The sequence below is a fragment of the Triturus cristatus genome, chromosome 3_2 (assembly GCF_964204655.1).
Source record: "Triturus cristatus chromosome 3_2, aTriCri1.1, whole genome shotgun sequence".
Taxonomy (NCBI): Eukaryota; Metazoa; Chordata; class Amphibia; order Caudata; family Salamandridae; genus Triturus; species Triturus cristatus.
Genome location: NC_140584.1, coordinates 320,231,450 through 320,375,628, shown reverse-complemented (window position 1 = coordinate 320,375,628; position 144,179 = coordinate 320,231,450). Strand labels below are relative to the sequence as shown.

General features: G+C 44.6%; 1 protein-coding gene and 1 long non-coding RNA gene across 3 annotated transcripts; both read right to left on the bottom strand.

Annotated features, from left to right (window-relative positions):
• Nucleotides 1-24,995: 24,995 nt before the first annotated feature.
• Nucleotides 24,996-106,440, bottom strand: LOC146857275 (uncharacterized). Of its 2 annotated transcripts, XR_014979561.1 has the most exons (4): nt 106,307-106,440; nt 29,772-29,882; nt 28,676-28,767; nt 24,996-27,478 (listed from the first exon to the last, which is right to left on the bottom strand). It is a non-coding gene; the product is annotated as an uncharacterized LOC146857275 (long non-coding RNA). The 2 variants fall into 2 exon arrangements; XR_014979560.1 differs by lacking the exon at nt 106,307-106,440 and having other exon boundaries at nt 29,772-30,164.
• Nucleotides 62,463-106,113, bottom strand: LOC146857276 (uncharacterized). Its single transcript, XM_085646743.1, has 3 exons — nt 106,045-106,113; nt 88,372-89,070; nt 62,463-62,669 (listed from the first exon to the last, which is right to left on the bottom strand). Exons 1-3 carry the CDS (start codon nt 106,054-106,056, stop codon nt 62,463-62,465), a joined length of 918 nt encoding a protein of 305 aa, XP_085502869.1. The 5' UTR covers nt 106,057-106,113.
• Nucleotides 106,441-144,179: the final 37,739 nt, after the last annotated feature.

Here is a 144,179-nt window from a genome sequence, read left to right as displayed (position 1 = left end):
TGCCTACTTTGGGCTTGAGTTTTTTGACCCGGGTGCGGTGAGTCTCTCAATCGCGGCAGGAGCGGCGGGACATTTTCCCGTGGGCGGCGGGAGCCGCGAGAACCTCCCGTGGGCGGCGGGAGCTGCACGAACCTCCCGTGGGTGACAGGACCCTTCCCTACCGCGGCGGGAGTCGCAAGAACCTCCCGTGGGCGGCAGGAGCCGCAAAAGCATTTTCCTGGTGCGGCGGAGGCCGCGAGTTGTTTCCTACCACGGCAGAGGCCGCGAGTGCGATTCTCAATGCGGCAGGAGCCGCAAAGCATTTCCCTTGTGTGGCGGAGGTGTTTCCTGGGGCGGCAGAGGCCGCAAGACGTTTCCTGGGGCGGCAGGAGCCACAGGACACTTCCCAACGCGGCTGGAGCTGTGAGTACTCTCCCTGACGCTGATCGTGACCTCTCCCCTCCAGGATCCAGTTCTGGCTTTCCGCTCTGCCGGCGGTAGCGTTTCTCGGCAGTGTGAATAGACTGCGAGGCAAGGAGACTAGCCTCTCTCAGCCCGTTGCAGACCCCCCTCCATTTTCATAGCGGGGGGAGCGAAGGCAGCAAGCACCGGGGGACGCTGAGTACATTTTGCCACAACGCCCGCATTGGTTACAGCTGCCGCTGGGGGGGCCGTGGGGGGCGTGGTGACCGCGCCATATAGTGCTGTTTCAACCCCCGCGGCGCCGGGCCTCCTCTCTGTCTTGCGGGACTGGAGCTCTTAAATACCTGATGACCTACACGGAAGGATTGTGTGTGGTTTTTTTTGTGCGGCTTTCAAAGCAGCAAGCTGGCCACCTTTAGCGAATTAGTTGTTTGTTAGGAACTGGAGTTACAGCACTGGTCAGTAGCTCGGGTGCCGCTCGGAGGCTGAACTTGGTGGCAAAATTGTGTCCAGTACCTTGAACTCATCGGAGAACTTCGCTGTGGGGAAACAGAGGCAGAGTGGTGTTCCGAATCTCTTTTAATTAATTCCCGGGACTGCGAGGACCAGCGGGCCTTGTGCCGGCTTCAACATCTACCGCAGCTGGTGCCTCTTCCCGGCCCCTCCCTCCCACGCTATTTTAATTGCTCCCCCACTCACGCGTAAGCGGGACGCGTGCGGGGCGAAGCCCGGGCAAAGGGCAGGCCCGTTTGAGCCCGTGCGAGACTGGCGGAGGCCGGGCCGGGCCCCCCCCTTATGTTCGACGTCCAACCGGCTAAACGAGGAAGCTGCATCTGCTATCTGGTAAAAGTTTCAACCCCTTTGCAACATCACCAAACTTCAACTTGGGACTGAGTGGTCCGATCCATTTGTTAGCCATCCACTTTCACTGGGAGATGAGTAAAGGCGGCAGCATGGCCGAGACCTTAGGGAACTTCATTACCCGAGCCAGTAACATTCTGGCATATGAAATAGCTGCCACTGAACGCCGGCTATCATCAGAGCCACTAACAGGAAAACGTTCCTCCTTAGGAGGCATTATGTCAGCTTGCTCTCCCAATAAAGGTCCAAACGTTCTTTATGAGGCTAATCACACCGAGGCACCCCCCGATGTAACAGCAACACAACGGGTGTTAGTGGTATCAAGGCCAATCGAGCCAGGGCTAAATGAGTCATCAGCCCAAAGGAGAGAGCCATTACCACCCGCCCCCATCTTTATAAATACTGTTACAACAAGGTCAAAGACGGAGCAGTCCGTGAGGAGTAAAGGCCCAAGGACAAATCCATCAAAGGGGAAGAAGCGCGAGGGAGGACCGATGAGCCATAACAACAATAAAAAATCTAAAAACACTCTCAATTCCAATAATGGACATAGTGATCCACCTGAGCAGGAAGGTTTATCTATAACTTCAGGATTGGAGATCATACCGCCTATGTCACCTGAACTTATTTTGAATGAGCCCCCTAAATGCTCTAAATGTTCAATTGATGATGCTTTTTGGGTAAAGATGGAGTCATTGATTTCAGGGAGCTTATCTCCACTATTCAAGCGATTAGTCATTGTAGAAGAAAAAATAAGGCTGATTCTCAGTGCCGCCGACCCAAATTGCAGCGAGTTGGCTCACCAAACTAAGAAGGGTCCTTGTCTATTAACACCCCTACAACAAGCTCCCTTGCCGGTTGCAAGAGAGAATGAGATAGATCAATCTAGTAATTCAATGGTACCCGGTAGGGACCAACTGCTAAGTAGTGAGAGAACTGTTGCCCCCACCCATCCTCTCCAAATCGCCCAGGCCTCTACTGATGCTAGGGTGGATAGGAATTTTCCCCAATTGCACAAAATAGTGCCTCCCACTGATTGTAGTAACACTCATCATCCTGGTCTTAAAATAAAATTACCAAGACCAGATCTTCCCCCAGCGTGTAGCCCCCATGTAGTGGTTCTAACTGGTGTCCCTGAACTACCTGCTGATAAAATTGAACCATACATGGCCCTGAAGAATAAGGTCATGTATTGGCTCCGTGTAAATAGACCCCTGCCACCTTATCTTGACGGGGAAATTATGATGGTGCGTAGAGTGGAATGGGTGGGCAGGAGTGTGAAAAATCTAAGGGGTGAATGTATCCTCGTAACCTTCAGGGATAAAGGGGTGACTAAGTTTCTGGTGGATGGAGGATGGGCTAACCCCTCGGACGGAATCCAATCTCTACCCCTTTCTTTTTTTTACCCAATCAAAGTACCCAACCTTGTATTAGGTTCTGTGGACCAAAATGGGGTCATGAGGGAAAGGGGTAGGGGCCCCTTTGGGACTAGAGTGGCCCCTTATCATGATGCATGCCCCCCTACCCATTGTCACAATAGGTTCAGTACCCTCAAACTTGTTGATTGACTGCATCCGGTAGGTGAGGCCACAAAAAACATTGGTCCTCAGGGGGTGGGACACACTCAGGTAGGAAGACAGGAAACTCTTTCTGGACAGAGAAAGGCACATGATAAACAAGTATGCTTAAGGGTAGCACCCACTGCTTCACAGGGGTACTTCAGCAATTTGATTTGGCTATGGAATGTGCTCAAGATCCTAATAGAACTGAGACTAGTATCGCTTCCACTCAATTAATGACTGTTAGTCTCCCCCTATCTGCAGAGTTAACAGAGAATGGGGGGGACACACCTGGTCAATCCCCACAGCCCCACATGGGCCCACAAATAAGAGTTAACAATACCCAAAAACCAGAGCATGGAGCGGGCCTAAAAATCCTATCCTGGAACTTGGCAGGTATCGGCCCATTGCTGTACTCCCCGGACTGGGGAGAGTTCATAGATGGTCACAACATATGCCTTTTTCAAGAAACCTGGGCAACGAAAGCATGTCATTGCCTTGGGTTTGTTACGTACTGGGTTTCGGCAGTAAGGGCCCTAAGGGGGAGACCATCAGGTGGATTGTGCATTTGGGTAAAAACACATTTGGGGTGCGCAATTAGAGTAATTGATACTGGCTCATTGGATATTATGTGCATAGCCTTAACATTTGGGGACCACCCCGAGCTGAATCTAATTAATATTTACTCTCGCCCGGTGAAGTATGGTCAAAAATCTAGTACCTTGTCAAAACTAGAAGATTTCCTGTGTATATTGCCCACGCAGGAACATTTGCTTATAGGCGGTGACTTCAACTGCCATTTCGAACCATTAAATGGTGTGTCCAGTTCAGTTACTCAAGAAGAGGATCAAGTATGGGTAATTCCCCCTTGTAATTCATATGTAGGCTTTCCTGTTTTCAGTTTCTATTTTTGGTAAATTCTGGTGGGGTTTTTTCCAGTGTTTTCAAGTGATTTCAATACCTCAAAAAAACAGTGGTTATCAGTTGTTTCACATCGTCGCGCCATTAAAAACTACAGAAACAGTGTTTTTCCGGTGTTTATTGAATGTTTTGCTTTTATTATTGCTTGCTTTCTGCACTGATAGAGCTTGGTATATAGACAGTGTAAGTATTGTGTATATGCGGTCCAAATAGATTTTTGAAAATTAAACTTATTGTAGTACACCATACAATACTTCTTCAGTGAGTCTTTGGTCATGTATGCTCGATCTTTCCTTCTCATGTAAACTTCTGTGAAAAGGCCCTCTCAACATTGCCACTTGAGATGGGCAACACCAAAACAGCCAGTACACAATGTGTTAACTCTGGCCACTGACATAGCTTTCCATGCCAATACTGGTTCACATGAAGATTGCGATTCTCAGGGAAGGTTCTGAAACATTTGCGCTGATCTGGGCACTTATGTCATCAGAGTTATTGAAGCGGTACCACAGTGAGGTTTCATTGACTTCCAATGCCATTGGTGGTGAAGGGACATTTCTATGCATCATTGAAAGTAATTTCTCATACATTGTAAAATAAAAGTTCCTGAATTGCTCTTCACTATTGCTTTGCTTACCAAGCGGCAAGCACTCTAACATGGAACATGTTGCAGTGCAAAGTCACTAAAGGTGTCGCCCAGCCTACTCTCAAAGAGATGTTTCACATCTACACCAATTATGCTGAACACTTGGCAGACAAGGGTGTTTTCCGACTTTAGTTTTTTTTATTATGTACACTACAGCAGTTATGTTTTCCTGTAAAAATTAAGAATGCAGTCTAGTGTACTTTTTCACATCACTATCAATATGTGACCAAAGATCCTCACATTTCTTGCCTTTAGCATCCTCACTCAGCAAACATTCTGTGAACAGTTTCCACATGGATAATATAGCATTCATAGCCCCTTGGACTGAGAACTATCAACTAAGGGACACAGTTGGAATGACTCTTTCTTTGATGCCACACAAAGCTCAAAATGATAAATATTTACGTTTTAGTTCTTGTGCATAAGAAAACAGTGCATCAGAATTGACTAAAAAGTCAATAGCATTGCTCATTAACTCTGAAGATTGTAAGGATGCTTTCAGCATACCATCTAACAAGGGGCAAGGATCTCTTACAGGGAAGCACATCAGCTCAGGTATCAATTTTGACAGGTCATCACAAAACATTTTCATATACGTAGCTGAATCACTGCAAAAACAAACAATATCACTCCAATCTTTGTTGAACTTGGAAAGAACCTTTTTTGCAGAGCATTCCAAGTGACACAGTGGCCATGTTTTCTAAAAGTCTTGTGTCATGTTTTAAACACTTTCCCAGATGCTTGGTGATAGCACTCTTTTAACATATACTTATCACTATACCTTGCATTGAATGTTTAAAGACTGAGGTGTTGACAATTCGCCTACTATCAATACTGACTCACTAGAAAGTGGGAGCTGATGTATTAAGGGTTTTTACCCATTCTCTTTGGGTAAATGTGATGACACATATTAGGAGAGATTCTTGTGAAACTAGCTATTTCACCTATCAGTGAAAGAGCCAAACGCAGCCAAAATATAAAATATGATTTAGATATTTCCTGATTCGCTACAGTTTATACAATAATTAAACAAGCCCTAAAACATGCTTCTAAAACCTGCATCTTTAGACCAAAGACCACAAAACAATATTTTAATTGGCATCCCTAAACAATAAAACTCAAACAGAATAATGCTAGCCCAGACTTTCTTACTGCTAGCTTGTATAACAAAGTTACATTGTATTGGCCCCTTCAGGAAGAAAGAAAATGACTCTTTCACTCTCTTTTTCCTTTCTTTGAATTGCATTTAGTTTCTGGTTGTGCAGGTGTTTTTTCAGTGTTTATATGTTTTCACTGGTGAGGGCTATTTCTCTTTCAGTGGGGTTTTATCAGTTATTATAGGTTTAAACCTAAAACCGGACAGCCTATTCATATCCAACGAAGGGATGGACACCCCTGGTTCTTCAACTCACTACACTAATCCTTACCCATTCCCTGAGGGCATGTAATGGAAGGCACCCAGCAGACAACCCTGGCAAATTCACATTCCAACGGAATAGTTATGCCTCCATCATAGATTATATAATGATTAAATTGGATATGTGGTCTAGGGTTTTGGATTTTCAGGTAGTAAATCGCAGTGAAAGCGATCATAATCCCCTTGTATCTACTCTGAAAGGCTATGATAATTCCCTATATCAACCTAGGGATACTAATCATTTACTCCCCTTGGTTACATCATGTGGAGGTCGGAGAGTTAGATGGGAAAAGATTGCCCAGTCCCAAACTGAGCTTGGAGATATGTACAGGGAGATTTATCCGCTTTTAAAGCGTGCTCTGGATCCTGCTGCAGTGGGACATACCCCTTTTCATCAGGGTAATATAGGCTCTACTCATATAGAGCTATGCGCAACCTTAGAGGGGTACTTTTATCGGGGAATAAGGAGGAACTCTCAAAATTTGAGAGAGAGATCTTTATGGTTTACCAAAACCTGTAGAGAGGCTAAGTCATCACTCCTAGTAAAACTAAAAGGGGGGAATACGGTATTGATTAAGGAGGCGAGGGGTCACTACAAGAAAGTGATTATAGACGCAAAAAAAGAATGGGAGTATAATAGATGGGAGGAAATCTCTATCACATTAAGGAAAAAGGATTCCAGGGCTTTTTGGAATTTGGTTAAAACTGGGTCCTCTGTCCCCCAAGTAGCAGTCCAACCTAATTTGGGGGAGGACGTTTGGCGCCGGCATTATCAAGCCCTTTATGCCAGTAATCCAATAGCCCCAGAACCCCATGAATCACTATCCAGGCAAGACCCTTTGTTGACTATGTCTGACGACGATCTATGCTCACTGGAAGAGGTTAAATTGGCCCTGACAAAAGTCCTCCCTAATAAAGCACCCGGACTAGACAGGATACCGGGTGACCTCTATAAGGGCGAACAGGTTGTATGGGCTCCCTATCTGCAAAATCTTTTTAATGCAATCTTTTTAGGAATGCCAATGCCTCATACATGGGCCGGTGCTGAGATTATCCCGATACATAAAAAGGGTTCGCCCCTGGACCCGGCAAACTACAGGCCGATTAGCCTAATAGACCTGGCACAGAAGATCTTTGCACGCGTTCTATTGGGGAGGCTCCAAGCATGGATGGATGAGTTTAACATCCTGACCCCCTTACAGGTGGGTGTTAGATAAAAAATGTCAACAATAGATCAACTGTTTAGATTGCAGATGATCTATTGGAAAGCTATCAAATTGGAAGGAGGTAGTCTTTACCTTTCCTTTGTTGATCTAAAGTCTGCCTTTGATATGGTAGACCGACGACAGTTGTGGGACCTTTTGAAGGGAATGGGTGTCCCCCCATACCTGTGTTATCTCTTGGAAACTTTACATAAAGACACCTTTGCCAGGGTAAGGTATGGGCAAAATGGCGAATTAACATCCCCCTTCCCCGTTGAAAGAGGTGTGAGGCAGGGTTGTGTGCTCGCACCGACCCTCTTCTCTCTTTTCTTAAACGGTCTTGTGGAAGAATTGTTAGCTCTAACAGACATTGATGCACCCAGGCTAGCTGGAAGGAAAATACCTGCACTAATGTTCGCAGACGATACTCTGCTCCTGTCCAAGACCGCCATGGGGATGGAAAGAGTCCTGGAGGGCTTCGCTACATTCTGCAGAAATAGGAACCTGGTTATTAATGTTAACAAGACCAAATATATGGTTCTGCATGCGGACACAACAAATTGTCCCATTCCAAAACTGGACAATCTGCCGCTGGAGCGAGTAACTGTCTTTGATTATTTGGGGTTAACACTAAGCAATAAAATGGATTGGGGAGCCCAGATATCGAAGGCCAATTTGAAACTGGTCCAAGTTTCTGGGGGCATCCTGAAGATGTATAGGGACAGCCCGTTAAAGTTAATCAGCCCGCTTGTAGAGGTTTATAAGGTCCAGGCAAGAGGTGTGGCGACCTATGGCGCTGAACTTTGCGGCCATAGTGCAGTTCAGTTTCTAGCAAAGTCAGAAAACCATTTTATGAGGCAACTTTTAGCATTACCTAAGAGTACTCCTCTTCAGCCTCTTAGGATGGATTTTGGCATCCAGCCAATTGTAGATCTGGTTGCCTCACGCCCGGTTATGTACTGGCGCCGACTGTGGTGCACACCAGAACTTAACAATTTCAGGGAGGAATTAAAATCAATTATGACACTCCCAAGGGCTGGTACCATCCCGTGGCTTGCATATATTAAAAAGTTCCTAGGCGATATTGGAAGGGAAGACCTTTGGCTTAATCCAGAGGAGACATGCGCTGCCCTACCAAAAAAATCGCTGGCTAAAGCGATAGAGGATTATAAATTGACCCAAATACTACGTTCAGAGTCCAGTACTAATTTGACCTCTGTATTTCTTGAAATGAAAATAAGTTACAGCTTTGAGCCAGCGCTGGACTTGATCCAATCATCGCTTGCCAAGAAACTTTATATACAGTTTAGGCATGGATCTCTTCCCCTATTCTGCAGGACGAACAAATGGGAAGGTTCTATAGTTCGATCCTGTCCAGGGTGTAGCTTGTATGAAGAATCTGAGGTCCATGTATTATTTTTTTGTAAGGCTTATACAAACCCACGCAAGAAATGGATCATCCAATTAGCTAAAAACCTTGGTGTAAGTAACTATAGAGACCTATACAGGGTAATGAAATATGATACTTCTCCCCTGTTTGTCACAGTTACTGCTAAATACTTATTCTCAATGTGGGTCAAAAGAAAACACCTAATACTGTAATGTTTTTCTCTTTCTTTTTGCAAGCCAAGTTTCTTTTTATTCTATCTTTGTCTCAAACATTATTTAATTTTTATGAATATAAATTGTACCAAATTACTCATATATGAGAGGTTTTAAGATTATTGCTTATAAATGTATATCGTTTTTAAAGTTGATGTTTGTACTTTTATGGCATTTTCGCCGAAATAAAGTTTTCTGACTGACTGACTGAAATGTAACTCATCATAAACTGTGGGAAATTGGAAAATGACCACCCTACGATTATCTGGCCTTATGAACTGGATCATTTCCAATAACATGCAAGGAACCTGGAAGTTTTCATAGGCACCTGTATGTCACTAGTGTCACAAATGAAGAAAGTTACAGAAAGTGCCTTTACCATCAACCCAGCCCTCTGCCATAATTTATTTCTCCTACATTTCCCTCAGAAAGTCTGTGCCACCATCATCTTGATACTGTTCCACCTGGGCTAAGCAAACTCACTGTCCGTTCCATCCTTCAAGAACATGCACATTGGTGGCACATAACAGTCTCTTCAGAAAGACAATCTCCTGAATTTATTGCTAGCAAAGTTAACAAATATACACCATCACCTGGCATTCAAAGAGAAAGCTTTACAAAATGATGTCCCCCGTATTATAAACATCATCAACCAGTTCCAGACCTTTACAGCCAAAGGAAGAAAAGGTAGAATCAGCTATGCATATACAACCGTTTCTAAGCCCACCCTTCACTTAATTCGATGATAAAGCGTTGCAACAAAGTCACTATGCAGTGAAAAGCGCACCTCTCTAGTTCTCATGTGTAATACAAAAACTCTTCCCACATAGGCAAAACCATAAAACCAAACTCTACGAACTTAGCACAACAAATAGAGTAGTAGTAAAAAGCTGAAATCCAAGGAAGGCGGGCTCAGTCTTTCATCATTCTGAGGTCAGTAAGCTGAGTAATTGAAACACCTTCTATTTACATTTAATATTTCTAGAAACAGTGCTATATGGTAACACGTTTTGTAATATTTATAATTAAGCGAAAATGTATGTCTAACAAAGGATTAAAAACAATGTTACCATCACTTACCCTTTCCCGTGGGTTAAAATATTTCCCCTCTTTGAAATGGCCCTATGGATCCCCCAACCATTCTAATGATCTGGCACCTGATTTATTTGATTCTCAAAAAGGGGAGGAACAGGGGCTGTTTATGACAGGTCCAGCATACATAGCCCAGATACAAATGAATAGATATGAAAGTATGCTGTTCCTAGAGAGAGCTATTGGTGAGTAAAGAGATGTATGTGTCCCCGAGGTCAGGAGGAGAGTCCTCCTTTAGGAAAAAGACCCTCACACACCCGGCAGACTAGCTGTCATATGTCGTCAGCATGTGGCCCAGATGTTAAGTGTCATCATCGGGTCTGCTCCGAATCGGGGCGGCGCTGCAATCCCCGATCGGCGACCCCAGTGGCGCCTTTTTGTGGAGATCTTTATTCCATAGTTGCCGGTGGGTGAATGCAGGTGAGGGCCTTCAAGTGAGGAAGTGTGTGGTGGAAGGAGTGTATTAAAAATAAGTAGTGGGGAACCTAAATAGTGTTTATTAAATGACGGGGGTCCCACTCTTATTCTAAAAACAATAGAGTGCGTAATATTACAGTTAAAATGACTGTTTTACGCTGTGGTCATAAATGGTCAACATGTTTCTTGCTTAAGTAAAGTAACCGCAATTCTTCAGGACCAGGTGATTCACACACTTATTGGTAGTGGTAGTGGCTACTGTGGCACTTACCACACATACAGCACCCTAATAAGTGGTGACTAGTGGAGGTGAGGTACAATGCCTGAAAGAGAAAAGTACAGGGACACAAACATACATGTAAATAACAATCGCAATGTGACAAATATTGTAGATCTTATATTTAAAAACTACGATCATCAGTTGTCATGCAATTTCAATATTGCCAGGTGTTCAGCTATAAGGTGGTACTAGGTGTGAACACCCTTAAGAAGTGGACTAAAACAAGAGTATTATTAAAAAATGACCAATTCCCACTGTGAATAGTGCTATGGCAGAAATTTCAGAGTGCCCGATGCGAGGGGTACACAGTGGCATCAGGGCAGAAATATCAGTTAATTGGGTTAAACCACTCACCCTTAACTGCAGGGCTACGAGATCCAACGAGCTGGCGCTGGAGGCAGACACCGGATAGTACAGTGTCCTAATGGTACACATTGCGATTGTTATTTACATGTATGTATGTAACTGTAATATTACGCACTCTATTGTTTTTAGAATAAGAGTGGGACCCCCGTCATTTAATAAACACTATTTAGGTTCCCCACTACTTATTTTTAATACACTCCTTCCACCACACACTTCCTCACTTGAAGGCCCTCACCTGCATTCACCCACCGGCAACTATGGAATAAAGATCTCCACAAAAAGGCGCCACTGGGGTCGCCGATCGGGGATTGCAGCGCCGCCCCGATTCGGAGCAGACCCGATGATGACACTTAACATCTGGGCCACATGCTGACGACATATGACAGCTAGTCTGCCGGGTGTGTGAGGGTCTTTTTCCTAAAGGAGGACTCTCCTCCTGACCTCGGGGACACATACATCTCTTTACTCACCAATAGCTCTCTCTAGGAACAGCATACTTTCATATCTATTCACCTGATTTATTTGCACACGCATTGGGTTAGTCTGCAGCTGATGCCAAGGAGATAGGCTTCATTTGTCTTCTTGAGGAGTGGTTCTCAGAACCACTCAGCATACTAATCTCATAAAAAAGGCTTTTAAAGTGCAAACCAAATAACTCTGGATGTGTCTGTTAAGAAGGCAGCAACCTAATGCAGACTTCACTGTAGTCACCTATAAAATGACTATCCATTTAAAGGCCTGTAAGTTACATCAGGGCACTATGTTATACTCAAAAAACTTTCTTATTTTGGGAAAGTTCTAAAGTCTAACAACATAGGGCTGTCACCTCCTCTATCTCTGTTTGATACTAATAGTTTATTTAACAGAGACAGTTCACATAACTCAAGGTGTTCCATGAACAATGAAAAATGTTCAGGCCTGTGCTAATGAGCATTATCTCCTCCCAGGAACCCAAGGATCAACTGGGGTGGTGACCTTTCAGGTTTGCGATTGGGGCACCCATGCTTGAACACTGGTCCACCAACATAACTATAAGAATTTGGGTTACTGTTTGAAAGGAGTGAAACCCTACTCAAGCAGCAACCAAAATCCTAATCAGGGTGGAGTCATAAGCAAACCCCAAATTAACCTGTGCTCAACCCTCTGCTATCTTAGCAAAGAGCAGGCAGGCTTAACTTAAAGGCAATGTGAAAAAGTATTTATGCAGGACTTCAAACAGTAATAAAGTGAAAACATAACACAAGTAAAATCCCATGCCAATGTAGAAAAATATAAGAGAAAATTTCAATAAATACCTCAAGACCAAAACAACAAAAATCCAATCAGTGGAATTGGAGCTATGGAAGTTTAAAGAATTTAGTGAAAATAGCACCACAAAGCACAAGGAGCCAACTGTGGGTATCTGGACACCCTGGATTGGGAATAAGTCACAAGTTCAGGCCAACTGTGTTGCAGCGCGTGCCGGCTAAAGGGACCCAATTAGGCCAGCTGAACAAAATTACCTTAAATCCTGGTCGCAAAGAGATGCGGAGACCTGTGTTGAGGATGCACCACGCAGCAGAGGCAATGTGAGGCACAGCAGTGGTTCTGAGGAGCTGTGAAGTGCGATGTGATGTCCGTGCATAGAAATGAGTCACACAGCGATGGTTCCGATGGGCTGCATATCCTTGCATGAAGTTACATCACGCCGCGGCAGTTCGAATGGGCTGCATTGGATCAGGTGATGTCCTTGCTTGGAAGTCCACACAGCAAAGGGGATGTGTCGGCTCCGAGGGCGATGCATTGAGCAGCAGAGCCGAAGCGCCGGTTCTGCAGGAGATGTGCCTTGGAAGGTATGTGTCGGTTCTGCTGAAACCATAAATGGGCTGACAGTGCACCTTCAGGCCTACTTCTGAGGGTCCAGGACTGGGATGGCACCACTTGTGAGGGAAGATTCTCAGATGGCTGAGTCAAGGTGCTGAGTTCAAGGTTGTTAGAAGCTCATTCTGTACCTGAGGCTTCTGATCAGGAGGCCAGTCAACTAGCCCCTGGAGTCAATCTGGGGTCCTGGGTTTAGATATGCGGGTCCACTCTTTCTCACCCAGGCAAGAGAGCAGCAGGTCAGCACAGTGGGGCAGCAGTCCTTCTGGGCAGCAGTCCAGCAGAGTGGCAGTCCTTTCAGCAGCACAGCAGTCCTTCTTCTTGGCAGAGTCCTCCGATCTAGAAGTGCACCGAGGAGCTGGGTCTAAGGCAGAGGCATAGCTAGAGCTTGTGGCGCCCGGGGCTATCCCTCAGATTGCCGTCCCTTGGGGGAGGGAGTGGCTGAGAAAAAGGATGGCGAGCACTTGAAAGAGGTCCGAGAGATATATAGTATCGCCGCTAATAGTTACCTCGATCATGCAAGTTACATGCACATACATGACACGGTCCAAGGCTACACAGTTGAATACACCGGTGACTGGCAGTGACTGGCAGTACAAAAGAGAACACACAGACTGCATGATCTATCTGGGGACTCAGAAAAACCGCATGTGACATCCATCAGAGAGCTGCGTGAACGAATACCTGGTAATCCCCTCAGCACAATGCAAACATGCACATACATGACACTCTTCGGGGATCCATCATCTACAGCTGACATTAAATGATCAAATATCATGGTCCCCCCAATTAACGGGCTTCATTTTTGGATGTTCAAACCTTGCCTCATGCTCAACCCCACCAAGACTGAATTCCTTTTATTTGCCAAGAACAGCAAGAAACAAGCAGCGAAAATCTTGCTCAGTGATATGAACCTTGATGGCTTCAAATCCCAAATTCTACCCATCTCCAAGCCACTTGGATTCAACCTGGAACTGCTGTTCGAGCTCTCACATTCTTGCACCAGGATGGTACCTATGCCCTGCCCCATGGCCTCCCAGACTGCACCCCTTTAAGGGCATCCTACATGCAGCATAATGCCTCATCCAGGGCCTGAAGAATTCTGTTCACATCACTCCCTCATCCTGATGGAACTCCATTGTCAGCCTGCACCATCTTCAAAACCAGCTGCATCATTTACGAAGCTGTGGTAGCCAGCACCCTTGCATAGTTTGCCATCTCTGCTGGCTCTATGCACATAGTCAGACACTATCAAAATTGATGCAAAGGAGTATGAAAAACAAGAAAACAAGGCAACAAGCCTTCATCTATGTATCCAGGATTTTGAACAAAATCGCCATTTCCATCAGGAATGACCCACTCATGCTCTAGTTTAGGAAATCGTCTAACACACTCCTCTTTAAAGAACATTACATCACAATAGAGTAACAGTGCACTTCTGTTCCCAGAACCCCGCTACCTCTCTAATCACTTGCTGATTGTATTTTTATTTTTAGCCTTCATAGTTCTCCACTGCCTTTTGGTTAGATTTGCACTATACAGTTACCAACTACATTTGCACATACATACCTCTCAGGGCCAGAAGGTAATTTTATTCTAAATACTCCCAAATTCCGGCTGGCCTTTCCACAGAGACAGCTAGCAGCCACTTGAGGTGACAAATTAAGGGGGTGCCAAGTTCAATGAAAAATTCTAATTGAAACAAACATAAAGATAAATCTTTTGAGGTCACTGATTGCCAGGTTTACCTACTGTGACAATTGCTTCCAGATTGCCTGGGCCTATCATAAGCAAAGGGAACATTTGACAGAAAGTTACACTTGGATAATGACAGAACCTAAAACATTTTTCATTAGCAGCCTACAAGCTCAATTCACAAAGTTAATTTCAAATAGGGATGGGTGGAATTGGCACAATTTGATTCTGCAGAATTCTGCGGGATTACATAAAAATTCGGTGACATTCCACGAAATTCCACGACGGGGCAGAGTGGACATTTGGTGCTATTTTTTAGTGCAAAATGCACCCTTGCATCCAAAAATGGATGCATTATGCGATGACAAAATAGCGCGGCCAAACACCACTCGTCGCCCATACTGCAGAGTATGTAACTGCATACTAAACTTTAGAAACCACTGCATATCACTTTTCAGTGCATACCCCTTGCTGCCCTTACATAATCTACAGTAATTACTGCAGAGTATGTAAGGGCGCTGTGGGGTATGCTCTGCAGTCCCTCTAAATATTTTTTTTTTTTAAAACACTGCAGATTAAACTTTCATCTCTAGTGATTTTTAAACTTAGATGGACAGCTCCCTCTTTAGAATTTACTGCAGATTAATTCTGCTGGTGGAGCGATGCAATTTATAAGTAATTCCACGTTACAAGACTAACTCGAAATTACCAAATTCCTCCAATTCCGCTCGCGGAATTAATAATTCTGCCCAGGCCTAATTTCAACATGCTGGCTGCATTTCCACAGTGCGTAATTGTACATGGTGTAGAATTATGATTTGGGAAATGGGAGCCCCGCAAACATGTAACATGATGTTCACCGTAGGATACCTAGAAACGTTCGCAGGGCACAACTTTCAAGTCATAACACTGAGAATGTTTCTGAATTTCCAAAAGTGGTAAATCTGCCCTTGTTTGTGGTACTACTGCAAGTGAAGATCTAACTTTTTTTGCTGTGATTTGGGACACATTTTTGGCCTTGTGTGCGGCTTGCAATGTAGGGAAGTGCAACTGGGATCCGAAAACCATGATTTCCTTGATTTCCATGAACCTGTTTCCTTCTCCTAGCACATATTATGAGCCTGGTTGATTTCTAAATCCATTTAGCAAATTGAATTGCCACCAGGTGTGTTAGCTATGCATTATGCGATAATAGTTAGGTGTGAGTGATGCAGCCACAGAGGCCTTTATTTTCACAATTAACACCATAGACTTAGAATATTTTCACAATCCCCAAGAGGCATGCCTTTGATTAAAAGCTCATTCCGGAGATTGAGCTTTTGTCAAAATGTAATTGCAGAAAACAGGGCCCAATTCTGATTGTCATGTAAATCCTGATTCGAGCTTAAATGGACGTTTCCACCTAAATTGAGAACCCAAGCTTTGCAGTAGTTACCACATAATCAATTGTGCTTTTTGCAACAAGAAATCCCACAAAATAAAGGAAAATAGGAAAAAAAGAAAAATATTCAGTAAATATGTGTACTAACATCAATGCTATATGTTGTAACTCACTCTGACTGTCAAACCTCAAGATAGGTAGGTAAAACCGCACCTGGTAAATATTGCACACTGTGGTAGTAAAATGTACCACATTTGGTATTACCACCAAAAGTACAGGCACAATAAATCGAGGACCTATACTTTCTTCTGTTGTTTAATGACGCCGTGCATAGTAAATGTACTCAAAAAGTACCCTTGGAGGGAGAATTTAGTTGCACGTTTCTAACAATGTACAAAAAAAAATTTGAGGTGAAAAAATCAGAAACAATACTTTGCTCACCCCCAGTATGTGCGTCCCAAAACCTACGAACAACCAATTGACTTGAAATGACATAAGGACTGACTGAGTTTTTCCACAGCCTTGCAGCCGTGAGTGAAAGATCTGGACGAGGGAAACTGGGGGGAGGGGTGGGGGGCAAAAGAGGAAGAGATAGGATGAGTAAGCCTTATTGGTCCAGTAATGCAAACAACATTTATAACCTCTGTGCACCCCCCTTACGGCTATGTAACCTAGAACAAAATAATTGCTCCCCGTGCCACTTCTAGGAATAATGCATACCTCCACTTTCCTGGTGATTGAGAAGGCTTTTCTCCGACTCCTTTCTCAGAAAGCATGAAAAGATGGCGTGAGCCCTATTTGTAACCCCCCCACGAAGCGAGGTGAGCATGCGAGCTAATGCGGTGGAAAGTTTGATGGTGTAACTACAGTGTGCTCCCCGGATGACCCTGAGACAGAGTCATACATTCTCTCTGTTGATGATTTCCCCTGTTCCCCGAAATTCAGAGGGCCTCTGACGTCACCTCCGTCGCGGCGCGGGCACGACCACACGCAAGGTGGTGGTGCGTGCATGCGCTGCATGCAGCAGTTGCGTTCGTGCACTTCAAAAAATGGGGCCGCGCGCATGCAGCGCGGCACTGGTGACCCGTTGTGGCGGCCTTTATAATTTATTTGGGGACACTGACAGTAGTGTCAGTGAGTGTCCCCAAATAAATTTTAAAGGCCGCCGCAACGGGCCACCAGTGCTGCGTGGCCACCGCCTCCTAAATAGTGTCGCCTAGGGCGGTCCGCCCCACCACCCCCCCTTGCTACGCCGCTGGTCTAAGGATCCAATATTTATACATGGTGCCCACTTTGAAATAGAGGAAGCTTCTAGAGCCTTTCACCCTCCCTGAGCTGTCAGGCATCGCTTTACTTCCTGTCCTGGCCCCAGCTTGTCTAGAGTCACAAAAGGCCTGTGTCAAACTCCATTTTGAGAGTGCTGCTTTTGTGATGTGCAAGTGTGGTTATTGATAGCTCCCCCGCCCCCTCGTCAACTCAGAGTGGCCCACCCTACCAACGCATACCTTCCCTTTGTCTCCCTGTCTGGGAGCAATACACAAAGACCAATTACCAGCTACACCTAGTCATGTCACCCAGGAACAGATTAAAGGCAACAAATGTTATATCAAGATAATGTGGCATTTTCAGAGTTGTGATTCGAAATCTACTCTTAATTTAATTTAATTTAATTACCATTAAAGGGGGATTTTAATTACAATTCCAAAGACACCAAAATCCCTACCTGTTCCCAATTGAAAGTTATCACTTATTAACCCTACCTGTTTCAAATTGAGAATTTTTTACTTATTAAATGTAAAAAGGAAACTTAATGTTATCCTGTCAGAGAGGAAGGCCTTGCAGTAGAGAAAAACTAATGTAAGAGTTTTTCACCAGCAGACATGTAAAACTCAATAGTACATGTCCAACTTTTTAAATACACTGCCCCTTGCCCTTTGGGATGTTCAGGGCCGAATCTGGGGGTGACGTCTCTGGATTAAAAAGGAAGGTTTAAGCCTGGCAAAAGGTTTATTGTGTCAACATGGCAGTTTAAAACTGCACACACAGGCTGCAATGACAGACCGGAGGCATGTTAGTGGGCTGCACACACAGTGATGCAGTGACACTACTAGCATTTAATTTATAGGTCTTGGGCACATGTACTACCATTTTACCAGAGACGCACAAGCAAATTAAATAGGCCAATTGGGTGTCAGTCAATTCTACCATGTTTGAAGGAGAGAGCACAAGCCCTTTATCAGTGGTTAGCATTGGTAATGGGTGCAGAGTATAAAAGCCAACAACAACAGGTTTAGAAAGCAGGAGGGTGAAGTAAAAACGTTTGGGGATGACCCTGCAGAAAGGGCCAACAAAAATCAGTCTGCTGTTTCCTGACATGTTGAATGGTGCTGCGCTATGTAGAGACAGCAGTAACTGTGGTAGGGTTGTGCCAAATGATCCTTGGACTGGGGCAGGGGGATCCTTGCAAGGTTGCTGTAAAGGTGCACATATGGTTTTGCAAACGCTTCAGCTAAGTCAGGTCTTCATAAAAATATTTGAACTTTTTCTGTTTACTATCCATTGGGACAGCCGTGGTCTGTAATGGTCCAGATGCTCTGATCTTTATCTTTTTGTGGATGGAATTGGAGGATGCCACATGATCATGGAAGTTTTCTCTCCTTCCAAATGATACTGTTCATCAAGACAGATTTTTCTAGCAGCATTGATAGTAATAATAAGCCTTTAGTTGGCAATGCAGCAAAAAGTGACCTGTGAAACTAAAGCTCACTTTGTGGTCTCTTGCTTCATTTCCTGCTGTTGTTGATTTGTCTATTTCTGAACACTGCAGTCACTGAAAAAGTTAACCACACAGTTTTTGTCATGCACCACAATGATATTTTTGGTCACATGCTAAAACCATGCAGTTTTACCACATGTACAAACATTGATAGTGTAGTGGTTGTGAAACGCCCTTAATCAGTCCATGGCGGGGAATAGGCGCAAAAAGAATTAGGCCATTTTGTCCAAACATAGGCTAATTTTGTGATACTCTAAATGAGGCTCAAGTCATAAGGTAACATTGTCCAGCAGTTCCAACCTCTGCCGCATACTAGCAAAGGGGCTAAATGCCCTTTAGATGATGATAGAAACAAACTGTGGGGTACCTTGTACAATGATGAGGGAAAGCCTTGGTATGTTCCAGTAAAAATGGCATAGACCCATGATGTATACTGTATGGTGACTGAATAGGATGGTAGACCTTTTGGGTACCTGGTATTGAGAAAGCATCTTGACATAGGGTACTCTAAATGGTGAATAGCCAGAACTGTATGTTAATCCACATAGTGATGGATTAGAATGTTGGGCTGTGGTGACTGGCTACAACTGCTGGGTAATCTATAGCATAAGGAAGGCACTATAAGCTCTCTTATGAGATACAAAAATCCTTGGCGTTCTCGATCTGGAAATAGGAAAATGTCCTGGAAAAAGTCTTTGAGCATTTTTGTAAAAACCCCTAGGGTAATCCATGTCAGCGATGCAGTCCCTGTTTACTTTTGGCATGTTTTCCTTCATGTTACATTCTCCGAGAATACTTTAGTTTTTGCTGATGTTGTGTTTCACATGTAGTTTTTTTTGATCATGCAGCATACCACTTGTATAGGCATACAGTGAACGGTGTTACCACCTAGTTGTCCTGCCGAACTCAGGTTGTGGGTGATTGTTCATGCTGAAGGCAGTGGAACTTTCTTCCAGATACTGTGAGCACATCATAAATGTGTGCAGACTACATGCACATCCAATTGTTGGCCTCTCTGCAGAGCATGCATAGTGACGCTCACATATGTACCAACGGTATTTGTGATTCCATGGTAAAGTGTATGAAGTGGTGCTCCAATGGGGAAATATTGACAACACCAAATGAAAAGAAAATGCATCCTTACAGGTGAGGGCGTGGGTCACATGTGTGGGAGAGATGGTGAAGTGGGGAGGTAAAAGGACTTACGTGCAGGAGAGAGTAAAAATGGTACTGAAGATGAAAGAGATGGCTTGTCAAAAATGCAGATACAGGATTTCAGGGAGACGGAGGAGAGAAAAAGTATGTTAGTGTCTAATTGCATGGGAGACTGCAGAGGAAAGTAAATGGGTGAAAGTAGAGATTTATATGCTCTAAAGACCAATACCCTTTCCACAGACCTTGGCAATCATTAATTCAAACTCTCACATTTTCAATTTTACTTATTCACACCAAAATTATGGTTGTCGCCAATTGATTTGGTACTGTTAAAAGGCACTGGGAAAATAATTCTGGATTTCTTTAGGTATATGTCCTTTGACATGATCTATATGTCTGGGTTTAATAACAGAAAACTCACAAAGAGATGCATATATACTTGTTAGATGGCATGCTGTGTGAAGCACAGGCTTTTGGTCAACATTTTTTGATCCACCACCTTAATGACATAGGCCAGTCCTCTTAGAAAGGAATCTTAGTTACATTTTTTCGGCCACTTCTACGTTAGAGACCCAAACACCATTTCATATGACTTAAAGCATTAATCAACATAATTAAAGAGCTGTATTAGGTTGAGTACCCATGAAATCTAGTTATTCCATCCCAGTGATTTGGTCAATTTTAGAAAAACTGTTGTTGTTTTCGTCTCTACTACTTCAAAGTCTTCAAACTTGTATGTGGAGGGATGTTATCTCAGTCTGCTCTAGATACATTTTTTAATGCCAAATTTGCAGATTCTAATACTACATAATTCAATCCTCTTACCTGCCTGCTCCACGCTTTCTCTTTCTCCTTTCCGGCCTGGGCATGCTGTAAGGATTCACATCAGACATCTTTGAATCGCTGCTGGCATGGTGGAGGAAGAGACAGTGTGCTTTATAATAAACCAGCACTTCTGTACCACTCCATTGCTTTATCTGACGATCCATTTAGCAATTGTACTGCGGTTCCATCTGCATCGAGTTGGGCACAACCAAGTGTATGCAAAATGGAACTGTGAAGATGCTCCCGTCAGCCTTAGCGGTAAAATGCAGCTCTCCTACAGCTGCGCACTACTCCCTGCCTGAGGGTGTACAAACCACAGTATTTTTTTGCAGATTTATAATAGCGCAAACTCGACCCGAAGGTATTGGAGCGCTTTACATGAGCTCCAGTTACGTTACACACGGACAAATTCATATTTTGGTAGGCGCGGGGAGATTAAGTGGTTTGCCCAGAATCACAGCCGACTCCGAAACCCAGTTCCCCAGCTCCAAAGTCTGCAGCTCTAGCCATAAGGCTACATACTCTCCCAAATTTGTATTTATATTAGGGGTGGGCGGAATTTGCGAAATCCACTTTCGCAAATTATCGCGAAAATGTTAAAAATTATCGCAAACACGCGGAAATATCGCGAAGATGCGGAAGTTTTTTTCCCCCATGTTCGCGAAATTTTCTGCATGGTTGCGGCTCGCCAACTTACCCATGTGGTTGCTCGCGGGCGCGGCCATCTTGTTTTCAGTTGTCTCGCGGTGCATGATCGCGAGAAGAAAGACGTGATCGCGCGACGCATGACGTCACTGCGGGCGCGAACTGTCGCGAGACAGCGCAAATGGCTAAAAACAATACAACATCTCATGGAGAACGCGACCGGATCAAGAAAACTTGTCGGCGAACGCAGGGATTCAGGTAAGGCGATCGCGCGCGCGCGCAAATGTATTATTGTACAGCGCAAGCAAGAACCAAATTATCGCTAAGCTGTGGAATGCGGAAATTTTGACATTTTCGCGCTTTCCACGGAACGCGAAAATATCAAATTATCGCAATTTCCGCGAACGGAACAAAATTTTCGCCCAGGCCTAATTCATATGGGTCGAGCGAAAGTCTCCGTAGCACATTTGTTTGTAGATCATAAAGGATAGCTAAAAAAAGGGGGAAAAAAGAATATGAAGCAAAGTTTAAAAGTCTCAGTAAATACAGAGGCCTCAGCTTTTGGGGGGCCAGGGAGAAATATGGGCTGGCCAGGCCCTGCTCAACACCTCTCCCACCCGCCCAGGGAACAAGTCCCAAAAAAACAGAAGTGGGAAACTAACCTAGTTAGGAGTATGCAAGTGACATCATGGCACACAATATCACAGTGCACAATATCACGGAGCGCAAAATCACAGTGAATGACACCACACATGGCATCATAGGAATTGACATACAAAGTGGCATCACAAGCCACAACTTTACAGGAAGTGGCATCACAAGAAGTGACATCAGATCTAAAGCCCTCTGTGGTAAATAATTTAATTACCGGGACTTAATTTGATGCGGAAAATCTATAATAATAGCTCAGTAAAATAAGAGGCAGAATCCGTGGTATTAGAGGTTCGGAACGGGCTTTATTCCAAAATCAATTCGAATTGAGGACTCCATATTCCATCACCACGAAGGTTCAGGAAGTGAAGAACAAACTTTATTGACAAGTAATCATTTTTATACAATAGGCGTTATAGTGAAACAGATGCAGGAGGCGTAACAGTTAATTACAAAGATAAGAACATACATGCGTAACAAGAATGGGTGTAACTGGGCGTAACTTAAAGAACGTCATTGGATATGATGTCATAAATGGGTGGTTCTACGGAAGAATTTCGCAACGTCAGCAGAAATACTTGGCAGAGATGCGCGCGCAGCAGCATGACGTGTGATTGACGTGCAACTAGGGGGTGAAGGGGACTTGACATTTAGCTCTACATGTGGAGACAGAAGTCTGGGGTTATGTCAACCTAATCCCAAATCATATCTAACATCCTATGTTTAAAGAACTGTGTTATCCAAAAAGAAAGGTCTCTTAGGATAGAATCTTATTCTATACTGACTATACTGACTGTTAGTGCGTATACAAGCGTCTAAGTGTCTACACTAGATGCGAGGGCAGAAATCTTCCATAGTAACAGGGCTATGAATTACTTGCATAAAGACAGAGAAGCCGGGCCTTTTGCTCGGTAGCTGAAAGAATGTTTACTTAAACTACTAGACAGGAATGCATTGGATGAGGAGCGGAGCAGAGCAGATAATCTTGAAGGTGAAATACAGTTTTTGGCAGGCAGTCAGACAGGCCGAGTCAGGCACCGTTAGCCGCACAGGGAGTAGGACAAAGTTCATGGATACAGATGCGAGTTCAGACTGGAGCTTTCAGAGGCAGAAGGCAGAAAAGGCTTAATGGCAGAATCAGGGCCTACTCGCCTGGACTGTAAAATAGGATAAATGAACCATATAAAGCCGGTGGCCTTTCATACTTAGGAATAGAATATCCGGCCCATTCATGGCGGATCTGAAAGAGGACATGTTGACGGTGGACGCACATGTGTTTGCGTCTTCATAACTGGAACTGGAGGAAACATACATGTACTTATGATTTATACATGAAACCGTTGGGGTCCAAGATAGGGGACATAACTGATCATAAGAATCCATATTTCCACACCTCACATATATGTTTAGGGGGTCTATCATGTGTACGTTTGAGTGCATTTCGAGGATAATATCACAGTGAGCTATGGAAGATTATATGTGACTTCCACTCTTTGCAATCCCCCAGTTTTATGTAACACATCCTGTACTTTCATTTACAAACTTATATAATGTATTGTACATTTAATATGCACGTGTTGATGTAAACCGCTCTGCCACCCTGCATTGGAATGAGTAGGGCTATACAAGAAAAAATAGTGGTGCTTAAATTATTTCAACAACACCTCCTCAGTTGAAGTAAGCTCTATATAAATGCAATTTGCTTTGTGTAAATACTGGGAAAGACCAACACATCTGATATTCTTACAGTGCATGCATATCTCCTAAACAGGGACTAACAAAGTGAAAATCTGCCTCTCCTAAGTATGTGTGAAGCGCTAACAAGGTGTGAGCCTTTGTTTCCTCTCCGCTTCATTTGCATCAGGTGGGGGGCTCCTGACTGCACCCAGCCAGGAGACTCCAACAAAAGGATGCCTGATGACCCCTCAAATTCGGCCTTTGTTATGGGCCCAGCAGTTTGTTATGGGCCCAGCAGGAGTCTTAAATAAGAAAGCCCCGTCCCCGCCTGCACTTTGTTGCTTGTTGCAGATGGAAAGCAGACAAGGTGCTGGCACTGCTAAAAGAGTGCGGTGTTTGGAAATTACACCCGGACGAGTTCAGCACATTATTCAGTGGCACCCAAGTTCTTGGCAGGGTGGACAGCGTTCACCCTGTAAAAAAAAGTGGGTGGACGCCGTCCACCCGCGTGTACCCCCCGACTCGTGCCCTGCCCCTGTCGCCCCTGTGGCTATGGCCCTAACCAGGTGATGTAGAGTGCTAATAAAAGGAGGCTATTTGCTGAATAATACAAGGGCTGTCCTACTAATAGGTGCAAGGGTAGCAGTGGAGCCAGAGAATGATGAAAGGGTAATATAATACTAATGTCATGCAGAAGTCCGACGTGGTGATGAGTTTGGGGGGAGATTTCAGGGTTCCTTTCAGAGAGTTTGGCAGCCACTGCATTTAAAGATCATAGTCCAATAAGAGGAGCGAGCACGGTTTGCAAGAGTGAGCGAGGCAAAAGCTAAATTAACGCTGGGGGACACGCTGACAAATGCAGGTTATTTCTCTTCTGGTTTACTGGGTTCTACGGTGTGTTTTTCGTGCAGGGAAGTCTTTGGCTCTTTTTCTTGTGAGATAGTGCCACATGCTGTCTGTTAGACGCCACTGCAGTCAAAGCAAGAGCTGCGCTTGACTCCTCTACCTCTCCTAAATATGATACCGAACACTCATAAACTGTGCGTGCGCTTCCCGTACTGCAGTATCCGAGAGTTTGCAGTCTCCCGCTTTAGTTACCATTTGCTTCCTCTGTTCTGTTGCTCCCTTTTCTTTTCTCGTTAATTTTTCGTCCGTTATTTGGAAACTTATCTTAATGCTTTCATGTGATGTCATCACCTATCTCGGCTTCTAGCACTATTAATACCTTTCTGTCTCTACCGAGTTTTTTGGGGTATTTCTGGTGTAAAATGTAGATGCCTGAAGTAGCGCGGGATGGGGTTTGCATATCTTTGGTGCAAATTGAAGTACTCGTGTGGCTGAGACCTTGGTATCGAATTAAAGCTTAACATATCAATAACAGTGAAGCATGTATTGCTACTCCTGACGGTGGAGAAGAGTAGATTTGTAAACCTTGACCGTTTATTAGCAGACTAGTAAAGTTATAACTTAAGTTATATCAAATTAGTCACAAACCAAGAGTTTCCTATAATATCATTTTTCAGTGTAATCCATAGCGAGTGTAAATAGCAAATACAAAGACAAGATTTTTTTATTTTTATTTTATTTTATTTTTACGGAGTTTTATATAGCGCAAACTTGACCCGGTATCGGGTATCAGAGCACTTTACATAGCACCAGTTGCTTTACATGAAGACACATTCATTTTTGTTAGGCACAGGGAGATTAAGGGGAATATTAGTATGGTGGGCGAAGGCACAACCGCGTTGCCGGCGGTGGCGGAAAGTGCTTTTTTCCGCACACCAGCAGCGGTCCTCATGCCCGCCACATTAGTATGACCAAACATTGCTCTTTTCCCTACTGCCGCGGTGCAACGCGAACCGCCATCAATGTGCGCCTGCCACCGCGGCGGTGGAAGCCAATGGAGACTCACCGCCGTGCGGAATGACGTCCTGACCGCTGTACAAATCAGTATGCCCTAAGTGCGCCGGGTATGCCCAGACGTGGGTCCTGGGCTCACTGTGCCACTGGATTCAAGCTATTCTTGGTGATGAGGGATGAAACCCCAAAACTGGTCCTAGGACGCTTGTTTCCGGTCCAGGGATGACCTGGCTTGGCAGTTTAGGCTGGACTGTTCCCATGAGGTGCAGGGTCAAGACTGATTTGCATATAGCCAGGTCTAAACTGGTTTGGCATGGTGAGCAAAAGAATGATGGATTTAACCAAGATATCTTGACTGGGGGTGAATGTTTTGATTTGTTCTGCATTCCGTCCATCAATTGTGTGTCTTTTACAAAATCTATCCAACATGCAGTGACCTTTTTGTGATTTCTGACCCCTGAATCAAGGTTTTTGTAAGTTTAGTTTCAATTTAAATAAATTAAATAGTTACTAGCTCCCCAGATTGCTTAAAAGTGCTACTGCTAATTGTTGTTTGTATGACGTTTTGTTATGGTGATATCTCAGTCTTGGATTATCCACTTACTCTCGGCCTGAGTCACAAAGAGATTCCTCCCCGAATGTGGAGACTCCCTCACAGCTGCGGGGGCAGGGCTGGACTGGGAACCCAAACCGGCCCTTGCAAAGTGCTTGGCTGCCCCCCCCCCCGGCTTGGGGGTGCCGCCGAGCTCTTTGCCAGGGCCGGTTTTCAGCCGATTTTGCTATGCTGCAAAAACGGCCCTGTAACAAAAACGGCCCCAGGGTCCCAAAACCAGCCCCCACCTGTGCGGCGCACCGAGGGATTGCCCGGTGCCTGCTACAGCCAGTCCGGCCCTGTGCGGTGGCCTCCGGCACAAGTTTGAAGGCCCTTTGTGAATCAGGCCCTCTGTGTTTTCCTTCAGTCTAGATGCCTGCTATGGATAATCTTTCTGAATGATCCTGCAGTTGAATTTCACCGTGCACGTATTATTTGGAATGGGTGAAAGTGTCACTTCGCTTTGTGAATATCTTCCCTGTTAGCGCTAGCCTAAAACTACCATCAGCTTTATTAAGAACCTTTAGGAAACCCTGCAATGAGGTTTGGAAAGATTGAGAGATGTTGCAGCCATCACTTAATCTATTCAGGTAAGAACTAAGAAATTAACTAGTTAAAAACGTATTACTGAAGTTGTTCTCAGGAAGCAGAGGTAGATAAGTAAGATGAAGATTTTGGTGTATGTTGTTAGCATACCACCCTAGTGGTCAATAGTTAGAGAGGGTAGGACAAGGGTGTTAACTAGCATACACTTTGATAGGCGACGGGATGCCACAAAATCTCATCAAGCAAGAAGTCAAAGAGAACTCGCCCGTTCCCACTCTGGTAACAGGTTATTCTAGACTTAAGTAAAGTAAGCTACTGAAAAATAAATACATAGCAAGGGACTTCAGTTAGGGAAAGTCCAAGGGAAAAAGTTGATGTACAGTATAATATGTGACAATTTCAGAGGACAGCTTCTTGTTTCGTTGTTTCGCTCTTGTCAATCGCAATGCCATGCTAACTAGCAATGCAAAGACAAAAGTCAGATAGTGAGTGATATATACATAAAAAAACATTTTTTTTACCAAAGGAAACCCTTACTCTCTAACCAGAAAATGCCCAATCCCCCCTCCACAAGCAAAAAACCCCAAATGTCCTGAGTCCAAATCTTTCCCAGCTTCCCTTCCCATTCCCCACCCTCTCCACCCACAACAATACAGTCCCTCCCACCAAAAAAAGTTCAATAGCAAAGAACCATGAGGGCATCCATTTTAGACCTTCGGCGGGCCACGTCCCGGGCCAGGTTCTGCTGCCCATGTCAGATTAGCTCTAGTTCATGTAGGGCATGGCAGAGAAGGTGGTCTGTTGATGATGATGGGGGGTACTCCGCTGGGCAGCAGTGGACGCGGGCTGCAGACAGTGCAAGCGTTGGTGTGGAGTGTGAATGGGGTGGAGGTGGGCCGGGCTGGCGGCCCAAGGAACTGAAGGCATGTGCCTCCTGTTCCTCCAAGGCCACCAGCTAATGGTATTCGGTCCCAACGGCCTCCAGCTTCTGGCACTGAAGAGGGGCAGCCATCTCCTACCAGGACTATTGACCTTCTGCAGCACGAGTAGCTATATCAAGAAAGAAAAACACAAATTGTAATGCTCATTGCAAACACTTGTTTATACTATAGTGGCACAGTAGCTGACCATTGTTGGTCCCATAGGGCCACGATTTTCTCACACATGCATCACATAATGCAATAGCGCTGACTTTAAGGAATTAAGCCAGAATACCAACTTAATCAAAAAGTAATTTTTGTTTAAAGGATTTCGTAGTGAAACTGAACAGACACTTTGTGTATTAGGAACTACCTCTCATTAATACGTAAGGCTTATATGCTGTGCAATTAATAGTACGCTTGACAATAGTATATGTGCAACATTAATGGAGCCATGATGGTGGGTCTGCTACTCTGCAGCATGTTTTGGGGGCAGCTGTAATGGAATGATAATTTATTAACTTATAATTTTTTCCAACGGCCCTGCTCTTCCCCGACTGCATCTTCACTTCTAAGCTCACTCCAAACTTAGGGGCAGATTGGATGCTCCGTCACACATGTGACCTATAACGGATATCCCGTCTGCAGTAAGTAGAGAGTACACACATTATAAACAATGAACTGTAGTACACCGAACAGGATATATGTTATTTGGCATGTTTGTCACAAAGTATCCCATCTGCCAAATGCTAAATCAGGCACTTAGCTCCACATTATACCCTGTCCTCCACCACAAATTATTTTCAACAAAAACTTTCACATAGCAGTAGGGAAAGTTAATCTACTGGAAGTTAAGTTAGAGGGAGAAGCTAGGTATAGATTTAGCTATGGAGTGGTTGGATGATCAAGTGCTACGCTTTTGTTTAATTACATTAGTTGACGAATGACGACTTGACGGAAGGAAAAAATTGGAACAGGCGTAAATCCAGCATGGAAAAAATTGAAAAAAGTAGCTTGGGCAGAAAAATGTGACACATGCTGAGATAGAGTTTACCTTTTTTGAGACTGGGAAAGAAGTACCGAATGTAGTAGGTGACTGATTGGGGACTGGAAAACAAACCTTGTTTTCAGTTTTAAGCATTGCAAGCTTTTTAATGCCGTGCTGTTAACTGAAGCAGACACACATTTCACTGCCTACACTGCAGCACTGAAATAAACCATGCTGCAGTTTTAGGTGGCAAAGTGGTGTAGGCAGGAAAGTGATGGGTGCGATATTGGCTTTGCTTAACATATACATTATTGTCAATAAGAATGCAAGGTGACTTACCACTTGTCCATGCAACCATTTGGACTTCTCCCTCTCCAACCATCTAGGCTTTCTCCTTCCATGTCTGTCTGGAGCACTAGTGGTCAGTGTGCCTACAAAAAAAACATAATACACCCATATTAGATCAATCAATCAATCGGTATTTGTATAGCATGAATTATCACCCGGTGGGTATCCAAGTACTGAGGTATGGTAAGCTTTAGTCGAAGACACCACCTGAGTAATTATTTTGCACAAAGTACAACAGCAATACCTCACTACAATTCAATTAGCAGTATCTTCTATCAAAACTATCATTTCGGGAGGTTTGTTGGTTGACAACATGTTAGAAAGTAACCATGTAGTCAAGTTAACCCAAAACATTTTTTTTCTCCTAATGGAGGGACAAGGCTACGAAAGGATGAGAGTGAAACGGGGTGAAAGGGTGGAAGGTAATGGTCAATGAAGGACATATGGTATTTTTTGCGAATGGACTCTCTCTTCTTTCCTCCCATGCTGTACTGTCATGGAAACTGCTGGTATACTCTATAAATAGACAACACCGGGAGTCCATGACCATGACCACTCAATCTCTCTGTCCTTATACTTTTTAAGTGTTTGATCAAGAAAGCCTTCTCAACCAACATGCTTGATAAATAGTTTAATTCAGCCACGGTCCGTGCAGGTAACAGCGGTGGGGCTGAGTAAGGGGGGATTTCGATGCCGAGGGCAAATTAAATAAATAATTAATTTTCCCTCTGCATCGTCCTTCAAAATCCCCCCGTACTTGGCCCCACCGCTGTTACCTGCATGGACCGCGGCTGGTTTAACTGTGCTTGAGATTCTCTTCATGTTACCAAAAAACAGTTCTCTTAATAGTACTACACAAAACATAACAGAGAAGCAAGAGAAAGCTTACTAAACAGAGAGCAGAAGACAGCTACAGACAGGAGAAAGTTAGCTGTAGAAACAGGAAATATAGAAAAGACAGGGTAATGTAGCGCTGCCAAACTTTAGATAGGGGAGCTGAAAAAAGTAGATAGTATAAAATAGACAAGACCATAATTTTACTAGTGGAAAGAGGTAAAGGTAAGAAATAAAAATCAACATGCGTTACTGGGGCCAGCAGAACCATGGGCCGTGGTGTTAGTGGTGGTGGTAGTCCCATCCGCCGCAGCTCTGGTGGTGGCAGCTGTTTGGTTCTTGGATGCCCTCCTGCCCTAGGGTGCTTATGAAAGGAATAAAACAATGATTAGTGGTACTCTCTACAAAAACATTTTGACTGGCACAGCATTGTACTTTCTAACTCAGATAGCCTATTACTAGTTTCCTTACCTAAAGTTCCATTTTGAACTACCCACGAATTGCAATGACTGATCTTTGCTTCTCTTCTTGCTTTGATAGTTCAAGTCAGTCTCCCTGTGCATACGGCACATCAGGGAGATTGGGACTGTATGAGCTACCTAACTGCACAGAGAAGAACACTAACACCCCTGATATGCTATTATCTTACTAGTGACAGGAGTCGGCATCCCTTCTTAAATCAGCCCAAGCAAGCACCTGGCTAGCTTATGTTGGAAAAGAATCCAGGTAGTATCATTCACTTGACATCCACTCCACTCCAATGGTGCAACACCCTCCTTGCTAGGCTGATGACATATTCCACTACTTCCAGAGCCCAGATTTACCAACTGCATGTCTTGTAATTGCCTTTGAGGATCCAGGGTGCAGTGTAATGTGGCACCCTTACACCTTGACGCAACAGTGCCTGCATTGGTGGTAGGCAACACTCAGTGCACTGGCATAGCGAGAGAGCAGAAATGCTACATATCTTGATAAATTAATAAATATGTTTCATTCTCGCCCTCTTCCTTTAATGCAGTGTCAGGAAGTTGTTTTGCTGCTCTGCACGAAATTTTGGTAACTGTGGGCCTGATGCAATCTGTAAAGTGTATAGATAAACCCTAGCATGCTATATCACATGCCCACTTCTTTCAGAAGAGACAGTGGACACAACTGTAAGTACTCTCTGGTGCTAAAAGTGCATTCATTTGTTTGAACTTGAGCAGCCCCACACTGCTCCAGTTCAGGAAAGACCTCAAGACTTGGCTCTTTAGATGACCCCTACGGAAATGCCCCCTCAGCGCCTTGAGACCCTAACAAGTGAGAAGTGCGCTATACAAAACCCTGATTGATTGATTTATTGATTGAGTAGCACACACTAACATTAAAGAAACACTTCCTAAGCATGGTACCAGGCTCATAAAGAAAAATACATTTTTGCACCAGAGGGCAGATGTGAGCATGATAATTGTTGCAAGGATATCTCTATATATCTATTCTATAAATCTATATATTTATATATAGATATATATGTGCACAAACATACATAAAAACAAATATTATACACATGTAATTTACTTTTTATAGTAAATTAATAATCACATTATGTATAAATATATCTGGCCCAATTCTCAGAGGTAAACTGAGACAAAAGTCTAACTTTGCGACTTTCGGTATTCACAAAGGGTATTTATGAGAAGTAAAGTTAGACTTTTGTCTCAGTTTAACTTAAGTTTTGGTCTTAAGTTTAACTGTGACCAAAAGTCCAGTCTCAGGTAACTTAAGACCAAAACTTAAGTTAAACTGAAACAAAAATCTAACTTTACAACTCATAAATACCATTTGTGAATACTGAAAGTCGTGAAGTTAGACTTTCATCTCAGTTTACCTTTGTGAATCAGGTCCATTATATTTATATATACTTACCATCGTGAAAAGTGAATATGCACACTTATATGTGTGTGTGTGTGTGTGTGTGAAAAAAGGGGATCCCAAAACGTGTTTTCTCCTTGTTAATTTTCATAGGAAACTTTAGACAAGGCTACAGGTCGAACGGGTGAACGGAATTTCCCCAAATTTGGCAGGGAGAAGGGTTTTGGTCTAGAAAGCACGCTTTTGTTTATTTGGTGTAAATCAGTTCAGTAGTTTTTGAGAAATATCGAAATTTACAGATATCAATATTTGGGAATTCTGCTATCTGATTGGCTGAGGCGTTACGAGCACGATCTTGCTGCTTATTGGTTGGGAGCGCTGCGAGCGGTTGCAACTAGGAAGTGTTGGCCGCCATTTTGTGATTCTGTTGAAGAAGAAAAAAGGGCGAAAAAAGTAGGAAAGAGGAGGGTAGGAGCACTGTAACCTCTGTGGGGTGTTTAGGGTGTGCTATAGAAGGGGTGCGAAGCGAACTACTCATACCTACTGGTCTGAAAGTGCTGGGCTACGGAAATTAAGTGAGGTATTGCCTAGAGTCTGATGCTGCTGCAGGAGTCGGGGATGAAAGCGTGAGCCCAAACTGTGTGTCTTATGGTGTGAAGTCATGTGTCCTGGCCGATGCAGCACACCTGTGGAAGTAGTGTCAGCATGTGTTTATACCTACTAGGACGAACTACTGACTCCTACTGGTCTGAAAGTCCTGAGGTGCGGAAAATATGTGAGGTATTGTCTAGAGTCTCATGGTGCTAAGCTGAGGTGCTGCCGGAGTCGGGGATGAAAGCGTGAGTCCAAACTGTGTGTCATATGCTGTGAAGTTATGTGCTCTGGCCGCTGTGCAACATCTGTCAAGTAGTGTCAGCATGCAGTTATACCTACTCAGAGGTACTTTTGTTTCAAACATTGTAACTTGTGTATGGTGCTTAGGGGGTGTTATACAGGGAGTGCGAAGGTAAATTTGCGCGTATCAAATCAATACGGTATTTGTAAAGTGCAAACTACTCACCCCTATGGGTCTGAAGGCCCTCGAGGCTGGCGTGGAAATTATGTGAGCTATTAAGTGAGCTATTGCCCAGTCACATGGTGCTGAGCTGACGTGCTGCCAAAGCAGGGGATTAAATCGTGAGCCCTGTGCTCTGAACTCATGTTTTCTGGCCGCTGCGGCACACCTGTCCAAGTAGTGTCAGCATGTGTGTATACGTAGTAGGAGGAACTTTTGTTTTAAACAGTGTGACGGCTGTAGGGTGATTGGGGGGTGCTACAGAGGGAGTGTGAAGTTCAATTCTGCCGTTTCTAATCAATCCGGTATTCGTAAAGTGCAAACTACTCACTCGTACGGGTCTGCAGGCGCTGGGGGCCGGCGTGGAAATTAAGTGAGCTATTGCGTAGAGTCACATGGTGGTATCCTGAGCTGTCGCTAGAGCCGGTGATCAAAGCGAGAGGTCTCTACTGCAAAGTCAGATTGTCTGGCCGCTGCGCCACAGCTGTGTGGAGACTACATTTTGGCGAGGGTCCGGGAGTTGCCGTTACCTGGCCCTAAAATAGCGGGCCTAAGTTGTCAGTTATAGGGTGGCTCTAAAAAGAGCCCTTGTGTTTATTAGTTGGAGCTACATGTAGGTGCGGATGCACAACTTCAGGTTATTCAGAAAAACTGTTTCCTTGATCTGTGAAGTATCCTCCATCACTTCTGTAGATATCAGGCACATCAAAACGTACGTTGTTGTTGTAGATCGACCCCATTCTATGGTCTCTGAGGTATGCAGACACAACTTTGTTGACTTTCTTCATAGATTTTTCAATCTGAGGACAAAATTGTTTTGACCATTTCCACTTCTGTCTTTGGCATATATTGGAATATACAAAGACAGTTTGAGGCAAAAGTAACATCAATTGTCCAAAGGTGTCCTTCATAAGCATTTCCAAACCTACCCCAGTCAATGTGCCTAGGTCATTTCCACCACAATGCACAATCATGAGGTCAGGGTGTGAAAGATGCAAATAGGTTTTAACCAAAGGTAATAATTGGTGCCACTTCAATCCTCTCTGTGCAAACCATTTAATGTCCACATTTTGTAAACCTAGGTCTAAGTCAATACGTCTGTGTTCTGCATACCTCTTGCACCAGAAAATATAGCTATGTTCTATGATCCACACTAGCATTTTGAAGGTATGGCTGGAAGGTGTGGAAAGATGTCTATAGTTCATGCAGTTCCTTCATAGAATAAAAGATATGCTTAAAGATGGGGAGCGACTTTTTTTTGCCATACAAAACGATACGTGATTGGGAGATGAAAAGTATTTTTTTTTTAAAGTCGGGTGCACATTCGTTTTGTGGAAAAGCATCTTTGTGATTGGTTAAGAAACGGCATTTTCAACGTCGAGTACATATCATATGATAAAATTTGCACAATTCAACCGCACCTGCTACTTGCATTTGGAAGGTACTGTTCGAACTTAAAACAACCGTGAACTTTTAACCTGCACGTGCCGTTAAACGTTCGAGAAAATGTTGCAAAAAAATATCGTTAAGTTTAAAAAAATTGATGAACTTTTAACCTGCACGTGTTGTAGAATGTTCTAGAAAGTGTGTTGATAGAATACATTCCACTTCTGACATCTATGTGTTGTTGAATATTAAAAAACCTGTTTATATGGAAGATTAAAAAGAAACCAACAGAGAGAAGTTTTGAAACCTAAAAGAATGAAGGAACTATTCTAATTTGTTCTTTACATGTATTTATGTGTGGAGCAACAAAATTATAGACACAACAGCACCAGGAAGAGGAAGAAGCAGGGAGTGGGGGGACGGGGGGAGATGGGCAGAATGGCACACATGCACAATTAGGAACAGCACAAGTACAGACAAACAATGGCCAAAATTAAACACACCAACAAGGAGCACAAGTCACACAACCCGCCAACACCACACCACTGAACGAGCATAGAAGTGAAAACCACGCTGCATTCATCCAGGATGTGTACAAAGGCCGGTCGTGGGTGTTGTGGGATGTCTGCGACCGTGGTCATCATGGATGAGATGCCCAGCACATGGCACATGGGCGAGTTCACTGTGTGTTACGTTTCCAAACAGCTGCTCCTCCCTCCCACGAGCCCCCACACTTTTGTACGGTGCACTGTTGTATCTCGTGCACTCGTACGGCACACCATTGTAATGCCTATTCGTGCATTTCCTTCTGCATTCCAACTACACCATCACAGTGCTGTTTGTAGGTGGTGCATGCCACGTTACAACATCGACTGCTGCGGCCCTTGTGGCAGGCCACACCAGAACACAGAGACACACTTACCGCTCTTCCTGTACACGGACATGTCCGAGACACCCCGTTCCCCTTGCTGGATAGGCAAACCCCTGTGCTGACCTGTGTACCCCGGACCAGCACATGCCAGTTGTGCATGCAGGAGGATGCATGCATAGCTACATGTCCAGGCTCACTGCCAACACTGAGGAGACAGCACACTGTGATGTTGCAGGGCCCGTGTCTATCATGCTAACACAATGACCACAGGGACACACTCGCTCAGATGTGGGTTTGGGGGCATTGGCGGTCCTGGAGTTGTTGCGATGAGTCTTGTGGCCCTCATGGGTATCCCTGTATCATGCTCATTGACTCTATGGCACCTGTGGGTGTTCTGGTGTGGCTCTTGGCTGTGTTCCCTTTCATGGTGCATGTAGTCGTCCTGCTTAAAACCAGCAGAAAGCAGGTGTAAAATCCCTGGTGCTAACGTGGCTTATCCCCAGAATTTGTTTCGCATTGCAGTTGGTGGGAAAGTTGTGATGTGATTTTTTTCGTGTGAAGAACAATATACGAACTGGGCAGTGTATCCCGTCAAGATCTAGCACCTGGCGCACTATTCCCAATCAATATAAATACAATGAGATTTCTTAATTGATTTTGTGTGTACACTGTAAGTGCAGCCACTACCTCAGTGCAATTCAATACAGGATTTTAGAATTTAGAATAAATCGCAAAGGTGCACCTCGAGTCTTTTTGCACGGAAACGGCTAGTCTGGATTTCATTATCAGCACTTTAATGGAAGTAAAGTTGAGATAAATCTAACCCACTATTCAGAAGTTGGTGCAAACTGCAGACATCACCGGTATTCCCGCGATAAGTGCCCCAAAATTTAACAACATGGTGGACACCATCAAATAACAGTAATAAGAACAAGAAGGAGTCACACAGCAGTTAAGAAAACAACCAAAAACATTAATAATTTTTTTTCCAACTTAATTTTTTTATAAACATATATATGTAAACGATAAACTATTTTCAAACTTAATTTTTTTATTAACATATATATATATGAACGATAAACCGAGAAAATTTAACAAAAATAATACAAAACAACAAGGCGGAATACTCCTGTGGGGATCATGGATGTCGACGACAGAGCCTGGAAAATAAAGCACAAAATAAGGACGTGTGTAATGTGCATATCAAAGGAGAGAGACACAGAGAAATAGAGAAGGAAATAAAGCCAGAGAGAAAAAGAGAGGGAAGGAAAGAAAGGGAGTGAGAAAGGGAGAAGGAAGAGAGAGAGTTAGAGAGATAGAAGGAAAAGAAGGAAGAGAGAGAGGGAAGAGAGGGAAGTGAGAGAGAGAGAGCGAGAGAGAGAGAGAGAGAGACACTGCCGCCCCTGCGCATCAATGAGCAAATAATTACCTGGTGCCACCGGATTGTGCAGCAGTGGGCAATCCACGTGCCCGTCAAAACTCCGCGCATCCCAGATATGTTGCTGAGTCCTGAGTCATGAATGGCGGAGACCACATCAGCTTCTCCGCGGATCTCACAGAAGTCGCTGAGTCCTGAGTCATGCATGGCGGAGACCACATCATCTTCTCCACGGCCCGGCAGATCTCACACATGTCGCTGAGTCCTGAGTCATCAATGGCGGACACCACATCAGCTTCTCCGCGGCCCGGCAGAACTCACACATGTCGCTGAGTCCTGAGTCATCAATGGCGGAGACCACATCAGCTTTTGGTGCCGCTAAGCCTGTGGAACTCAACTCCATGCCACGTGGTGGTAGGCCCCTGATGGCCATATGAGCTTTGGGTGGCACTAACCCTGTGCATCTGAAGTCCGCGCCAAGGGGATGGTAGGCCCCTGACGGCTATACAGATCAGGGTGTGACTAACCTTCCGCGCAACTTTTCAAAGACTCTTTATGGTTGAGACACGTGGAGCGTCCGCCATCCAGTCAGCACCGGCAATAAAGGATGTGATGTTGTCGATCTATTATATTTGCGTGGTCACATGGCCTGTGACGCATGTGCCGGATGGGTGTGGTGTGTGTGCAAACCTGCCCTCAGGGAGTGGCCATGAGATGTTGAGAACTAGACCACTGACCTGCACACCAACAGCGAGTACGCCTGCGACAGGTAGCTATGTGGGGCCAAAGTCGGAACGTAATCGGAGTGACGTGGCGTGGCGTACGACGGAACAGGGCAGGGATAGCCACAATGACACGGATGGCTCGTAGTACTGCGTCTGTGAGTTGAGCGGACGGGCCACAGCTGTCCCTCTGCGAGCCTGGGTGCGAACTGTTCATAACTCACACTACATAAGTATTGAAAAATCATTTTGTGATTCAGTCCGTCAGCTGGCATCTGTCCGAGGCATTTGTGAAAACATATCAGAGTTCTTTCTGTGATAGATACCCCTTTGACGCCGCCTCTCCCCACATCAGCAGGTAAGGCACCCTCTTCCCACATTACCATCATACCCCAACAACCTTCTTGGTCCCTGTGCAGTTGGACAAAGAAGAATCTTAGGGGCATATGTATCATCATCTCCATTTGCGAGTCTCAAAAAGCGATTTTTTGAGAATCGCTATTTGAGAATTGCAAAACGAGATGTATTTAAAAAATCGCACAAATTTTGCGATTTCTTAAAATTCCTTAATTGCGATTAGCAAATTGCGAAATCGCAATTAAGGAATACCTTCCTATTCATTCCTATGGGCCAGGAGGCCCATAGCAATGAATGGGAAGTCCTTCTCAATTTGTGAATCGCTATTTGCTAATCGCAAATTGAGAATATTTTCAAAGGTGCAAGGGTGTCATGATGACACCCTGATGCACCCCTGAAATCAGCATGTGTGCACATATGGCGCACATACATGCATAATGTGCATGTATGTGCACCACATGGCACTTTGAAATATGCATAAAAGTGCATATTTCAAAGAAATCGCAACTTACCACCAACTTGAAGTTGGTGGTAATTTGCGATTTCTTAAGGAATGTGTTAAAGAGGGTTAGTGGGACTACGTGTCGCCGGCCTTGCATATCGAAATATGCCTCACTGATCGAAGGGAGTGTGGTGCGGTGGTCGCTGCCACGGACTTGGGGTGACTGCTATTCAGGACTCAGGACACAGTTACACATTTGAGATCGGCTTGTGTTGAAGAGGGTTAGTGGGACTTCGTGTTGCCGGCCTTGCATATCGAAATATGCCTCACTGATCGAAGGGAGTGTGGTGCTGTGGTCACTGCCACGGACTTGGGGTGACTGCCATTCAGGACTCAGGACACAGTTACACATGCGGGATCGGCTTGTGTTGAACAGAGTTAGTGGCACCAGGTGTTGCCGCCGTTGCATATGGAAATATGCCTCACTGATCGAAGGGAGTCTGGTGCTGTGGTTGTCTCACAGAGTTGGGGTCACTGCCATTCAGGACTCAGGACACAGTTCCACACGTGGGATCAGCTTGTGTTGAAGACGGTTAGTGGCACCATCTGTCGCCGGTCTTCCACAGTATAGGCCAGAGATAGCAGTGAGCAAGGGCCCACAGCCACGTGCATACATTGGTGGCCCCACCGGCCTGCGTAGTGCAGGTTCAGTGGCACCACGTGTCGCCGGCCTTCCATATGCAAATACCCCTCACTGATCGAAGAGAGTCTGGTGCTGTGGTCGCTGCCATTCAGGACTCAGGACACAGTTACACATGAGGGATCGGCTTGTGTTGAACAGGGGTAGTTGGCACCACGTGTCACCGGTCTTCCACAGTGTAGGCCAGAGGCAGCGGTCAGCTAAAGCCCACAGGCGTTTGCTGACCGCTGACTTGAGCTGCACAGATTGGGAGCATTTGGTCTTCTTAACCCATTATAGTCTCTTACACAAGTTGCATCGCTACTAATCTTGAATTGTGAACCGTGTAACCCCAGTGTAGGGAGGAGGCAGCGGTCAGGATGGGCGCACAGCCACGTGGTGTTGAGTTGAGCTGCACAGTTAGTGGCACCTGGAGTACTCAGCGTGTGCGCACCCTGCAATGATACGCGGTCCCGGCGGGCCGGACTGGGAACAATGTGTTTTGTCTAATGAATTCTGCCTTGATAAGGCCACGTGGCGATGACTTATGGTGCAGTGAGTTAGTAGCACCTGAAGCACACAGCGTGTGTGCACCCTGCGATGATGCGTGGTCTGGGCGGGCCGCACTGGAAGCAACATGTCTTGCGAACTGGACTGCATCATCTGCAATCGCCACTGCATCTGAATTGTGAGCCCTGCTGTTCGCAGTGTAGATCGAAGGCAGTAGTCGGTACAGACATAAGTCTGCAGTGCTGTGCCGCTGGGTTCGCAGGGGGCCTGTGTCGAGGAGGCCCGCGGTCATGGCCGCAGCAACGTGCCAGGGTGAGGGCTGCCGCTCTGACAGAATTGTTGGTCTTCCCACAAGTGAACCATGCCTAGGGCCTGGCCTATTTATTCATACTCCTACCCTGGAGTGGCGTACGTTGGAGCAGCCCACTCCGCTTCCGCTTCCAGGAGGGGACAACACAGCTACATGACCGAGATCTTCCCCACTGCCTGAGGTAACATGGTTGCGTCCACTGTGCACTACACTTCGAGTATCAATAGTATATCTCCACATGGAGAGGTTTGTGCTTTGCATAGTGAGGTCTGTGCAGCACATCAGCATTACACTTGGCATTGTGTGCTTTATTATTGATGGGTGACTTGCCTCCTTCATATATAATTGGTTGCCACATCTCCCAACATTCAGCTATTGTGTGGCTGAGGGGCAAGGCGTTTTGGGAAGGTTCGTTGTCCTGTTTTGCGCTGCCTCAGTGGTAGTAGGGGGGGTGGTCTGGTGGTGGTGGCGCTGGGTGTTGTGGCCTTGTTCGGTGTCAGAGCTGCATGATCAGAAGCTCTATCACGTGTTGGTCTTTAGATGTGGCTGTGAGTTGGGTCCAATTCACGGAGTAGATAGTCAACCTCCTTACACCAGTTAAAGGTTGATGTTAATTTGTTACTGCTAACTCAGTTTATCGCCTGCTTTTTGGATAGCATTGCAGATTAGGCTGGTCGTTGAAAATATGGGGAAGTGGTGTTTTCGTGGTTTTTTGCACAGGAACGCCTACTTTGCATTTCATTAGCGTTAGTTGTGGCTCTCGTTTGTGGCGATTTTGTTGGCGTAAGGTATCGATGGAAGAGTGGTGAGATTTGCAGTTTTCACCAAGTTGAGAATGGGATGATAATTAACAAACACACAAAAAAAGATAGGTTTAATGAACATTATAATTAGAAATTAGCATTTAAAAAACCTTTGGAAATTCACTGAAAAAACCATAGGTTTCAGGCACGTTATAGTTAGAAATTAGCATTTAAAAAACCTTTGAAATTCACTGAAAAAGACATAGGCTTCAGGGATGTTATAGTTAGTTGGACATTTCACTCATAGAAAACCATAGAAATTCCCCTGTTATAGTTACTTGAGCTAACTATAACTCGCACCCCCGCAATGCACTGCTGATGACGTCACATATTACATCATTCATGACATAGTCAGTGACATCACTGATGACATCACTGATGACATCTTAAATGACATCACTGATGACATCACTGATGACATCATCCACGTCAAAATCTGATGCACCTCATCAGACCCTAATATAACACTTGATACACCCACTCTAAAATACAGACTATCATTTTCGAAACCATGAACACACCAATACCAGTTAGTACATATCCACTCACTTATGCCTAGGTCTACACACACATCCATTCATTCACCCATACAGTCACTCATACATACAGTCAGCCATCAATACAGCATTATCATATTCAGTCACATATCTATACAGACACTCACACACCGCCTCTCATTCATAGAGTTATTCACACACCTAGTCAGTAATGGAAATAATCAATCATACTTTCATTTACTCACCTGTACAGTTATACACATACCATGTCACTTATTTAAACATATATTAACACATACTTACACTCTAATACAATAACTAATACAAGCACACACTGATCCATACAGGCACTCTCACAATCACTCACTCTCACATATAGTCATTTATACAGTCCAACACTCATATATACTGCCTTTCACATATGGAGTTACTCGCACATGTACCACTGAGGCATCCATTTACTCACCAAGACACTCATACACACACTCACCCAGCCATACAGCCCATCACAGATACAGACTTGAACACATATACCCAGTGAATTATCCAATCACACATCTATGCACCACCCACCCACCCACACAGACACTCAGGCACCCATACAGGTACTCAAACAAGCAATCAATAGCTCATATAGATCCTCATTTAGTTGCTAACCAAACAGTGGAACTGCTTACACACCAACTGACAACCTGAACTGTATGAATGTCTGTATCAGTCGCTAACACATACATTAAGCAAGACCCAATTAATCACTCACTTATACAGTCAGTCACACACCTACTTAATCATCCATCCTGACTCTTATACACCCATTCATTCTTCAATACACCTTGGCATATATATATAAAACATATTTACATTTTATAGAAACACACATTCACTGGATGATGTCATCAGTACTGTCATCAGCGATGTCATTTGAGATGTCATCCGTGATGTCATCAGGGATGTCACTGACTTTGTCATGAGTGATGTAATATGTGACATCATCACCAGTGCATTGCGGGCGCGCAAGTTATAGTTAGCTCAACTAACTATTACGGGTGAAATTCTCTGGTTTTATATGAGTCAAATGTCCAACTAACTATAATGTTCCTGAAACCTATGTTTTTTTTCAAACTTCAAAGGTTTTTAAATGCTAATTCCTAACTATAATGTCTGTAAAACCTATGGTTTTTTCAGTGAATTTCATAAGTTTTTTAAATGTTAATTTCATATTTTAATATTTATAAATCCTCAATTTGTTCTTTATTGTGTGTAATATTTTGGAACTCTATTATCCTTTTTTTAATTAATTAAAAAAATATGTAATGTTTTACATCTTCAAAAAACAAGTATGTATATCTTTTTTTTTGGGGGGGGGGGGGGGAGAAAACTGAAGTCCCGTACCGGTAGTGTACCAAGCTCCATCAGCACGCGAATCCTATCCACCATATTGCTGAACTCGGAAAGGATGCACATTTCATATCCGACGGGTACGTGGCAACGGGTCCCGCGTAACATCATATACGTATGTGGTCGCGCCAGCTGCTACTTTGGTATGCGACGGGTATGCAGTACCAAGCCGCGCCTTATGTCATGTACGTATGGGGTCACGCCCGCTGCGCGTTGCATATGCGATGAGTACACGCTGCCAGGCCCTTTGTTACATCATAGACGTATGGTGTCGCGCCAGGTACGCCATTCCCTCATTTTTTTTGTCTCAAAACTATATCTAAATAAGTTTAAAGTGTAAATGAAAACAAGCGATAATCTAAAATATTTTAAACATTTATATATTTCTAACTGTAAGAAAATTATATTACGGTAAATATATTTTCTCAAAATCGCGTCGGGTGCGACATTTATATATTTCTAACTGTAAGAAAATTATATTACGGTAAATATATTTTCTCAAAATCGCGTCGGGTGCGGCCTCCTTGTGCGCTCGGTGCGCGGTTGCCATGTGACCTTAAAGAAAAGCATTTGATTGGTTCATAACATTTCGCATTGTAACAGTTGGAGGACCCCACCCATTTTAGTCATTCTCTCTACAGCATTTGATGAGAGACTCCTCTTCTGTTTAAAGAGCTTTTTTGAAAACGTTTTGCTATGTACACATATCTGACACTACACACAACATGCAACCATCAATTTCATCAATATTCATGCTCTGTAAAGTAGCCTTCCACCTGTGATAGCCATGCATCTAAAAGCTACATAACAGAACTTTTCTCCACTGCCAGAGGTAACATGGTTGCATACGCTGTCCACTGCACAATGTAATGTGGTACGGCCAGGGGCAGTATCATGCATAGATAATGAACACACGGACACAGATAGATAGTGGAAGTGGGTACGAGCATGTGCGCTTGACTCGTTTTTATTACCAGGGTCACATATCCAGTGATGACTGTGCTGAATGCGTGTGGGGTGAGTGTAAACCAGCCCTCAGGGAATGGTTGCTGCTAGCATCAACTACAACGGTAATCATTGGATCACACACAGAGATTCAATAATAAACGGGTCAATAGTTTGTGCTGCAGTAAGGCATGGAAACTAGATGTGAAATAATACTGAAAAGATTCTATCGTAAAAGAACCATAACTTGTTGTATACTGAGATACAGGCAGTAGATCTGAAATAATACACAAAAAGATTGTATCATAAAGGGTCCATCAGGTCTAGTGCACTCAGATAGCCACATCAAAAGCATTCAGCATGTGCACAGCCAGCGATGAAGCGTGCTGCGGGCAGGGCGGGCTGTACTAAGAACAATGTCTGTTGCCTACAGGACTGCTTCATCTGCAATAGCAACTCGATCTGAATTGTAAACACTGCTGTCTGCAGTGTAGGCCAGAGAGCGGTCAGCAAGGGCCCACAGCCACGTGGGGTTGACTTGAGCTGTCCTGTTTGCTTTACGCGAAGTAACAAAAAACATGTGCAGACCCTGTGATGATGCGTATGCATAGTGCGGACAGAGCGCACTGGAGCAATGTCTTTTGCCTACAGGACTGCGTCATCTACAATAGCGACTCAACCTGAATTGTGAACACTGCTGTCTGCAGTGTAAATTGAAGGCAGTAGTGAGCACAGTCTTCCATGAATACTTTTTCTCACTTCCTCTTCACAAAATGCAACATAAATTACACAAAATTCTGCAATACTTAAATCAAAACAATTCGAATTGCGATCTTTGCTGTCCACTGTGTAGACTGTTATTCAGTGTTCTTTACCACTACCAAGAAGAATTTGGTTATTGTACTAGACCTATAAGTCATCTTATAAAAGTTCTTCAAGCAAGTATACTAAAAGGCTATTGTGTATATTTCAATAGACGTTGTAGTTAGTTGCCTACTGGATTCTGTAATTAAACAATCACCACTCAATCTGAATTGTGAGCCCTGCTGACCGCAGTGTAGGCCAGAGGCAGTGCTCATTAACGCCTCACAGCCACGTGCCATTGGATTCGAAAGCATGGAGTTGGTTGCACCTGATCGGAGGGGTACACACAAATCGTCACAGACTTTAACTTCTGACATCCTCAATCACAGAATCAAGACCCCATTTCACTGTTCCGACCTGTTGTACCACGGTGTACTCCACTGACTGCAGTCAGCCAAGCCCAATAATCATGTGCAGCAGTTAGCTACGGAAGCACAGAGTCTGATGAACCCCAACAGAGGGAGTTCTGTGAAAAACAAGCAGCAGGTAATATCGGACATCGTCCATTTTGGGATCAAGACACCGTTCCACTGTTGGGACCTAGAGTTGCTTGCACCTGGTCGAAAGGAGTACCTTCATCTCCACTCTCAGATACAGTTCTAACATCGTCCATTGTGGGATCAAGACCCCGTTTCACTGTTTGGACCTGCTGTACTGCAGTGTACTCCACTGACTGCAGTCAGCCAAGCCCAATAATCATGTGCAGCAGTTAGCTACGGAAGCACAGAGTCTGATGCACCTCAACGGTAGGAGTTCTGTGAAAACCAAGCAGCAGGTAATATCGTACATCTTCCATTTTGGGATCAAGACTCCGTTCCACTGTTGGGACGTAGAGTTGGTTGCACCTGTTCGAAGGGAGTACATTCATCTCCACTCTCAGATGCAGTTCTAACATCGTCCATTGTGGGATCAATACACCGTTCCACTGTTGGGACCTAGAGTTGGTTGCACCTGGTGGAAGGGAGTACCTTCATCTCCACTCTCAGATGTAGTTCTAACATCGTCCATTGTGGATGAAGACTCCGTTCCACTGTTGGGACCTAGAGTTGGATACACCTAGTTGAAGGGAGTACCTTCATCTGCACACTCAGATGCAGTTCTAACATCGTCCATTGTGGGATCAAGACACCGTTCCACTGTTGGTACCTGTTGGACTAATGTGTTAGTAGTATACAGAGCACTCCATGGTGCTGGGCCTCAGGCTGGGCGCTGTCTGCCTGTGTCGCGGTAACCAGCGTTGCTCTCAGGAGCTTTCCGAGCTCACAGACCTCGGCACATGGTGGGCCCTCTTTCACATACGGCGGTGTCGAAAGGTGAACTGTGGGGCTTATGTGCGTCGCAGCGGCCATGACGGTTTCTGGGTACCAGCAGGCTGAGAGCATTATTCCCGCAGCCACCTTCGCTCACAGCGTCAGCCTCGTGGCGGTGTAAGCTGCGCAGACCTGACAGACATGTTCGCCATTCCGGAAGAGAACCACACCCAGAGTGCCTTTTATTCATACCCCTACGCTAGCCTTGTGTACGCCGAGCCAGCCCACTACGCTAAAGATTTGGGGGGGAGGGGGCACGTACGCGCTATGTTTTCGTAATCTTCCCTACTGACTGTACTATCATGGTTGCGTCCACTGTCCACTTCACTCAATAGACCATCAGTGTATGTTGACATGTACTTGTCTGTGCTCTGCATGCACAAGTCTGTCTGGCACATCCACTAAACACTTTGCATTGTATACTTTTATAATCGAGAATCACTTGCCACCTTCGCACATACTTTGTTCCCATCTCTCCCCGCATTCTGCATTGTGTGGCAGAGGTGCTATGTTTGGTTTGTGTACATGGCTAGCCACGGTTCCCACAGTACATAGTGTTGTTGTGTCGGCTAGGTGTACATGTTGTTTGTCATGTTGTATGTGATTATATAAGGTAGCGTGTTTATTTACGAGCTGTGGTTTCTCCCATTTACATATCGCTGTCTTAAAGAGGATACAGAAGTTTTTCTCACAGGTGAAAAGTGAGACCACAATGGCAGTCATTCATTACTATGCAAGAATGTCCAACTGCACGACGCTTCTAAGCTTACAGCCCCCAATCTTGCGTGCTTTCTTAAAAACACGCCAACTCCCACAATCAGACCAACATTCACACAGCTTTCTAACGGCAGTTATCTGCTTCTTCATAACATTGACTGCTACGCAATGTGAGCTGGCATACCGTATGTCTTTACTGTTTCAAACCGGATAACTTCCTCTGGCAATCTCTATTCCCACCCACACAAAGTAACTCCCAAAGTTCAACTTGGCCTTCAATACCTACTTTGAAAACAGATTTTATTAAACGGAGCAAACTGAAAGCGCTTTTGTTTCAAACAGAAGTGTCCCTCACTTCTCCAAAAGTAATTTATCGACTGCAGATAGCACAAACTTCAATTAAAATACACTCCCATTTAAATACGAACCTCCCATTACACTTTGTGAATTGTTACACAATTTTCAACACATCTGACATTTAAGGTCTGGCACACTTTTTTAACACTGTCTCCTCCGGCCTTGTCACAGGCTTTCAAACTGTTTTTAGTCTAATACTAAACTTCATTCATTCGATCATCTCTGGAATAAAAGGAACAGTGCCCATAATTCTCGCTCTGTTTGCGGCCATCCTACTACTATTTTAGCTTGTTAAAAATGGCTGCGCACCCTGTGGTAACAAGCATGTCCGACAGAATACGTCTCTACGCGAAGCTACATCAATACCGTGAAAAAATGGAACAACTTTTCGGCTGTCTGCCTCTATCTATTATCGGAGCCAGCTACAACATGACATTTATTTAAACACATACAATCTGCGTGCAACCATCTTTTTATTGAAAAACTTGCCCAATCGACTGGCGAATGGATCTATGCCTTGCCAACATCCCAGCAAACGCTCCTAATATCCAGCAGGTAATGGAGTATCTTGAAAACCATGAACTTGATTGTTCGGGCAGTGGAGCAATGGCAGATGCAACGCAAAAAGGTATCCTGGTGGAATGGGATTTCTGAGCAGCCGTGAAAGATCTCCTGCAATGTGCGACCTTTGACAACATCGAAGATTGCCTGCCAATTCAAATTGCCGCTCCAACATTCGAGGAACATTACTGTCCCTTCGAGGATATGAATTGGATCGCTTCACTTTTCTCACACGATGGCAACATTCGCCTCTTGGAACATTATGCATCTCAAGCCGCTGAAGAACTTCCGGACTGCAATCTCCAAGACTTGTAAGAAATTCACTTTATTCTTGGATTGATTTTTCCAACTTGTTTTACTTTTTCCTATAATGGTTTAATACACTTCAATTGAACTATTTTCATATAATAACTTTATAAGTATGCTTAGGCTTTTGAACTCTGTTTTCATTATTGGCCCTTACATCTCCAGACTAACCAGGGATGAATGATGCATGGCCTATGCAAATACTCTATTTACTTGCTAAATTAGCCTAAACCCGACATCCATTTTGAAACCATGTCTATTCTTTGTACACACGTCTCTCTGACTGCCTGTTATCCACGAAGCCCTTTCACACAAATTAGCTCATCCTCAGTCTCTGCTCACGAGCTGGCGATCAAGATAAAAAAACACAGCATTGTTTAGGAACTGGTTGGCACAGTGTGGTAATCGTATCCTACCTTTATTTTCATTCTACAATTTACAGTCATTCATGTCTAATAGGTATTGTTTATGTCACATGGAACTGTAACATGTAATGTGGAATTGACTGATGCAGGAGCTTAGGTTTGAATACAGCAGAAGCGGTTGGAGTTTGCCTCAGCTGGATGCCTTAGCTCTTGCACCAGTGGGTCTATTTATAGCACTTAAATAAAGACACTTTTTATATAACTTGCAGACTCCATCACTTTATCCCACACAGCCACTTTCTTCAAAACACCTGATTTCACCATTTGTCGTCTGTGGCATTGCAACATTCTGCATTATATTCTTCACAATTATTTCTTTATTCCTGCTTGCTAAAGCACTCCATTCGAGTCTTCAGACCGGTAGGGGTGAGTACTTTGCTTCCCACTCCCGCTATAGTCTAAACCCATACTAACACCACTTGCACAGCTATGCTACAGCGGCCAGTATGCTACAGTGCCCAGAGCACATCACTTTACAGCAATCAGCTCATGGTTTCATCCCCGAGTGTACCGGCACCACACCTCAGAGCCATCTCACTCTGGGCAAAAGAAGCACTTTCACACCGCTAGGGGTGAATACTTCGCTTCACACTCCCTGTATAGCACACCCTAACCACCCCACAGAGCTCACAGTGCTATAGTCTAAACCCATACTAACACCACTTGCACAGCTATGCTACAGCGGCCAGTATGCTACAGCGCCAGAGCACATCAGTTTACAGCAATCAGCTCATAGTTTCATCCCCGAGTGTACCGGCACCCCACCTCAGCACCATCTCACTCTGGGCAAAACAGCACTTTCACACCAGTAGGGATGAATGCATCGCTTCACACTCCCTGTGTAGCACACCCTAACCACCCCACAGACCTCACAGATCTCCTACCCTCCTCTTTCCTACTCTTTTCACCCTTTTTTCCCCTTACTCGCTTCAACGGAATCACAAAACGGCTGCCAACACTTCCTAGTTGCAACCGCTCGCAGCCAATAAGCAGCAAGCTCATGCTCGTAATGCCTCAGCCAATCAGATGGCAGAATTCCCAAATATCGATATCTGTATTTCGATATTTCTCAAAAACTACTGAACGGATTTACACCAAATAAACAAAAGCGTGCTTTCTAGACCAAGACCCTTCTCCCTGTCAAATTTGGGGTAATTCTGTTCACCCGTTCGACCTGTAGCCTTGTCTAAAGTTTCCTATGGAAATTGCATTGAGAAAAACACGTTTTGGGACCCCCCTTTTTTCTCGGCTCCCCCTTGAAGAATCACCCCCAAACTTTCAACATAGGAGCTGATGTGAACAAAGAATTAGTTTGGAAAATGTCATGAAGATTCATCAAATGCTCTTCCTATGGAAACTTGGTCCTAACTATAACTACCTACTGGCGACCGCTAATATACCGGTAATATAACAAATGGACTCCTTCTGGAAACCTAAGCCAGAAGGAGTCCATTTGTTACTTGTACGTATTGAGGAAACCACCTGCCGGCCTCGTAGTAACTGAGTGAGACATACTACACTCTGAGCTGTGGACGATTGCCGCTGGATCACTACTGGATGACCGAACGAACCCGCCTTTACGCTATCCCGAGAAGGAGATATACCGTAAAGGTAAGCGAGTATAGGGTCAGTGACGGGAGGTCACAGCTCGCGTTGCTGACACTCTAAGAGGGGAACCACGCAGAATAGGTCATAAACAGCGCATGCAATAGGGATTGATTATAACTGTGACAGCTTGGGTGGACCGGGTGGATGTGCGAAGCCAAACTTAACTCACTGAGGTGGGGAAAGAGACTAAGGTGGTAGAGACGATACAGAGTCTCCCACCATGGAGATAAATCAGCACGCGCACTAACTCTACCCAGACATTAAGTACCAGTGCCTAGCAATAACAGAAAGGCATATACACGGTAACCACAAAGCGAGCTGCACAGACATGTGGCAGGGGGAACTTTCCATTATTTTCAGAGGGGTCACACACACATAACACTCCAATATCTAGGATCTATGACTTGGTAGATCTGTTCAACATAATGGAGGATGACAGAGAGAGACGGGCAGCGGCGCAGACTCTGTTTGCACGTGCACCAGGGGTTGGACGCAGCCAACATGTGATGGCCAACAAGGAATCCACCATTGTTGAGGTACTAAGGAAATATGAGAAACTACATAACCAAGAAATGTCCAAATGGTGGGAAGCCATCTCCCTCCAGGATTACGTTGACAAGAATATGGTACAGAGGGGGCTAAGGATCTACATCACCCCCTCATGCAATTCACCAGACCCGCGCATGTTGGAAGAATGGGCAACCGGCTCGGCTAATAGCTCTAAAATAATGCTTTGAAATCCTAGTAAAATATGCCTGGTCTGACAGGGAGACTATAAAGAAGGAGATATGGCGTATCAAGGAGGAATTAACTGCGAGTACCAAACAAGACAAGATCTCATAATTCCTGGATGAGATGAAGAAAAGACTACAAATGGTAGAGGATGGCATAAAGGCAAGAAAACAAAGGAAATTGCACCGCAACTGCGGTGACTATGAGTCAGGAAGATATTGACTTATAGCCAAAAATATGATCATCTCTTTGGAACGGAAGCAACCACATCAGGTGTACCAGAAATACATGAAGAAGAACAGGTGAGTTCAAGTGACACCAACTCAGACTTCTCACTAACATCAAGAACCTCAGAGAGCTAAACCTCGGAAGGAGACCCAACCACACGCCCAAAGACCTTGTTAGACGAGTACCAGCTCCTGCGACGGGGCCGCCAGACAACTCGAGCAACATCAAAACCGGAGTACAGGGAGAAAACAGTAACAGGAAGAGGGCGAGGACGAGGAAGAGCAAAGGGTACCAAGCCAAGAGAAGGAAGAGGTACAAACAGAGGCGAGAGAAGAGGGAGCGAATCGGAGCCAATGGGAAGCAGAGAAAAACGCTCGAAGATAACACAATGATGGATGATGCCATGGTAAATCGGATCATTATTAATTTATCCACCAGACCCATGAGTATCAAAGAAAAAAGAACACTGGGTTTGGGCTTGTCATTTTGTCCTGCAGAACCCATGAACTACGTGGATGTACGAATCGATATGTTCAAATTTTGTCGGATACTAAAACTTAAGAAATGGCACAGATTGAAACCAGCGAGGAATAGGGACCTACCTAATTCCCAATGTACTATCTCCAACAGTGATCTCAGTTTAGGAGTATATAGACACCCTAATCGCACTGCATCAGTTGGGAGGTGGAGGTGGAGACCCTGACACAAATGTCCGTCAAATGCTTGACAAATTGGAAATCACGTACGACAAGGCAGCAGGAACTTAATTCACACCCAAGTCCAAATTTTTACCCACCATGCCCCACGACAATATCGATACCTTCCAGGAAATGGTGGGAACTGAGTTGTCGAATTTTAGGCAAAAAACTGGACGAAAAAGATGGGAAAATTCAAACATAACTTAACTTTATCACAGCAAAAGGCCATGAAAGACTTGGCAGCTGAAAATAAAGTGGTTATTTGACCTGCTGACAAAGGGGGCAATATTGTCATTTTAACCAAAGAAATGTATGTGAGAGAGGCTATGCGCCAACTCAATGACACCAGCACCTACATAGGTAGCAATGGAGTAGAGTATAATGATAGTATCACCAGGATGAGGGGGAAATTGGAAGATGTGAGAAACAAGGGGCTCTTAGAATGGGAATAATATTGCTTCCTCAAGAGAGATCATCCAATACTTCCAGTGATGTACCTATTCCCAACGGTGCAAAAGAACAAAACGAACCCCCCATGCAGACCCATAGTCTCCTCTAGAGGATGCATTTTGGAGAACATTTCACGCTATGTATATAACTTTCTTAGGGACTTTGTGTTCACACTCTCCACGTATGTTAGGGACACTAAAGATTTACTCACCAAAATCAACAATCTGGTCTGGCAGGAGGAGTACCCCCTCATGACCATGGACGTGAGTTTGCTGTATACAGTGATTGACCATGAACAGGGAGTATCTGCATGTGCCAAATTCCTGGATCAGAGATCCATCAGATTCTCGGAACACATGCTGCTCGACATGATCAGGTACTGTTTGACTAACAACTTCTTCCTGTTAAACAATCAAATATACAGGCAAACACTCGGTACAGCTACGGGCACTTGTTTTGCCCCGAGCTTTGCCAACCTGTTTATGGGAGCATGGGAAGAGGAAATCAAGAAAGACCCTGTGAGCTTGTGCTCGCTGTATAGTATGGATCGAGGTCCACACAGGGGAATCTTTGTGGTTTTTAATTCTTTTTACATATGTGGCATTTCACAGTAGCCAGTCTGTAATAGGGCAATAGTTATTGGGCTGCTGTAAGTGCTGAGTCCTGCAGTCTGAGGTCTTCGTGTCTTCCCCGGAGGTCTTCTTGGTGTATTTCTCGTGGAGAGAGAAAGAGGGGAATGGTAAGTGCAGTGCTCTTGCTGTTTGTGCAGAGGAAAGGGAGTGAGGGAGCACCCAGGTGAGACCCAAACGGCTTCAATGACGTAATTGTGAGGGAGGGGAAATTCGCAAGATAGGAGGCACCAGTGTCGACCTACTGCTCCCCGGTTCTCTCCCTCCTCCCAGCCCACCCGCTAAAGCGTTCACGTACCTGGCTGAGCCACGCTTCAACGGAAGTCAGCGTCTCCTGGATGCACACTTCTCTGGAACACATTTCACATCATCTGGGATCCGCTGTTGAAGGATCGACCTCCAGTAAGGCTCGTTCCAGGATTGGCTCCTACTCTATGACTCTATGACGTGTCTCGTAGGGGCGGGGTCCTCGGGTCTTGGCTCCCAGTTAAAGGAGCAGTGTCCTTGAAAAGTGGATGTATGTGAAGGAGCATGGCTCGAGTAGTCAATCCAGGGTACAGGCTGTGGAGAAAGGAGAGGTTCTTCTCTGTCAGGCACTCTCCACTATTCCAGATCATAGTCGGCCTTCAGGGGCATAGGGGACCCGTGACACCCCCCCTAGGATTCTCCCGATCAGGGAGAGGGAACACTCTAGATAATAGGTCCGCATTCCCATGGTCCGTACCCCTCCTGTGCTTTACCTCAAAGGAAAAAGGTTGTAGGGCAAGGAACCAGCGAAGGACACTGGGATTTTGGCCTTTGTTCCTACACATCCACTGAAGCGGGGCGTGGTCGGTGTAGAGAATAAAATGTTTTCCCTCCAGGTAATAGCAGAGTTTTTCTATAGCCCATTTGAGAGCAAGACACTCCTTTTCGATCACTGGGTATCATGTTTCGCGCTGGAACAGCTTTCTACTGATGAAGAGGATGGGATGCTCAAGACCATCAGCGCCAATTTGGGACAGCACTGCGCCTATCCCAAAGTCAGAAGCGTCGGTGTGGAGGACAAAGGGTTTAGAGAAATCAGGGGAGGCCAGCACTGGACTGCTAGTGATAGCCGTCTTTATTTGTTGAAAGACTAACCTGGCTGTCTCCAGGGGATTCAGTAAGTCTTTGGTTTTCACGTCTTTGTGGAGAAGGTTTGTAAGGGGGCCTGCAATGTCGTAATAATGGAGTATAACAGCCTAATAACCCTAGAAAGGCTCTTACGTCTTTTTTGGTTGAGGGAAAGGGTGTCTCTATGATGGCCTTCACTTTTTCTTCCTGTGGTGCTATCATTCCGTTTCCAAACACATAACCAAGATAGTGGACTTTTTGAAATCCCACTCGGGATTTATTTTAGTTTATGTGCAGACCGGCCTCCTGTAGGGCCTGGAATATCAACTGTATGTGTGTTAGGTGTTCTTCCCACGTTGGACTAAAGACCACTATGTCGTCAAGATATGCTGACAAGTAGATTTGATGGTCACGGAGCACGGTGTTCATTCGCCGTTGGATGGTGCTCCGTGAAGACCAAACGGCATGACCGTGAACTCGTACAACCCCTCAGATGTATCAACAGCGGTTTTCTCACCATCACTTTCCTTGAGGGGTACTTGCCAGTATCCTTTAGTAAGGTCTAGCATAGTGATGTATTGTGCATCCCCAGCTTTTCAATTAACTCATGCACTCTGGGAAGGGGGTACGAATCAAACTTAGAGATGGAGGTAATCGCCCTGAAGTCCATACAAAACCGGATGGAGCCATCCGGCTTGGGGACGAGGACAATGGGGGATGACCATTCGATCTTGGAGGGCAGATTACTCCCATCTCCAACATGCTCATGATCTCGGCTTGAACAGCTGGTCTCATGGCGGCAGGTATTTGATATGGCCACTGTTTTATGATTTTCCCCGGCCTGTCTCAATTGAGTGCTCCACAAGGGTTGTTTTTCCCAGAGCATCAGAGAATAAAGGCAAGTAGGCATCCAAGATGGAATCTAAGGATTGCTTCTGCTGTGGGGAGATTGACTCATTTTTGACCAATTGTTTAAGTGTGCATGTTGAGTCTCGGGGAGTACGCAATATAAGATGGTTTGTCGAAGGTAATGGTCCTAGCCATTTCTTCAATAGGTTTATATGATATGTTTGAATGCGGGATGGTTTTACCTGTACCCTGTAAGAAGTTTTCCCTACAGTTCCTACTACCTGATATGGTTCTAACCATTCAGCCCTCAAATTACTGGAGGAAGAAGGTAGCAATACCAAAACCAAATCATTACCATCCAGCTGTCTCCATTTCTTCCCCTTGTGATAAAAAAATTCAGCTTTTCCTTCTTTTTCTCTAGGTTGGATTCAGCAAGGTCTCTTAATTTCCCAATACGGGATTTCAGGTCCTGGGTGTATTCGAGAACCCTCCTAGCCTCATCAGCTTCCTCCTTCTCCTAGGCCTCCCTTGTCATTTCCAGAAAAGTCCTCGGTTGTCTCCGGTACAGTGGTTCAAAATTAGAGCAACCAAGACTGCCCTGGACCTGGCTACGGATCACGAATAAGGCTAGGGGTAGAAGTTGATCCCAGTCCCTCCCTTAACTTTGTAGCATTTTATTAAGGGTCAGCTTTAGAGTACCATTATACCTTTCTACAAGACCATCCATTTGCAGATGGTATACAGACATCTTGATGTTATTAAGTCCTAAGGTTTTGCATGCTTCCTTCATAAGCCGGGAGACAAAGGGGGTGCCTTGATCTGTTAAGATTTTGCGGGGAAACCCTACTCTAGAAAACAATTCTGTAAGTTTGTCAGAAATGTTTTGAGTGGTGGGAGCCTTTAGGGGAAAAGCCTTGGGGTATCTGGTGGAGTAGTCCACTAATATCAGGGCATATTGATGTCCCTTTTTGGTTTTGGGAAGAGGACCAATCAGGTCCATTCTGACTCTTTCGAAGGGAGTACCGACAATTGGTAATGGCTGTAAGGGAACTGGGGGTGGTTTGTAGGGGTTCCTTTTCTAAGAAATCCTACACTCGACAATATTTTTTTATATCACCGTACACCCCAGGCCAGTGGAAGTGTCCGAGCATGCTTTGTGTTGTTTTCCCCTGTATGACCTGCATTCATATGTGATAAGCAAAGAAAAGTATCTGCTCTCGGAAGGGTACAGGAACTAAGAGTTGTGAATCGTCCCCATCTGAACCTTTGCAATACAGCAACCCGTTTTGTTAAGAAAGTTAGGAAAGGAGGTGCGAGTAGCCTGGCTGCTGGCTTGGGCATCACGCCAAGAGTTCTGAAGGGTGGGGTTCTGGGTGAATCTGAAGTTTCTATCAAGTAACCAGGGTTCTGGTGAAAGGAGGGCAGGGTGAGGTGACTTCCCACTGATGACCCTGTCGGCTCTCCCCCCCTGGCGGTATAAGTTAGCAAGAAACATCCCCAAGAACCCAGGGTTGTCGCTCCCTATTATTAGCTCTTCAGGAAGATCATTCAACACCCCAACCCTGACTAGAGAGGGAGTCCTACCTACCGGGGTAAGGGGAATTTTGGCCACTGGTTAGGGTTTGATATCTCTGTGTACACATCGGATATGTACTAGGATGTCGGGTACGATCTGGGAGGTCCTAGTGAGTTCTCCTTGTATGACGGACTGCCGGCATCCAAAGTCCAACAGGGCATTGACCCACCGTCCATTCACCAGCACACTTACTCGAAAGGCGCTTCCTAATTCTGTAGTGTAGAGGATGGATTCGGGATGTAACCCCTTCCATGGGTTCATCGGGTGGTTTCTTGTTGGGGCATAAGGTGGTGATGTGTCCCCAAATGCCACACTCGAAGCACTGTAGGCTTCTTCGTATAGGTGCTTCTGCTCTCTGGACTCGGTGCTTCGGAGGTTCCGGGAGCGCTCTCTGATTATTCTTCTTGTCTCCTTTCCCTTGAGGGGAACGGCTCAGTCTTTCTATTTCCCATAGGAGAGTGCGCGTCTGGGCCCGAGAAAATGTGGTGGCCATCTCCACTGCTTGTTCCGTGGTTAGGTGTGAATGTTGGTGCAACCACCTCTGGGTGTTGTAGGGGAGAGCCTCCAAGTATTGTTCCAAGTAAATACGGTCCATGATCTCTTTGCTGCTTTCTGTGGGTTTGAGACATTTGTCTGAAGCAGCCTTCAGTCAATAGAACAATGTTGTTTCAGGATTCTCTCCCGGGGCTCCCTTTTCTTTTTGGAAGCGTACCCTGTATGTCTCGGCATCCAACCCTAGGAGGTCTAGGTTTATCCTCGTGATCTCTCCGTAAGCGGTATCCCCGTTGGTATTTGCCACCTGGTAGGCAGCTTGTGCCTCACCAGTCAGTAGAGGGGCCAGAAAAATGGGCCATTTTGCTATCGGTCAACCACAGGCTCGAGCATCCCGCTCAAAATTACAAAGAAAAGCATCTGGATCCTCTCCTGGAATGTATTTCTGTAAGGAAATACTGGGAGGACCATGGGGGGTGCTTGTGGCTGCCCCAGAGCCTCCTAGGTCTTGTTCTTCTGCTATTTTCTGAAGGCCTTCCATTTGGGCAGTCATAGTATGCTTGAATATGTTCCTGTCAGCCTGATCCGAGGTCATCTGACGCTCCACCGCCCATTCTAATTTTTCTTGTCCTTTTATAAGGTGTTGTATAAGGGCATCCATTACTTCAGTTCCAATAGACAGGTTGCCCGCATTCTCCACCACTTGTGAACTTGTGCTCGCTGTATAGTAAGGATTGAGGTCTACACGGGGGAATCTTTGTGTTTTTTAATTCTTTTTGCATATGTGGAGCTTCACAGTAGCCAGTCTGTAATAGGGCAATAGTTATCGTGGTGCTCTTAGTGCTGAGTCCCGTTGTCTGAGGTCTTCGTGTCTTCCCCGGAGGTCTTCTTGGCGTTTTTCTCGTGAAGAGAGAGAGAAAGAGGGGAGTTGTAATTGCGGTGCTCTTGCTGTTGTGCAGGGGAAAGGTAGTGAGGGAGCACCAGGCGAGATTAAAATGGCTTCAACGGCATGAGAGGTAATTGTTAGGGAAGGAAAGTTTGCGAGGTGAGAGGCACCAGTGTCGACCTACTGCTCCCCGGTTCTCTCCCTCCTCCCAGCCCACCCACTGAAGCGTTCACGTACCTGGCTGAGCCAAGCTTCTCCGGGCTCTGGAACACACTTCACGTCTTCCGGTGTCCGCTGTTGAAGGATCAACCTCCAGTACGGCTCGTTCCGGGATTGGCTCCTGCTCTATGACGCGTCTCGTAGGGACGGGGTCCTCTGGTCTCGGCTCCCAGTTAAAGGAGCAGTGTCCTTCAAAACTGGATGGACGTAAAGGAGCGTAGCTCGAGTAGTCGATCCAGGGTACAGGCTCATCCGTCTGTGGAGAAAGGAGAGGTTCTTCTCCGTCAGGCACTCTCCACCATTCCAGATCACAGTCAGCCTTTAGGGGCATAGGGGACCCATGACAGACCCCAACCTTCTCAATGCCCTAAGCAAAGTCATCCTATGGCTCAAGTACATTGACGACCTGTTCGTTATATGGAATGCCAGCAAACAGGAAGCTCTGGAATTTGTGGACAAACTCAATAACAATTCCAATAACCTCAGACTCACTAGTATGATCAGTAGGAAGGAGGTAAAGTATTTGGACACCAAGGTGGAGATTATGTCCAATAACATCCACACAAATCTTTTTAGGATGTGCACAGCGGGCTGCACTTTGCTACATGCAATGAGTAGCCATCCAGACAACCTCAAGTGGAGCATCCCCTATGAGGAATTGCTCAGAGCAAAACGCAACTGTAGTTCCGAGAAGGCATTTACCATCGAAAAACAAATCATGATTGGCAGATTTGAGGAAAGGGGTTATCCTAAATGGGTCCTAAATAAAGTGGTGGACAGGATAAAAAGTATTGACAGGGATACCATATTTGGGGTTAGACCTAGCGAGGACGATACCAATAGAAATAGCTGCAAAACGGGAGTCATACTTACTTACAACAGCAATGCAGATCACATCCGCAAAACCATTGCACATAACTGGGTCATTTTAAAAAAGGATCCGGTTATAGGAGACGCCATTACAACGAGGCCTAGCATAACCTACAGAAGGGGCCGGAACCTACGAGATATGCTCGTGCACAGTGACCTCCCGGTTATTGAGCAGACCAGCGGGATGAAACCTACAGGGCTTCTTTTCATGCGGCCACTGCAAGGCCTGTGGTGGAAGCCACATGAGGAAAGAATTTTCCAATACTAGCACTAATAACATGATCCCGATCAAGCAGTTCCTCACATGTAGCACTAATTTTGTAGTATATGTACTAGAATGTCCGTGTAAGATGAGGTACGTGGATAGCACAGTACACATGGCCAGAAAAAAAGAATTATTTTTGTAATTTACAGTGAATACTAACACTAGGTTGTTTATACCTACATTTGCATGTTCCAATATGGCGAGTATATGATGTGCTACTATGCATACATGTGTGCTTAAGTCCTTTGTTTATGTTTACAAGGAAGTATATGTAAGACAGCATTAGCTTTACTCAGGTGTGTGATCAAGACCGTCAAGGTCGAAACGCATCACGGAGGGTTTATGATGTTTAAACAAATCCCCTTTCTATAATTGGAGACGCTTCTGGAGTTTTGTGATCCGAGAGCGTGTTATACTGGATGATTTGCTGAATATATATATATATATATATATGTATAAAATCATCACGTAAACTAACTTACCTGTGAGTGTGATCATGCTGCTTGAAAAAGAATATTATAATTCTTAGAAAACTAAAATATTATTTTCCGAGCCCCACAAACTCAACTCCTAGCAGGTTAAGCAGATCCTGGTCTAGGATGTTGGCCCAGCAGTGCGTCAGCTGGTTCTGGGGCCCCAGTGCTGTGGTGCACACACCGCTGCACTTGACCCCAGAGCAGCCGATGCTCCCGCAGGGCGCAACCCTTACTCCGCCTGCTGCCAACATGCGGGAGAGGTGGTGCTGCACCTAAAAGATTAGTGCAGTCACGCATGCCTCCCTGAAAATGGCACAGGCTACATCCCTGCCTGCCTGTATCCCCCACAGGGGGTGAAGGTGGCACTTGCGCTGCCTGCTTCTGCCATGGGGTGAGTGGAGTGGAAAAACAGCATTCAGGAGAAAGCGAGTCAGAAGCAGGTAACACAAAATGGCAGCAACCTTGCAGATAGCATGGTGACATTCGTGCTAAAATTTAAGCATGGAACACGCTATCAGCACTAAATTGCTGTGCCAGCAGCATCATGTGCCTTTTCAGCCTTTTCGCAGAACTACACATATTCTTGTAGAGTTTATTGGTAACTCCACGGAATTCAGCAGAGTGAAATTCTATGAGTTTCTCCCACCACTAATTTCGACAAAATCAAGTTACGTACAATTGAAGGGACCATCTGATCTGCCTATATGACTTAAGGTTACTGCTGCCCTCCTGCCAACATTTAACTACTGACAAGTGATATAAATTCTCAGCAATTACAGACAAACTGGAATTTAACTAGTGCGTCTTAAAAAAGTGCACCACTGTATATGGGTCAGCTCATGAAAATGTCTGGCCATAGGGGACCACATGGCATCCAGCAAGACTGGCCTCCCATCTGTTGAAACCGGGATCTCATCCTGATTTTTCACACACCCAGTTCTTACCCATCCCTCATGTTCACTTTCTGAGACTTCTTCTTGCAACCTCTTGACCTATTCCCAGGTATCAAAAACAATCAACAAGAGACCTGCGGCAACAGCCTTTTCAGAATCATTTGATTCTCCAGTAAATGTGCAAGACCCAAGAGTGCAGTAACTGGGTACTTCATCCACATATCAATTGGCAGCGGTCACAAAATCACATGCGTTCCTGTATGATGCAGATTTTACGACAGCTATCTCAGCAGGTAACTGCAATGCATCCAAAAGATCCATAACAGAATTTCCATTAAAGATGGGAGAACCAGAGGAATTCATGAAACCCCTCTGGTACCAGAACTGTCCAAAATCGCAGACCACTCCAAATCCGCATTGGCTTTTAGCGAAGATGGTGAGTTTTAAACTGTTAGAAACACAACAAGCTATAGTAAGAGCAATCAGTTCGCCCACCTGTGCAGAAGTCACATTACGTAAACAGTAGGCTTCTACTATACCTTGTAGAGTGCAAACGGCATAGGCTGCTTTGAGAATCCCCTGTTCGTCTTTTAAACAATAGCCATACATAAACAGCATATAATCAGGCTCTTCAGAGGGACATTTTGAATGTCAGGTCTTGGCCTGGTACACAATACTGTACCATAAAAGCAATCATGGACAACCCCATCTTCATTTTCATCAGTCACAGATTAAGGCTACAATTTGGTGGGATTCAGATTCCGCAGAGTTACGTTCTCCATGGAGAGAATAAACTGCTCATAACAGGTCAACCTACTGTTGGTCATGTGTAGGGTTTAAGTGTGGGTAAGCAAGATCGCTACAGAATATGTAATCATAACTTTAAGGGGATAGCCCTTTGTGAGGAACCACTCCTGAGTGACCCTTACCTGTATCTGTCCTAATCAGCAGCCTCCTTCAGTCACGCTGCCAAGTGTTGCTCGAGATCTTGCAAGATCTCCATTGGCCACGATATTTGGCAGCGATCAGCGGATGCAGTCTACAAAGACTACACTACATTGCCTTGAACGCCTCTTGGCTTACTGCTGCGGCTGTTACTTTGCTCTCCAGTGTGGTGTTTCCATGTTTTCCCTCCTTCCTAATCTCCTTTCAGGCCCTGGAGCCACTCCTGTTCCTGTTGCGAGCCCGCACCTGTGCTTGTTACGAGCCCGCTCCTGTGCCAGTTGCGAGCCCGCTCCTGTACCTGTTGCGAGCCCGCTTATGTGCCTGTTGCGAGCCCCACTCCTGTTCTTGTTAAGACCTTGCTTCTTATCTGAAATTAATCAGGTTCACGCTTTGGCATGTATTGCAGCTCTTACTTTGGATGTTAAGCCCCCACTCATGTTTGGACATAAAACCATTCCCACTACTGCTTCAGCCTTGCTCATTATAAATCTACATATCTGTTTCTGCAGAGGCTCAACTGATTTGACACTGGGGGTGGTCTCTGGCTCTTCCATGCCATAACTACCTAATAGACAAAGCAAATGGTTATATCTATGGATACTTGTTGAAATTCATCGTACACCATCAATGAAGGTCAGTGCACTGAACCAAAAGAACATTATTTTTGGATATCGCTCTTGCTAAAGAAGGTTTTTTGTCATTTTCTAAAGGTGCACGTTTGATTTATTGAACTTTAAGTGACACTGAGAAAATGTGACTTTTCAATATGGATTCTTGAGACGTTGCCAGGCTCCCCTTGTAGTGTCTGAAGACGTATATGTTTGCACACATTAAGGAAGGACGCTTCGACTAGGCAGCTAACTCGTGACACTTGGGTGAGTGCACTCAATAAATGTTTGTTGTTGGTAGCAATTGTTTGTTCAAAAACAGAGTTTGTTGATCCTTGGACAAATAACTTAGACACACCTTTTTTTCTTTCTTTATGCTTATTTAGTGTATGGAAAACACTGAGGCAACCAACCGGACGTCTGGGAACCATACTGATTTAAGGGATCTATCCAAGAGACAGTACCACAACCTGTATAAAGGTCCTGAGCCAGCTCCTACCTTTTTTGTGTTTTTGCTCTATTCTTCTTTTACCCTAGTGGGGTACTTTCCGACACTTGTTTTTGTTATGCAAGTGTTGGTGTTGCTCTATAAGGGATTGAGAGAACTATCTTCCCCCCTACAGAACCAGGACGCTCAGCTGAGTGGATCTTGACACCAATGACTATCCCTTCACACTGCTGAATACTGACACAAACTGCGATCACTGCCTTTAGGCAAACCAGCAATGCGGTGGCTACTGGGTCAAGAGTGGCAGAAAAATGGCAACTAGGTATTTAGAGTCACTCTGGGTCTGTTTGAGCACGGAGGGAGAACCCCATCACTTTGCCCTGCAATATAAAGAAAGTCCTTTTCATTGGCATCGCTGGGGCACAGCGGTGACTTTGTCTCAGCTCGAGAAAGGCACTTATGCATTTATTGTCCCATGGTAGTGAATCGGACACATCTTTGTGTATTAGCCTCCGTTGAGGCTATGGCATTAGGGAGGAGTTGTGAATCCACTAACAACAGTAGCCCACCATTCCCAGAAAATGCCTTACTTCTCTTTGCATTGTAGAAAGATTCACCTTTCTAACTCCTTTCTCAATCTGATGTCCTGGATACAGGACATTCTTCTGATAATATTGCAGTTTGGTGGGGGATACTTTATGTCCATTCTCAGTCAACTGATTCAACAAGGCAATGGTGTCTTGTCTAAATGCTTCTTGGGTTTTTGATGCCACCAATAGGTCATTGATGAACTGGACCAGGGCTGAATTGCACAGCAACTATAAGGGCTCCAGATTCTTTTCCATTGTCTGATTGAAGCTCGAGGGGCTTTCTGTATACTCCTGTGGGACTTCGCACCATGCCAGAACTTTATTTTGGAATCAGAATGCAATGAGGAACTAGCAGTCCTCATGCAAAGGAATGGAAAGGAATGATTGGCACAGGTCAATGGCCGTGGACCACTCAGCATTATAGGGTATTTGGAACAGAATCACAACAGGATTTGGTACCACGGGACAACACAAGACAACAATGTTATTGACCTTTCTAAGGTCCTGTTCTATCCACCACTTTTTATTCGGATTTTGCAAGCTCATTATTATAGAATCGCAAGATCTTCCTAATATCTATTTTAAGATGCAATTATGGGTGTAATTCCAACCACCACCTTTGGTGAAAGGTAGTACTTGGGAATTCAGGGATATTCCCGATATTGCTTGATTGTTATATTCACAGGATCAGCATCTTTGATCAGGCCATTGTCTTTGCTATTATAATCCCAGACTTCCTCCTTCATGGAGTCCTTCAAGTCGGTAGGTAAGTCTTCCTTTGTCAAAACCGGGAATAGTCCAACAGCTGACCTTTGTGTGCGCATCTTAAAGGCTGCATCTTTATCGTGTATCTGAAGTTAAACACCATCCAGTGTAAAATAGATCACACAATTTTATTGTCAGAAAATGGCCGTACCCAAGATTGACTGGAATCAATTCACACATTAAAGTTCTGATGGTTCTCTTCAAGGTGACCTATCTTCACCGGGACTCTACCCGAAACAGGATTGACAATCTGTCTTCTAGAAATACCTGCAACTTGGACTTGTTTTCCCAAGAAAGGTAGGTTTGGGACCTCTGCAGTTCTTACAGTTCTTACAGTAGAGCTGGTAGCTCCAGTGTCAATAAGGAAAGAAACGGGGTGGCCGTTCCCCTCTCAATCTACATATGGGTCACTTTGGTCTTCCTCAAACACTGTGGCAAGCATGCAATCTGCATCCCCGCTCAGGCACCGTTATTGTGCAAGATCAGAATGTGGTTCTCCAAAACTCTCTGTTGAATTTGGCCCTCTCTGCAGGGTCACCCCCAAATCTTTTGCCTTCACCCCTCCTATTTTTTGAACCCGTTATCATTGGCCTCTAGGACTCTTTGCACTTTACCACTGCTAACCAGTGTGAAAGTGCTTGTGCTTTCTCCTTAAAACATGGTAACATTGGTCTACAACTGATTGTCACACTTAATTTACTTATAAGTCTTTAGTAAAGTGGTACAACATGTACCCAGGGCCTGTAAATTAAATGCTACTAGTGGGCATGCAGCTCTTGTTGGGCTACCCACGTGCTTAGCCTTTTAAAACATATCTCAGTCCTGTCATTGCATGTGCAGTTGTAAACTGCCAAGCCTAAACAATCTTTTTCAATAGACATAAATCACCCCTAGGGTAGACCCTAAACAGTACATAGAGCAGGCTGCAGTGTATTAAAAAAGTTGTACATGTGCTTTTAAGGTTTTACATGTCCTGGTAGTAAAAAACTCTTAAATTCATTATTCACTACTGTGAGGCCTACCTCTCCCATAGGATATAATTTGGTTCTTATTACGTTTAATAAGTGATAACTTTTGATTGCGAGCAGGTAGGAATAACGTGTTTACACTCAAAATTATAATAATTTAAGATCCTCTTTAATAGCAAAGTTAATTTAGATTTTAAGTCACAATTCTGAGAATGCAACTTTGAGAAAGTTGTCATTTTGTTATCTTAACCCTTTGGTGGCTGTGGACTATGTCATGGGTCACATGACTAAAGGTAGCTGGACTTTTTGTATTCCTCTCAGACAGTGGGACAAAGGAAGATTAGATGTTGGCAGGAGGACCCATCTTTCCAGGATGGGTGGCGCGGAGATGTTCCCTGCCCCAATTACATTTCAAAGAGGCTGTCTCCAGCACACTCACAAAGCCTATTGTCACCTCATACATCTTGGAACCTGGGCAGGAGAGGGAAAGAAATTCCAGAACCAGATTAGAGAAGTTTTTCCAGCTTAAAAATTGGCACCATAATCCATATTGAACCCTGAGACCAACTCTGCTGGACCTGTGGACAATGCAGAAGAAGGAATGTCCTGCTGCTTAAGTCCCGCCCTACCCTCTGAGAAGGAAAACTAGACCTGCTCCATTTAGTCTAGTCTAACCAGAGTCACTCCAAGAGTCAGTTGGCTGACCTCCGGTTTTGAGCTACAGGGACACAACAAGCTCCAGAGGCATCCATGCAACTGCCCAGCTGAAATGCTGCCCCTGGACCTGCCGAGCCCTGCTATCCTCTGCTCGATTGCATCCCTGATCCCCAAGAGGTGCCGCTCTTGGACCCTTTTGTGGCATCAGAGTTCACTCCTCTAAATAAAAGGGAGAAATCCTAACGTTTTGGGCTGGTTGTGACCACGAACCGGCCCATTGATGCCAAGATCTTGCTGCCTGCAAGGAGCGCCAACGTGAAACTCTGTTGAACCTAACTCTTTGCGCTACAGCGTCCACCAGTGATGACCGTGTTCTGCTTGGGTTTTCGGATCAGATAGAACCCGCTCATCAGAGCCTCACTAACCCAGCCAGAACGTTACCCCCTCCCTAGGGCCTATTTACAACAGTGCAACCACATCTATCTACCACCTAAGGACAGGGAATTCCTACTATACATACCAAGACCTCTTATAATCGGCGGCCTCGCGATCCCATACGGATCCAGACCTCTCTGCCCATACGACAGTATCACAAGTGGCGGCCTCGCGATCCCATACGAATCCAGACCTCTCTGCCCATACGACAGTATCACAAGTGGCGGCCTCGCGATCCCATACGAATCCAGACCTCTCTGCCCATACGACAGTATCAGCACAATCGGCGGCCTCGCGATCCCATACGAATCCAGACCTCTCTGCCCATACGACAGTATCAGCACAATCGGCGGCCTCGCGATCCCATACGAATCCAGACCTCTCTGCCCATACGACAGTATCACAAGTGGCGGCCTCGCGATCCCATATGAATCAAGACCTCTCTACCCAGACGGCAGTCTCAGCACAATCGGCGGCCTCGCGATCCCATACGAATCCAGACCTCTCTGCCCATACGACAGTATCACAAGTGGCGGCCTCGCGATCCCATACGAATCCAGACCTCTCTGCCCATACGACAGTATCACAAGTGGCGGCCTCGCGATCCCATACGAATCCAGACCTCTCTGCCCATACGACAGTATCACAAGTGGCGGCCTCGCGATCCCATACGAATCCAGACCTCTCTGCCCATACGACAGTATCACAAGTGGCGGCCTCGCGATCCCATACGAATCCAGACCTCTCTACCCAGACGGCAGTCTCAGCACAATCGGCGGCCTCGCGATCCCATACGAATCCAGACCTCTCTGCCCATACGACAGTATCACAAGTGGCGGCCTCGCGATCCCATACGAATCCAGACCTCTCTACCCAGACGGCAGTCTCATACGACAGTTCATCCTATGATCACCATAACATACAAAAAGGGAATCAGTCTCACTATTCATCAGATCACACAAGGACTGCCAGTTCGAGCATAGCCTGTTCTCCGGTTCGAGGGGCTCCTCTTTCCCTTATTCAGTTACCACTTACCTGATCAGGGTTAACATCTGTTCATGTAGCTGCAGCTGACTAGAAGAATAGGCTACCCTCTCATACAAGAACACGCAGCACATGTTGGTTCACTACAAACTGGGTACTTTATTACTCATTACATACGCAATCACATAACATTACAATATAACACATAACCTGCAAAGAAAAGTGAAAGATTAAGTTGTACACTCTAATAAGAAAGGGTCGACATCACCTTAGTAGTGTGTAGCCTGTACTCAGTGGTCATCTAGGTTCCCTTCTCGTCTGTGCCTCGGCTCGCCTGGAAGTCACACCTCCGCAGTCACGGATACATGTCTGCACCACTATGCGCTGTTCTCTTCACCCTTCTCCGAGTCACTGGGACCTCTTCCTTATCGGCTACTCTCTCCTCTCTGGCTACTCTGCTAGGAGAGTATCTGTCTCTCGGTTCTTCTCCGCCTTCAAGATGGCGTCTGTCTTCCCTGGAATAAGTAGTAGATTTACTGCTAACGGCTAGATGCCGCCTACGGACTGAACATGTAACTGTCTCAGACTTTCACTAATATAGAGGTGCGTTTCATCATGGAAATTTCCGGCCCGTAACCTGCCGCCCACCAAATTCTTGTACCTCCCCGTACCAAGGACACATTCCCAGCCGGCCGGCCTGATGTAGTGTCTTCGGCATGAAGAAAAATACAATCCTTCGATAAGGGCCGGCCTGAACCGGTTCTCTCCAAGCGAATAACACCTCATAACTAAAACATTACATTTGACCTAGAAGCATCCCAAGCTGCCGGAGCAGAAAGAAAGATGGAGTCTCTCCCGTTTGAGGCCTACCAGGCCTGAATTCAGCACGGCTCCATGAAATACCCTCACTACAGGACAGGTTATCCCTAATACTAACAAATCTATCCCCTAGGCTATGTGTGCAAGCCCTGATCTATGGGGAAGAGCACAGGATCATGTCGAAGTGCCTAGTAAATAGGCTCCATTCACTACTCTAACCCTTAGACTTGAATGGTAAGAGACTGAAGTCACATTCACTCACTTTTCCTCACAAGAAGGCCGGGAAAATCGAGCAGAACAGACCGGCAATGCGAGATCTGCACTTTGCGGTACAGTGACAACAGCCCGTGGTGATCACCAATGAGAATCTCCAACAATGATCATCCCCAACACCCTACAGGATCTTCGCATTAGAGTGACAACTATCCATGACGCCAGCACCAGACTTGCTCTTCCCCCTACAGCAACGACCATCCGCAGAGCTCTCGTCGCGGCCTCCTCCAACACAAACTGGACTTTTCGTTTTGGATTTTGAGAAGGTAACTTTTTCAGCCGGATTCACCTGGCCTCTGTATCCAGCCCATGCTCCATCACGATTGACATGAACTTGTGATTTACTCCGGTATAGAACAACTAGGCGCTTTACTTAACTAAATCTTTGAAACTGCATTTCTCTGGGTCTACTGATTAGATATTTGTAATTTTTGTTTTCAAATTATTAATTAAAGTTTACCCAATTGTTAAAATTTTCTGTTGGCTTTGTCTTGTTTTGAGTTGTTTTCTTATTACTGTTTGTGTGTGCATAAATACTTAACTTATTGCCTCTAAATTAAGACTGAGTGCTTTTGTGCCAAACTACCGTAGGGGTTAAACACAAGTTAATTTGGTGACTTTTGTGGTTTTTACCCTGACAAAGATCGTGGTTGTTGCTTGAGAAGAATCTTCATCCCCCTCAATCAAAAACAAAGTTTCCTATTGTCAAAGAGCAGTAATTGTTGGAGACTGTCAGAGTTTTTGAAAGGGTTCTGTTGAACTCTGATTTTCGGGTTCACATGAAATCTCAGACTATTCAAATTGTGCTGCATTAATAGGTATTAGTGCATATAAGATTTGGATTCAGTCTACAATCATGTCTCCAATGTTACACCTTTTTACAATAATGACATGGAAGAGTCTTTTTCAACATGGCTATATCCATCGCTGAATTTGGGTCGACAGGTATTCCACACCCCTTACCTTGTGAGACACCATTCTCACAAGGTAGGGGGTTGACAACCACTTTGATAACAAACTCCCTGAATTCCAGCACCAACACAAGGTCTATGGCCTGGATTTGCCATATATGGGGCATTCTGGAATCCTTTCTCTGCTTTGTTTGAGCCAACATGAATTTCTCTTTAATTTTCGTCTCTCTCTATTTCAAATCAGCACTGCAATACTTGACCTTTAATAGATGCAACATTTTCTTAGATTTACTAGCTCAGGGTTTCAACGCCAATATGCTGGTGAAAAACTTGCATAAGCCTCCCATAATAAACATGCACAGACTCTATGGATTCTTGGATAGTTATTGATATTTTCAACCAATCAATCTGTTTTCATGGACCCGTAGTTTTCAAATAGTTAATCACCTGATTATACTTGTCCACGATAGTGAGAGACGTAGCCTTCATTTGGGCTTACCTCTGCAGTTCCTCAGCTGGCCACTGCACCACCACTTTGTACTCTGCCTGCAAATCTCTTGGGACAATAATGTCAAAGAAAATATTCAAATTCCTTCAAAGCACCTTTGAGATTTTCACAAACTGATTAACTTGGGTGTACCAAACGTGAGGATTTTCTCTCAGTTTTGGAAGTAGATTTGTGAACATGAAAAAGAACACCACGACTCCAGTGCACACACATATCCACCCCATGTACTTCTCTAAATAGATAAGTCCTAAACTCTGAGTAACGTTTGCTAATTTCATTTTCTGGCCCACTAGTATCATCATCCTTTTTCTTATTCTTCTTTACATTCTGAGCCCACTGATCTTTAATCCTTAGAGTATCATTCCACTTTAGAATGTTGCTAATGAATTCCCTTTAAATGCAGTTTCCCTCAAACGCATATTTTTGAGAAGTTCCTCACTCATGAACATCCTAAAATTATTTTTCAGATTATGACCCTTGGACAAGTCAAGACCAAATTCTGCTGCGATTCCTTCAAGTATCTCATGAACCTCACATGCACGCCTAGTAGCCTCTCTGCATAAGAACAAATGTTCCTGTTTGTTGTACACATTTATAAATTCCAGCTCCAGATTTCGTTTGCTCTCAAAACATCCAACACCCTTGTTGGTAAATCCTTGTCTGGGGTATCTGACACAGTGCTCTCATCAACCTCGACAACAGGGCCACTCTTGAAGAGAGATGTTACCAATCATGGTCTTGCTCCCAAATCTAAAGAAGTACCAGTACTTGGGGTAACGGGGACTGTAGAAGGAACTGGGGCTAAGGGTAATGACAGTAGCACTCAAAGCTTCTACTGGTGAAGCTGCTATAGCAAGGGGTAAACCTCCCCAGGAATACTCTGATATACCAGTGCACTTACACTCAGCTCCAATGCTGTTGGCGCAGTGTGGACTGTTGATTTTCTCCAGTCTGCTGGTCGACATTGTACAGTGGTGGTTGAGAAGCCTACGGATCATTCAAAATGTTATCTCCGGAGACACTATCACTAATCTCAGTGTTCTTCTTTTGAATCCTATCCCCTTCTCATGCTTGCTTCCTCGCTGCTCTGTCTTTTGTCAAGGCCGGATACATTCTAGTACCAACAACAACATTCTCCCTCCACTCCTGCTGTTCTGCATCTAGTCTTACATCCTTCAAACTAAGAACCTTATTCTTTGTCTGGGTCTGATATTTCTCTTTCTCTTTCGCATGGGCAGCACACTTTCATGCGTTCAAAGTCTCCAATTGAGCTGATCTAGGTGGCGGGGTTCATTTCATACAACATTCGCCTCAAATTTTCAATTATTCTCAGATTAAAGGTACCATGTGGGGGAAATTGCAAGGACCCTTCATTCACTGTGATCTTATTCCATGGTTTGATCTAAATGCACATGTTTAAACCGACCTTGGTTGTCGTGTAATGTGTGGGTATGCCCTCAGGAGTCCCCTCACCCCCACGGGTAGGTATTCTAACATCATCTCTTAACAAGGCTTTCATTTTCCTGAGAAAATGTAATCTTTACTCTATTTGCAGCACAACACAAAATGAATATGCTTCAACTGAAATAAACAGCAGTTCTCAGAAAGCCACAAAACATTACGAAACAACACGAATATCCAATCTCAGCGCAACACCATCGAACTGACCACTTACAATGTGGCACTCTCTGATTTAATTACCAATCCCAGCGCTGCACCCTTTGTCTCGAATTAGGCTTAACTTCAATAGTTCAACAATATATCAATGACAGTAAAGCACATTTTGCCCCACAAGAAGAGTAAAGAATAATAGATTTGTAAACCTAGAAGGCTTGTTGGGAGAGTAGTAAACTTACCAGTTCAGTTCGATCAAATTAGAAATAAATCAATAGTCACAATGCTGGAGCGGGTAGTACAACATTTTGTATACCCCCCCCATTTCTGCATGTTTATATTAATCCGAATAATCTATTAATTGTAATATTATTAATCTGTTTGAAGTGATAACTCACCAATTATATTAATGAAAGAATTACACGTGGGACTTGCATTTGCATGGCAAAACTAACTGTATACTAATATATGTACGCATACTAATGGTAGAAAATTAGAATATTGCATGATATATGTTGCTTTTGTGACGTAATTGTAAGTTGCGCCAGATGACATCGTTCGGTGAATATAAATGCTTTGAATGTTGCTATCATGCTAGATAATTACTTACACAAAGGGGAATTAGTGAGGGTTTGACATTTATTTAGCCATTTCAATGTTTTAATTACGTTTTGTGTTTGATTTGCTTAAGTTGACCATTTGGACCTAAGAAAAGATGGCTGACCAAGACACACGACGCGACTACTACCGTTTCACGAGGTTTTGGGTGAAGTGCGCCTGCGCCACCGCCAGCAACAAGTGGCCTCGTTCCGACCCCAGGCAAGATGTACCCATCAAGGTCACACTGGGAGAATCGCCAAGTTCACGAAACAAAGGACTGTCTTTAAAACCGGAACCAGCAAGTGTGATGACTTAACCTAACAGACTATGTGAGAACTTTACCGAATGACCCCAAACCAGCCAATCAGGACTGCCTAAAACTGATTTTTGTTACATTTTGATGTTAGTTTCATTATAAAAGTTGGTAGACAAAGCAAATTAGGATCTTCTTACTCTTTGAGCGAACTTTTCTTTTGCTGACGGAGAGGACAGTGACACTGCTGGACAGCTGTTATCCTGAATCTTTGAAAGACTGAATTGCTGCCTGACTTTGATGAATTAACGACTTTTCCACGACTTGATTGACTTAGAGGACGTCTAATAGCCAGATTAGGTAAATATGATGTTCGCTGATTTGGTGTATGACTTAATGAAAGTGAAATTGATTAGATAAACAAAATTATTATTTTAACAAACAAATGTGTTGGGTGATTTATTTGAAGAGACTAGAATCAGATTAAATGTAGATTAAAGAATTGAGTCACCAAATATCCAATATCAACTAACTGATCCATCGATTAAATGAAGGGAATATCTCGAGGTTCTGAGTTTAATAAAGGTACTTAATGTATGTTCAGGTAAATTAGGTTCTTTAGTTGAAAAGGTATTCCTTTCATGTCAGCGTTTGGACAATTTATCTCTCCTGTGAGAACGGATCAATGAAGTGTGAGTGTTGGTGTTATGGGCCCCACCAGTGAATGTATTGAGTGAATGTGCTAATGTGATATTTGATCTTTGACGAAGGGAGGATTTAAAATTCCACGCTGCATCAACCGTATAAAAGCATTTTGGTATTATCCAAAGCTAGCCCAAATAGCAGTTTGAAAGACATGTAATTTTTATTTTCATTTCAAATCTTTATTCGGTTTATGCACATATTAAACCACAAAAGAACAAACATCATAAAATACAGAGCTAAAATTGCCCCAAATAAACACTATGAAAAAAGCTCTAAATAATTCAAACGGATGAAAGTGACAGCAGAGTTCTCCATGTGTTAAACAATTCCTTTCACATATGGTGTGATGATGGATATGGCAACCACATTACACACTAAAACCTCAGCTTGACGTGCGGACGTCCACCCTGGTTGCGGATGTGTCGGACCAGCGGGCCACTCTCGGCGACCTCAAGTCGGCCAACGATCTGATGGCCCGGCGGCTGGAGGACTTTGAGGGACGGGCCCGCCGCAATAACATCCGCGTCATAGGCGTCCCGGAGACCTCCGACAGCCACCCGGTGGATCTCTTGGTGGAGGAGCTCATCCTCAAGCATCTTGCCCCCGCCGGCCTGAGTAAATTCTTTGCCGTGGAGCGGGCCCATCGAGTTCCGGGCGGTCGGCCACGGCCGGGGGCCCCCCCGAGGCCCATTGTTGCCAGACTTTTCTACTACAGAGACCGAGATGTGATTTTGCAGGCCTCGCGGGCCCATGGCCCGGTCCGCCATGAGAATGCGTCTATTAACTTTTTCCCGGACTTCACCCAACTTGTCCAGAAACAGAGGATGGGCTTCCAGGGGGTGAAGCGTCGCCTCTGCGACCTGGGTCTCAAGTACTCCATGCTTTTTCCTGCTAGGCTCCGAGTGGAGCACGACGATCGGACAACCTTTTTTGACTCTCCCGCGACTGTGAGTGACTGGCTTGACTCGCTGCCGGGCCGCGGGGACCGGCCTGGGCCCTCTGCTGGTACCGAGGGTGGCGGGTCTCCCTCGGAGTGACTTTGGTCCTTGACTTTGCCATTTTGTACTGTTCGGCTGGGTTCAACTTCTCTTTTGCATTTTGTTTCATTATGATCTATGTGGGGGGCGGTTGGGGACGGGTTCCTCTCCTCCTCCGGGGTCTTTCCGTAGAATGGGGTTTATGGGGCGACAGGCACACTGCAAGTTGGGGTGGTTTTTCGGGTCGCAGGGGTGCAGGGTGGGGGGAGTTGGAAGTTGGGGGGGGTTGGGGGGTTTTGATTTGTGTGTTTTGTTTTTAATGCGAGGTCTTTGTTCTGTTCCAGTTTCGGGCGTTGCGCTATCTGCTGGGGGACCCTTGATCGATTGGAGGGGATGGGGGGGGACGGGTTGAGGTTGATGTCATGGAACGTCAATGGATTGGGGGACCGTATCAAACGGGGTGTTGTGCTGCAGTATTTGCGACGTATGTCTCCTGATGTGGTGTTTTTACAGGAGACGCATCTGGTGGGTAACGTTTGTCATGCCATGAACAGGGGGGGGTACCGACTCGTTGCCCATTCTGGTTTCACCACTGGCTCTAGAGGGGTTGGCATTCTCCTGCGCTCTTCACTTCCGCTGGAGATCACCAGGGTAGTCCCGGACGATAGAGGGCGCTATGTGGCTTTGACTGGGCGGTGGGAGGGGCAGTCCCTTTCCTTGGTCTCTGTCTATGTTCCCCCGGGCCTCCAGAACTCCACCTTTTCAGACTTGGGTCGAATGCTGCTTGAGCTTCCTGACAGTCTTCTGCTTATGGGTGGGGATTTCAATTCGGTAGTCTCAGGCGACCGGGATCGCCACCCGCCCAGGGCCCTCCCTGCTGCGCAGGCGTGGCTTGGCGGATTCTTGGAGACCTTCGGTCTGGTCGATTGCTGGAGGTTAATGCATCCTACGCAGTGTCAGTACACCTTTCACTCTGGGGCGCATGGGAGTCTCTCCAGATTGGATTACTTTCTTATGCCCGCGGCCCAGACTGCCCGGATTCGAGAGGTTAAGCATCTGGCCCGGGGTATTTCTGATCATTCCCCACTGTGGTTGCTCTTTGACACTGGGACGCGGTCTGCTGGGCGGATCGCTCCTATTAACCCTTGGTACCTGCGGAACCCCACGATCCGCTATAGCCTGGTCCAGTCGATTGACCAATATTTCCTTGAGAATGATGGGTCGGTGATGTCCGCAGTGTCCCTGTGGGAAGCTTTTAAGGCAGTACTCCGTGGGCAGGCCCTATCCCAGATTGTGGCGGCTAAGAAGGTTAAGATGGAGGCGGTGGTGAAGCTGGAGACCGACATCTTGGGGTTGGAGGCGGCCTTGGAGACGGGTGTCACTCCGGATGAGTTACATGCCCTCAGCCTGAAGCAGTTCGAGTATAAGTCCCTTGTCACTGATGCTGCCAGGACCATGTATAGGGAGCAGCAGGGTAGGTTGTATGATGCTGGAGACAAGGCTGGTAAATTGATTGCTTGGCTGGATAGGAAGGAGAGAGTGAATCGTGTGGTCCCAGAGCTCCGGGTTGCGGATGGAGTGTGTATGACTGAGCCTGGTGAGATTGTGGAGTGCTTTGCTGACCACCTCCGGGCGGTGTATTCCCCGGTGTCCGATAGAGATGAAGACGACTCTCGTCTTCTACTACGGGATATTGTCCTGCCCGGCTTATCCGTCGAGGACCGTGAGCGGTTGGCTGCCCCCTTGGCTGTCGATGAGATTGCTACTGCGATTAGCTCCCTTCGCTCGGGCAAAGCCATGGGCCCCAATGGCCTGCCGATCGAACTATACAAACTACGCCCGGATAAAATCACGCCCTTCCTCCGTCGTCTGTTTCAGGAGTCGAACGAGAGGGGTTCCCTTCCCGCCGACCAGCGTCTGGCGACTATAGTCGTGATTCCTAAGGAGGGTAAACCACGTGACCGCTGTGCTTCATATAGGCCTATCTCCCTCTTAAACGCAGAACCCAAAATCCTGGCTAAAGTCCTCGCCAACCGCTTGCTGAGCGTTATCTGTGATCTGATTCATCCGGATCAATGCGGCTTCATCCCCCACCGTAATACCGCTCTTAATCTGCGGCGTCTGCACGGCGTCCTAGCTAGGGCAAAATACTTTTCTGAACCAGCCGTATTGGTTTCCTTGGACGCCACCATGGCCTTTGATACCATCGAGTGGCCATTCCTCTGGGCGGTCTTGGAGAAGTTTGGCTTTGGGGAGGGATTTCTTAGCTGGGTGAAGCTTCTTTATGCCGGACCAATGGCTCAGGTGGTTGTCAATGGGCGGGCTTCCCGGCCTTTTGCTCTCGGGAGGGGCACTAGGCAGGGGTGCCCGTTGTCCCCTCTGCTTTTTGCTCTTGCCTTGGAACCGCTCGCCGCCTGGCTCCGCTGGGAGCCCTCTATCAGAGGGATCCGGTGGGCCCCGGGCTTCGAGGATCGGGTCTCGCTGTACGCGGATGATATTCTTCTGTACCTCACCTCGCCGCGACAGTCGCTTAATGTTCTATTTGATGTCCTCACTTCCTTTGGGAAAAACTCGGGTTTGATAATTAACTGGTCCAAATCTTGCGTGTACCCTATCTCTGGTGGCCCTCCCATTTTGCCGCCTCTACTTCCTATCCAAACGTCCTCATCCGGCTTTAAGTACCTGGGGGTATATGTTTCGTTGGACCCGGCGGTCCGCTATGAGCAGAACCTCCTGTCTCCACTCCGACGTTTGAGGGTGGATACGGCTCGTTGGTGTAGGTTGCCCCTGTCTCCGCTTGGTCGCGCGGCCCTGTTTAAAATGATGTCCCTTCCCAGATTTCTTTACGCACTTCAGAACTCCTTTGATGTCATTCCGGTGGCCTACTTTCGGGAGGTGGAGAGTCTGCAGAGGAGACTGGTCTGGGACGGGCGGGCGCGTATCGCTCTGGCAAAGCTTACTCTCCCCTGGTATGACGGGGGCATCGCGCTTCCTGACATTAGACGGTACTATTGGGCCTCCCAACTGTCGGCAATTAACCATGCCACGTACGCTCCTGGTCTGAACCCGGCGTATGAGATGGATAAATTCCTGCTTCCCGGCGGTAATTATAACAGAGCGCTTTACTCCCGATCTGCTGGTAGGACCCTCACGGGCCCTACCAAGATTGCGGTACGGGTGTGGAAGGCGGCGAATGTAGCGATGGGCTGGAGTGAGCGTTTAACGTGTGCTACTCCCTTGTTTGCCTCAGACCGCCTGGGGAGCCTCTGGACGACGAAAGGCTTTGAGCACTGGGACACGATTGGCATTAGCAGAGTGGGGGATCTGTGGGTTAAAGGCGCGGTCAAGACTTTCGCGGCGCTCCGGAGCGAGTATGAGCTTAGTGAGAGGGAGTTTTTCCGCTACGCTCAGGTTCGGCATGCCCTGCTCTCGGTTTTTGGGGAAGGGTCCACGGTCCCTGTTTCTTCGCCCCTCGAGGACCGCATACTCGACGGTCACGTTCCCGATAGTACTATCTCTTTGATCTATAAAAAATTGATAAATATTTGGGCTGACCTCTTGGTGCGTCTACGGGAGGCATGGACGGGGGATGGGGTTGAGTTGGACGACGAGGACTGGCAGTCCGCGCTATCATCTCCTAAGGAGGTTGCCATCCCGGCCCGTCTCCGTTTGGTCCAGCTTAAGATCCTCCATCGCGTTTACGTGACGGGTCCCCGATTGGGCTCGATGGGGTTTTCTGAGGACGGGCTCTGTAAGCATGGCTGTGGGCACAGTGCCACCTTTCTCCACATCCTGTGGGAGTGCCGCGAGGTGGTGGAATACTGGCGTCAGGTGCATGAGGTTATGAGGCGAGTCACCGGGGTCACGCTGTTGCCGGAGGTGCGTCGTTGTGTTCTGAATGTGTGGGAGCCCAATGACTATAACGCGGCCCAGACTCGGTGGGCGGCCCTGGGGAACATGAAAGCAAAGAGGGACATAGCGCAGCTTTGGGGTTCGCAACGGCCCCCCACCGTGTCTGTCTGGAAGGAGAACATGGACTGGTGCATGTTCAGGGAAAAGACTGTGTATGTGGCTCGTGGTAAACCCGGGGCTTGGAGCAGAATTTGGGGGCAGTGGAATGTGTATCGTGGAAGTATTTGTGCTCCCCCCCTGGTGGAAACGTCTGAGGTAGCCTTGTCCCCCTGATCCTTGATGGTTCCTTACTTATCTGGCACATCTGAGTATAGTTTTGGTATTCCCGTTTCTCCCCCCCCCCTCTACCTCTTTGTTCCCCTTCTTCTTGACTGCCATCGGGTGGTCGGATATGGAAGTGCCCCTGCTGTGGCCCGACGCCCATCTCATGTTTTCTTGCCTCGCTTTTGTTTTAAGTTGTTATTTATGTTAAAAGGGTCTATCCTGATTTCCTTTAGGTGCAGTTTGATCTTCTGTAGGGTGCGGAGCCCCGGTGGGCCAGTCATTGTGTTTGCACTGTTTGAACTTTTACCTACTAGCGGCCGGCCCAGGTGGTTGTAGGCCCGTGCTTGTAACCATCTTTCTGCACAATAAAAAATTTTCAAAAAAAAAAAAATAAATAAAAAAAAATATAAAACCTCAGCTAATCCACACAAATACATAAAAGCCTCCCAATAGTTTCCCCTGAAGAGACATTCCCTAATGCTAAGTTAAGGATTCAAATAAGGTTGGGGATGTCAAGCAGCAGGTGTCAGCAAGCAAATCCTCTAAAGGCAGAACAAAGTGAAGGTTCAATCACGCAAAGAGGAACAGAGCTGTAACTCTATGAGCAGGAAAAAAATAACGCTAGGGTCTCTAAAGAGGAAAGCACCTGAACCTAACTTGCTCAGTAATGAACAATTAAAGCATAAGATTTAACAAATGATTACACTTCCCATGGTTCTGAAGAAGTGGAGATTAATCAGAAGTCAGCATTTCTTCAATAAGGTGTTGTCGCCCTCCTTCCCAGTCATTGCATGAAGGAAGCTTACAGCTGCACGACCTTCATGAGATATCTGGTACAGGATAATACATCATGGTCAGGTTATCCCAGGAACGGCTGCAAGAAACCAATTACAGTAAAACTAATGAGAACAACATTTCTCATGAAAACTGAACAATTGACACTATTCATTAATTTGAACTACGGCAGTTAGCATGTCTCCTGAAATGAGAGGAAAGAGTGAAATAACTTTCAGCACCTGTAATCCCAGTAGAATTCTGATAGGCTATTGCTTGCTCTGCCACACCCGTTTCCCTGTGAAGCCCTTGATGAGCAGACCGAGGAGCAGAGTGACGAGCAGCAGCTCAGTACAGAGCGGCGTGCAGCAGGGGACCGCGGGAGTCCCGCGCCTCGCTCCTCCAACGGCTAACAGCCCGGGAAAAAAGTCTTGCAGCGGTAGCCGCAGGAGTCACGTAGATTGTGGAATCCTTGGAGTCTTCAGAGCCAGGAAGCCTCCGCGCTTGTCCTGAGTGGCGGAAAGTGGTAGGCCAGCGGGAGCAGGAGCAGGGGTCCAGTGGGGGCGAGTTCTCGGCAGGCACTTGACAGACAGTTTGATCGTGGGGGCGGCCCAATAGACCAGGGTGCAGCTGGTGACCTGCCTGTGAGCGACCCCGCCGGTGTACCTCGCTTTCTAGCCTAGCTTGCTGGCTCTTGCTGACCCTGCCTTGCCTCCCTCTCTCTCCATATCCCCCACCATCTCTCTCCACCTCCACCTCCACACGCACCTGCCTGTAGGGAGTTTTGGTTATCACCACCGTGCACCAACAGCCCCAGCCGGAGGCAACAGGGCGGAGGCAGAGGCAGCGGCAGCGGCAGCGGCTAAAAGCCAATGGTGGATGAGCCAAGGAGCAGTACTGAGATGGCGATAGCGATAGCGGTGGCCTGAACCAGGTTAGAGTGTACAGAGGTGACAGGGGAGGTAGCCGAAAACACGCATCGCCGTATGAGTACAAACTAAAGTTTGGACGGCAACAGGCACTTAGAGTCAGGAGGAGGATTAAAAGCACATACTATCAAACCTTAAGCCTCGACTCAGAATTTGAATTTGAAAAATTCAATTGCAACTATCGTGATAACCGAATACAAGACTACTAACTGCAAAGGATGAGATCGGGCAAAGTTAGGAGGACTCGAAAGCAGTCGCAAAAAATTCAAAAAGTACAGAAAATGCCTGGTACCAACCAGGGGGACAAAAGCCAAAAAATAACCCAGACAAAAAAGGGAATAGCTACAACTCCACTGAGCCCATTAATCTCGCCGATCGCAGCCCTATTCCGGAATCAGGAAATTAGAGGCACAACAGAAACAAACAAAGCCTTTTGAAAGTCACATGGGCTGTGATTTTCTCAACACCTCGAGCCCTACCGTTCTTCCAGCCCCTTTATCTCATCAAAGGGTGCCACATCGCAAGGGAACAGACTACAGTCCAACTGCTCAGGCATCTTTGGGACCAATAACCTTGACCAAATGAACCCAAGCAGTCAAGACCCAAATTAAGATTTAAGCATAAACAAATGGCAGCCACACACGGAGACGGAAGTGAACAACTTGAAAAAAGACGCGACCACGGCTTGGGCGGTCAGAGGGGACATATCAGTGCCATAAAATCAGGCTGCAATCCCGAAAGAGGAATTGGAATTGAAGAAAAATAGTCCTAACGGGAGCAACCCTAAAGCAGCAGTAAAAAATTCCCCTGTTGATGGCAGTAATTGAAATGAAGAAGGAGGAATGCAAATGGTAAGGGCCGGCACATTAGACGCTTATGGAAGCCCGAAAATTGCATGAGGTATTACTTTAAAATCTACAACACCTTTCACATCCACCAAGCCTCACTTCCCCAAATTGGCTTTGAGAACTGAAGCCCAGATACACAGGATGAGTAAAGACGAAGCGACTTGCCCGGAAGATCTTGAAATTTCATGGTTGAAGCTCCTAAGCCCCTCATAAAGTAAGGAGTCATCACTAGTTCCAACCAATAGTGAGACAGCAGAGGCCAACAAACCCCCAAAGCAAAATGCAGCCGACAGTCGGACTTGAAGACTAATCTGGAGAATAATGGAACAGTAATAATAGCTATCCAGTGTTAGAAGGTGGCCTGATATATGCTGTCCCCTAGTTCTAGTGGGCACCCTGTATCAGTCCAAACAACCCCTTATGGTGATAGGTTAAAGACAACCTTTATTGAAAGCTATCCTAGTGGTTGCTATGGAGAGCAGCCTTCAGGCTAAGTCTTGAAGGAATGTAAAGCAGCTTGTTTTACCAGTCTATAATCTCTAGAATGATCAAATGAAAAGACAACCACACCAGGTATATATTCAAAATATATGTATTTAAGGTTAAACACACCCCTCTAGTCTCTTTATGAGACTGGAGTTCGACGTACTAAAGTTACAAGTGATCAAGCATCAGTAAAAGCACAAATACACGTTTGGGCCCTAGGGGCGCACCAAACCATATATTAAAAAAATGGTATAAGAACCACGACTGAAATAGGCACTAGGCCTATTGCCTCTAGAATCGCTGGGACCCCAAGGAACCACCCAAGGTAGGGGCACAGGGGACCCACAGGAGCTGTATGCAGTGTGGAAACACAACCACAGGTTTCTATTATCTTCTATGGGCAATGTCGCGGTTGGAATTTTAAAGATTAGGGACACTTCTAATCGAGTCAGGACCAAACCCTTTTGGACTTAAGAAGTTCTAGGGCTAGCATCCACGAGAGCACTGGAAAACTCGAGTTACCTCACCCAGGGAAGCCGGGTGCATAGGTGTCTTTTGGTGTCGAGTCGCGTCGTCGATTTCAATGGAAGCCTGCAAAGAACTGCTGCTGCCGTGAAGAGGAGAAGTGTCCGGAGAGATCCAAGCCTGGATCTAGGATGTAAGGAACCTGAAAGCAGAGGGGACAGAGTCTGCGTCACTTGCCAGTGACCTACGGCAGGATGGACCAATGCCCACAGATGTCGGGTGCTTCAGGTGAGTTGATGGGTGTCTTGACTCTTCAGTCACGAGGTCCAGGAGGCGTCGACGAAGTCCATGAGCCGGATTCCAGCTGTCCCACAAAGTCTGTCAAGTGCTGCGGTGTCAGCAACCAGAAAGGACCCAACAAGCCTTGGCAACGGCAAGTCACAGGTATGCAGAGAAAGGACTGCGGTGCAGACCAGCAAGGTCTGAGGGACTCACCCAGCGAGGGCAAGTCAGGGCACGTCTGGAGCAACCGGGAACGCCCAATCAGAAAAGGAGTCGCCTTTGTGAGGACCTGCTAGCCAACGGGCTAGTGATCGTAAAGGAGCCTCGAGCAATCACACTTGAAGCTGGCCCACGGGTCACTCGTGGAGTGGAGGCCAACAATCTTGGGTGCAGGAGGTGCTCAAGGCTGGGGCTACTCGGAGCCCGAAGCACAACTTCGAGGATGACCAAGAAAGTAGTGTTGCTGCAAAAGTTCACGGTGTCCAGGGGTCACGGTTCCATGTCACCCACGATAGCAACGGGCCTTAGCTTTGCTGTGGATTCAGGGTAGCCTCAGGGAAGTCTGGAAATCCACCTCTGGGGATGCAGAGGCTTCGGCGTCTGGCAGGAGCTACAGAATTGCAGACCAGTCAGTTGCTTCTTTGGGGAATCACTCCTTGACCCTAAGGGAGATTTCTTTCATCTTCTAGTCATGATAGAAAATCGAAGGTCCTGTTTATATGTTGCAGAGGTTCGTCCAGAGTAATCTAAAGTCCTAGGGACTGGATTCCTATACTTATACTAAGGTTAGGGGATGGACTAACTCTAAGGCCCCACCTATGGGTGGACCTGGGGTGGGGGTGGTTACACCCCTTCCCCTTTGTCCAGTTTCGTGCCAGAGCAGGGCCTGAGTGCCCCTGCAACTGGTTTGAACTGGGCTATGCACAGGGACACCTTGTGTGCCCCAGGCAGTGTCTCAAAAGCATTCTCTGAATGCACCCACCCTTCCCCAATACACATCTGCCTGTCTGGGGAGATGGTTACACCTCTCTATGACAGGAAACCTATTGTCCAGGCCTCCCCTGCCGGGGTCTCCCTCAGCAACAGGAGGCCAGACCGGTGTCTGTGGCAGTGGCATCCATTTTGTGATGCCAGGGCTTTTGAATGTTTTAACCGGGCTTAGCCAGTGTGAACATGTCTCTCCCTCTAGAAGGGTGGAATGCTACCCCCGCCGCCAGGACTGGGGGGTAGTATTCCAAAGCGTTTGACACCAAACACAACATGTTTTGATGCAGCCATTCCAAAGTTAGCATTTACCGCGAGGTTATAATGCACTTAAGAGTATATGGTATGGCTGTATCACAGAACAGCCATAAGGAAGTATTTCTGAATGCTGCAGAGGGGCTCAGCTCATGCTTGGGCACCCTCTCACATAAAACCAAGCACTCTGCCTTCAGGATTGTCAAGGCCTGCTGTTGGTGTGGCTTAAAGGTTTATATGTGTCTGTATAAGTTAGTGATATAGGTAGCCTATACCTAGGCTTTCCTGTTTTCAGTTTCTATTTTTGGTAAATTCTGGTGGTGTTTTTTCAGTGTTTTCCAGTGATTTCCATACCTCAAAAAAACAGTGCTTTTCAGTGTTTACTCATTTTCGCGCCATAAGAAACAACTGAAACAGTGTTTTGCCGGTGTTTATGGAATGCTTTGCATTTATGATTGATTTTTCCATTTTTCTTCAGAAATTGTATACTGCTCTACATTTCAGAAGCTTAATACAGTCATTAAAAAGTTTCCATTGTCCTTTGATTCTGCAGCTCAGATTTAACAAGCAGTTGCAATGCAATAGGTCTCGCATTTATGCGAGTTTAAGCTATTGGCATTGTAAATGACAAAGCCTTTTATTTATGTTTTAAAAACAAAAACAAAAATAAAAGGCATTGTTATTTGCAATGTCAATAGCTCAAACTTGCGTAAATGCAAACACCTATTGCGTTGCAAATACAAATGCTTGTTTAAAATGAAAGCGTGATTTGGTCACTCAGCAAGTGTTTGTCAATAAATATACGTAGAGAACTTTTTTAATGCTATTATGAAATTGCAGTGTGGCCGAAGGGGCATATGCAAGTCAAAAAAATGGGGTTAGGTAAAAGACTTCCTCTAGCAAAAACAAATAATAAATATTTGGAGCTTTGTTGTTGCACTTGTTTTTTTTTGTCCAACAGTGATGGTAGCTTTTTCTCTTTTGACTGCTCTCCAACAGGATTGTGTAGCAAGTGCTGAAATGCAATAAGGTACTTTTAGGTGCACCATGTGCTGGGTGGCGTGCGTTGTGGACTCCAGCAACATGTGGACGGCTTGGGAAGGGATCAGTATGCTGGGGAGGAAGAGGCAGTGTATTACCATATTTGTTAACAGTTAATGCAGAGATGCATGGAGAACATGTAGATGTTTGTAGGATTATAAAGAGACTTTTGAAATGTGTATAATTCCTCATAGATCGTTAATTCTACAGCAATAAAATGAAAGCAGCTGGATTTGCTCAATTCTCGTGGAATTACCTTTGGCACCTGCTGCGCATTTGTACACCCTCACCACTCTATCACTTTTGTCTACCTCCGCACACCTCTTCGCCCTTAGACTCGAAAGGCTCGTTTTAGAGGGTGAGCACACTGAAATCATGGAGGATGGACTCATTTATGTAATGTGCGGAAGGTTACCAGGTCAGGTGAGGTCAATGAAATTGATGGGCGGCATTTTGCTCGTTTTGGACTGTGAAGATGAATCCAAGAAAGAGGATTCCCACCAAAAGAGGGTGGGAGTTGCGAAGTATTTTCTACGGGTCAGTATAGAAGTGTAATTCCCACAGACATGATGCATCGCAGACTCTTAAAAGCTGCACAACCACTACAAAGAAGATAACACTTATCCAAGACCATAAACCCTAAAAACGGTCAAAGGTAAAACCAATTTCCTCCAAAGAAGCTGCTTTTCACAAGCATTCTGCTATAACAATATTAACAAAAAAGAACTATGGGGCATATTATCAAGCCAGGCGATAAAAAATTATCGCCGCTTTAGTGGCAGAAAACTGCCACTAAAACGGCGATAATGGGCTTGATAATGTACTCTATGGAATTCCAATTAAAGCCCATGTTAAATGTGAAGGACGTCTAACATGGGCTTCATTTGGAATTCCATAGAGCATATTATCAAGCCCATTATCGCAGTTTTAGCGGCAGTTTTCTGCCACTAAAGCGGCGATAAAATGCCCCTATATGTGTGTGCAAAAAACACACTGAATTGTCTTCTTGCCCCTTATAAATAACATTACTCGACGCAATAGTTAGGTTGGCCCTGCAGCAATTCACACCTCTTTGTCACCACGTTTCTCTGGAAGCGGCTCTCAACTTGCTGAGGTGCTCAAGAATGCACCTGTTGATCCTGTGCTGGTATCAATAGTAAAGCTCTGAACGCTGAACCCACGAGGTATCTCCCCATTCGTTTTGAAGGAAAGGCGCAACGACCTAGTCCGGCTGTGCTCCCCTCACCTTGTGCTTTCTGTGCACGGTACAAGCCACACTTCCCCCTGACCACAGGTCACTGTTTGCACAGGGTTCGAGTGTGGCTCGTGAGACATCTGTATTTTTTCAGGGGGGTTGAGTAAATGTGTATGCCGGGAATGTACAGTGCAGGGTGATCAGATAGCTGTGTTTCTTTTAAACTCACCAAGCTAAACAGCCCAGGTATTGTTTCAACCACTGAGCTAGGAACGTGAATACTTATAGTGTTCACATCATTTACACAAACACGGCCAAGAGGGCGCTAGCAAACGGTTCTATGACTCGAGGTCAGCCTGTCAATAGGAGAAGAGAAATTAATTGCACTGAGCAAAAAAAACGGTGTAATTACATAACTGCGGGGAATGTGTTGCTTGAAAAACTGATGCATTGAAAGACAGTTTGCACTTGTTCGCACTTGTCAACATTTCAGATAGTCTTGCCAAGGTTTTTTTTTTTTTTAGACATTTAACTTGGTAGTTTGTCAGCAAGGCCGTAAATGAAGCAGGCGATCCTGTTGTGTGGGGTGGGGGTGGAAGTCCGAATCCGAGCATTGTACATTCAGTGTCTCTTTAAATAGTATTCTAACTCCATGGTAATGAGGCTACTGTTCTGAAGGATGTTTTACAACTGCTACACTCCTTCTCCAGTCTCCATTATTTATAGGCAGAATATTTCATGGACGCTCGTAATTTGGAGATAATAGCAAATATACAGCCCATTTAAAAAACAAGAAAGAAACTAGAGCGTGCCGCCTCTTTCTCCAGTGCCCGCCCCCCCGCCCCCCGGCGCCCACTCCTTTATGAACAACAACAAAGCCTTGTTAAGTAAATGGTCTTTTTAAAGACCTGTGAAGTACTCAGGTGCGGCCGGCTGCAGTAAGACAGACAGCAGTCAACACAAGCTCCTCTCTCCCAACGTGAGCCAGGCAGGGTGCCTGGTGTTGCTCTGGCCCTTAGGCCATTCACACCTCGCCTCCCCATGTGCATAAGCAGTGTTTTCCCCGACACCTCCTCGCCAGGCTACCACAGGCAGGCCAATGTTTGTAATGCTTTGGCGCCATCAAGTGGCCAAGTAGCGTAACAACTATGAAAATCAGTGACACTCGGTTTAAACTATGTCAGCTGATTTTCATCCGGTAGGGTACTGCTCCGGCCCATTTTGGTATCCCGCAATTATCTACTAGAACCCACTCTGGTCAGATGGAACTTTTTACTTGCCCAATAGCGTGGAGGGAAAAACACAGTTATCAAAATTACTGTCCGCAATTTGCCATAATCAAGGACTCGAGACTTAATCTCTTGGCTCTCTGGTTTTTATTATCAGCATGAAGATTTGCAGATACAAAGTCCTCAATACGAGGCACAACAAGTACATAGGCACTAACACAAAAGCTACTCTACGGAGAATCCGCATACGGCTAAAAATAACTAAAAGTACAATCTCTAAAAGCATGAGGTAGAACACCACCAAGCAAATGTCGATACTAGGGACACTGAACCATACCATCTCTGTCCCTACTCTGCACTAGATGACATCCCTACTTAGCAATCCCTTGAGACCCTCATCCAGTAAAAGGTGTCAGAGTGAAACTTCATAAGAAGACTTCACTTAGAGAGCTTGGTCTAAGTTGCCCCCTCTATCCCTTCGCCTAGCCTTCCTCTGCTCTGGGCTGCTCTGAACTGCCTCCACCCTCGGGGCGCTGTCCCTAATACAGAACCCCAAATCCCAGAACACGCCCTTTGCGCCTCCTCTTCTGCGGGGTCGTCTTTCAGTAAATTTCCACAGAGCGCTGTCCAGTTCCATCGTCCATCGCTTGGCCTTGAGTCCCAGACGCCATCCGCACTAGGAGTTACGATTGGCACATTCCAATACACTCCCATGTCTGGCTTTTACTACATAAGTCAATTTGTGAACAAAGAGCTTCTCTACTAACGAGCAACTGTCCTTGCACCTGGGGTGAGATCATGCAAAGCAGACATTCTTCACATCTTTTAAGTTGCAATTTACTACAGCCTAAAACCTCTACTGGAATAAATCCTTTTTGGCCTATTGCCCTTGGCTAACATAAGAAAATACCAGGCCTTTCGCCTCAACGATATATGCGAATTCTGGCCACTACTTCGGTTACACAAGCAGGTTTAAATCACAGTATTGACATTTACGTCTTTCTTTCATGTGTGGTCAAACTAAACAGTCTACAGACACGAATTCTAATCTACACGTTTTAACATCACATTGTTCAAAAAGGACTAAGCTCTATGCATTGCTTCAATATATACATAAGATGTTTGTACATAGCTAACACTTCTATTAAAATCGATATAGGTTATACAATTCGTAATACATTGCACATAAAATACCTGAGCACACATTTGATTATATGCGGGTGCCGACTAACAGTGAATATAACGCACCCCTACGATTTTCAAACTTTTAAGCGCTACATCAGTTCCCCCCTTTGATGACATCCGTCATCACTCCATTACATTTCTCTTCTTTAGAACTGATTTAGACCGCGCTAGTCATAACTTTGCCATGTCGAACTCCCTCCAGTCTCTTAAGACTCTCATATTGCTGTTCCTGGAGCTTCGCCATCCTTTTTTCGTTTGCCTTAAGAGCCCTTTCAACCTTGCCTCCTTGATACCACTTCCATGCCTTCACGCATCCCCACAAACAAATCACGCAAACCACAGCAATGATAATCGGCTTCAATACTGATCCCAGAAATCCTCTTCCCAAATTCGCAAACCAAGTTCCCACTCTTCCAAATCCTAATCCAATCTTCTCCCACACATTCTCCTCCGTCAAATCCATAATCTCCTTGTGAATAGTCGTGATGTTATCTATGTACTTCCCTATCTCCTTCGTGTTATCCGGAATATATGTGCAGCATTCCTGAACCTTCTGCATAACCATATTCCGTATCGACAACATCTCTCCAGCCACCAACAACAAAGATCTCGCCGTGTTCATAGACAACTCATCAACCACAGTCGCCAACCTCCTGATCTTCACATCATTCAACACCACACCCATACTAGGTATCATTGCTCCGTATATGTCTCCAATCACTGCACCGGCGTTCGTAGCCCTACGTTTCCTAGACTGTCGCTTCGTCTCTAACAACTCCAAGTCCTCGGTGTGATAGATCTTCGGGAATATAATAGCCAAATAGCATATGCCATACCAATTCGCAGGTAGCCTGACATAAGCATTCTTCCCACATACATAATATACTGTCGGAATTACCTCTACTGGACCTACCATAAAATTCTTAGCAGAAGCTTCCACTGTGAAGGTCTGAGAACAAGTGCTATGTCCTACTGCGACCTTATCCGTATCGGATTGAGGCCGTCCAATACACAAATTCCCTCTCTGTACCTCATCTAACGCTATTGGTCCATAACTTCCCTTGGATCTGTGAGCCCTCTCCTCGTCTGTCCAATCTACTGGACTATCTCCGGTGTGTCGTGTCTGGGTCAACTTTCTGTATCTGTCCTCTACCTGATCTATGAATTTCTTCTCTGTCTCAGATAACGCACATGTCAGGTTATTCCTGTGAGCATGCGCCGTATCCAACTTCATAGTCGGTCTAAAATACTTCAGGAGTCCGTCCTCTTTCTTGTTAGAATCATATTTGTTCAAATGCTTGATTGCTGGAACTTCAGGAAGTACCGTGTCAAAATTTGAAAAGAAATACTCGAACTGTCTCCTGTCATAAAATAAACTGAGCAATAAACTACAAGAAATCCCATATGTCAATGGGAGATGATGATACTTGATACCCTCATCCACTGAAGCAGGCAACTGCATGCACACATAGCAATCCTTCACATCCATCGCATCAACATACTCATACAGCAACTTTGCATACGCGTTAAGCTTAAAATCACCCCTCGACAAATCCATGTGGAGTCTGCGATCATCCCTCAACTTCGATATTTCCTGTTCTCTAATACTGACACCACTCTGCCCTGGGGTATTAGGTGTGGGTGCTCCCTGAACCTTCCCCTCTTGCCTGTGAGCCACCATGTATGAACTTATCACTACCGCAAATATGGTGATTATCACAACTCCTACCAATGTGCCTATTATCAATCTAGCCCTACGATGTGGGTTTGCAGGATCTGCCATCTTCGGAATATACTCAGTGTCCAATACAGTCTCTGAAAGGGTAAGTCTCTTTCTCATTAGTGTCTCTTTCGTGAACTTAGGCAAACCTCCCTAACTTTTCTTCGTTCTATAACGGAAAAATCCCTAATTTTGTTCTTCTTCCGCTCGGATCTAGGTTATCTTCTTTTCTGCTTGTAACCTTCTCAAATCAATCTAACATAAGCGCTGGTCCCAACAGCTCCAAGACTCCCTGCAAGATTTCGAGCTTAAGAATGATCAGTTCTTATGGGTCTGGCACAGTCGTGAACGTCGGGAACTCTAAATTGTCCAAGATCATACCTCGAATGACACTCAGGAATGGCGGACTCGGAATATGAATCGTCAAAATTCCTTCGATCTCCAATCCCGGAACCTTCAGCAACACTTCCACCCTCTGGAGCGGGACACTGTTGACCAATGTCATTGACCTCAACCTTCCCGTGCTCGGTAACCCTGGCATCAGTCACTTGATATGCCCACTCTGGTGAAGCGTACTTCCGACTTGGCACTCGAGTTCTCTTGGACCTTCTCACACCACCTTGAGGATTCTCCTCGTCTCCTGATTCTTCTTCTGGTTCCTCCGAAACTGGTGCAAGGTCTGTGTCCGGAGCCAACCTCAGGTTTACCCGGTTCTGTCTTGCGGGCCAAACCCTTTCTGCTTCGGTAGCACCTCCGGTCTTCTCTTCGATACCCGGTGCACTGACCTCCTCTTCTTCGGCAGAACTTGATTCTGTACTACCCACTGCACCTCTTGCTCCTTCGCCGGTTTCTGGGTCAGTACTTCTTTCACGCTCTTCCCCAGTACGATTCAGTGCACCATCAGCCGCTTCAGCAACCCTTACAGCTTGACTGGCCCTCTCAGGAGGCTCTGTCGGCTCACTGGGACCTTTGTTCTCGAGAGGGGCTGTATCTTCCAAGGGTGCTGGAACTCTACGGGTATGAGAAGCATGCACCCAGTTCGGTAAACCTCCACACTTGACAGCTGTGTTCGTGACAAGAATCACTTGGAAAGGGCCGCGCCACCTAGCATCCAAACAACTCTTCCTCGCGTGCTTTCGGACTAGGACCCAATCGCCTGGGTCCAAGTCGTGGCACCGGTCCCTCGCAGCTGGAACCGTTGCTGTCTGCACCTGCTGAGACACAGAACGGACCACGTCAGCAAGGCCTTTACAATAGTCCAGGATCATATCATCAGTGATATTTATCAGAGCAGTAGCAGGTATTGCAGGCAAACGCATCGCTCTTCCCATGAGGATTTCATGGGGTGACAACCCAGTCCTTCTATCAGGCACACTTCGGAGGCTTATAAGGACCAAAGGCAATGCGTCAGGCCATTTCAGAGACGTAGACGAACACACTTTCGCCATCCGAGCCTTCAGAGTTCCATTCACCTGCTCCACTATCCCTGAAGCTTCTGGTCTATAGCTACAGTGTAACTTCTGGTCTATATTCAAAGCAGCACAAAGCAACTTCATAACTTCGCTGTGGAAATGAGTTCCTCTGTCCGATTCAAAGGACGTCGGGAACCCGTCCCTTGGAATGAGTTCTCTCAATAATAGTTTCGCTACTGTGAGTGTGTCACATCTGCGTGTAGGGTACGCCTCCACCCACCTGGAAAAGACACATACTATCACTAATATGTACCTCAACCCATTACACTTCGGCATTTCGACAAAATCCAACTGCATCCTATTGAAAGGTCCCCCTGACCTCCCTATGTGGCTCAACGTCACAGCGGTTCTTTTCCCCACATTCATCTGTTGACAAGTGACACACCTCTGGCGCACAGTTTCAGCCACTGCACGAAACTTCGGGTTGTACCAAGTCTGACGAAACACTCTCATCATGGCATCCCTACCCAGATGTACAGCACCATGTATCAACCTCGCCATGGGATTCAACAAACTTTCCGGCAACACCGCTCGTCCATCATTCGAAACCCATATATCCACCTCTCCCTTCTCACATCCAGCTCGTATCCAGCTGTCACGTTCCTGATCCGAGACCCCTTCCTGAAGCTGTTTCAGTTCCTCCCATGAGTCTGCCATTGCTAACATCTGACCATACACCCTCTCCTCCCCAGTTGCCTCCATGTAGGTCTCAGTGAAGTTGCATCCCTGTTCTGCACAAAATCGGGCTACTTCATCAGCGTAGTTGTTTCCCAACGAGACGAAATCATTTCCCTTTGTGTGTGCAGCACATTTAACAACAGCAATTTCATCAGGACCTTGCAATGCTTTTAACAGTTTCCGTACATGTTCACCATTTCTTATAGGAGAACCTGAAGACGTCATAAACCCTCTCTGGGACCATAGCTGTCCGAAGTCATGAACCACACCAAACCCATACTGGCTGTCCGTGTAAATAGTTACACGGATCTTGTCGGCTGCCAAACAGGCACGAGTCAAGGCAATGAGCTCAGCCACCTGCGCGGAGTGTACTCCTTCTAAACAAGCGGCTTCAACCACACCCGTAATGGTGCATACAGCAAACGCTGCTCTCAGTCTACCAACACTGTCTCTTAAACATGAACCGTCCACAAAGAAAATCTCATCTGAAACTGGGAGTGGTTCATCGACAATGTCAGGTCTCGGTTTGGTGCATAGTTCCGTAACGTCGAGACAATCATGGTCCTCACAATCTTCATTATCATCCGTAATTGGAACAGGTAACAATGTAGCAGGATTTAAAACAGCACACCTCTTCAATGTCACATTATCGGCTGCAAGGATAACTTGCTCATAACGAGTCAGCCTATTATTCGTGAGGTGCTGTGTTTTAGTCCTAGTCATCAACAATTCAACAGAGTGCGGCACATGTACAGTAAGAGGATGACCCATCACAATGCTCTCACATCTCTCGATGCTGACACCTGTTGCCGCAACGGATCTGAGACATTCGGGCAACGCAGAAGCTACTGGATCTAAAGTAGCTGAGAAATAGGCAACTGGTCTACGGACACCTCCATGATTCTGGGTTAACACTGCTAATGCGCAACCTTCTCTTTCGCAGCAGAACAATGCAAATGCCTTGTTGTAATCCGGCATTCCCAACGCAGGAGCGCTACATAAGGCTTCTCTCAGCCTCAGAAATGATTTCAAACAGTCGTCGTCCCATGGTACCGGATCACTTACATCCTTTCGCGTCAGCCGCTGTAAAGGCTTCGCTTCAAAGGAAAAGTTTGGGATCCACTGGCGGCAATAGCCCACCATCCCCAAAAACATTCTAACTTCCCTCTGCGTCGAGGGAACTGGCATTCTCAGAATCGCATCAATGCGATCTGGAGACACTTTCCTTTTACCCTTTTCGATCCTGTGCCCCAAATACTGTACCTCAGGTAAACAGTATTGCAACTTGTTTGGAGACACCTTGTGACCATTCTCTCCCAGGAAGTTCAACAACGCAATGGTATCGACCCTGCAAGCGTCTTCTGTCTCTGACGCAACAAGCAGGTCGTCAATGTATTGCACCAAAACAGAGTTTTTCGGCAACACAAGACCTTCAAGATTCTTCTTTAAGAGCTGATTAAAAATTGACGGGCTCTCCGTATACCCCTGTGGGATACGGCACCACGTTAATATATGATTCTCTAGCCTAAATGCAAAAAGAAACCTACTCTCTTCATGTAGGGGAATCGAAAAGAATGCCTGACACAAGTCAATCACTGTGAACCATCCAGCTTCGCATGGGATCTGGAACAGTATCACAGATGGATTCGGTACCACTGGACAACATGGAACAACTATGTCGTTTATTTTCCGCAGATCTTGCACTATCCTGAACTTCCCACTTGGTTTCTGCAATCCCATAATGGGTGAGTTACACGGACTACCCATGATCTCCACCAGTATTCCCTGCCTAATCATAGACTCGATCACAGGTTTAATCCCTGCAATTGTTTCAGGCGACAGTTTATACTGGGGTGTTCTCGGGAATTCCGCGTTCGGCTTAACCTGTATTCTCACTGGTTCCACTCCCCTGACTAAGCCGATCTCCTCTCCGCTTAGATCCCACACATCGGTCGATACAGACTCCCTCAAATCCTGTGGAAGCTCCTCCACTGTCAAAGCCGGGTACATTTCCACGCACACCCGCTGATTTGCAACCTTAAAGGTCGCGTCATCATCCCTTGTCTGTACCTCTACTCCTTTCGGGGTACAGTAGATTGTGCAATTGAGCTTACACAACAAATCTCTTCCCAACAAACAAACAGGACTAGAATCGCACACCACGAACTGATGTCGATCCCTAAAGTTTCCTATCCTGACTGGAATCGGTTCCGTTAAGGGGCTCACTAGCCTCTTGTTCGCCACTCCAACCACTTGTATGCATTCCCCCGAAAGGGCTACCCCCGGAATTACTGCTGATCTTATAGTTGACCTGGTAGCCCCCGTATCTACCAAAAAGGTGGTAGGGTGTCCATCGAGTTCTGCTTCCACAAAGGGTCCTCTCTGATCTACCTCTAGAATAGCCCTAAGTATGCAATCATCATCCTGACCTAAACTCAACTGCGCCAGCAAATCTGCATCCCTCTCCTCTCCCACTTCGAACATGGGCATCTGCAAATAAGTCCGAGCTCCCTGCTGTATGTTCTGCATCCTGGGTGGCTGGGGAACCTGCACCTGCGAGACGCCGGTCCCCCCCTTCCATCATTCTCGGTACAGTCACCGTCTGTACCTGTTCTGCCCCAGGGACCTGACCCATTCCTCCCTCCATCTGTGGCTGATTATAGGGGTTCAAGGGACACTCGCGCCTCCAATGTCCCACCTGGTGACACTGGTGACAAGCAGTCGTCTTCTTCAAGATCGCTACATCTATGCCTGTCCTAGGGTCAACGGGCCTCGGCCTTCCCTGACCCTGCATATTCTGATTCCCTGTCTGATAGTTTCCCTGTCTCCGCACCACCGGACCCCCATTCGGCGGTCCCTGAGCAGCTTGCATCTGAATGAGCAATAGGCTATCCTTCATCTTCTTGTGCTTGGACTCAATCTCATCCGTGCAGTACCTGGCGTGTACCGCAAGATCTCATCCACAGGCTTATTCTGCCAACAGATCAAATGCTGCTGTATCATGAGACTGACTTCGGGCTTCAAACCCAGCACGAACTTAGACACAAACTGTCCCATGTCCTTCGTTTCCAGCTCATCTAGGCCACTGTACTGCTTAAAAGCCTTCAAAAGTCTCTCATAAAATTCATGTACTGTCTCCTTCGGCTCCTGCACTGTCCTATCTATCTTCACCCAATCAATGTCTTGGGGTGAAACCTTCGATTTCAACCAGGTAATTACTTTATCGTACAGCCTCATCACTACGGGCGACGGACCATTTGTAATCATGTTCCTATCAGGCTCATAGTCCGGCCAATCAACAGCAATTTTACATGCGTTCCACAGATCCCCTGGAACCACAATATCGAATAAGGTGTTCAGGTCTATCCACAACACCTTCGAAATCTTAACAAAACGCTCAACTTGCTTGTACCACTCTGCAGGCTTCTCCCTGAGCCTGGGAAAATCATTCGTAAATGATGCCAAATCCCCCCTGCTCCATGGTACATGCACATATCCTCCATTCGCCACTTCCCTAAGGGGAAAGGTCTTCGCTAATAGCAACCCCTCTGCCGGAGTTCCTCCTTCCGCTCCCCTTGGGGTCTTTTTCCTTTGACCATTTCTCCTCCCATTTATCAAGCGTCAACCATGGCCGCATGGCTAGGACCAGTTCTCTAGTATGTGACCTCAGTCCAACAACCCTCTTCTCCTCTAGCTCCCGCTCTGTATAATGCATCCTATGGCTTCCTTGCAACGCTCTAGTCTTAGACAGATCCACACCATATTCCTTCGCCAATCCCCTCAATTTCTCGTGTGCCATTCGTGCTTTCCGCGTCACATCTTTCGCCACGAAAAACAGGTCATCTGGACTGTAGGATACTATCCTCTCAAGAGGTAGACTTCCATATATAATTTCATCTGCCTCTGCCTTAAGCCTTACTACATCTATCATCCCTGCCTTCAAGGCTCCTTTCAACACCTGACAACTTGCTCCACGTCCCTCATCATATTCACATTCTGGCTCCTTCTCCCTCCTCTCTGGTGGTTCTACAGGAGCAGAAGGGCTCTGAAAGGCAACTGGAGTTGTCCCCGCTTTGCCCATATTCCAGCTCATTTGCTTCTTTGGCGGTACCCATGACCTTAAATCTGATCTCGACTCCATCAGAGTCCTCGGCCTCTCCGATCTCTGATCTTCCTCACCCCTAGATGTGTCTGATACCGCTGCTAATGGTGTACTCCATTGTACAGGGCTTGGAGGTCGGGCCGTTGCCCCTTCCAACACACTTTCCCCGCTTTCTCTCCTCGTTCTTTCTGTCACTCGTTCCGACCTCTCTCTTTCCTCTGATTCCGGACTGTATATCGACACAATCGGTCCAATGGTGACCGGTACCCTCAAGGCATCCGGTAACCTCATCTCTCTTTCAATCCTCCCACTAGCCTCAGACTGACCCTGTGAACTCGCGGTTTCAAACAAAACCAACCCTTCCACTCGGGTCTCAGGCTGGATTGTTACCCTCCTAGTTTCTCCCCTCTCACCCCACCTATCATCCGCTTCATCTGGATTATAAGGGGGTGGTCTCTCGTCTAGCAATCTTTGCAATACCCCATCATCGGAATCACTATCTTCCTCTTGTGCCTTCTCCTGTGCTTTCACATGGCGTATCCCCGTCGAATCTATTATTACAGGATACAGTTTCGCTTCCTCAATTGTCTGCACTCTCCATCTTTTCTCCGCTGCGTCCCACTTGGCATCCTGAAATGCCCTAATCGACTTCCTAATCCTCTCCTGACTTCTTCCCTTTTCCTTATCATGCGCTGCTCTAATCCACGCATGTAATGCTTCGAACTGTGCTGGTCTTGGCAAGGGTCTTAAGGACCCCATCACCGTCTTCAGTTGGTACAGCACTGCTAGTCTAAATGAGCCATACCTCGGGAAAGCTAGTTCCCCTTCGCCTTGTGTCATCTTGTGCCAATTCTCGATCCAAACTATAGTATGTAACCCCACATTCTGTGCCATGTAGTGTGCCGGGGTATCCTCGGGAGGGGCTTCTTCTCCCCCACGAACAACCACATGCTTATCGCCTCTACACAACTCTCGCAAAGCCCTAAGGCACTTCATGATGAGCAAATTCGATCTCGCGCTCTATTCACTTCTTGTTCTCGAATCCTCCAATAACAGCGCGACTCACACCAACCGGCCTATCACAGCGCGACACTCTCTGACGTCACCTTCCTTCGTCCGCAGCAGTTCCCTTTCCCCAAACACGTTTCACGCTTGCTCTCGTCCCATTCATACACTGAAATAACCAATTAAGTTACTTCTCTGGCTGTCCGTCCACAGCCTCTGACTGTTCGTCCACAGTCTCTCGACCTTGTTGACCTCGTTTGGCGCCTGTCTGCCCCCGTCCGGCCAGACAGATCGCCTCTGATAGGTTACTAACACTCCGATCTGCACACCACAACCCACGACCAGCGTTAAGTTGCCATACACACACGCATTCGCTCCCCCTATCTCGGTCCAGGTGATCGATGGTACCTCACGATCTCCTTTGGGTGGTCAACAAAATCTATCTCAGGTGTCTTCTACACCACAATTCCCGGGCTGCGCGCGCTCACAGCCTGATCTCACAATCACACGACATACACAACAACTCCGCAAGACATCACACAACAAATCAACACCGCAATCTACAACATCTCATTATGTTCATACTCACTCCTGGAACTGCTGCTTTCTGCCGCGCTGCTACTCGCCGTCGATGCTCATCTGCTGCCGTCTGCTGCTCGCCATCTGATGATTCAGCATCACTTATCGTCTCTTGGGCCTCAAGGGTCACTTATCCTTATCTAATCTTCCCTCGCTATCAGAAAGAAACCATCCTCGTTTGCTACCAACTGCTCCGGCCCATTTTGGTATCCCGCAATTATCTACTAGAACCCACTCTGGTCAGATGGAACTTTTTACTTGCCCAATAGCGTGGAGGGAAAAACACAGTTATCAAAATTACTGTCCGCAATTTGCCATAATCAAGGACTCGAGACTTAATCTCTTGGCTCTCTGGTTTTTATTATCAGCATGAAGATTTGCAGATACAAAGTCCTCAATACGAGGCACAACAAGTACATAGGCACTAACACAAAAGCTACTCTACGGAGAATCCGCATACGGCTAAAAATAACTAAAAGTACAATCTCTAAAAGCATGAGGTAGAACACCACCAAGCAAATGCCGATACTAGGGACACTGAACCATACCATCTCTGTCCCTACTCTGCACTAGATGACATCCCTACTTAGCAATCCCTTGAGACCCTCATCCAGTAAAAGGTGTCAGAGTGAAACTTCATAAGAAGACTTCACTTAGAGAGCTTGGTCTAAGTTGCCCCCTCTATCCCTTCGCCTAGCCTTCCTCTGCTCTGGGCTGCTCTGAACTGCCTCCACCCTCGGGGCGCTGTCCCTAATACAGAACCCCAAATCCCAGAACACGCCCTTTGCGCCTCCTCTTCTGCGGGGTCGTCTTTCAGTAAATTTCCACAGAGCGCTGTCCAGTTCCATCGTCCATCGCTTGGCCTTGAGTCCCAGACGCCATCCGCACTAGGAGTTACGATTGGCACATTCCAATACACTCCCATGTCTGGCTTTTACTACATAAGTCAATTTGTGAACAAAGAGCTTCTCTACTAACGAGCAACTGTCCTTGCACCTGGGGTGAGATCATGCAAAGCAGACATTCTTCACATCTTTTAAGTTGCAATTTACTACAGCCTAAAACCTCTACTGGAATAAATCCTTTTTGGCCTATTGCCCTTGGCTAACATAAGAAAATACCAGGCCTTTCGCCTCAACGATATATGCGAATTCTGGCCACTACTTCGGTTACACAAGCAGGTTTAAATCACAGTATTGACATTTACGTCTTTCTTTCATGTGTGGTCAAACTAAACAGTCTACAGACACGAATTCTAATCTACACATTTTAACATCACATTGTTCAAAAAGGACTAAGCTCTATGCATTGCTTCAATATATACATAAGATGTTTGTACATAGCTAACACTTCTATTAAAATCGATATAGGTTATACAATTCGTAATACATTGCACATAAAATACCTGAGCACACATTTGATTATATGCGGGTGCCGACTAACAGTGAATATAACGCACCCCTACGATTTTCAAACTTTTAAGCGCTACATCAGTACTGTCGGGGAGAGTCGGTTTTAACCCAATTCCGAACAGCCTACCTATACCACAGTAAGGGGTGCAAGCACACCCTTACCCAGGCTGCAGTAGCAGACCTGTTGTGTCATTTTGGAGTGCTTCCCAGGGGTGGCATAATACAAGCTGCAGCCCCTGGTAGGCCTCTGAGGTACCTATGCCCTAGGTACATAGTATACCATATACTAGGGGCTTATAAGGCACTCCAGAATCCAATTAGATATGTACCTAATGTACATGGAAACCATTTTAGAGAGGAAGCAGTTAGGCTGTGGTCCTGATTAGCAGGGTCACAGCCAGACTAAGGTCAACAAACAGTGAAACACCACCAAAAAGTGGGGGTACCCATGTGAAGCAGATCCTACTCTCCTACACAGAATCCCAGTCAAACAAGGCTGACTAATTCCTTGTCAGATTTAGAAGAGCAGACGGGCATTAAACAAACATTGCAGCAAGAGAAAGCACCTAGTATCCCAATAACTCACCCGGAGCTTCTCGCGGCCGTTATAGAAACACTCCAAACATCTGCAAAGGCACTTAATTGCCAATCGGACAAACTTGACATCCAAATAGACCTACTGAATAGTATCGCGCTTCATATAGCAGGGTTAGACATTAAATTGGACAATCTTAACAAGCTAATAACAGCCGCACAATCAAAATATGCGTTTGAACAAAGTCCCTGCGCTTGCGGCCCAATCATCAACAAGTTGAGCCTCCTTCCTACCCTGTTAGAACAAATACTAGCACTCAAGCAGTCAAGTTTGCCATGCACTAAGCCCAAAGAGGCGTAAAGTAAAATACAACCAGCCTTCCTTAAACAGATGGACAAGAAAGTAGAGGACAATGAAAAACAAACAACTCCAGCTAAGAAAAAAACAGGCTCTACGTTAAATTCACCTACTTCCTCTAAACCAACTAAACTAACAACTAAATTAACAAAAAGACAAAAAAAACAAGAAAGAAAGGCTAGAAACAAACTATTAGTAGGCACCAAGGAGCAAGGAATCAAAGTGTTTCCAATATTCAGTACAACTAGAGAAATAGACTTCACAATAAACACCACAGGTTCCTCAAAGGGAACAATGGCTATGTCAACTGAGGCCCCAAAAGAGTGGTCTCGAGCAACATCAGCAAGGAAGGATCATGTCCCAAAGAAACAAAGAAACTTTAACGTCAGTAGTATAGTAGAGTCCAGGCAAAGTGGAAAGGAAATAGCAGTAGGGACCAGGATGGGTACAGAACTTGCAGTATGGAAAAAGTCAACATCAAGCCTGCAAAGGAGCCTCCAAATAAAAAGCGACGACAATCCAAGTACAACAAAAGGTAACACAGGAAATTATCAAAGAAATGAACATCATGGTGGTCGGCAATCAACTGGGAAAAAGCAACAAGAGAAAAAAGAAGGGCCAGGAAAAACTCCTACATCGCAGGCGCATCAACACTGCGTCAAACAGGCAAAGCAGAACAAAGAGACAAAAGGAACAACAACTGGAAATTATGGCTTAAAATTACAACAAAGTAAAAAAACAAATGAAGGAACCAGGGAATAACGACTGGAGCCAGTTGGTACGAACAGGGCATAATCAAGAGGTCAATGTAAATAACAAACAAAGCCTTGAAGACCATGTAGAGACAACTCTACAAGACAAGGACAGCTAGATCCCCCCCCCCAATCCAGAACACTAAGAGCTTACTACCTAGCCCAGCAACAAAGACTGTTTCACCATATGGAAGCCTTAGAGTGAGTGTAAATAACAAGGTAGAAGCCGCCCCCTTGGAAAGTGGGCATGTGACCTGGCCAAGGGTGGTAATTTCTGAAAAGGAACTGGTTCCCCAAAGACAGGTCCTCGGCGTAACTGAGAAAGAGACCAACTTGACAAGTAGGTCACCACTAACAATTACGCTACAAGGCGTTGAAAAGAGTAACAATCCCAATGGCGACAATCGTAGAATACAAATATCTTCCTTGGCGGCCACAGACCAACAAGTCAGTAACGGATCACTGACATAATATCGACTACAAAAATATAGACTTACAAAAATATCGATGCCAAAATATAGAATGCCAAAATATCGAAGTCCTATCTCCAAACAGGAAATTACAAAAATATCGAATCCAAAATATCGTTGTAAGTAATATAGTTAGTCAAAATATCGAATTTTTTAAATGTTTTAAAAGTAATGTTAAATAAATGAAATAATACATATAATTAACTGACACATACTTAAAAATACTTAAATAACAGTAAACTTAATGAATAATTAAAGTAAGTAAAAAAAAAAATTAATACATATATCTTAACGTGATATTAATTAAAAATATTCAATATTTTCTGTGTAGGATAGCGGGCGCGTAAAATTTACTATTACCACTCCAGTAAGTGCAATAGTAGGGAAAGCGTTGGATAGCGGGAGGGTAAAAATTACTATTCCCACTCCAGAGAATGCAACAGTAGGGAAAGCGTTGGATAGCGGGAGGGTAACATTTACTATTCCCACTCCAGTGAGTGCAACAGTAGGGAAAGCGTTGGATAGCGGGAGGGTAACATTTACTATTCCCACTCCAGTGAGTGCAACAGTAGGGAAAGCGTTGGATAGCGTAGGGGTAAAAATTACTATTCCCACTCCAGAGAGTGCAACAGTAGGGAAAGCGTTGGATAGCGGGAGGGTAACATTTACTATTCCCACTCCAGTGAGTGCAACAGTAGGGAAAGCGTTGGATAGCGGGAGGGTAACATTTACTATTCCCACTCCAGTGAGTGCAACAGTAGGGAAAGCGTTGGATAGCGTAGGGGTAAAAATTACTATTCCCACTCCAGAGAGTGCAACAGTAGGGAAAGCATTGGATAGCGGGAGGGTAACATTTACTATTCCCACTCCAGTGAGTGCAACAGTAGGGAAAGCGTTGGATAGCGTAGGGGTTAAAATGACTATTCCCACTCCAGAGAGTGCAACAGTAGGGAAAGCGTTGGATAGCGGGAGGGTAAAAATTACTATTCCCACTCCAGAGAGTGCAATAATAGGGAAAACATTGGATAGCGTAGGGGTAAAAATTACTATTCCCACTCCAGAGAGTGCAACAGTAGGGAAAGCGTTGGATAGCGGGAGGGTAACATTTACTATTCCCACTCCAGTGAGTGCAACAGTAGGGAAAGCGTTGGATAGCGTAGGGGTAAAAATTACTATTCACACTCCAGAGAGTGCAACAGTAGGGAAAACGTTGGATAGCGGGAGGGTAACATTTACTATTCCCACTCCAGTGAGTGCAACAGTAGGGAAAGCGTTGGATAGCGTAGGAGTAAAAATTACTATTCCCACTCCAGAGAGTGCAACAGTAGGGAAAGCGTTGGATAGCGGGAGGGTAAAAATTACTATTCCCACTCCAGTGAGTGCAACAGTAGGGAAAGCGTTGGATAGCGGGAGGGTAAAAATTACTATTCCCACTCCAGTGAGTGCAACAGTAGGGAAAGCGTTGGATAGCGGGAGGGTAAAAATTACTATTCACACTCCAGAGAGTGCAATAATAGGGAAAGCATTGGATAGTGTAGGGGTAAAAATTACTATTCCCACTCAAGTAAGTGCAATAGTAGAGAAAATAATAAATGTATTTTTATTTTTAAATTAATTAATTATTAATACAAAAACAAGTATTACCATTAATTACCAATCACACAAGAATTGATCATTTTTAAATACCAATACATTTTTGTTTAATTAATTAACAATTAATAGTTAATTAACAAACAATTGTTTTTCAATAACAAACATTAATAAATGCAAATAATACCAATTAATAATTAATTTATAATATATTAATTAAGGATATACACAAATTATTTAAATATTTTTTTTTTCCCAATTATATTACTTCCCACCATATTCCCGTATAAACACAATACCCGCTACAAATATTAATTGAATACAATTAACATAATTATCAATTTACCTATTAATACTAATTAATTACCAATTAATACTAATTATTTACAAATTAATAATTAATCAACAAACAATTAATTTTCAATACCAATTAATAATTAACTAATAACAATTAAATTACTTCCCACCCTATTCCCCTATAAACCCACAACCCGCTACAGAAGTAAAATGCAAAATTAAATTAAAGATATATTAATTAACAATATACACAAATAAAATACATAATTATTTATTTACAATTATATTACTTGCCACCATATTCCCCTATAAACACACTGCCCGCTACAAATATTAAATGAATACAATTAACATAATTATCAATTAAACAATTAATACAAATTAATTACCAATTAATACTAATTATTTACCAATTAATAATTAATCAACAACCAATTAATTTGCAATACCAATTAATAATTAACTAATAACAATTAAATTACTTCCCACCCTATTCCCCTATAAACCCACAACCCGTTACAGAAATAAAACGCAAAATTAAATTAAAAATAATTAATAATTCCTATAAATTATTATTTAATAATATATAATTAAATTACTTCCCACCCTATTCCCCTATAAACCCACAACCCGCTACAGAAGTAAAACGCAAAATTAAATTAAAAATAATTAATAATTCCTATAAATTATTATTTAATGTACTATAATTAAATTACTTCCCACCCTACTCCCCTATAAACCCACAACCCGCTACGGAATTAAATTACAAAAAAATAAAAAAACATAAAATTCTATAATTTAAAAATATTCTAACATACATTCCAATATTAATACATACTTTTAACACATATACTAACACTTAAAACACTATAAAAAAATCGATATTTTTAACAACTATATTTTTGCAATCGATATTTCTTACCTGTTTTTCGATATTCCTCACCACTATATTTTTGCAAGTCGATATTCTGTCCATTCGATATTAAAAACTCGATATTCTTGCTACTCGATATTTTTTTTTCGATATTATGTCTATTTACCGTCAGTAACAGCAGCTCCACAAGGAGGTACGGTCAACAATCACAACAACTACTATTAACACCAGAGTATGAGTCCCAAGGGTGGCATGACACCCTAAAAAGGGGCAACATACTCAAACTGACGGCAACCATCCCAGGGCTAAAACATCTAAATTCAGCCCATCTACTTTCTGTGGAATTTCGCCAGGCAGGACACGGCAACTCCAATGATCAAACTCACACAACATGGCAAACGGAGGAGGTCGTCCAGCTAATTATGTCCTTTAAACAACAATTTGACACATGGGGTATAAGGCTTTCAAAACCGGTCAAATTTAGTTACCCAGGCCCATTAAGAGAAAAATCCTCTGAGAAGGGAATAGTTGGGCACAGCCTGGCGACAACGGTACAGGTGTATTCAGTCCTCCGGAATGCAAGGGAGCTTAGTCCACCAATAGCAAGCTGCAGCACGGACAAAGCCGGTAAAGTAGTAACTACAGAACCCGACATGACCACTGGAGCTGACTTGCAGGTACGCTGAACAGAGTGAAAACCAACTTACCCCTACATAAACAGATAAAGAACAACAGTGAAGACAGCCTCCATCTTATCTCATGGAATATGGCCGGTGCTAAGAAATGGCTAGAAGACAGCCAGCCCCTTCAAAACTGGGCGTCTTGTGACCTAATCGCCCTACAGGAGACTTGGGCGCTAGAGGAGCTCCGCTTGTCGGATATACCCATTTCAGCACACCAGCAGAAAAAAACAGGAAGTATGGTCGTCCAAAAGGCGGGCTAGCAGTCTATGTCTCGACTGAACTTTATATTAAATCCGAGCAAATAACCCCTTACGGACCAAATATGCAACTAATAAAACTGTCTTTACCAGACAGAGCGGCACCTACACTATTAGTTAACATGCACGTTCATCCATCTGCGAAAGAGAAGAAAGCTCAGATTCAGCTGCTGATAACCACAATCAATGACATACAAAACAGCAATTCCACCTGGAAAAACAGCAATTCCACCTGGAAAATTATAATAACAGGTGAATTTAATTCAAATTTAATCTGTACACCGGAAGACGATGAGAAATTAGTAGCAGATAATGAGTTCTGGGAGGTACAACCCCAATACCAACTTAAATCGGATCGTCCCGACCCAGTAGGACAACAGCGGGTGACAACTTTGGAATACCTGGGCTTGAGAATAATAAATGGGAGAACTCCAGAGGATAACCCTCCAATGAATACCTATCTTGAAGGAAAAGTGCAATCAAGGCTTGACTATACAGCACTATCTCTACCATTATTCCCCTTTCTCACACGGTTGTTATTTGAATTCACTACTAAAAGTGACCATTCATACCAACATATTTACTTCAATTTAAAGCCTCCCAAGCATCAAAACAGCGCGATAATTGTTGAAAGCACGCTCTCAACTGACTTGAAACGACTGAAATTGTCAACAGAGAACATTGAAGAACTTCAAGCAACAGTACAGAGAATTAAAATGGAAAGCGAAACGAGCAAACGCAACAAGATACAAGAGTGGGTAAGTTTCACAAACAAACTACTAACAATTATGTCTGTCAAACCCAAACAAGCCTTGGAATCAAAATACACCAGGTTAACATCAATTGAACTTGTCAAACTTAAGCGAGAAATAAGGAAAAATGTAAGGAAACTTAAAAGAACCGAGACGTCTTCCCTAGATTGGGAATTAATACGGAAACCCAAGAAAAAGTACAAAAAGATGCAGAGGGAAGACAAAAGAAGACATGAGGACAAGTTTTGGGCTAAATTATTACATACTGCGAAGAAAATCAACTCAAGTGCATTTTGGGGAATAATAAATGGTCTAAAGCGGCCTGCTAACTCAATTACCTCAAGGGTACAAGAAAATTAGTGGGTTACATCACTAATAAAGAGATTCACAGACATTGAACCCTCGAACCACCCAGTATGGAGAGAGAGGTTTCAAGCAATTACTGTGAAGCAAGAGGTACAATTGAGCCACGACAGGAGCGTCTTACAGAACAAAAACAGCACCCCAACTTGCCAACATTCCAAATTGCAAACACAGACGAAGCACAACGGAAAGAAGCTGGTGACTTAGGATCCACCTTTGAAAACTCGAGCTTCTGTAACAAAGACATTAAAAGAATAATCCTGAAGGGTCGTGGAAATGGGTCCCTGGCCCAAATGGCATCCCTTCAATAATCTTTAAATCAGCCCCAGACGTCTGGAGCGGAAGACTAAAAAATCTGTATGAGGAAGTAGAGAGAGAAAGGGAAATTCCGACAAGCTGGCAAGGATCAGTAATCACTCCGGTTTTCAAAGGAGGCGAAAGAACCTCCCCATCCAATTACAGGTTGGTAGCCCTTCTGGACGTAGACGCGAAGTACTACGCCTCACTATTATTGGAAGATCTGTTCATCTGGTCTGATAAAACAAAACGGATACCACTTAAACAAACAGGGTTCTGAAAAGGGTGTGGGACTATAACAAACATCCTATCGCTCTCGCTGCTTGTCTACAAATATATTCAAAGGAAACAGCAGCTATACCTCAGTTTTATTGACCTAAAGGCGGCTTTTGATAGCGTGGACCGTCATCATTTGTGGGGAAAACTGCGTACATGGAACATCCCTGAAAAACTACTCAGAGGAATTTTGCTGCTATCTAATACATGGATGAAAGTAAAACTGGGAGATGGTTCGAGGCTGTCAAGAAAGGTTGTAACAACCAAAGAACTGAAATAAGGCTGTGTCCTGGCCCTGCATCTTTTTAACCTCTTCATGGCAGACCTGGCCCCAAAACTCAATAAGATCATATCTCATCCACCCAAACTAGGTAGTTTATCACTATCCCACTTATCATATGCAGATGACATTGTTTTGATGTGCCTAACTAAGATCGGCCTAGAAAGAGCACTTAAAGGATCGCTGGAATATATAGCCGACAATAAGTTAGAGATAAACATCGAAAAAAGCAAAACAATGCTGATCAGTACACATCAGAACGCAAAACAGCAATTCCAATTAGAGGGCAAATAATTCAAGCAGTATCCAAATATAAGTATTTGGGCTTTTATATTGACAACAGGCACAATCATCGAGACTAAAAAGCATATATGACTCAGAGGACAAACGCCTTATCATTTGTATTCAGGTCTTTAGCGAAAAAACTGAAGGGGCCATAATTTAAACCCCCATTTGCAGTAATAAAAGTCAAGATGTTACCAACATTAACATATGGCAGTACGGCATTGCACGGGAAAGACGCTGACCTACTAAACAAGTCTGAAGTTTCAATTTATAAAAGAGTCTTTCAAATTCATCAGTCCACCTCCCAGCACAGGTAAGACTAGAATTTGGGGTAACCAATGAAACACTGGGGAGAATGTACGCAACCATTAAGCAATGGTATACCCTTCAGCAAAACGCGGCAGAATTGGAACTGAGCAAGGCTTTGTGGGACGAATTAGAGAATGATGAAAAATCCCCATACAATCAATATCTAAACAAGCATTTACAATGCAATGGTCTCGGCATTGTTAAAGTTAGAGCTATTGGCATTGCTCATGACATTATTTTTGTTTATGTGCACTAACCTGCTGAACTGTTTTACAAATCATCACCAACTTGACATGAGAAGGGGAGCAAATCAGCGTTTGGGGTTCGGGCACATGTATCAGTATGCTGTTAGGAGACCACAATATAAGCTGTTTTAAGACAAACAATAGTGCGTCAGGTAATGCTGCCGGCGGTTTGTTGTAGCCGAGACCTAAAGAACGCGGAAATATTACCTCTACATCGTTATCTACTACACCTCCACTAGACAAGAAAAACAAACCGAAGCAGATAACACAAGCAATAAAAAATAAATTTAAAAAGTGTGGAAAGTTAAATATCTTTACCCATGTGAACATTACAGCGAGGAAAAAAGAAATATTGCACGAGCCAACTTCCAATCGTGGTAAAAACGGGTTCCCACTTCTCACATAGACGACACGCCTATTCTCAGTCCGTGGTGCAGGGTTGCCGTGAAACCAATCTAATTGGTGGCATGACACAAATGCAAAGCAGGACCAACCACTAACAAGAGAGCTCTGCACACACACCCCTAAAGTATCAGACAGCAGTGTTTGAGAAAGGTACGAGGAGGGAGACGGCACTCACCTTTTTGAGCCCGGCCGGTGCCCATCAGCAAGACGGCCAGCAGCAGCGGGCAGGCTCGGACGGCCATCCCCGCTATGCGCGCCCCAGTGGCAGCAGCCTGCAGTCCGCATGCATGGCGGGCGCCGGGCTTTGTTGTGGTGGCAGCTGCCGGTGCCTCCCCGGCTTCCCTACCCTCTACCGCCGCTTCCGGGCTGGAGGGGGGAGGGTCCGTGTTCAGGGAACCAAGCGTTGAGTAGCCCCTGGGGCCGTGAGGGCACTTTTCTCTGCGCAAAGTTGTGCCGTGCGGCGCCCCCGCATGCTCCGCCTGCCTCGGCCCCTCTCCTCGGCTTCCTGCTCCTCCTTCTAACAAACTGCTTCACCCCACGGGAAACTAAAATAAGCCAAGCATGAAAAAAACTCACATTTTCCTTTAAAGGTTTCCACCCTGAAAGTTGTATCTCCATTTGTTTATGCTGCCAAATCCGTGTTATTATTCCGTGGCAGTTAAAAGGGTATTATTCCCTCCTATAAACTGCATTATTTTGGAGGAACACACAATTGTAAAGAACGCTGAAAGACTCACAGCACTTCTCTTAAAATAGGAACAGCGCATCCTGTACTGAGAGAGCTAGGGCCGCCTCCCCAGATTCACGGAGAGAGTGATAACGTAAAAAGCACGAACTGATGCCGTGAGAGAGAAAAATGAAGAGGGACAGGGCCCTGCTCAAAATAAAGATAATGCATCCATCTAAAGTATTAGCGCCCACCCGATTGAATTAGCTATGCTTCCGGTGATAAAAAAAAAACCGGAAATGCTGCGCCTGAAAAACGTGGTCAAAACGGATCTACACAGAATCAAGGTAATTTCTAAACACACTGAGCCCTTGGTAATTGATGCCGGCAGGATACCTCATAAGATAAACGCTCGCAGCTGACAAATGCAGTGTTCCTTATAAATCCATTGTTTCCAATCTCGGCAAATCGAACCTTTTCATTCAAGCTCTCCTTCTATCTTGCATGGGTGGGGCCATTGATTAAGAATATCCTCCGCTTATTGCACTGGTTAGAAACCGCTTTCAAGTGCCATACTAAGCGATAAGAAAACAATTTAGTACTAGTACTTACACACGAGTCACTCACTACACACTCTCCGCGAGTCTCCAATGCGCCTCAAAAAGAGCATCGGCACACTCGTCTAAAGAGGTAAAGCACGGCACAAACTTGTAGTCTCTCTGGCAGCACGTCATGTATCATAACAAATATCACTTTTAGACAGCACGCACAGTACTCCTCTCTCGGAAGTACCGAACTAACCTTCCTGAACTTTTGCAGCAAGAATAGGAGTCATTTATAACCATCCTAAATTCTAGATAGCACTTAACATAGCACTGGTAGAGCCAATTTTTATTATAATTAACTCAGGAATTAGAATCTTATCCCCATCCGCAGACGTGTCTGCTCTCACATTATTCATCAACCCCTCATGAGCAGGTCAGTGCAGCAACGCTTCCGCGCCATGTTTAGAGTCCATCTCAAAAAAACAGGCCCCTCCCCCAAACCCCCATACAGCTCAATCTATAACTTAACTGGCACTCCAGAAAGTATGCCCGGGATACTGGTGCGCGTTGGCGTGCTTTGTAAGCCCCTAATTGGTAAAAAACGCTTTATAAATGCTGTGCAGCGTGTGACTCTTGAATCCACTGAGTAGAAGGTTGTGCTTCAAATGTGAGACTCGCACTGAGAGAGACGGTGTAGCAGGAGTGATGCTTGCTTTCAGTGAATGAGACAGGGTTCCAGGAGTGAGACTTTCATCCAACGAGAGACGACGCACTCCTGCGAGTGACGCGCGCACCCGCTGACTGACACTGCCCTCCTGCGGCTCTTGAGGGTGAGGCACGCATCTACTGAATGACGATGCCGCGCAGTGTGTGACACTGCGCCAGTGAGACACGTGGGAGACGCACAAGCATTGAGTGAGGTTTCAGGCATCGTTTGGGAATGAGCACTGAAGGCGGACAAATGAGCTCCTTTGTAATTCTTCCGCTAATCCCCGCGCTCCGGGCAAATTTATTGCACTGATTCAGAGGAAGTAACGGAGAAACCTGTGCCTGATTTATCTGCCAAGTTTTTTCTTCCAAAGAAGGCAGACAGAAGCATTCCACCTCAACTCCTGACACCAGGGCCGGAGCAGCCGCGGCTTAAGCTCTTACTACAATGTGTAGCACACACTGAGCAGCTGGCATCGCAGCGTTCGCCCGAGAAACCCCCTGAACTGTCCGCACTGAAAAGATGCTGCAGCCTGTCCGATAGGACCTTTGTCAAGTTTCACTTGGCTGCAAGTCCCGTCAATCAATTTAAGGTGAGGGAGCAACGCCGGGACACCACCGCCTTTCTCCGAGGCAGAGAAGAACTGCCTCGGAGAAACGCAGCCTCGGTTTCGGATTCGGGGCGTGTTTCTTTTTCTCTCCTCTTGCCATTGGCTGGAGGAGAGAAAAACACGCCCTGCGAAAAGCAACGAAAAAACACGCCCCCCGATCCGAAAAGGACGGGGCTTCAACGGAGTGACTGGACCTCTTCTCCAGTGGCTGGCCAGCATTTAAGAGGCCAGCCAATGGAGAACAGGAGAGAAGAGGGGCAAGCGCAGCCTTCGCAGCCGAGACCTAAAAAAGCACTACTAGAAACCTGCACAGGTGGTCTCTGGGAAACCAATTTGTCCTACTTATCCTTTAAGCAAGCCATAAATAAATCCGCTAAATTTCACTCCTTGCTGGTCGATAAAAACATCCTCCGTAAGAGAAAACACGCTTGGATGGTAATTACTAATTATAAGACACTTACCCCAGCACCATACCTAAACATCACGTTCTCGGTCTACAAAAAGTTGCAGCTAATGGCTTTGCCTCTAGGCAATCTGCCATCTACTGTCGATCAGCCAACATGGGTCCCCAAAGGGCCGAAAGAATGCAGACTATGTGGAAGTAGTAAAGAGGATTTTGTTCACCTAGTCTGCATATGCCCCAAATTATCTCAAGCTCGAATCTTTTTATTAAAACAAGCCATGAATACCAGAGGTATAAGGACTTGTAGATCTGCAATTATAGCTGCTTTGGACCCAAGAGACATTACACTCAACTGTAAACTAAGAAAGTTCCTTTACGTACATATGCAAGCATTAAAAAAAAAAATGAATCTGGAGTATTGTTCCCTAACATCAAAGAAGACTGGCAGGCCCTGAGTTTGCACCTGCTTCTGGGCTACAATGGTGAATAAGACAAGAATGTTTGGAGAAATATTCACTCTTGTAAAGCACACTACGATTTAATCAATGTTTCTGACTTATTAATAATGCACCCAGAAAATATCTGTATTTTACTAAGAAACTAATTAACTGAATTATGATATTTCCATACAATTTTAAGTGTTAATAATTGTCAAACAAAAGATTTTTTAATTATTTTTTAGGCTTTATACAAAAACAAACATTTTACTGTGGTTTTATTATAGTAATTGTATTGTAGTGGTTTTAACTAACTGAAACAATAAACAATCTTGAACCTTGAACCTTGAACCTCACAGCAGCCAAAAAGCACAGCTTCGATGGTAGCAGGGATTATATAACTGAGGCGTACATTAATTAAGGCTAACTTAATGTGAATACACTTTAACTATGATCAACTATACCTTGAGAATCACGAACTATGATCAAATTTAACATGGAAATCACTCTTTAGATAAAAGGATGTAATGTTCATTGGTATAATTGCCACTAAACTGATAAATAGTAAAAGTGCATCACCAGTTCCTCCCTCTGATGGCTAGAAGAGTCATCACACAAAACATTCATAAGTCCCCTTCATGACTGTACTTCAAATGCCTGTTGTTGTTCCGCTGCGTATATCTAGATTCCTCTAGACCCTTAGGGGCAGATTTATGAGCCCCTTGCGCCACTTTTGCGTCACTTTTCCCATGTTAAAAGTGACGCAAAAGTGGCGCAAGGGGCTCATAAATCTGCCCCTTAATCTTTTAACTGCCCTCTCCCAGGTGTGATAAGTCTAAGGTGGAGGTGCGTCGCCATTCTGCAACGCAGCAGTAAAATAAAGGAAACATAAAATGATAATAACTCAATCTCATTATCATTTTATGTTTTCCTGCTGAGGCAGCTGTGCGGGCGAGGTGGGGCTAGGCTGCTCACACAGCAGCAGGGAGTGGAGGGGTTTGCCCACTCCAAATGCGCATCAATGTTTGGCCGCCGTCTCCGGCCGGCCAAACATTCATGCACACTTTTCATGACAGCCTGGGTGGAGAACATGCCCAGGCTCCCATTGCCTGTCTGCGCGCCGTACCACGGCGCTCGGACCAAACACAATGCTGAATTTCAGCGTTATGATTGGCTTTGGGGAGCCTGGTGCTTCCTACTTTCTGTTCTGGCCTGGAGGAACAACGGAGGAGAGATGCGGCAATAAGGTATGCTTTTTACTTTTCTTTTTACACCCCTGCCCCGATCGGTGCTGGCCACCGCTGGGAGCTGCCACTGATTATGAAGATTGCCGCACTGTGCATTCCATACATCCAGTGGGCCGGGCCCTGCCAATGTTCAGCACTGGCAGTTCTACAAAGCAGGTGCAGAGAAGGGTCCCTGGCGGGCTCTCCATTTTTGCCGTCAGGGTGATTTGTTTAGTTTTTTTAGCTCTACAGCAGTACCACCCTTTACTGCCTTTGATATAACTTCAAAGAGACTTGTTATACTTCTTTCACAGTCTTATTTCAGAGCAGAAGCATTTTCAATATTATATACAACGAAACCATGGCTGTTGCTTATTTATCTTATGCAACTAACAACCATTGACAAAGTCAATAGTCCTGGCTTGTTGTGTGTGTAATGTTACTTAATGTATTATATATCTGGATGTAATGACAGAAGCAGCAAAATACCAGTGGGGTGACACACTATGCTACGCACAGATTTTTTGCGTACTTGTTTTTAAGCCATGCCCTTAATTACATCGGGCACGCCCCTTTGAGATACCCCTCCAGTTTTTTCATCCCACTTTAAACCCTGCGTTCTAGACTGCAACTGGATCAGCCGAATAATGGCATATAATTAGGCCCATTTCAAAAGAATATTTGCTGAAATTTTCACAAGAATCTTTGAAGGTGGGCAGAGTCTCGATAGTCATCTATATATTAAAGCAATAACTAAATCACCCTTTTTCATAACAGTAATTAAATTGGTTGGCAAAATCCCTACTGTGGACTATTTACACCATATGGGACATTCAAGGTTTCGGAAAAGGATTTCAAGATAGGGTCTGTAGCCCTATAAAATGTGCAGGGAAGTTATTGATTTAAATAAAATTATGGGTTGTTGAGACATATTATTGGAAATGTGTGTGCGTGGTTCATGTCTGCCCACCTGACGGGGTTAGAACAAAGATTGCAGAATGTCTGTAGTCGGGCTACAAAGCAGTGAGAGCAAAATTGATTTTGAAGACCCTCTACATTTGTTGACTGGTAAAGAGTAAGGCTCTCGTTATGAATGGGCCAATACATTTCGATGTGTGCAGTAAATTGTGTTACTACAAGTTTCAGAATTATGTGTCTTGTAATAAATATGGGCAGGTCAAACCTTCTGATATTTATCGTAGGAAAATGCATGGTATTTACCGAAGCATGCAGATTTTGGTGCGGTAACCACCAAGATCCACACGTTACACCTCAAAAACCCGTGCAAGGCGATAATTAAATGATTCAGTATATACCGAACACTTCGGTGTCAGACTTTATCAGATTCAATAATATTCACATCAGATAGCTATACTGAATATGAAGAAGCTGTAAACAGAGATAATCTCAATTGCAAGGTCCCTTTGCCTCCGTTTTATGCACTTTTGGGATCTCAAGATTTTCAGTCCCTGAAGTTGAATTTTCATGAGACTCTTCAAGGACATTTTGCACAACATACACGTCATGAGAAAATACAAACAAGCTTGGTTCAAGATGCATCTGAAAAAAAACCTTATTATTGTTGCCAACATGGCACATTTATACCCTTATATTTAACATAAAGGTTCTTCTAGGTTTACTTTCTTTGTACTGCAAGTCAATGGAGAAATATCCTGACTTAATAATGTTTCCTCCAGAGAATCCTCCTAATGCTAGCCAGGGGCAGCTTATCCACTATGGCCGAGGAGTTTCGCCCCACTGATTTTAAGCAGTGTGAAGAAGAGAAACATAAAATAATAATAACTTTGTTATTATCATTTTATGCTTCCTGACGTGTCCAGCTGCTTTGTGGCGGGTGGGGCTACTCTGCTCTCTGAGCAGAGGAGTGGTGTGCCAGTGACTGTTTGGTCGGCCCTCTCTGGCTGCCCAAACGAGTAATGCACTCTTCCCTATTCTCCATGCAGGCTGCTTTACAGCCTGCATGGAGACCATGCCCACCCTTCCAGCCCCTGGCTGAGAACCGTGTCCCGGTGCTCAGACCAATCACAACGGCTCAGGGGAGGGAGCCTGGCTGCCTGCTTCCTGGTCCTGTCAGAGGCAGGAGAGCAGGAGCAGAGAGGACGCGGGACTCAGCCTCCAGGTTAGTTTAGATTCTTTTTTATTATTATTGAACCTCCTTCCCCCATGTGACCCTCCCTTGCAGCCCCCCTCTTGCAAAACCCGCACCCGCCCCCACCCTCGAGCCATGCTAGCCACCGCTGAGGCTAGCCAAGGAGCACAGAGCTTATTAGAACTCCATATCTTTTTAAATGTATACTCCATAATTATAGCACCCCCCCCCAACTTTCAGAAAAATCTAACAGTACAAGAGGAGAAAGCCTAGAGGGGCCTAAGCCTTGGGTCCATTACCTAGGAGTCATGAGTGGCCTCTGAGGGGACTGGTCCATCTCTCCCTTGCCCCACAACCTCTCACTCCAAACTCAGTTATTGAAGTGATGCTTTCTTTACATAGCTTCCAAGTCTTGACTATGCAAATATCCTCTTTATAGGGCTTGCTAACACACTAATTGGTTAGCACTATGAATGCAGAGCATGGAAGTGAGAAAAGTCCTACACCAGAGCTGAAGAAGCCATATTGCCCCTACCGTCAAATCATTATACAGATTACCAATAGGGAATAGAATCTCCTACAGTGTAATCTTCATTGCACACCTGTGAAGAATGAATGAATGAAAAAACACTTATAAAGCGCGTAGCTACCCTGAGGCATCCCAGAGGAGACATCTTTACTGGTCATTGACTTGGAAAAGATAAGTTTTAAAGAGTTTTCGGAAAGATAAATGATTGGACTCCCGACGTAGTTGGGGGTGGAGGCATTCCAAAGCCTAGCAGCGTTATAGGAAAAAGGGAGGCTGTCACTTCTTGCGTTCTTTATTTTTGGAACTACGGTGAGCAAGAGGTTAGCCGAGCGGAGGCTTCTGTTAGGGCAGTACGGGACAACAATGGATTGATTAGTGGACGGGCCTTTCTCCCAGAAGTACTTGTAACTTACATTTAATTCTCTCCAATTTGGGCAACCAGTGGAGAGTATTTAATGCAGGCTTGGCAGATTGCTGATAGGGGATCTTGAGGAGCAGGCGAGCTTCTCAGTTTTGAACGACCTGCAGTTTAGAGATGGTGGCTTGGGGGGCTCCCAGATAGAGTGCATTCCTGTAGTCCAGGTGTGATAAAATCAAAGCCTGGACCATAATCCTTCTGGCAGGGAATGGGAGAAGAGGAAGAATTTTCCTAAGCATCCTCAGGATGCCATAGCATGTGGAGGAAAGTTTTGCTGCTTGATAATCAAAAGTCAGGGATCGATCCCGCCATATGCCCAGACTCTTGATCTGATTTTTGGTGCTGGGGCACGGCCAAGACAATTTGGCCACAGTAGCCCAGGATTAAAGATTGGCGAATTGCCTAGGAGCATGAGGTCTGTCTTATCTCCGTTAAGTTTCAGGCAGGAGAGCTCCATCTATTTAGTTACCTTCTCCAGGCAGGGAGCTAAGCTGGAAGGCAGGTTTCCTGGGTGGTTTAAGGACACAACAAGTTGTGTGTCGTCGGCAAAGGTGACTATTTTTATTCCAAATGGACTGACTATCTCTGCCAGCACGCTCATGTATACATTGAACAATGTAGGGCTCAGTGAGGATCCCTGAGGCACACCGCAGCTGAGTGACATACGTTTAGAGGTGACATTTCCTTCAAAGACCTGAAAAAACCTGCCTTCAAGGAATGAATGCAGCCTGGTGATGACGCCTCCAGTCACTGCAAGATTCCTGAGTCTAAGAGTCAAGATGACATAATTAACAGTGTTCAATGCGGCTCTGAGGTCCAGGAGACTGATGGCTGATGCGCCACCCTGGTCCAAAATTCTCCTGGACTCTTCACCCACCGCTTAAAGAGCTGTTTCCGTCCCGTGTTGAGGCCGGAAGCCCATCTGTGAGGAGTGAAGCAAGTTGTTAGACTCTAAGAACCCGGATAGCAGTGAGTTAACATGCCTCTCAAGGATTTTGCTAATCTCGGGAAGGAGGGAGATAGGCCAGTAATTCCCCAGGTGTTCTGGGTCTAGATTGAGCTTTTTGAGTAGTGCTCTAACCAAGGCACATTTCCAGGGCGGAGGGACCACTCCAGAGGAGATAGAGAAATTGACCAGTTCACGAATCACTGGGAGAATTGTTCCTGTGGCTAAGTTCAGAACATGAGGAGGGGCGGGGTCCCTGGGGGAACCTGATTTTATGCGAGCCAAGATGGATTCTAGAGATTTGAGGTCCAACAGATGGATATGTTACAATAGCACTTGATTGCGTGGTGGGGAAGTGACCATATGGGACAAGTCCTTAAGAGCAGATGGTGAGGGAAGGTGAGATATAAGTCGTGTATTTTCTTGTGGAAAAAATCTGCTACATCGTTACAGCGATCAAGGGCACCAGCAGCGGTTGCTTGTGGGGGGGGAAGCTTGATGAGAGATTTGGCAATACGGAAAATCTACTTCCTTGTAGTAAAAACTCAAAATGTAAAGTCAAAGGTGAAAACTCAGATAAAAAGATTTGCTATAATCCTGATCTTTCCTACTTTTAAAATAACATGCACTGGAGGGAACTTTGTCCGGACATGCAAGATCCCGAGCACGAGCACTAAAAGAATGCTACAATAGCTATCTGAAGTTAAATGGACAAGGTTGTCCAAAAATCCTTGCTGCAAAAACCTTACAGACCATATGAGTAAGACACTGCTACTTTCACTTGTACCTGGCTGTAAAGATATCATGCATTGAAGAATGCAAACATTCACTCCCTATCTACCTGAACTCCACTCCTCACAATGAGTAAGAAAAGTTTATTTCTAGGACAAAAGAGAAAGGGGAGGATAAACAGTTGTCTTTTAGTTCTTGTGAAGGTGATCGTCTAGTTCACTACAATCAGCACCAGGACCAAATACAGAAGAGTCACCATTTAAGAATATGAAATATGAATCTGTCCTCATAAAAACCCATTCATTTTCCATACAGTATGTTCTCCTATATAATATGGGAAATCCAGGCTCTGAAGGATATAAGAGCAAGCAGTGGCAGAGCCAATAAGTCTCACCTTGTTGACCTATTGGCTTTGCCAATGCTTTTTGTCACATTTGCAAACAAAAAAACGATGACACGTTCGTCTCTCACCACACATACACATGTCCTTGTAATTTATTGAGAACATGGGCTTCTATTGGAATTCTCAAGGGCATATTATCAAGCCCATTATCGCCGCTTTAGCAGCAGTTTCCTGCCGCCAAAGGGGCGATAATTTTAACGCCTTTCTTGATAATATGCCCCTGATTTTTTAGTTGTGCAAATGCACTATTTGGATAATAGATCAGCCCAGCAACAAATGGCAACTGCCAGGCTCTCCCAAAAAAAAACATTTAAAGAATGCATTTAAGTGACATGAGCGGTGGGGTAGAAATGGAGGAATAGTTGGGGGCTGGTTGGGGAGAAGCAATTGGGAGTAGGTGGAGGTAAGGTTGCAAAAGAGGTGTGCAAAGGCATCATTTGGAATGTGGACTAGCCCAACAGTAAATGGCATCTCCCAGGCCCTCTAAAAAAAGTAAAATAAAAAAAGTATTTCAAGGACTGTCCAGGGCAGGGGAGCAACGAAGGAGTGGGTGAGGGCAATTGGAGGGGAAGCAACATGATGGAGCCAGGTATTTGAGGCGGATAAGCAGCACACGAGAGAGAAAGAAAGTACATGGATTCTCATGAAGTGATTTATGAAATAGAAAAAGTAGTTCCCTAAGTGTGCTCAGTAGAAGAATACAAGTCAGCCAATCAGAAGGATGGTTAAGAGACTATGCTCCAAGGGAGGTAGAAACCCAAGAAGAGGAAGGCCTACCATTCATTAAGCAAGCAAATGGAAGTTACAATAAAATCAACCAGTGATAAGCAATGGGTGCACTGTAAGCCCACTGTACATTTTTGGCATGGTCTTGAAGAGCTCTATCACAAACAGACAGCTGAATGCTGTCTGAAGGCAAGACCTAAAAATTCAAACACAAATATTTCTGTGTTTCGTAATCTCTAAGTAATCATTTTATCGGAAACCCCAAAAATATAAGGGACAAAGTACATGTGGTCACTTTGGCCAAATAGGACGAGCACATGAGTAGGTAGAATATGTGGTGGTTTATTATTTTAACAAAAGAGTCATAAGTCCAGTATGCAATGGGTGTCTTCAACTCAAAATATGTCCTATTTGGGGTCAGCTCCCTCACGGCACCCGAATGTCTCTGTTCTCCCCAAGTCCAGGTTATCTTCTTCCTGCGCCTTCATGTCCCATCAGAGCAAGGCTGGACACACCCTCGGAATAAGCAAAGGGGAGAGACTATAAGTGTATTGACCTTTCTCTACACTCTGGTGTTTTTAGCCCTTCGCCATCACCCTGTGTGGAATCACACACAACCTTTGTGTTGCATGCCACAACTTCAGTGAGTGTTTCTTAGCCAACAATCCTCCTATGGGTGACCCTTCCTCCACCGGCCCCTAGTAAGGAAGTTGAGTAAAGGTACTTGCCTGAGGCCACGGCCCTCCGGGGTCGTGGCTGAAGGAGTCATATCGTCCTTTTCTCCTCTGGGACGGCTTGACTGGGTGGCAGGTTCTTTATCTGCTGGTCCTTTTGGCTCTGCCGGTCTCGTTGCTTCCGCGCTCCGGGTGTTTCCTCTGGCACCTGTGGACCTCTCACTCGAAGCCAGCGTCTCCCTGCTGCTCCTCAGTGTCTTTTTCGGTCACTCGTGCCTCTCTGCGTCTTCCTCCACACCGTTGCGTCCCACGCCGTCCTCTCCTTCCGACCTCCTCTCCTTCTCCTCCACTTCCCGCGTCACTTCCACCGCTGCCACTAGAGCGTCCAATGTAGTTTCAGTCGGCAGCATAAAGTGCTCCTATAAAGTGCTCCAATACCTTCAGGCCGAGTTCACGCTATATAAATCTTTTTTTTTGGGGCCCTGCGGGTTCCTGTGGGACCCCCACACCCTCAGGAGGCCTAGTGGATCAGGGTGTTTCTACCCTACCCCCTTTTCTTTTTTTGCAAAAACTTTTCTGTGACTCGATTCAAGCTGAGCCACAAGATGGCTTCCAACACTTCCTGGTTTGAATTGTTGGCAGCCAATTAGATCTCAGCACAAGATCGGGCGGTATCGCATATACCCTGCGTCCCTATATCTACAATTGGATTTTTTTAAAATAACTCCACAACTACTGAACGGATTTACACCAAATTCAGTGGCGGATGGCACCGTTCGGGGGTGGTGGGGCAGGTGTGAGGTATAAAAAAATAAAAATAACTTACCTAATCGCCGCCATGTCTCTCCTCCATGTCAGGACTCCACCGAACAGGAAGCACCCAGGCTCCCCTGACTAATCACAACTTGCAGCGTTGTGATTGGTAAGCACATAGGCTCCCCTGACGAACCGCACCGCTGCAATGCAGCGTTGTGATTGGTCTGAGTGCCGTGGTTCGGCACTCAGATGGAGACTGTGGGCCTGGGCATTTTCTCCATGCAGGCTGTAATGCAGCCTGTATGGAGAACATTCATAGTGCGCATGACTGTTTGGGCCGCCCCATAGGGCCAGCCAAACAGTCATTGCACACTAGGAGCGGGCAAACCACTCCTTCCTTACCCTGCTCTGAGAGCAGATCAGCCATCCACGCAAAGCAGCACAGAAACTGTGTTATTATCATTTTATGTTTCCTTTATTTACACTGCTTAAAAGCAGTGGGTGATGCTCCTCCGCCTTAGCGGAAGAGCTGCCTCTGACAATATCACAAACAGGCACTTCCCTGATCCGACATCTTTCTGCCAAATTTGGTGTCATTCTGTTCAGCCGTTTGGTCTGTAACCGTGTATCAATAATATGGAAAGTAACACAGGGAAAATGCATTTTGGGGGCTCTCATCCCTTTTCTCAGCCTCCCGCTTGAAGGAGCACCACAAAACTTTCAAGACAGCAGCTGAAGTGAGTGTCAAACTAGCTTTAAAAATTTCGGGAAAATTAATCAAACGATGCCAAAGTTATTGGCAAATGAAAAAAACGCTCTTCCTATAGAAACTACATCCTAATTCTAACTACCTACTGGCTTAGGTAATATTGGTGTAGGTAAGAATGTCAGGTGACATTGGTACTGCCAAGTCACACCTAAACTCCATGTAGGATAATGAAAGTCCTCCTGCCATCTCTGCTGCTGCCAAAGAAAAACAAAATTAATTTTCCATTTGTCTAAGACACTTTAATAGCATTCCAATGTCATGTGTATGTCCATCAAAGTTCAAGATGAGGCAGCAGGATAAATAAACAATATAATCCCAGCTGTATGGAGGGTAAGTATTTTTTTTTGCGGAAACACAAAACTTGTGCCCTATCAAAACATGTACTCCTGGCTTCCAATGTGTGGACGGAGCCATAGCCCCTCTCTAGTGATGGCTACATAATTGTGTGAAAGCTGCACAGTCAATCTACACCATATAAAGAATGTGTCCCTGTGTAATGAAACTGGTGCTCATGTCAAGCGTCCAATAAGGTTTGCTGGGGGGGGGGGGGGACTTGTTCCACTTAAGTTAAAGCAGGGCAACAGGGCAAACTAAGGGGACGTTGGGAATTTGCTGGGTGGGTAATTAATAGAAGGCAATGGAATTTAACTATATTTCGAGTATGGTAAAGTTCCGGCTGGAGAACGCTAAATTATACCACTGTTGGAACGGCGAAGCGGCCACACACAGGTATGATGGGGGTGAATGAGCAGGTGTGACAAAAATCGGTCCATATAGACTGTTAACTAGCATACGTCACAGTTTAAAGACTAATGCCTTGCAGTCCTCGTTTCAAAGACATTTAAATGAGTGCTTGATAAACAAACATCTTGACGTGCCTTCTTTGGAGCACAAAAACATCCGAGGTTTGCAACTTTGTAAAAAGGTGGGGCGGTGCACGTTTGGGGGGAGGGGGCTGGCTGCAAAACAGACGACATGCTTGCTGCCCGGGGGGTCGGACGCTCACCGTGCAGGCCTGTGGGCGCTGAGGCCGCGGCGCGTCGTGCGCGCAGGTTCGAGGTTCCTGCCCTCATGTGCAGCCCCTGAGCCCTGATTAAGGGCCGTGAGAGGGGGCGGCCACAGAGCACAGACCCAGCCCGCAGTATCCAACCGCCACCATGCAGCGGGGAATGAAGAAGTACTTCGGGCAGAAGTCCCTCAACGAGGTGACCATGGACGACTTCCTCGGCTCTCTGGGGCTGTACCGCAAGCTGACCACCAAGGACGCCTCGTGCCTCTTCCGGGCCGTCTCAGAACAGGTGAGTGCCCGCCCGCGCGCCATGGCCCTGCAGCGCTGGGAGGGGGGGCGCATGCATGCGGGGCGCGGGCTGCAACACCAGCGCATTTAATAACACTGCCTTCCTTCGGTTTTTTTTTGCATAGAGGAGTGCTGAGGTTTCGGGGAGAGAGCCAAGTTTAAATCTATAGATATTGGTTTTAGTTTGTTCCTGATGTACTTATTTGGGGGAGCGGGGCAGAGGGGGGAGGCGCAAATTCTTAATAATGCAGTGAATTCTCCGCGAGGCCTTTTTACAGTAAAATGAAAGTGAAACTGAAAAGTTAAAATAATGTTTTACGTAGCCAATGCTTGCAGCGGAAAAGTAATTTCGTTTTTCAACTCTTTATCACTTATACATTATTATACGGACGTCGCGCTGGTAGTGTTCACACCTCTCAGTATTTTCGGAAAAGCAGGGTCGGCAGCGGCGAGGTGTGTGTGCGCGCGCGTGTGTCTGTGTGGGTGCTCGTCTGCGCAAGCGCGTCCACAGACCCCGACCCCAATCGCTGCGCGTGCCCCGGTCTGTCTCCCTTGAGAGGCATCTCGGCGACAATAGGTCTCGAGAGCGAGACCTAAAAAACCACATAGAGGAACGAGGCCGAAGGTTGAGTTTCTTTATATGGTTATGAAACTCCGGGATGACTTGCAATATGTTTATAATGTATGGCAGTGGGTACTTTATGTTATTTTTTTCAACTTAATATCACGCTCGAATCAACCCCTAAGGGGTTTTTACAGTTGTTTGCTGGTGTCTTTTCTTCAAAATCGGCAACTGGGTGCGTCACAAGTCGCTGATTATATATGAAATAAAGGAGCTCCTGCCATACATTAAAAGCATATTGCAAGTTACTGAGGAGTTTCATGCCCATTTAGAGGAATGAGACAGAGGTGACTTGCAATATCCTTATCATGTACAGCAGGCGGTACTTTAATCCTTATAATTTATGGTCACACCATCAACTTTTCCACAAACCACCTAAAGCCTTGGTGCATAGCTTTCATATGAAAGAGGGAGCATGTTTTCAAACATGAAGAATACAAAAAACATAATCACTAGTTCAAAATTGTACAAATCAAAAAATGTTGTTAGCTAGTTGTTGAAGCATTATAATGAAAGCAGTTGAATACAAGTCACCTTGTTTTTTTTTTTTCAAAAAGGCATAGCAGAAAAATCCAAAAAGATTCTAACTTTTCTGTAATTTCCCAAGGAGTGTAAAATAAACATGTTTCCATAAATATCTACTTTCTACTTGGCACTATAGAGTTAAAAAAAAATCATAACAGATGAAAGAACAGCAACATTTTGTTTTTGTTGCTTTAAACAGCTGCGCTAATTGTGCTCTGTGATCTGACCTGCCATAACCCGGGCTGCTGCCTCTGGCAGAAGGTATTATGACATCAGAACTCGACTATAATAAGCTACTACTGTTGACTTCTGGTGTGATTGTGTGCGTCACAAATCACTGATTATAAAGAAATTAGAGACACATTTTTATACAGGATTGCATAATCCCATGTATTATAAAGAAATTAGAATCAACCATTTATTCTTGGATTTCAGAATCCCATGTATTATACCTTGCTTCAGGACCCCAATGGTATAATGTAGTTCTTAGGATAAAGCAACATTAAGAGGGATAATTTATCGAATAGCCTGTATTGCTTCACAGTGGTAACCTTCCTGGTTCTAGCAGCAGTCTGTGCAAATGTTTAGTCAATTCCTCTCTGTAACAGAAAACTTATATCTATAATATATATGCATGTCTCAAAAAGGTATATTTTATCATGCACAAAGGCAGAACTTCACTCAAAAAAGTTCATGAATCTTCTGAATGGGAATTCCTTAAACATATGCTTTATTTGAAGCCATGTAGGAACTCCTGCCAATTGAACAGCCAAACAACAAACACTGGTAAACAGCTTCCTTTTCCTCTAAATATCCATCAGGCACAGCATACTAGAGTGCACTGGATCTCTTGCTATTCCAGGCAAGATGGTGGGCAATATCGTGTCACATTGCTATGCCCCGTCATTATGAATGTGCACTGGCTAGTAGCACCCAAAGGGAACAATGGTGATTCCCCATTGGCTTCTCACCATATTTCAGTGGAATCAATGTTTGATTCCACCATAGATGCAGTATGAAGAGCAGACATTGGCTTAATCAGAGGTTAAGGTCAGGAATTTCTTGCAATGGCTTATTTAAGCCTGAGGGAGCCTTACAAGTAGCCACCTATGTCTCCCATGCTGCCCATACGTGACCACTACATGCTGCTGCAGCAGGTCTAGAGCACGTATCTTGGCCTCACACACAAGATCAAAAGACAACACTAATAATTATCACCTGAAACTACGCCTTCCTCCAACCAAAGATAACCATTGACGCAGCAAATTACTCGGCCAACTAAAAAGTGCTTTAGAATCACATCTAGTGGTAGGAAAGTGCTACAGAAATGTTACAATACAGTAGAATACACTACAGTGGTCATATTTCACCCTGTACAGGTGCACTGCTCTATAACACTGGAACTATAGCCCCATAGTACAATGGCCTTAATGGCCTTTAGAGTGACAAGGATTGCCTTGAGCTTGAGCACTACACCTCAAGTGAAATGGTCACATAAAGAGACATCTAGATGCATATCTTATGTATTAGTCAATGCAAACCAAAGCAAAATTCATTTTGCATAGACTAACTTTTCCGCTCTTGTTGACTTCCATGGCATTCCACATTTAAGAACCCAATGAACAGTCCCCAGCCCACAAACACAACAATAGATCAACAAACAATTGTAATCAGTGAATCTTAATTTCTCTATTGTTCTTTTTCAGAATCCTCTTCCGCTAAGGTACGTGTTTGGCAGAAGAGACTGAAACATTGCTACCCCAAATCCCAGTAGGAGAAACACCAGAAACAGAAGGAAGAAAAAACAGCTGACAGCAGGACTTTTCAAATGGCTTTCAACTGAGCTTCAGGGAGTATTGGGGTAGCAAGTGAAGAATACTGGTCAAGTTTCACCATCACAGATCAAACACAATGCATTAGTAGTCCATAACCCAGCCACCTCAACCATCGCTCATTGACTCCATCCTTGTCTTCAACCCTGTTCAGTGCTCCGCTGTCATTTGAGTATGTTTGCACAATAGAAATACTACATTCATACATTCGTAAACATATATATAAACATACATTTATACATGCATACTGTACAGTTGATCAAACCTGACTTGTTTTCTTCAAGAAGTTCAGCGCTGTGCAGTAACCAAAGGGGACATGCAGCACTCTAGAAAACTCCCAGGGTGATACATAAAAAAGAAAATCCAACGAGCACTCACTCTAGGTCAGCAGAACCTCTGTTTGCTAAGATTGTTTTCTCGTGGATAGTTCTGCTTCTACTCCAGGACTGCAGTGCTCGAATCCAGGGAGAGGCAAGACCCTCATCAGATGTCAGGGTTCTAGAAGCCACTGGAGAAGTCGTCAGTGAAAAATGGCACAGCTAGTTTGGACCCATTGACAAAATGTAACATTTAATCAGGGAAAATACCGCAAGTCTGCCACCTGTACCCAAGTAGGTTGTAAAGGAGCAGGCACTGTTAGCAAATTACTCTCAGTTGGAGAAAATCTTCTACCAAAACCCCCAGTCCACAATCATCGAAACACTTGTGGGTTCTACCTTGAATACGTGAAACCTGTCTCTAATGAACAAATTAACATCCTAAAACTTTAACTCTCTGATGACTATTTGCCACAGATTATATCCAGACACCAATGTCTACCTCTTTTGTATTGTATGCGATTTCCGATTGTATGTATAATGTATGATAACAGTGTACTGTAAAGCGCTCTGATACCCCCGTGGGTCATGATCGCGCTATATAAAACTTTATAAATAAAATAAAACAAATAAATATCTATCTTCCCGGCAGTATTTCTGTCACAATTTTAATTCAAATGGAGCTTTATATAACTGCAATGCAATATATAAGTAACAGGCGCATTAGTGATCCCGCACCTTTCTTCAATCAAGAAAACAATTGTACTTATATCAGATTTTAGGTGCCTGACTACAACCGTGGAGCTCTAACCTATACTCCACATACCAGATTCGATTGCAAAGACAATATGTTGCATCGGGTATATAGGGAGAACCTATGCATAAATACTTCATGTCCTTGTTAATGTTGCGTTTTCAGCATTTGGAATCTTGGCTATGCTTAATATGCACATTAGAAAAGTGGTCATAATCTTTTCCTGTACCCTCCCTTGATTGTTCCAAGATTTCGTGCCATTTTAGTACGAAATGGTAATAAAAGGAAGATGTAATAAAAATGTTTTACCTGTTTCTTAGAGTTAGTATATAAGGAACTTGATTTAACCCTTACAAAAATCCAGGCAAATCAGACTCAAATGTGCATTCCAAGAGTGTCCTCATGGCACACATTTGATCAATTTCTGCTAATTATTTTAACCACTATAAAATGCAGAGCTACTGATTCATAAATGAGTTTGTTGATATTATTGTTCAGTTTCTTGTGATAATTAAATAATTATAAAGACAAAACTATCATAAAAATCTGTAGCTGAGTACTGGAAAGAATATAAAGTGAGACAGTGCTAAAGTGCAAGTGCGAAAGTGCAACACTTCTAGGCTAAAGTGCTAGAAGAAGATCTTCTTTATTCCTCCAAACAGTTTTTAAAATGATAATACCACGCCTAAACTTTATTTTCAGGGTAGTGCTACCCCTCTATCTGATTTTCCAGATTATTAAAAAACTTCCAGTTCTTATTAAACTTCTTGGAGGCTCCCACCCGGTTTGCGTGGGCTTCTTCAAAAGCCTGCATCCGTTTCATTTTATTAAGCCATTTGTCATAAGTGGGAAGTTTCCTAGACCTCCATTTAAGGAGCAGGCTACCAAGGAGGCAATAAAGAGAACCATTTCTTCAGCTTTCCTTAAATTCGTCCTATCTTTACAAGTTCCGAACAGGGCCACCTTGGCTTCTGGCAATATACTCTTTTTAAATGCCCTATTTAGAGCTGAGAAGATCTCCCCCCAGAAAGCCCCCAATCTCAGACATGTAAAAAAGATATGGAGCCAGCCCCCTTCCCCTTCCGCCTGGCATCGAAAGCATCTGTTTTCCACTTCTGGGTACCTTTTATTGAGTGCTTTCGGAGTGAAGTATGCCAGCCATTGGGATAAGAAAGCCATTCTTTTAAAATTGGCTGCTCTCAGAGCCTTAGTCCCACACCAACATATAGCTTCCCACTCATTATTAGAAAAGGTACATGGCGTTTCTTGTGTCACCCTTTCCAAATGGTTCTCTATCAATGGAAGTTGGCCCTGATCATGTAGCAAACAATACCAATTCCCTACTCAACTTACTTTTGCCCCGAAGAGGGCTATCACGAGTTTATTTGGCGTATCAAACACAAATTTCAGCTTTTTTTTAAAATGGACGATTTGTAAATATTCAAAAAAAGCTGCCTTCCTCTGAGCGCTACTCCTTGACAACACCTCCTGCCACGTAATTACCCTATTCTGAATTAAAAATTATCTTAGTTTTCCTAGCCCACAACCTTCCCAACTTTTCAAGTGGCATGATTGAATTTGAAGGTTGAGATTCTTACATTCCCTCAATTTTAAGCAATGCAACCCGGAGGAGCCCATGCCCTTAAAAAAGGATTGAAGTCTAGTGGAGTAGTCCTTCAGCTTCTTATATCTGGGTTTTTTTGGGAAATGTGTAGGTTTTTAAAAATATTGGAATATGGGCACCAGTTTCCTGCACCATTTTATGCACAAAGAACTTATCTTTGAACCCATTAGAAACCAATAAACCAGCTAGTAAATCTAGAAAACCAGCATCATAATAAGTTTGTAAATGCGGTAAAGCCAGCCTTCCCTGCTCGATAGTTAATTGTAGTGATGAAAGCTTGACCCTTGGTACCTTTTCCCCCAGACAAACTGCCTGATCGGTGTTTCCATCGCTTTAAAAAAGACCATATTAATTTAAATGGGTACGTTAAAAAAGAAAAGTATGGTATGGACATCTTAATAAGAGATACACATCCCACCAGGGTCAGAGGGAGTAAAAGCCACTGCTCTAACAATTTCTTGATTTTACCTTGCATTCTTACATAGTTCAAACTATATATCTGTTGGTATTGTTTGGTAACATAAATCCCCAAATATCTAATAGGATCAGGTTTGCGCCTTGAGATTGGCTGGGAGAAAGTTTATATCAGTATTCAGGACGAGAAATTCTGTTTTACTTTGATTTATTTTATAGCCCCCAATTAATTCAAATTTACTAAATTGCCTCATCGCCAATTCCAAATTGTAATTATTAGGCTTCAAATATAAAATAATGTCCTCCACAAAAAGCTTCAATTTGGCCATACCCGAGATTAGAGCCTTAATTACTATATTGTCACGCATTCTAATGGCTAATGGTTCTATAAAAACGGTAAAAAGCAATGGGGAGAGCGGACATCCTTGTCTTGTCCCCCGATTGATTTTTACTGTACCAGCCCGTTTTGTATTAATTATCACCTGGGCCTGTACCCCTGATAAATGTTCCTCAGCATTAGAATGACCTGGGGAGGGATACCGAATCTACAGAGGGCAAAAAACAAAGTTTTCAATTCACCAGGTCAAACGCTTTTTCTGCATTGACCATCATAATACAGGCCGGGGTGGAATTGGTATTACAATAATCCAAAACCTATGTTAAAAATTCGGTATTATCTGCCATAGATCTTCCTGCTATAAAGCCGGCCTGGTCTTTATGAATTATTTCCTGTGCAGCCGATAAAAAGCGCTGCGCCCACCCCATTCATTAAAATCTTGTAATCTGAGTTGAGGAGGCTAATGGGCCTATAAGAATTAACACCCTTCGGGTTCTTGTCCAATTTTACAAAGCAGACAACAATTGCCTCTTTGAAAAAAGAGGGAACCTGACTGCTGTTTTTAATGTAATTGAAGAGTTTTTTCAAGGGTGGAATCAATTCTTCTGAGAAAGCTTTATAAAATTCAATAGGGAACCTGTCCTCCCCACCCGCTTTGGCTCCAGCTGTTGATTTTATTGCCGCCAAAATCTCTGTACTTTCTAAATCTGATTTTAGCTGGTCTTTCAGAACATCAGATAGTCTAGGAAGATTTACATTATCAAAGTACTCCTGTATAGTATCTTCCCCCACCAGATATTCCGTGGTGTATCTGCTGGAAATGTTCCAAAAAGATCTGTGGAATCTCATCACTATTTGTTACCTCTATTCTGGTCTTGGTGTTGATCCCCTTCGAAACTAAAGTCGCTTCTTATTTAGTTTTGGTGGAGCTGGCTAGCAGTTTGCCCACCATCTGGCTATCTTCAGAAACCTTTTGTTGGTAGGATCGGGAGCTGCTAATATCTTCCAAAACAAAGAAGTCTCTCAGGGCCTTTCTGGCACTATCCAATTGATGTGGACATGACAGAGTCCTCTGAACCTGTGCCCTTTCCACCGCCCCCTGGAGTTCAGCTATTTTGGCCTGCCGAGCTCTTGAATGAGCGGCCAAAAAGGAAATAATCTTGCCTTGAGCCGCAGCCTTAAACCCTCCCCAAACCGCAAAGGGTCCAGCTGTCGCCTCATTGATTTTAAAATACTCAGAGATCCTTGCTCTAAAACTCTCTACCCATTTTTGATCTTGGAGAAGGAGGCGATCCATATGCCACCTGGGTCGCTTCCTTCTCACTTCACCGATCTCGAGTTCCAGCCCAATATAAGAATGATCGGAGACGGGGTTAATCCCAAAATCAGCCTTTAGGACAAGAAGGGATCTTGATGTTAGAAAGAAGTCAATTCGGGATGCTGTCTGATATCGGCTCGAGTGACAAGTGTAGCTGTTTTTGTCAATATTGGCTTTCCACCAGGGATCTATTAGTTGGTAATCATGCCTGATAACCTCAAAGATTCTTTTAGTATTTGGTTTCAGTTGTTTTTTATTCTTATTTGAGGTATGCTTCTTTAAATCCTGTATATAGTTGAAATCTCCATATAATAATCTGGCCGGGGGCCCCCTTTAAGAGCTCATTAATTTTGACCAGCCCTGAGGCGTCATCCGTAACCGGGCCATAGTAGTTTACAAAATTTAAAATGTTCCCCTTCAATTTCACTACTACCCATAGCCATCTCCTCTGTGGATCCCTACGAATTTGTTCAAACTCCCACGGCAAATTTTTTGAGAAATAAATAGCAACCCCTCTCATGGCTAGGCCTCCTGATGCGAAAAAAACATCAGAAAATATCCTTGGTAAATAAAGCTTAGGTGAATTAGATTTTAAATATGTCTCTTGGAAAAACAGAACATGGGGATTAAAAGAGACGAGCCACCTAATAAGCCAACCATATTGTTGTTTGTTTAGCATGCCATTGGCATTGATTGACAAAATCCTACATTTACTAGCGATTTCTATTTCTTTTTTTTTTTTAGAATTTGTTTTATTTAACATTCATCGACAATAGAATTGTACAGTACAGAGGATGCAAAAAGAAAAATCGCAGTATTGGCAATTGCAGCATGCTACAGTTCGGTACAATAGTGCAAATTAAAATGAACTACGGCGTAGGGGGATCCTTGTGTTCAATACTACGTGGTGGGTTACAGATTTCACCACTGTAGGAATTCCACTGGCTCCAGATTCGGGACCATTTTCGGGGGCAGCCCCATGCTACGTAGACAGTCTTTTCCCTAAACATGCACCAGTCAAGGTCCCTCTCCCAAGCCTTTAGAGAGGGTGGATGTGTAGCTCCCCACAATTGTGCAATATTCTTCTTTGCCACCATTAATCCTAATGTGACCCATTGTGTGTGGCAGTTGTTTAAATCAGTGGGCTCCCAAATATTTAGGAGGCATCGACGTGCTTCTGGGCAGAGAACTGACGTGACCACTTCGCTCAGTATGTCATGTATTTTACGCCAATAGGGTTGTATGTATTCGCATTCCCAGAATATGTGCAAAAATGTGCCTAACTGGCCACATCCTCTTCTACATTCTCCGCCCTCCCCATTTGTACCAGACGGGGCCCTGTCAGGTATACTCTATGAAGAATTTTGAGCTGCACTAGTCGGAGTCTAGCTGAAATCGCTCAACTCTGGGGGAGGAGACCGCTTCTTGCTACTCTTCGTCATTCAGCTCAATGCCATCTCTTACCCTTTTGTCCCGCAAGGCTTGTAGGGGGTCCTCCATATTATTGATCAGTTTTTGTACGTTAGGGATATGATTTTTTCAGGCAGATGACCATCTAGTAGCCTGTCTTCCAACGAAGAGGAATCAGGGGGAGAAGTGCCTCTAGCGATGTGCGATTGAAGTGCATGGCGGACCTGTAGGTATCTAAAGCGCTCTGAGTCGGCTAACGTGTGCTGTTGCTGCAGAGATGCAAATGTCTTTATGTCACCTTTCTCCTATATATCTTTAATCTGTGAAATCCCAATTAAGTCCCAATTGTCAAACCCCTTCGACTTCCACAGGCTACCCAGCCTTTCGGAATCCCATAGGGGGGTTGCCAGCGTTAGTTTCTGTCCCCAGCCAAGAGCTTTAGTGGCAGTGTGCCAACTGTGAACCGAGTGTTTGAGAGGGCCTGTCAATGGGTACTGATTAGGTTTTGAATATAGTGCCCTGTTGTAGTTTTCACCCGGTAAGACCCACCTGTCCATGAGATACCCAGGATCGTCAGGTCGACTGTATGTACAATGATTAATGGCAGCAAGCTGTGCTGCCCAATGCTATTTTTTAATATCGGGAAGGCTGATTCCCCCGTCATACCAGTTTAGTGTGAGCTTTTTTAACGCAACACTGGGCTTACTGTCCCATAGTAATTCCCTCTGAAGGCTTTCAATGTCTCTGAAATAGGTCATCGGGACAACATCCATTGAGTTTTGCAAGGCGTATAAAAACCAGGGTAGCGACATCATTTTGAAGAGCGCCGCTCTGCCTTATAAAGAAAGTGGAAGCACCCTCCAGCTTGCAATGTCACGCTTAAGCCTCTGTAGAGGTGGGAGGAGGTTACGGGTAAAACGGAGCACCGGATCTAAGGAGATAAAGACCCCATGGTATTTAAAGCTTATCAGGCTAGTTTGGATTGGGCAATTTCGCGGCAGTGAGGGGCGATCACCTTTGAGGACGTATAGGAGAGATTTACCTCAGTTAATGGAGAACCCTGAGTATCTACCAAATATTGCCAGAATATCCAGGACTGCCACCAACGATTTTCTGGGGGAGGCCGGGTACAGTAATATAACATCTGCGTATAGCGAGATGCGGTCCTCCCAGTCCAGGGACCAGCGCAGACCCAGCACCACTGGGTCCCTCCTGATACACGCCGCCAGTGGTTCCAATGCTAGGGTAAACAGGAGGGGGGAAAGGGGACATCCCTGATGGGTACCCCGTCTCAGAGTGAATGTGTCAGACTTTTTATTATTTACCACGACTTGCGCCATGGGCTCCGAGTACAGGAGGCACACCCACTGAACAAAACCCGACCCGAATCCCAGTTTGGCGAGTACTGCCAGTAGGTATGGCCACTCAACAGTATCAAAGGCCATAGTCTCATCCAGGGACACCATTATCGCTGGTTCTTGAATGGTGGGCACCCTACCCAAGACCCCGTGCAGTCTACGCAGGTTTAGAGCTGTGTTGCGATGCGGCAGGAAGCCTGACTGGTCAGGGTGTACTAGGCTCCCAATAATCTTAATTAGCCGATTGGCAAGAAGCTTCGCCAGGATTTTAGGCTCCGCGTTTAATAATGAGATTGGTCTGTAGGAATTGCAGTCAGTCCTGGGCTTTCCTTCCTTATGGATCGTAACTATAGCGGCCACCCTCTGGCCCGTTGGTAATATCCCCACCTCCTTACTCTCCTCATACATGGCTTTCAATAAGGGGGCTCATTTTTACGATTTCTAATTCCAAATTCCTGTCCGCATCTGCTCATTTTGCTCTTTTTACTACGATAGTCCCTCACCCACCCTCCCCAAACCTCATGAACCCCCCCCCTCAGATGTGGTCTTCCCCACACGCCCTGCCTTCCACATTTCACCCCCCTTCTACACTATTGTGTGCCATGGACCTGCACCCTGGGTGATCTACCCCCCCACACCCAGCAATGGAAACCTTTCAATCAAGAATCCCAAATTCAAAACTTAATTGTGCCATAATTTCATTTTACAATAGAGATCTCTTTCAATAAATCTTGTGCTTCCTCTATGCGCGAAAGCATAGGAAATTTTCCTCTAACCAACACCCTGAGCTTAGATTGCTGTGCAATAGACACCTGGGCCCCCTGAGCTTTGAATAAATACAAGAGTTTCACCAACTCTTTACGTCTATGAGCCGCCACCACAGACATATAACTGCGAAAATCCGACATTTAGTCTCTTCATTAATGGAAAACTGTCTCTGGTGAATCGCTTTAGCCAGAATGTTCTCTTTTACTCGATAGTCAGCAAAGTTAGTCAAGATTGTACGAGGGAATTTAGAGTTAGGAATGGGATGAGCAGGAACCCGATGTGCCCTAGTTAGCGTTAAGTCTCCAGTGAAATCAGGGAGCACTTTTTGCTTAATGAAGGATTCAACCCATACGAGAGTATTAGCTCCCTCGCTCTCCTCGGGAACTCCAACAGTCCGAAAATTAGATCGGCGTGAGTGGTTCTCGAATTCTTCCAGTTTATTCTCCAGGGCAATTTTGTCTTCTGTCACAGAATTAACTTTCTGAAGTACTGAGCTCATCTGATCCTCCAACTCAACAATCCTTGTTTCTTCTTCTTGAAATCTTGCAGGGATGCCCGCCACTGCCTCTTCGATTTTTCCAAGCCGAAGATGAAGAGCGGCTACCTCATTCTCTTGATATTTTTTAATGTCTCTGATCTCGTCCAGTATAAGATTAAGTAAAGTTTTAATTTCAAGTTGTTGTGTATTAGTTTTGCCAGTTGGAAATTCGGACTCCATTTGTGGAATTTTACTCTTCTGACTGGCTGTTGGACCTGGCAGTTCCAGGCCGTTCTTCATTGGAGCTTGAAATAGTTCCTGAGATTGAGATTGAGACCAACTCTCCAGCTGTTGCTTTAGGATATTTTCGACAGAGGAAGATTGAGCAGGGGACGAAAGCTGGACTGATGAAGCCGAGGGACTTTTGGCCGTGTACAGGTCGTCCTTCCTCTAGCAAAGTTCATGCTGTAACCGAAGGTGGCAAAGGTGTCGAGGGTAACAAAATCAAGCGAACATTCACATGAAAAACTACGTGCACTATAAATGTGAGTCCTAAAACGTCTAATCAAATTTCAATATGATCAACCACTTACATCCAAAATAGTTCAGAATAATGCTTCAAACAAAGAATACATTTTGTTCAACAATTTATCTTGTTGTATGCTGCAAATAAATCAATAGAACAAAAAAAGGTGCATCAAATTGAATACATCAGGTTGCTTATTTCCTTTTGACTGTACACAGATCCATTCATCATAAGCACATTGTTCAAAATTATAAGATCACAATGCTTGTGATTAACAAACAGTTTTAAATAGCCCAATGCATTTCGGGACCCTAAGTCCCTTCCTCAGGGGCCACTGCAATACAAAAAAACTTATGCAAATGAGTGTTACATGCATTGATTAGCATTATCAAAACATTTATTGATTCACTTGCGTGTCAATACCAAAAAACGTGAGACAACCAAAAAAGATTACAATCACAGTACTCTATTTTTGGTGTGAGATATTATAGGTAGGTATTATAGGTAGAAGAGTTGCCGTCACAAAATTAAAAACTATGTTGAAGATGGTGAGTCGTGACCTGAGCTTGCTGAGATTGTAATAACAAGTGAGAAAAAGACCACTCAAGAAGAAGAAGGAAGGAAAGGAACCCCTACTTGGCATACGACTGAATGAACTGTGTTAATGGCCTTCAATCTGAATGGAGATGCGTGTACTGAAATTTAAAAAAACATGAGACAAGAGATAGAGAACCTGCGCGCTGCTGCCTAAAATGCTGGCAGTTAGAACCCAAAAAAGAGTAAGAACTAAATTTACCTGATGAAGTGAAGAGCAAAACGAGAACCTTGAAAATTAGAAAATGAAGGTTCCAATGAGTAAGACCTCCTACTGAGTGACGGAAACCGGCTAGACGTGAGAAACACCCTGTGTCTAAAAATCTTTACCTGGTGTTACTGGAAGTCCAGCATACTATCTGTAAGTGATTCGATAAAAGAATAATGAGTACGAAATCTCTGCGTGGTACCATGGGCGTCTGTAAAAAGAAATGAATCGCAACTCACCGATAGCTCCAGATTAAAGCCTTCTCTACAAGAGATTCCAAGAAGTTTGGTTAATGGCGTCCAGAACGTCTCCTCCATGTTAAAAAACTGAGAGACCCGCGAGACTGAAATAGTCACGTGACCGCGTGTACAAAAACTGACACAAACTGCGGGTAGATCTAGCCGCCATAAGGGTGCAATAATGTAGAAAAAGAGAAATATAATAATGGTAATGAATCCCGCGAACGGGTGGAAAGAATGTGCATAAGCATAAGAGACTCGTGAACATAAAAAGAGCGGAGCTGCAACAAAATTCAAGGGTACGATGCCCAGTGAGGGTGAAATGGACGGGGGACGAAACGAAATGCAAACGCAACAAGTGCGTCCTGATAACAAATGCCGATAATAAGTACAAAGATAGTGTCAAAAAGCTGTACATAAACAAAATCCCTAAACTGGAGGCAACAGATGACAGAAAGATAGGTAGTGATAGGTGAAAATAGAGTGAAAAAGAAAGCAGATAGACGAGTAAGCAAATGAACATAACATCTGTGAAATATAAAAAGTGACACAAGTAGAGTGACTTTAACCCCTCCCCTGCTCATGACGGAGCGGTTCCGTCATGCCGCGGCCGTTGGTGGCCGCTCCGCCCACGCGGCGCTAATTCCCCGCCTGTGCGGGCGATTAGCGCCGTGGGCGGAGTCATGACGGAACCACTCCGTCATGAGCACAGCTCAACCGTGGCTCATGACGGAGTGGCTCCGTCATGAGCACAGCGCCAACGCGCTGCCCCCCCCCCCACCCCCCCAGCACTGCGGCGGAATTCCCGCCGCAGCGAAGGGGTTAACACAACATTGTCAACATGCAGAGCTGATATGATTTCCCCATACAATGTATGCGACAGACAAACAGTCTATTTGTACATCAAAGAAAATGTGGCTCATAACAATAATACACCAGATATGTGTGTCCTCCAGCACAAGCTACAGTGAATATGGTGTGCTTGTGGAAGATATATCTTCCCTGTAAGAGCTCTACCTACTGTGACAGGGGAAAAGATGATAAGTTGCGCTGGTGTGTTTAGTGTGATAATGTAAATGTCTGGTGAATGCAACTCTTCAAAGCTAGCTGATTTACAGGAAACAACTCAAGTCCAATTTGTCATTGAGACCATGCGGCGTCATTGTATTAAGCTTCCTGATCCAGAACACTTCTCTTTGGGAAAGATTTTTACTGAGGTTAATGCCTTCTTTCAATGTGAGTTTATCCACAATTACAACCTGAACTTGGGTGATGTTATGCCCTTGTTCCAACCAATGAACTACTAAGTTGGAGTTTATGGTTTTGTTTATGATCATACTTTTGTGTTCTCCGATAAGTGTTTTTATTTTTCGCTCGGTTTTTCCAACATAAAGGTAACCACACGGACATTTGATGCAATAAATAACATTAGCTGTGTTAGAAAAAGAGTGATTTAAAATAATTTTAGCTCCAGTTCTTGTGTGTGTAATAAAATTCTGTTGCATGACATTGTTACAATGTACGCAATTGCTACATCTTTTCACCCCAATGTGTTTCGTGGTACCGGACACACTTTTTTTGGCTAAAAGTTCTTTGAGATTTTGGCTTTTTGTGTAAGCAAACAGTGGTGGTTGATTAAATAACATGGCAAAGTCGGGTTCCTGTGTTAATAGTTCCCATCTTTTTTAAATGATTTTTTTGATGCTTTTGGATTTAGTGCAAAACTTGGAGACGAAAACTATTCGGTTGGTAGACATTTTTTGTTTGGTTGTAAGAAGAGTGCTGCGATCAATGCTTTGGATCCGATCCTCTGCACGCTGAATGATGGCTGACGGGTAACCACGTTGTGAAAATCTAGTCTCGATCCTAGTAAGTTCTTTGAATTTATGTGTTGTAGATGATATTCTCTTAGATCTTAATCATATAAGAATAAGGTAAGTTTTGGATTAGTTTCTGAGAATGGAAGCTTTGAAACAGTAAAGTGTTGTTGCGGTCAGTCTCTTTGATGAATACACTAGTGTGAATGGTGCGATCAGATTTTTCCACCAAGACAACCAAGAAGGGTAAACATGTCGAACTGATGTTAGATGTAAATTGAATCCTGTTGTTGCGGGTATTTAAAATATGAATCTGTTCCTTGAGGGATTCTTCAGTACTAGACCAGATCAAAAAGATGTCATCAATGTAACGACAATATGTAATCAAATGTTTACTCCAATTTGGATTTTCAAAAATTAGTTTTTCTTCAAATGCAGCCATGATAATATTAGCGTTAGTGGGCGCCCCCCAAAACCCATGGATGTGCCACTTATTTGAAGAAAAATATCCTCTTGCTAATAAAAGTAGCTATGTTGAAGACAAAATTGTAACAATTCCATGAGAAAAACTTTATGGGCACGTATTTCAGGTTGATTAAGTAACGCCCATTCAATAGCTTCAAGTCCTTCCTGTAAGGGAATGGAAGTGTACAATGAAGTGACATTGATGGTACATAACATAAATTCAGCGGTGTTGGATAAGTCTAGATGTTGTAAACGAGATAGAAAATCTGTGGTATCTCTTATGTACGATTTCCATATACGTACTATTGGTTGAATAAATTGACCAATGTAAACGCCCAATGGTTCGAATAACGAACCACAACCAGACATGATGGGTCTGAAGGGTGTGTCGGGAGGGTGTTTATGAATCTTAGGCAACATGTATATATGTGGGCGTTTAGGGTGCTGTTGAATCAGAAAGCTTTTTGTTTTTCAAGAGATCCAGTCCATGTCTTGTGCTCTATCTAAAATGTTCTTCAGAACGTGAAGTATTTCTGCGGTGGGATCATGGTCCAATTTAAGATAGGTGTTTTCATCCGCTAGATGTTCCTGAACTTTTCTGTGTTAATATGACGAGTCCATCATCACCAAGGCGCCGTCCTTATCTGCAGGCTGGAATGTCAATGCCTCATTTTGCTAAATCTTTCAAAATGTTTTTTTCTTTTTTAGATACATTTTGGCCCTTATGTTTATTGAGTTCCTGTTTTATTGAAGATTCAAAACAATCCAGTATTTTGTGAGATACAGGTGATACAAAGGTACTCTTGGGTTTAAATTCTAGGAACTCGTGGTCTTCTTTGGTAATAGGGTGCGTCAACACATTGTCAAACAAGCATTGGCATAGCCAATAGGTCTCGCCTTTGGGACCTTATAAGTGTTTAGCCATGCAACAGTTGCATAACTAAACACTCATTAGGTCCCAAAAGCGTGACCTATTGTCTATGCCAATGCTTGTTTCAACTGCTGCAATCTATTGAAGCCTCACGGAGAACATCAAAGCAGCTGTGCGGCCGCGAAAGTGATCGCGATCAAACATCAGAGCGGCAGCGCGGTCGCAAAAGTGAAAGTAATCGCGGTAAAGCGTGACGCGCGCGCCCGTGCACATGCACTGTAGCTCTAGGCTGGCCTGGTAGCACTTTTTGGTGCCCTCACAAAATGTCTCGCCAGACCAGCGCATGCACTGGGTCAGGCGAGACCTAAAAAATGTCGTAGGCGTAATGTTCGCATGAAGCGATATAGTGCAACTTCTGTCTCATGAAAAGAGGTCTTGTAAATGGGTACAAAAGTTGTTCCTTTGTTTAAGATTTGTGTTTGTTGAATACTGAGCGTTTGAGAAGAGATGTTTATGGTTATTGTTTCTTTTTCCTCACCTGATTTTGCAGAGCTTCCACTTGGTTTCCCTGTTGTTACTTCCGGTGGATGCGGGGGTTGTTGACCCTTGGACAAAAAAGATTCTGTGGAACCTGTTGCGTAAATTTCAATGATCTCAGTGCTGGTTTTGCTGGTACTTGCTGATTCACTTCTGGCTCCATTGACATTTAAAGGTGGTCTGGTTGGCTGTACCTCTCGGTCTGACACTACGCTTTCCTCAGATGAAGCATTGGGATTTTTGTAGGGTCTACGCTGTGCGTACATCTCTGCCCATGTGTAAACTTACTTTAGGCGGTAGTCGATGGTATCCCTTTGAAATTTGCGGAGTTTGCGCTCTTGAAGTTCTTTACCATAATGTTCTAATTTAATTTTGATTTGTTCTAATGTGTTTGCCCAATCTTCTGAATCAATACGTCTAGATAAGTCTTGTTTGATGTTATAAATTTCTTCTTCAAGTTCCTTGATCGTTTTAGCGAGTTCTTCAACTATCAGTAAGATCAAATCAAGGGAACACTTGTTCAACACTGCATACTAACGGTCCATGAAAGATTTATTGAACTGGAAACGAAACAGCATTGGTTTAATAGGTAAACGGAGCCCTCGGGGTATTCTTTTGTGTTTATGATACTGGATAAGTGTTGACGCATGCAGTCTTTGATTTAATTCTCTACGACAAATGAATTCAAGATGTTTCAACTGTTGGGTGATTGTCCCTTCTTGAGTGTCAAACGTTTTGGTAGCTGTAATTAAAGCGTAAATTTCAGTGGCTTCTTCTGCTGTATATGCCTTGGTTTCTGTACGATTTTCTGTGGTGCTGGCAATGCTCTCAAACAAAGACATGTTTGTGGTAGATGGGTGCAACGGCCCAAAGGCAGTTAAAGTGGCTTAATCAAAAAATATGTGTATGCGGTGCACACCTATGGCTATATGGTTTAAACCGATGAGGTACTACTATGTTCAAAAATGTTTGTCTAATTCTAAAAACTAAGTTTCAGTGTGCTACGCAATATTTGTGGGCTGCCTGTCCCACATGTAACTAGATGCAACAAAATCAAGCGAACATTCACTTGAAAAACTGTGTGCACTATAAATGTGAGTTCTAAAAGGTCTAATCAAATTTCAATATGATCAACCATGTACATTCAAAATAGTTCAGAATTATGCTTCAAACAAAGAATGCATTTTTTCAACTATTTTTCTTGTTGTATGATGAAAATAAATCAATAGAACAAAAAAAGGTGCATCAAATTGAATACATCAGGTTGCTTTTTACCTTTTGACTGGACACAGATCCATTCATCTCAAGTACATTGTTCAAAATTATAAGATTACAATGCTTGTGATTAACAAACACTTCTAAATAGCCCAATGCATTTCGGGACCCTAAGTCTCTTCCTCAGGGGCCACTGCAATACAAAAAACATATGCAAATGAGTGTTACATGCATTGATTAGACTTATCAAAACATTCATTGATTCACTTGAGTGTCATTACCAAAAAACGTGAGACAACCAAAAAGGATTACAATCACACTACTCTATTTTTGGTGTGAGATATTATATGTAGGTATTATAGGTAGAAGAGGTGTCGAGGGTGCCAGACCCGGGACCCGGGAAGGTGAGATATATGTACCATCTGCAAGGAATTAATTGCTGCTTCTGATGCTGCTACCGAGTCCTAATTTAAGCGTGGCGGTACTTGAACGGCTGTGGGGAGAGTCCTTTTGCCGTAAATAAAGGAAAATCTTTAGAGTTTTTCAACTCCACTTTTTTCATCCCTAGTACAGCCTCACTCGTCTCGTTCATCTGTACCTTTTCACAGACAGTATGACCCTCCATTAGGATCGAACCTGATCTTCAGCAGAACTCTCAAAATTTGAGTTCATGCCTAACTGACTTACTAGACACCCCGCTTTAGTTGATGCTGAAGTCCCTTTAGCTTGCATCAAGCACTTTTTTGCTTTCAGCCCGGTTGCAGCTTCAATTTTGGCTATTGCGTTCACTTGTTTGGAATGCCTCCCCATCTTTCATTAAGTTCTTTAAATCTTAGGACAGCGTACCAGATATCCAAAGACTTAGCTCCCCACGATAAACAAAAGGTAAAATTTAAACAAGCTGGCCCCAACTTTCCACTACTAAGAGCTTTTAAAGTTAGTTGCAGCGTCTTTTGTACCGCTACCAACACTTAGTTCCGAATTTCCTATTTCCAGCTAATCCCACCGCTAAATGCAAAACTCACACTGCCAGTTCCGTGATTTAGCCCAGTGCTCAATCTCCCAACATAAAGCGCCACTTTGCCACCTCGCCTCCCCTCGCTGCTCCAATTTAAACTCCTACCAGCTTCCGTGGACATTAACCGGGATCCCTGCCTCCTCTGTTCTCAGGGTTTTCTCTCGTGTCGTTGACACATCTTTGCCATCTTACTGTGCACAGAAGCACTTCAGAGCTGTTTAATCGCGCTCTTGCTGCCCAGACTTTCGAGCGCCAGCGGGGGCTCTATGGGGACTGCGACCAGAGCAGCAGCATTTTGGGGCCCGATGCAGCCCGCCAATTTTTCCACCTGCTCCGCTTTTCTTAATCGGCGTCTCCGCGTTTCAGCGCCGCAACAGCAGTCAGCGGCGCTGTCAGAGGTCTTCGGGGAGGAGCAACGATCACCCGAGGCTACTCAGAGGCGGGAGTCTCCGTAGCCATCCCTGTCCCATGCAGGGTACTACACATCATTAGAATTCAGTGTTCATCAGACCATATAGGTGTACTGGACTGAGACATTACACCCCAATTAAATCAAGATGGCTAGGTAAAGACAAATGCTCATCAGTGATATATGCTGTTATTAAAATGTCACACATTCACATCTTGGCTCAGCCATCTATCTAGTAAATATCTGTAAATTTAGTACTATTAAGTTAGATATTAGTAATAATTATCATTCAGACTGCTTAGAAATGGCAGATATTGGGGTGGGGAGGGTGTGATGGCCTGCAGCATGACCAGCAAGACATACGTTTTGCTGTTGCTATCCCACTTTTCTATAATTTGACAGAATCATGTGTTAGTGGCAACAATTTACATTTTTTGAGGCATCATATCCAAGGAGGAAGCATCCCTAACTTATTTGAACCCCCGACAAAGCCAGCTGCAAAGCAGAAACCGGGATTCAGCACATAAACAGAATATGGCCCATTTCCTATGAGTAGATCAACAAGAGGAACAATTACATAATATTAATGCACACAATATCGATTCACAACAATATCAGAACATAAATATTGATCACAAAAATATTGCCTTCCTATACTTAACTAATAAAAACATAAATATAGAGAACGAAATATGACTGTTAAAAATATTGATTTTCACTAATCTTAATAAGAAAAATACCACATAACAAAAATATTGTCAACTTTAAATAAATATATAAATAGTAAAAAGTATTGCAAAACACAATATTGACTACATTAATGTTGTCAAAACAAATACATTTTAATTACAAAACATAAAAATAAAAACATTTTACCTTAAACATGACATGAAAATAAACATTTAAAAATCTATAAAAATATTTTAACAACATTATAATCAAAGTTTAAAAAATCCAAAATCCAACAACCACAAACATTTAAACATTCATTAAAATATTTAAAAACAAAATATATATACACCAAACAAATGTATATATATATATTCAATGAAAAAACCATAGGTTTCACACACGTTATAGTTAGGAATTAGCATTTAAAAAACCTTGCAAATTCACTGAAAAAACCATAGGTTTCACACACGTTATAGTTAGGAATTAGCATTTAAAAAACCTTGCAAATTCACTTAAAAAACCATAGGTTTCACACATGTTATAGTTAGCTGGTCATTTTACTCATAAAAAACCAATGAAATTCCCCCGTTATAGTTAGTTCAGCTAACTATAACTCGCGCGCCCGCAATCCACTGCTGATGACGTCACATATTACATCACTCATGACATGGTCAGTGACATCACTCATGACATCACTGATGACATCTCAAATGACATCACTGATGACATCACTGATGACGTCATCTAGTGAGTATGTGTTTCTCAAGAATTTCAATATGTTTTATATATATAGGGAAAGTCCTGTTGAAGAATGAGTGGGTGTACAAGTGTGTAAATGGATGATTTTCTGTGGTGCATAACATTATTCTTTAAGTAAGTCATTAAATGTATCTTACTGCAGACTAGTGACTAAACTGTGTAAATGTGTGTATGTGTCTGTATGTTGGTGTATAAGTGGCTGCATGGTTTTGAGAACAGCTATATGAGTCTCTATATGGGTAATTGATTGGTTGTCTGAGTATCAGTATGGGTTCGTGAGTGTTTGTGTGGGTAGGGTGTGTGTCACTCTATGCATAGATGTGTGAGTTGGTGATTCTATGGGTGAATGGTTTTAGGAGTGCATCTGTGATGGACTGTATGGTTGAGCGAGTGTATGTATGGGTGTGTTAGGGATTGAATATATATTTCAGTAGTACATTTGTGACTAACTACATATGTGAAAGGCAGTATATGTGCGTGTAAGAGTATATAAGTGAGTAGATATGAGAGTGTATGATTGTGAAAGTGACTGTATGGATGGGTGTGTGCTTGTATCAATGATTCTATAAGAGTGTAAGAATGTGATACTATTTTTATGAGTAAGTGAACTTGAGTGTGTTTTACTGCATAGGTGAGAAAATGGGAGTGTGATTATTTGCATGACTGAGTTGGTGTAACAGTAGCTCTATGGATACTTGTTAGTGTGTGAGTGTCTATATAAGTGTTTAAATGTATATTATAGTTTTGTATGGAGTGACTGTAAGTATGAGTGCTTTTACAGGTGAGCAAGTGGAGGTATATGAAGACCAAATAGTTAATAAGTGGGTATGTAATGATTGGTATTGCAGTATATATGGTTTTGAGAATGGAACTCTTAAATTTTTACTCAGTGTATCAAAGGTTATATTATGGTGTGAGAAGATGTGGTAATTTTTCTCATGGATGACGTCATCAGTGATGTCATCAGTGATGTCATTTGAGATGTCATCAGTGATGTCATGAGTGATGTCACTGACCATGTCATGAGTGATGTAATATGTGACGTCATCAGCAGTGGATTGCGGGCGCGCGAGTTATAGTTAGCTGAACTAACTATAACGGGGGAATTTCATTGGTTTTTTACGAGTAAAATGACCAGTTAACTATAACATGTGTGAAACCCATGGTTTTTTAAGTGAATTTGCAAGGTTTTTTAAATGCTAATTCCTAACTATAACGTGTGTGAAACCTATGGTTTTTTTCATTGAATTTCAAAGGTTTTTTAAATGCTAATTTTTTATTTTTTTATTATATTTTTTATATATTTCTTTTTCAAAAATTTCCCTATATATACATTTATAAATTATCTGTATCCTTTAATTTGGTGTGGCTCATTTTTTTTTTTACTTTGAATTTGGATAAAGTTGAACAGCATAGTTAATATCTTCTATTAAGTTATGTCCACTTTTTTTTTTTTTAATTCTTAGGGTGCGCGCTCAGAGCGCGCACCTAGTACGTTTGCGTACGTTTTTCATGTATGCAGGCGTACGTTATCTACGTACGCATACATACGTTTTAGTGCGTGCTCGCAGCGCGCACCCAGTACGCATACGTACGTACGCATGCGTGCGTCGTACGTGCTCCACGCGGTACACTTCTGTATACGCATAGAGTACGCGTGCTGACGTTCGCGCATACGCGCGTGCTGCGTATGCACGTTACGTACGCGCATAATATGTATGCGCATGCGCGCGTACGCGTTCGCCCATGCGTAATTGCACCGTGCGTGCTCGGAGCTTGCTCAGTGCGCGCACCTCGGGTTATGTGATTAATAAAACAACACTTTTAATTGGTTTTCATTACTTTCAGTTTCAGATTGTTTCAACTCCACACCCAATCCCCTCATGGCAAGTCATGTGATCAAGAAACATCACTTTTCATTGGTTCAAAGTACTTTCAGTTCCAGATTCTTCCAAAATCACACCCACCCCCTCATTGTTAGTTCTGATTCCCTTGGAGAAGGAGCTACTCTGTTTTTGTGAGACAATGGCAGAGCACCAGCCACCTTCTGAGAGTGAACAGGACACTCTTGAGAGACAGAGGCAGAGGAAGCAGAAAGACTCCTTTATATGGCAGTTTTTCACTTTTCCTGAGGGACAAAAGAAGGTGAATGCACCAAAGGTCACCTGCATACTGTGTCAGCGCACTTTGTCACATGGGAATGCTAATAAGAAGTACTCTTTTAGTATTCACACTATGATGAGGCACGTTGAGGCAATGCATCCTGTGACTTTTCGTCAAGCTTCTGGAGCAAACCCTCCACCTGCTCAGCCGACGACATCTGCAGCAGCTCAGCCGAGCACATCTTCGGCAGCTCAGGCGAGCACTTCTTCTGCAATGGTGCCTTCACCTTCTTCCACACCTCTGGATATTCGTCCTTGTTTTGGGAGGATGAGTACACACTGCATGGATTGTGGTACTCTTATTTCTTTGGGTGAGAGCAGTATTGATCTCATTCAAAGAAAATTTGAGGAGCATCTTTGCGAAAGGCCATAATTTTTTATTTTTTTTTCGTTTTTCACTTCCTCTGTCCCTACATTAACTCAAGGGCTCTTTTTAGAGCCACCTAAAATCAAAACACAAAAACTTGTTTTTTGAATCTATTTTTCTGGGGGTTTTTTTGGGTGCGCGCACCCTGCGCGCACCCAGTGGGGTTTTAAAAAAAAAAAAAATCATTTTTTTCATCTTTAGTAAACCTTCAGGGACTCCCTGACAAAGAGAGGGGAGTGGCAAAGTAATTAAAAAAGAGATGGTGTACATTTCACACATGAAGGGAAGAGAGTCTTCCTTTTAAACTTTAAACTCTGCATCAGTACTTACCTATAGGTACCCTAAACCTATCAAAATAGATAATAGCTCATTTTAGTGCTGCATTTGAATTGGCTGTATTTACAAGGAGAGGAAAAGACACACAGATTGGCTTATCCTCTCCTTGTAAATATGGAAGAGCACCCTGCGCCACTAG

Excerpts from the sequence above, each read along its gene's own strand:
- LOC146857276 (XM_085646743.1), bottom strand. Across the intron at positions 62,670-88,371 it reads GGGTTACCGAGCACGGGAAG|ATACACGATAAAGATGCAGC; the intron begins GTTGAGGTCAAT and ends GTTTAACTTCAG.